The 130,509-nt window shown below is 49.5% G+C and overlaps 2 protein-coding genes and 1 long non-coding RNA gene across 15 annotated transcripts; 1 reads left to right on the top strand and 2 right to left on the bottom strand.

Moving 5' to 3' along the window:
- The first annotated feature begins 11,606 nt into the window (after positions 1-11,606).
- Positions 11,607-79,218, top strand: Kcng2 (potassium voltage-gated channel modifier subfamily G member 2). 5 transcript variants are annotated; one of them, XM_087592708.1, is made up of 3 exons: positions 11,607-12,030; positions 50,580-51,277; positions 77,353-79,218. In XM_087592708.1, the coding sequence occupies exons 2-3, from the start codon at positions 50,615-50,617 to the stop codon at positions 78,130-78,132; spliced, it is 1,443 nt and encodes a 480-aa protein (XP_087448834.1). In that variant the 5' UTR covers positions 11,607-12,030; positions 50,580-50,614; the 3' UTR covers positions 78,133-79,218.
- LOC120098179 (uncharacterized) lies at positions 47,512-50,223 on the bottom strand. The gene is made up of 2 exons (XR_015643093.1): positions 48,156-50,223; positions 47,512-48,060 (listed from the first exon to the last, which is right to left on the bottom strand). It is a non-coding gene; the product is annotated as an uncharacterized LOC120098179 (long non-coding RNA).
- Positions 79,219-81,763: 2,545 nt separating the features above from the next.
- Positions 81,764-118,915, bottom strand: Slc66a2 (solute carrier family 66 member 2). Of its 9 annotated transcripts, none has more exons than XM_087593176.1 (6): positions 118,768-118,915; positions 117,076-117,412; positions 110,900-111,033; positions 102,014-102,067; positions 91,041-91,257; positions 81,764-82,891 (listed from the first exon to the last, which is right to left on the bottom strand). In XM_087593176.1, exons 2-6 carry the CDS (start codon positions 117,276-117,278, stop codon positions 82,684-82,686), a joined length of 816 nt encoding a protein of 271 aa, XP_087449302.1. In that variant the 5' UTR covers positions 117,279-117,412; positions 118,768-118,915; the 3' UTR covers positions 81,764-82,683.
- Between the last annotated feature and the right edge of the window lie 11,594 nt (positions 118,916-130,509).

Raw genomic sequence — 130,509 nt, 5'->3', positions numbered from 1 at the left:
GAGTGGTGTCACATGGTGAGTGATGTCACGTGATGAGTGATGTCACATGATGAGTGATGTCACATGATGAGTGATGTCACATGGTGAGTGATGTCACGTGATGGGTGATGTCACATGATGGGTGATGTCACATGGTGAGTGATGTCACATGGTGAGTGATGTCACATGGTGAGTGATGTCACCTGATGAGTGATGTCGCATGATTAGTGATGTCGCATGATGAGTGATGTCACATGGTGAGTGATGTCACATGATGAGTGATGTCACATGGTGAGTGATGTCACATGGTGAGTGATGTCACATGATTAGTGATGTCGCATGGTGAGTGATGTCACATGGTGAGTGATGTCGCATGATGAGTGATGTCACATGGTGAGTGATGTCACGTGATGGGTGATGTCACATGATGGGTGATGTCACATGGTGAGTGATGTCACATGGTGAGTGATGTCACATGGTGAGTGATGTCACCTGATGAGTGATGTCGCATGATTAGTGATGTCGCATGATGAGTGATGTCACATGGTGAGTGATGTCACATGATGAGTGATGTCACATGGTGAGTGATGTCACATGGTGAGTGATGTCACATGATTAGTGATGTCGCATGGTGAGTGATGTCACATGGTGAGTGATGTCGCATGATGAGTGATGTCACATGATTAGTGATGTCGCACGATGAGTGATGTCACATGGTGAGTGATGTCACGTGATGAGTGATGTCACATGATGAGTGATGTCACATGATGAGTGATGTCACATGGTGAGTGATGTCACGTGATGAGTGATGTCACATGATGGGTGATGTCACATGGTGAGTGATGTCACGTAATGAGTGATGTCACATGGTGAGTGATGTCACATGGTGAGTGATGTCATGCAATGAGTGATGTCACATGGTGAGTGATGTCACATGGTGAGTGATGTCACATGGTGAGTGATGTCACATGGTGAGTGAAAAAAGAGAAGATACTCAGGGGAGGCCACAGAGCAAGAGAAAGCTGCCCTGTTGTTTACTCTGCTCCCAACAAGCCTAAGGCGCTGTGCTGTGGGTTTAAGATGGCGTTCTTGATGCTACAGTCAGCACACCTGGCCAAAGCCCTTGTTTTAGGGTACAGGGGTCATAGATAGTGGTGTGGAGCTTGAAAGGTCTAATGTAGTGCCCACATTTCTTTATGTCTGCAAGCATACAGGACAGGTAAGATCGTGGGAAGAGATGCTGGCTTAGTGTGGAATCATCGAGGCCACCTGCCCTCCCAATACCATTTCCAAGTCCAGGCCCTGAAGCTCCTCAGAGAGGAGATTGGTTCATCAGGGTGAGGTAGAGCTCATGGACCATCTTGTATTCCTATTAGAAGGGCAGACAATGCCAGCCTAATGAGGTAACCCAGGAGGTGCTATCCCTGCCATGATCAGTGGTAACAACATGGTGCGTGTACTGGCTGGTTTGTGTGTCAGCTTGACCCAAGCTGGAGTTGTCACAGAGGAAGGAGCCTCCCTTGAGGAAATGCCTCCATGAGACCCAGCTGTAAGGCATTTTCTCAATTAGTGATCAAGAGGGAGGGCCCAGCCCATGGTGGTGGTACCATCCCTGGGCTGGTGGTCCTGGATTCTATAAGAAAGCAAGCTGAGCAAGCCAGGGGAAGAAAGCCAGTAAGTAACATCCCTCCATGGCCTCTGCATCAGCTCCTGCTTCCTGACCTGCTTGAGCTCCAGTCCTGACTTCCTTTGGTGATGAACAGCAATGTGGAAGTGTAAGCTGAATAAACCCTTTCCTCCCCAACTTGCTTCTTGGTCATGATGTTTGTGCAGGAATAGAAACCCTAAGACAGTGGGCTTTCTCCAGGGAGCCTGCCTGGGGGAGGGTGCACAGATTTAGATGAGGCCCAACCTCAGGACCCCAGGACCTCCCTAAATCACACTGTTGCACTTTCTAAGTGACTGAAAATCCAGGCTGGTGATGGCAGTTGGGGGATGTGTCTGGAGCCAAAGTCAGCTGTTGGGCTCAGGCTCAGACTGAAGCGCGACCGCACTGTACTGAGGGCCCTCATGCCAGTTCTCAGCAGATGGCTTCTCACATGTGAGAGGGCAGCGGGACGCGTCTGTTGTTACACACTGATGCAGCTTTAACTGCATCTACTGACTAACCCAGGGGAGGCACCCCTTCTGTCTTTTGAGAGACAAGAAAAACTCTGCCACCGATAGGGCCTCGCCAGGCTGGATTGTAGCTAGAGGTGGACGGGCTCCACGTTTCCTTTCCAAGAGTGGCAGAGTAAAAACAGTACTTAGTTACTAATTTGGATTTTTCCCCCCTCAAATAGGAGTCAGCCGTAATACAGACTGCTTTCAGACAATAAGCTGTGGGGACATGTGCATGTACACAGGCAGGCTGAGATGTACGTTCCTTTTGCTTCTGAGAGATGTAACCATCTGGAAGGATCTACAGGCTTCAGGAGGAGCCCGAGTTGGCTGTGTGGGTTGGTGGGGGGTGGAGGAGGGATGAGACGAGAGAGATATATTCAAAAGGCACAAGGCTATTTAAGCACTTCCCTCATGCGCTACTTGACTGCTATGTGAGGGACAGGTCATGGGCCGCACACCAAGTCACCTGCACTCCCATAAGCCAGAGAAGCTAAGGGATGGTATAAACCCCCGACTCAGCAGTATTTATGAAGCAGTCGGTCCACGGCGGCCTCAAATATTAATATTTTGGCTGTCAGTTTATCTCTTCTTCAGGGCTTGAAAATAGATGGGCCCAAAGGCCAGATGACCCAGCTCCGAGTGAGCTGAGCTGGAGAGCAGCCCAAGGCAGTGTAGAAATGGCCCTGGATTGACTCCCTCCGGGCAGGAAGGGAGTTTGGAGAAAGAAACTCACAAGCTCAGATTTGACCTTTCCGGTGAGCTGTCACTTTGCAAACTGGGGCAGAGGTGTGGAGAAGCCTTCACTGGGCCTGATCTTACTCAGCACTTTCTAGATAGGAAGTAAGCCATGGCCTGGGAGATTTCTAGACAGACACAGAACTGATGGGTAAGGGTGACTGAAGAGAGGTCAGTGCCTTGGAAAAGAAGGAGGCAGGAAGCTGGAAAGCCTCTGGACTTGTGGAAAGCTGTAGCAACGGAGAGAGCTGACTGGGGGAGGGGAGGAGAATGGAAGACCGACTGTATATCTAGGGGTTTGCCCCTGGGCCCACCTGTGATATCACTCAGAGTGAAGGCACCCAAGAGGCCCCTTGTGGTTGGTTCCCTCCTTCAGATCACTTGGGCCTGCAGGTTTCAAGACAACAGGAAGTCCACCCGGGAAGAGAGGGTCAAAGAACAATCCATCCTGAAGGGCATTTCCTCAGTCCCATCTGTCACTTGTCTAGGAGACTTTCTCGCCTCTAGGAAGAGCAGTTCCTCAAAGGCAGAACCCCTGACAGAGCACCAGCTGCTGGGTGAAGTTAAGGGAAGCGTAGTTCTTCTACAATAAGGGAAATCTACTCGACAGCTTCCACAGCTACACGAGCAGGCGCTCCTGGGATGTTGGCAGGTCACAGCGATTAAGCTACAGTAAAGTGTCTGTGGAGGACAGACAGACAGATACACACTCATGCTGTGCCCCTGTTCACTCTTGCCTGATGAGAAGAAGGCTTTCTCTGAGATATGTTGAAACTCTATTCCACTGGAGACGGTCGTCTCTTCAGGAACGCGCCTGCTTCCTCCCCATTATCCAGCCTCGATTCTGACAGATCCAGGACTGGGTTGCGCTCTGGACCCACAATGCGAGAGAAGAGGGAAGTCTCGGGGCGGGTAATCCGCAGCCTCACAGTCGATTAGACTGCTGGCGGATATATCCTTAGAAAAATTGCTAACGGAAGTGGAACTATTTAGCTCCGAGCAGGGAGAAGGCAGGCTGCAGTCATTACCCCGGAGCTCTTCACGGCTCTATTTTTAGCTCCTGCAATCCCCGTATTGCAGGTTGGGGAATTTGAGGACTATTAGGGCCGTCACTAGCTTGCACAGTTAGGGCCGGTCCACAGGCCTGGGAAGGGGACCGAAGGTCCTCGCCTGCCTGCGGTCGCTTCTTAGCCCGTTTTCTCCCGTGGTCATCGTCAGGATCATGTTTCCCTTCGTCGTAATGAACAGTCAGGCCTGCGAGCACGGGCACAAAGGAGGGCTTTGCCTATTTCTTTCTCCCAATTATATTTGAGAGGATTCTAAGCTTTCCTCACCTGCGAAAGGAGAGCGGGGCCAAGTAGTTGCTAACATTAATTTAAGTGACATCGAATCTCTGCTCAGCTTTAGTGCGCAGTGTATAAATATAGTTTTACTCTAATGGAGAATTCGGAAAAGGGATGTTGCACAGTGTAGAGCCCCCTCAAAGATCATCAGGGCAGAAGACACCTCTGCCAGTAGCTCCTCCCGGATGGCCCTTCCAATGGAGGCCGAGAGCCAGGTGTACTCATCACTGCAATTCAGCAGTGTTGTGCCACCTGGGCCACGCTCACTGGTTCCACAAGAGCCTCAGTCCCCGTCAGACCCTACTTCCTCAGAAACCTGAAGCACGTGGTTCTGCTGAGCCAACCCATTTCCCCAACATCTCAGTATTCCCCATGCTTTGGGACAGAGCATTTGAGCCCCAGTCAGAGCCTCCCCAAGAGTCCTGCCAGAACGTTTACTTGAATAGAGTTATTACAACACAGCTCAGAGTCACTGGGGGGGTGGGGGGCATGGGAGCATTGACAGCTGAGTTGGGACAAAGGAGAAGGAAGGGCAGCATGGCTTACCGTCACCCCTGAATGTTGGCGATGGAGGTCTGCACACATCACGTGGGTTTGAAAGTGTTCCTCAATTTCAAGTAAGAGTCCAGCCTTAGTGAAAGGCAAGATGTTGCAATGAAACATGAAACCACAGTTAAAACCTCAGGGGGCAGACCAGAGGGTTTCAGAAAGCCTGGTGTTGGTTTAATGTGGTCCATTTCCTTTTTAAAATCAGTGTAAGGAAGTCTTATAAATTGGGGTGGGGGGGAGGAGTTCTTTCTGTTTTTATTGTTTTTTTTTAATAGTCATTCAGTTGCTCCATAGTTAAGAATAGTACTTTAAATTCTTAGTATTTTACTAAATTATAAGGTATCTGTTAGGAAACATTACTGAGGCCTCCATGCATTGGGGTCCACTCTGCCTATCAGAAGAGAACACCACAGGATACCCCACAAAAGTCAACTGCGGGGTGGGTTCAGGACTGTCTGCAGAAATGGGGTGACTAGAGGATGGCAGGATCCTTCAATCGTTGGACACTTCTCACTTTGCATGACTACAGGCGTCACCAAAGTTCCTTGTAGAAAATATGAGAGACACAGAGAGGCCAAAGGGAAACAGAGTCACCCGAATCCTGAAGGGTCCCCCAGAGCACAGATTCCTGCCCTGTGTTCTTATCCACATGGGGTGGCCTGTGCTACCAAGTACTTCTAGAGTCCCTCAGGTACCCAGCACCCTCGCTGGACAATTGCACAAAGTTCGGAATCACGGAGCAAGAGAGTGAAGTTCAAGAGTCTTGTAGTTCCCAGAGATGGCGAAGTGAGACAGTAGGGGAGGTGTCCCATCAACTTACTAACAGCTGCGCCTGTCCCATCCCGACTCGAGGTCTACTCTCCCATGCGGTAGACCTCAGGCCACATAGTTTGGCAAATGCCTTTCACCACAGTGTCACACATTATGCCAGTGCTATAAGACATTCTTTGGATTTTGCTGTTAATGTTTGCTTTGGGGTCCTTTTGAGACCAGGTCTCACGTAGCCCAGGCTGCCCCCTTGAACTGGTTATGTAGCTGATGGTGACCTTAAACACGTGATCTCCATTTCCACATCCCAAGCACTGAAATCATACATGTGCACTGCTGTGTCCAACTTCTGGGAATACTTTTAGTGGGTGCCTATGTCTGAGTATCCTGTGGTTATCACGTAATCTACCAAATTAATCTACTGTATTGGTTCCGATGGTTCTGATCTCTCAGCATTGTGAAAGCAGCTCTGTAATACAGTCTCAGATGTAAACGTTGTTGAAGACTTCAGGAGCCCCATGAGGAAGTTGGGAAGTTAGCCCAACAGCATCCCAGCAGCAGGCTGGGAATTTAGGGGCAAGTCTGGGGTAGTCCCTCCTCACCCCTACAGCCCTGTGGCCAGAGCGGCCATTAATGCTCAGCTGTCTGCGCCTCTCTTGTTTCTGCCTAATCTTCTCCAGACCCCTTCTGCGCCCCAGCCTTACTGCAGGAAGGACTGGCCTTTCTTACAGTTCTGCAGGTTCATTAACTTCCACAGGAAGGTGACCATCTCTCTCACTGGCAGGAAACCCCTGCTGGTAGCTGTTCACTCATGGAGAATGGTTATGTTCTAATTGGGTTCTGGGGGTGAGAAGGCTGTGCTCTCACAGTCCAGGCTCTCTTTAGGTGCTGGGTCTTTGTTCTGTGACTGAGCCCAGGAGGAAAAAAAAATTAAAGATCATTTTAAGGGAGGAGCAGAAGCCTACAGGCACTGTGTTCTCTCTCTCTCTCTCTCTCTCTCTCTCTCTCTCTCTCTCTTTCTATCTCTGTCTCTCTCCCTTTCTCTCTCTCTCTCTCTCTCTCTCTCTCTGTGTCTTTCTATCTCTCTCTCTCTCTGTGTGTGTGTGTCTTTCTATCTCTGTCTCTCTCTCTATGTGTGTGTGTGTGTGTCTTTCTATCTCTGTCTCTGTTTCTGTCTCTCTCTCTCTCTCTCTAGCTTCCTTTTTAACTGTCCAGTGAATTTGACTTTTCACAAGGCTGAATACCCAAAATGTTCTCTTCTTTGACAGTTCTCTAGCCTCAAGCCTCTCAATAACAATAACTGTTTGAAACATCTGTGTCCAGAACATCTGACTTGGGGCGGGGGCGGCTGGCATTCCTTGATGTGACAGGTGAGCAGGTAAATTTAATAGATTGAAGACAGACAATGATCTATCCCCAAATGCAGAGTGGGGTTCCATTACGTGCAGGGCAGGAGACTGTCTTTGGAATGTCTCTATTTCCGTGGGATGTGGAGAAAGCAGATGTCCATCACCAGGAACCTCATTCACTTACCAGTCAGCACGAGGCAAAGCAAATACTTCAACGTGACTCTGCCGAGCTTGAGACTGCTTCTAAGCACTGGGAGTTCTGAATGCTAACCAGTCAGCATCGCAGTACTGACAGTGAAGAGTCCCGTGTTCCACCAGAGAGCAATGCGACGCTGGAGAAGAAACTCCAGATGCTTGCTGGGCACAATTTTGAATAGCAAAAGCTGTGTTGTGAGGATGGCGAGATGGCTCAATGGTTAAGAGCATTTGTTGCTCTTGTAGAGAGAGGTCCTGGGTTCAGTTCTCAGAACCTACCAGGTAACTCAGAACCATCCATAACTCCAGTTCCAGGGGATCTGACCCCTTCTTCTCTCCTCTGTGGGTACCAAGCACACATGTGGCAAACATCTGTACAAGCAGGCACACACTCATATACAAAAACTTAAGCTGTATTGTGAATGTTATGTGATTCCTTCCCTAGACCTTGATCATGTAAGTTCACAAGCTTAACACCATATAGCAATGCTGCCTGGGTTCAGCCACAACATAGATGCACACTGCAGGGGGATAGGGAGGGACCCTGTCACAGATGAAGCAGGTGACTTTTTCCTTGTCCCCTGGATAAGAAGATTCAAGGTGAGAAACCCCTCCCTTGCAAAAGCTAAGTGAAAAACTAGCTGCGTATCCCAGAGAGGACCTCTCTGCAGAAGCCGTACACAGGGGACTCTCCTCTCTGCAGGACTCTCATGCAAGTAGGCAGACAGGATTTCAGTTTCCACAGATTTCAGGAGCACATGGCTTTCCTCAGTGAGACCGCATACTGCTTCTGCGTGCAGGCACATGCACAAATGACAGAGGGAGCTCTGCCTTGCAAAGTCCATGCTCAGGGATGGGAAGACAAGCTGAAGGGGTGAGTTCGATTGTCTCCTGTTGGAGCCCAGACGAGGTAAGGACACATAGGGAGGATAAACGTGGAGGTGGCGTGGAGTCCAGGCTATAGGATTCAAAGTAGTGAACAAAGGTGGGAACTTGAGAAAGCTCAAAGAGAGAACAAATTCCCTGGGATGAAGAACGTTTGATCCATCAAACGCTGCATGGCTGAGAGAAGAAGGAACGGGTGTGGCTGGCAGACGAGCGCTCCGATGGGAGAGGAGCATTCGGAGCAATTGTGTAACAGAGGGAAGGTGTGGAAAGCTGCAAGCAGTTGACAGAAAGAAAAACCGGAGACCAGAACAACAGATGATCACACACATCCACGGAGCACAGGGAAAGACTGGTAGGCTGTGGGGATGTTGAAGCTCACAGAGGACTCTGCTCTGCATTCACAGAAGCAAGGCCAGTGGCAGAGGGGGCTCAGGCTTTAGAAGCAGAGCTGTGTCATCCAGAACCATGGGGACTCCAGAGAAAGGCAGACTTAGAAAAGAACACAAGTGCCCTACGTGGACATTTGGCCAAGAGCAGGTTGCATACATGGCCCAAGGGAACAAGCTCTTTCAGGCTCCGCAAGCACTGATCCAGAAAGAGACACGATGAACAGAAAGGACCACAAGTACCCAGAGTGGGAGAAGGGTCCAGAGTTCCTTTATGGACGACAGGCATAGAAAACCTTAGAGGTGGCTATGAACCTGGTAAGAGCCACAGAACTGCCCACTGCAAAGTGCACAGTGTCTAATTGGATCTCATTGGAACTGTTAATAGCAACAGAACGAAGAAGATCATCTTCCTTTGAAAAGCAGCCAAGAAGTGAAAAGTATAGTTAAATGTCTAGGAGAAAAACCACCGATTTAGAAAAACGCCAGCAACGAAAGAAACTTGATATGCGCTCATGTTAGATAAAAATGGAGTCCCAAGCCTGAAGAATCCTGAGCAGACGGAACCAGGCAGGCCTCTGAAGTGACCCAGCACACTCGGTTTGCAAACACCAGGAACACTTGGCTGTGACTCGCAAATGCCTGTGTTAAAGAGAAACAGAGCCTAAGCTCTGGCAGTCGTGTTACGTAACAAGTGCTTTCCAGCAGAGAGAGACGCTGTCTATGCCGTTCCACCATCATGGCCAATCAGACTTCTGTTGTTTGCTCCCCTGTATTGATTGGTCTTGTAACAGCCTCCCTTGGTTCCTGAGGCAACTTCCGGGTTGCAGTTCCCTGGTATGCTAATCTTTATGGGCTCACTGTTTCTACAAGTTTATTGTGCCTCTATTTACTTTATGACATGCAACTTACAACAGTATCCACTCATCTCCTCACTGAGGCAAACCACTTAACTTACAAGCACTCACCACAGGCTCTGTGCAAAGGATCAATGATGTAAAAATAAAATATGTCCCTGCCCCACAGGCCAGTGTTTGCAAAGACGGAGAGGCAAACATGCTCATAATTTCCTATTTCTTCAAAGAAATCAATTTTCAATTTCAGATCCAGGCACCATTTACTTCTGTAATTATTTGCTAGCAATACACCAGTTGGATTTTGGTAATATGTTAACGTAGTCATGAAAGGGACCCAAATATGTCTGTGAAGGTAAAGATCTTTGAGAGTGGAATGTTGGAGAGAATACCGTGTCAATTAATAAGGCCTGGTACAAGTCACAGACTGGAATTCTGTTTAAGTAACTCTTAACTTTCCTGTGGGACAGTGGAAACGCTAGGGGCGTGTGCTGCCTGTTTGGTGGTGAAACCAGCATATGTTATAATATTATTTTTTATATTAATGAACCAAAAGTATTCTTTATGTAAAAATGACTAGGATGTTTTGATGTCAAAATTGGTGCCAAAATGTTAACAGTGGTGAAGTTTGGATGACAGAGCTGCAGGAAGTTTGCTATGTTCCCTTTTGTGGTTTTTTTTCACAAGTTGAATTTTTCTATAATTATCTTCTCTAGACAGAAACCATTCTGAAACATTACTCCTTCATAAAACCGTGGCTTTCCCAAAGCACAAACCTCACCCAAACATCAACTTCATATCATTTAGGAAAACCAAAGCAAATTTGCAGCATAAGCCCATGTTGGCAGATTCACCACCGCCTCCCATCAACTTCCCAGGGCTACCCAGCCAACAGTGTCCTGTGTCCTCCCTAATCACTTTCTGTGGAGCTGCCCAAGATACCATGGGTCCTGGGGCAGGAAGCTGGACTGGTAACCATGTCTACTGAATCCTACGTCTCAAGATCCCTCAGGTGTAGCAACACCCCTGAAACATTGTTGCAATACACGTAACTTTTATTTCGGTGTTTTTGTAACCTTTTTCTCTGTTGCCAGCGGGCCTGGCATTCCCATTAACTCATTAGCTTAGCAAAGGGAACAACACTGAACTCTCACCATTGCTCTCAGTCTACACGCAAGGACACTCAGAGAGAGGTAAAGGATACACGGACTCCTATGCAACCAGGGCTTACTTGCACTGATCTCCAAAGCACAGATGGGAGCAGTGGATACTGGGGGTGAAATCACGTTAGGGTGTCTTTCCTGTTCTGTTTTGGTACGTGCGTGACACTGGTAGCAGACTGACTCACCAGTTTAAGTGTGCCACCAATTAGATTTCAATTTCAAAGGACAGGAAGTCAATGCTGGCATCCTTCTAAAACACATAGGAAATGCTGGATGAATAGAATAGCCAAGTGGGGACCAGCATTGGTGCTAGTGTGAAACCTTGGCCCACAGATGATGGTTCTTGTCAGAAACACTGACATCACTGTGGTGCAGTGCTGTGTTACAGCACACGTGTGTGTGCATGTGTGTGTGCGTGTGTGTGTGTGTGTGTGTGCGTGCTTTTAAAGACAAGACCCATACTAAGGATGAGCCACCCAACCAGTCAAGTTTCTATCTGTCCAAGGAGATAAGGAAACAGAGTAAATCTAAGGTTCTATGGCATCTGACAGGCTCACCAAAAGGGGAAATAAAAATGAATGAGGTAAAGTTTAATAGGAACAAACTGTAATGTATATTTCAAAGAAGAAGAAGAATAGCAAATAATAATAATAATAATAATAATAATAATAATAATAATACCACCCTGAAGTTTTCATCGGCTCAGGGAAACTAATCCCAACGACTGACCAGATGAGATGTAAAGACTTGGAGAGCGGAGCCAGGGCTGTCTGCAAATGTTCTGAGTGGCAGGATAGTGAGTGGTTTGGCAGAATACACACAGGTACAGTCTGCAAAAGGGGGAGAGGGAGACAGGCTAGTTCCTCTGTGTGATCACTGTGATCCAGGGACTTGGCACAAAGTAAGGGTCTAAAAGGGGTGGCTAGGGTGCAGCTGGACCTGGCCAGTACAGGGCCAGACAATAAGAGGCCCAGGACTCGCCTGGATCCCTCTGTAGCTGTGGAAACAGAGCAGCTGGGCACTGGCCGGGGCTTCCTGAGAGTTGCCTTGCTTCTCAATCTTCTTATCAATGCATCAGAGGCATTCCCAGTGGCCTCCGCCTCTGTAACTGAGTATCTAGAGGGCTGGCCAGGAGCATCTGCCCCCAGAGACAGATTGTGTTGACAAACAGAACTGTCTCAAAGGGCACAGATCCCAGGATCCCAGAAGCAGTCATTTCCTGTGGAAGGGACATGGTGGCCTGGGTTCTGGGTTGTTACAGTGCCTGGGCTCCTGGGCTCTAAATCCAACGAATGGTTTCCAAGGAGAAAACAGCCTAATCCAGGCCTAATCCAGGCCAGAAGCTGGAAAGGGACATTACCATCTCCATGCAAACAGCGACACAGTGGCCACAAGAGGCATCTGGCCACCTGTTCTATAAAAGGCCCCTGTTATAGGAAAAATCACAGACCTTCTGCTTGGTTTGTGTCTCCAGACTGCACAGTTGGGACTTGTCCATAGACTGGAAACCTACAGCTCATCCTTCTGATGTCTCTGGAGTTTGTTAGGAAGAACTTGTTTCCTTTCCTGGAGCGTGGCACTGGAGTGGTCAGTCCACACCTCTCATAGGGCATGGGGTCTGAATGAATGACTTCCTTACTTGGCATGAGCCTGTGCAGGTACGTGTGCGTGTGCACACCAGGGTGTCTCATTATGTGTGTGCACTGTTGTTAGCTCCCATGTGTGTGGGGGGGAGGGGGACAAGTACTTAGGCATAAACCATGTGTGTGTGCCTATGTGATTGTATGAGTACCCTCAGGTATATATGAGTGGTGAATGTGTGTTCTAGTGAGCATGTGAGTTCATGTGTGTGCGCCTGTGTAGCTACGCGTGCCTTTTTGAGTGCGGTCGAATGTGAGTATAGAAGCCCATGTGTTTGAGTGCCTGGGTGTGGAAGTCACGCCCTTGTCCCTCCACGGTCCCACACAATGCCCAAAGCCACAGTGGGGGGCCTCTCCCTGGGACCCGCTGGGCACGAGGGGGCGCCGCGCTACCGTAGCCGGGACGCGCTGGCCAGGGCGGCCTGGGGGCGGCTCACGGGGCGGTGCCGGACTCTGAGCAGTGGGCTCTGGGGACGCTGCGCTCCACCCGGAGGAGAGCCACGGCAGGGCACGCGGAGCAAGCAGCCGGGAGCCCGGGCAGGAGGTAAAGTTGAATTTACATTGCGTGACCCAAGTCTGTTCCGAGAGTCCCTGGGACCGCTCGGGGACAGGGGCGTAGCTGCGAAAGAGGTCTGTGCAGCGGGGCCCGGGTCCGAGCGGAGAGTAGACACCTGTCCGCGGGCGGCCACTGGCGGGAACGCAGCTCAGTTCGGGTGGCTGGCCGCGCTGCGGGCGCCGTAGCCCATGGAGGGGCGCTCGAGGGGTCGGGCTGGGCTGGGGCAAGCGGAGTGGGGCCGCCCGCGCTCCCCGCGCTGGAAGCCGGAGGATTGGGCTTGGCCGCGTGCTGCGCTTTCATGGAGCTTCTGGCGGCTGCCGGAGGCTGGGTCTTGCTGCCGTCCCGTCTGGCCGCGTCGGTTCTACCGGAGCCCGGGTAAGAAGGAGAGAGAAGGGCGAAGGAGGTTCGCACCCGGCGGCGGGGCCCAGGGTCCCCGAGAGGCGGCCAGGGCTCTCGCGGACCGGACGGGACGCGACAGGGCTTGAAGGCTGTGCGCACCGGCTTCGGCGGACAGGTGACTGGGGGGAGTCCGCGGCTCTGGTTCCCTTTCTGGTTGCACCACCCTTTACACGCGCAGTCGCGCGTTCACGCGCTTTGCACGCGCGGGTGTCCTACCACCTTGCCTCTGTAACCTCTCAGGGTTGCGGGTGTGAATTGGGTGTGGGTCCTGGCTCCCGCGTTCGAATTCTGCAAACTCTCTGTCCTCTCCGGCTCGGACAGCAACGTCTGGTCCGGACAGTGGCGCCCGGAGTGAGGAGTGCTGTTTGCTGAGGGGGTCTGAGACTGGACTGGCTGGCGTGTGCGCGGACGGTGAGCTGCTTCCTATGCGCCCGAGGATGATCGTCCAACCTCGCGATTCTTGGGGGGGATCCCACTTACGTTTGCCATCGAATGCTTATGTAGTTTGGAAGCCCCTCCATTCCAAGACTTCTGACCCTTGAAGCACTGCCCTGAGAAAGCACTGGGCTCATGTACTGTCCTCGGAGACCCTTTTGGTCAAGTCCAAATTCTCCTGTTCCTGGACCTGGGAGATTAGGATTCAGCCTTCTTCTTGGTCCCTGGAGGTTCCAGAACTCCTCCCCACAGCCTCTGCTCTCTTTTGTCCCCTCCTTTGCCCTTGGCTAAAAAAGGTTAGGACAGCATTTGGAGCAATGGCATGCTGTGAATAATGAATTTTCATCCAGTATGGAACTCTTGAGAGTGACTAAGTAGTGGATCACATTGTGGCCCTGCCCTTGGGTCAGTTAAGTAAACCCACCAGAGCAGGAACTTGCCTTCAACAGTAACTTTCATTTCTCCCAGTGTCAGGAGGGATTCACAAGGCCCAGAGGCAATGGCTGTCTTTCCTCTCTGTCCCTCTCTCCAGGAGGACCTTCCCTCTTGGGCTAGGACTTTCACTGGGCTCTGGCTGCCTTCCGTAGCCCGTCAGTGGATTGTTTTGCTCTCTTACGCTATGAATCCTGGGGGCGTTGTGGTGCATGCAGAAGTGAAACCCACTTGCCTGGAGGTCCCTGCTCTGTACCACACACGCAGAGACACCAGGCACATGCAGTGCTGTCCAAAGAAGGCTGTGGTTTCTGGGTCTCTTTTGGGGAGACTGATGACAGTTTTCCAAGGCCAGTTGATAGATTCCCTCTGAGTCGTTCTCCTGCCTTGAGATTGCCATCATTAAAAACAAAACAAGCAAAGAGAAGTTGGGTGTCTGTGGAGGCAATGGAGGAGAGGCGAGTGAGTTCCAGGCCGACACGGATTGGAACTGTGTGGTTTTCTTTTCCTGGTGCCTAGCAGAGCCCTGCGTGGGCCAGATGCTCAGAAGGTGTGTGCCGGTTGATTAATTGTTTGAGTTATAATTAAGAGCTTCTACCTAGTGTATGGCTGGGGGCAGCATTATCATAATTACAGGTGTGTGTGCTGTAATTAGTAGGTCCTGTAAAACACAGAGGTTGGTAGGAAATGATAAAACGCTGGGGTTTACCCTGGCAAGCGCAGGACCTCAGCGTCTCTGAGTTGGAGGGGGAAGGGTTGAGGCAGATGAGGCTTGGGGTCCTCTTCACCCCTAGTTCTGGGCTTGTTTTCTGAAAGAAGTGTGTCTCACCAGGTCCCCAGAGGGCAGGATGAGCCCAGGGCTGTCTGGAGTGGGAGGTGCTGTTGGCTCAGAAACTCTATGTGGATGTGTGGGGGCAGACTCGGGGCGGGGGGAGCAGATGTGTGGCACTGATTGTGTGGGTGGCTGAAGGTGACCAGATCTGAATGATGAGGTTGGTCTCTGGTTCAGAATGGCCCTTTGGGTCTGAAGCTCAGTGCCCACGGATGATGAAGAATAGGAGCATTCTGAGATAACGCCATCCGGGGACATTGTCCCCACTGCTAGAGTGGGAGTATCTGCCGAAATAGAGACTGCCTTCAGTTGGCCCCTGCACCCATATCATGAGAAGAGCAACCATGTTGCTACGGTCTGCTTCACTGGAGCCTCCACAGTGTCTGACAGGAGCTAAGGCTTGCAGCACCCCTACCCCAGAGAGGCTGAGTCAGAACTGCCTTTGACAGGATCTCGTCTTCATCTTCCCGAGCTTGAGGCACTTGGGATCCCTTTTCTGTTGCAAAGAAACATCATGAGTCTCTCAAGCCACTTTCTTCATATGTGTGTGTGTGTGTGTGTGTGTGTGTGTGTGTGTGTGTGATTTAAAAAAACTTTTATTTTATTTATATGAGTACACTGTAGCTGTCTTCAGACACACCAGAAGAGGGCATCAGACCCCATTACAGATGGCTGTGAGCCACCATGTGGTTGCTGGGAATTGAACTCAGGACCTCTGGAAGACCAGTCAGTGCTCTTAATAGCTGAGCCATCTCTCCAGCCCCATCAACTTTCTTAAGCAGAACTTCAAAAGTTCCTTTTCCCAGAGAGGCTTAGTCAGGCTAGGGAGGGACCAGTCCTTCATCCTCCAGGAAACACCTGCAGGCCCTAGAATCTCTGAGTTGAGGGGCTTAGGCTGCGGCAGACATGATGAGGTTTGGGGTCACCTTTCCCCCCTTTCTAAATAACTCAGATGGTGAAGCGGCCATCTATCATCTAGCCCATAGCGACAGTCCTCTGCGGATACAGGTTCTGCAAACCTGGGTCTTGGCGTCCACAGATGTGGGGCAGTCTGCAGTATTCATGTGGACCTCCGTCCTGGAATCATGTGGCTGCCCCAGATGACGTCCCTGCACTCCAGCTTTGGAGAGATTTGTTCATGAGTAAAACACAAACCACATCCCTTTAGAAATACCCGTTTTAATTTCATGGCGAGTTTAGAAAAAGACTAATGGAAATGTCTATGTGTGCAGAAACACTTTGTGTCACTTCCTTCTGCTGAGCAAGGGATTCTGTAGAGTAACAGACACACCAGCAAAGGTTCCAGTGGCTCTTGGGCCTTGGGCACAGCTCCCTCTCTATTACTGTCCCTGACACACCTCTTAGGTTAGCGTTTTCTCTGCTCCCACCGAGGTAGTTCCCCAAGACCTGGGCTCCAGGGAGGAACGCAGGATTCAGGCCAGGGCCGGGGAACTCAGTGATTTTCACCAATATTCTTTTTTTTTTTTTTTACATTTTTTATTTATATTTCAAAGGTTAATCCCTTTCCCGGTTTCCTGTCCATAAGCTCCCATCCCATCCCCCCTCCCCTTCTTTTATAAGGGTGTTCCCCCTCCTCAACCACCCCTCCTTCCCGCCTCCCCACCCTGACATTCCCCTACATTGTGGGATCCAGCCTTGGCAGGACCAAGAGCTTCTCCTTCCATTGGTGCCCAACAAGGCCACCCTCTGCTACATATGCAGCTGGAGCCATGGGTCTGTCCATGTGTACTCTTTGGGTAGTCTCACCAATGTTCTTAACTGTAGACATTTAAATGATGGTGTTTAAATCTTAGCCTAGACCTGAGTGGTGTCTTGAAATCAAAGGCTAGAATTCAGAGGCTCCACTAGGCCTCCAAACCGTCTGGCTGTTGTGAATACGGGGGCAGATCTAACTAAATTCCATCTCTAAGAGGCAGATTTATTTTTGTCAAGGTTTGGCTGTGGTGGGAAGGGCTGTGGGATCCACTTGTGCCTGACTCTTGGCTCCGCTCTCCCTGTGACTTCCCAACTCCGGGAACTTCCTCCATCGGTTGGGCCTGTTCAGTTTCTGTGTCTCCTGTGTTGTTACTCCCTGTTCCACCTCCCAAGGAAGAGGTATCTGAGGGTCCTCCAGACGTCCTGACATCCTTACATACAAACCACTTGGCCATTACATCTCAGGCCTTGCCCTTGAGGACTCACTACCTCAGGGTGGTGAAGGTGAGGCCTGGCAATGTGGATTCTAAATAGGGGTCCTAAGTGAGTCTCCGTGTGTGTGTGTGTGTGTGTGTGTGTGTGTGTGTGTGTGTGTGTTACAAGCGGGTTTCTTGTTGAGGGGGATGTGAAGGCCAGAGGGTAGCATTGAGTATCTTCCTCTGTTGTGCTCTTTGCTTTTGGAGGTGGGAGGTGCTAACTGACCGGCCAGCAAAGTCCTAGGGTTTGTCTGTCTGTAGCCTTCCTCCAGCCAGTGTTAAGGCTACAGGTGCACCCCTTGATTTTGCATGGGAGCTGGGGATCCAAACTCAGGTCTTCATGCTTGTACACTGAATACTTTACCCACCGAGCCCCCTCTTCAGCTTCCTGGTGCTTTCCAGAAAAGTGCTGGCAGAATTCATCCTTGCTAGGAGGGAGCTGGGGAACACTGGCTACTTCTTCCTCAGAGCGTTAATTTAGTGACAGAGCTGCATTGTGCCCTGTCTCAGGGGAGCCGCCTTTAGACTGCATTGTGGCTCTCTTCAGGCTGACACAGAGGCCAGACATACACATCTCTCCTGGCAAATTAATAAGGAGGAAAACATGTCCCCGAGTTCCTTCGCAGCGCAGGGAAGTCAGTTTTCAACAATGTGCCTTGGCCCAGGGCTAGAACATCAAGATTAATTAAGTGGAATGTTTCTACCATTTTCTTTCCTGACATCCTCCCATACCCAGAATCTGTGCAGGGCCGCAGGGTACCAACGGGGATGCACCCCCTCCTCTATGACTGTGTGAATGTGAGTAAAGTCTTAAACTTCTGCCCTCAAACTCAGACTCTCAGACTGGAGAGGTCTTAGGGGTTAGAAACCTACCCAAGTACAGAGGTCTCCTGCCCAGGTTGGTTCCAGGGTTAGCTTTTTGCACACTCAACACTCGGAAATCACATGTGTCTCTCTGCACACCCTCATACTAAGATGTTATCAAATCCTGAGGTTGGGATGTTTATCTACAGAGAAAAACCATGCTATTAAGGGGCATCCAGATCCCACATCTTCTGAGTGAACCCCAGCCCTTTCTTCCTGACTCAGGTCTTGTGACTACTTAATTATTTCAAAGAGTGAAACAGCAAGTGGGCTCACCTAGTCCAGAATTTAACTGTCTACATAGTTGCTGTGTTTCTGGAAGCTTCCTTCTGTGAAAGCTTTACACTTTCCATCCATAAGATTCCGCCGGGATTTAATGGGGCCCTGATCTCACATGGGAAGATGTTCTGTCTATCTGAGGTTTTCTGTCTAGTTTTGTTAGCATATAATAAGTGTACTAATGGGTTTATTATGACAGTTACCTGCATGTGTAATGTGTCTTAGTCTTACTCACAGCTCCCAATTACCTCTTCTTGTATCTCCTCATCGGGTCCCTGTCGTCTTCCTAAATAGTCCTCTTTGTCTTTTCATGTCTTCTTTGTTTTAATCTATCCAAACTGAGGGTTTTTTTTTTAAAGAAAAGGAAGAGGAGAAGGGGAGGAGTGAAGAGAAGGAGGAGGAGGAAAGGAGGAGGAGGGAGAGGAGGAGGGAGAGGAGGAGGGAGGAGAAGGGAGGAGAAGGGAGGAGAAGGGGGGAACTTAGAAATAGCCAAAGATAAAAGACGGAGCAAAGGGCTGGAGAGATGGCTCAGCGGTTAAGAGCACTGACTGCTCTTCCAGAGGTCCTGAGTTCAATTCCCAGCAACCACATGGTGGCTCATGACCATCTGTCATGGGATCCGATACCCTCTTCTGGTGACAGTGTACTTGCACACATAAAATAAATCTTCTTTTAAAAAACAAGGTGGGGGCTGGGGATTTAGCTCAGTGGTAGAGCGCTTACCTAGGAAGCACAAGGCCCAGGGTTCGGTCCCCAGCTCCGAAAAAAAGAACCAAAAAAAAAAAAAAAAAAAAAAAAAAAAAAAAAAAAAAAAAACAATGGGACACCTTTAAAGGGATATTTGAAAATGAGAGAGGCCTGGCATAGGAGAGGGCAGGAGGATCAGGAGCTCAGGCCACCCTTGGCTAAGTAGTGAGCCAAAGGCTAGCCTGGAACACGTGAAGCCTCAAAACAAAAGAAGGAAGAAAAATAGACTCGGAGAAAGATGTTTAGTTACAGGGACCTATGTAACGATGCCAGAACTATGAACACACACATTATTTTATTATTTGTTCCTAGAAAGAAATGGTAGCAGAAAGGCACCTAGGTAATGCCTACAGACCTCAAAGCCAGTTGACAGACACAAGTGTGCAGAAGCAAGAAGAACAGAAAGGCAACAGCTAAACATCGAACGACACACCTTAAAATAATATTATTATTTCTTTGAGAATTCATACAGTGTAATTTGATGATATTCGCCTCCCTACTCTTCCTCCTAACTTCCCCACTCCTCTATTCTCCCAAACTTGGTGACTTGGTGTTCTCTCTCTCTCTCTCTCTCTCTCTCTCTCTCTCTCTCTCTTCATTTTTAATAACCTAGTCACTCCAATTCGTGTTGCTCATATACCCCTGCAGTTTGGTCAACCTGCTAAGAAGCACACACTAAAGAAAACTACCCGTCTCCTCTCAAAATCATCAACTGTCAGCTACGATGTTGATTGCCTTGGTCTTGCACAGGCAGCCACAGCAGCTGGGCACACGAGTTCAGTGGTCCTGTCACGTCAGAAGACACTGTTCGTCCCACCATCCCTGACCTCTGGCTCTTAGAGTCTTTCAGCCCCCTCTTCCACAGTCCCTGAGCCTAGAGGAGGAGGTGTGAGATAAGTGTCCCATTTGTAGCTGAACGCTCCACAGACACTTCTCTGGACTTTGACCAGTAAGTGCCTGTCTCTGTTAACCGCCTTCAGCTTCAGAAAGAAACTTCTCTGAGGAGCTATGAGATCTGTGCTAATAGATGGGTAGAGATAAATGAATATACAGGACCCTTTGATATGATGTTGATTTAGCAGAATACTAGTAGTTGGTTCACCCCTGAAGCCTGTGAGATACTCATCTGTAGGTTCTTGACCAGATTGTAATGCCAGGCATGTGTTCCTCTTGGCCTTAGATCCAATCAGAAAGCGGTTGGTTATCCTCATGACATTTGTGCCACTGTTGTTCTGTTACCCACGGTCATAAACCATGACTGCAGGTCCCACAGTTCACAGACTACTGAGGACTTTCCCCCACATCCTACTCAAGCTAGGCAACAGGAAACAGGCTTCAAGGTTAGTACCAACCGGATTTCTCCACGTCTTTTGACCATTGTATGTAATGTCTTCAGCGATATTGTGAAAACAGCTATCCTTCTCAAAGCAATCTACAGATTGAATGTAATTTCCATCAAAAATTCAAATGCCATTCTTTGAGGAAATTTTTTAAAATTGTAAAATTCATATGGGAGGGCAAATGACTCCGGAGAGCAAACAAACAAACAAACAAACAAAAAACAATAGAACAAACAATAAACAGTCCGATACAATAAGAATACAGCTGAAGGTGTCACCACACCCAATTCCAAGCTATACTACAAAACCATAAATAAAAACACTATGCTACTAGCACATGATAGACACATTGAACAATGGGACGCAGCTAAGGACTCGTTAGAATTCGTGGTTGCTCGCATTTTGACAAAGATGACCGACACACCCACTGAACAAAAGACAGCGTCTGTACCAAATGGTGTTGGGGAAACTGAGTAACTACATGTAGAGTGCAAATTGGCGAGGCTGTGGATACCAGTCTGGCAGTTCCTCAGAAAACGATCAGCAGGTCTACCTTATGACCCAACTATAACTCTCACGGGCAGGCTGCCTGGCTTGCATTTAAAAAGCAGTTAATATATTCTGCCACGTCGGCAGGAAGGCCACAGCTGATGTAGAAGAGCCCTCAACAAAACCCAACGTCTAATCAGAATGAACGTTCTCATAAATCTCTCAACTTGAGGGGGGGGAGAGAGAGAGGAAGAGAGGGGGACAGAGAGGGAGGGAGAGGGAGGGAGGGAGGGAGAAGAGAGAGAGAGAGAGACAGAGACAGAGACAGAGACAGAGAGAAAGAGAGGGAGGGGGAGGGAGGAGGAGAGAGACAGAGAGACAGAGAGGGAAAGAGAGGGTGGGGGAGGGAGGGAGAGGGAGGGGGGACAGAGAGGGGGACAGAGAGGGAAAGAGAGGGAGGGGAGAGAGAAAGACAGACAGAGAGAGACAGAGAGGGAAAGAGAGGGAGGGGGAAGGAGGGAGGGAGGGATTGAGAGAGAAAGAGAGAGAGAGAGAGAGAGAGAGAGAGAGAGAGAGAGAGAGGATATGAAGGGCTCAAAGTGAGGATTGAAGGCTCTCGTTAGGATTAAGAAGGCCAGGATGCCCCTCCCACTCCTCCCACTACTGCTCCTCAGTAAAGAACAGTGGGAGAAATGACAGATATGCAGGTAATAGAGGAGGAGGAAGAGGAGGAGGAGGAGGAGGAGGAGCAATCTCTGTTTACAAATAACATGATTGCTCCAAGAAACATACATCCCAGCAAACTCGGCCCCCCAAATTCCCAGAGCTGGTGAGTGAGTGAGAACTCACACTTGTGTATGGAAACCTTGATCTTTTTTTTTTTTTTTTTTTTTTTTTTTTTTTTTTTTTGGAGCTGGGGACCGAACCCAGGGCCTTGCGCTTCTTAGGCAAGCGCTCTACCGCTGAGCTAAATCCCCAACCCCAAAACCTTGATCTTTAACACCAAACGTGCAGTGCTTGTCTGGCGTGCAGTTCAGGCTTCAGCACGAGGGAAGGGGAGGAGCTGTGTAGAAGGCCATTTACAACCAACCATTCTACACAAAGCTAAACAGGGGTCCACATGATACAGAACTCCCACAGTCTGAATGCTGCAAGTTAGAAATGTTGCTTGAGGATATCAGGGGCCTGGGGGTGTAAGGCAGGGATATTGGACATGCATACGGCCCTGGGTCCAATCCTCAACACCCCAGAAAAAGGGCAGGAAAATAAAAAGTTAGACCACGCTCATGGAAAGAAGATCACGGTACATGTATTGCCTCTCGGACTGATGGGTAGGTTAAACACAACTTGTGGGAATGTCCCCATAGGGTTTTCTAAAGGAAATACAGACATAATATATGTAGGTATATCATGCTTATTCTGAAGTTCACAGGGAAAGTACAGGCTCTAAAACACCCCCCCCAAAAAGAGCACCCCAAAGGGAGAACCCTGTCTAGAGCCATTCCAGCTGTATTCACACTTACTCTGTAGCCACCATTGTCTCCATAGTAGTATCGATCATGTACTGGAAGGACTCGTGGATCAACGGAACAGGAGATTGTAGTCTATAAAAGAGAAAGGTGAGGCAGACTGTGGAGAGAAATGGCGCACGCTGGTGTCCCTGTCACCTCCTAACGGTAAAAGATATTCTATGGCTTTGCAGGAAGTGACCCTTGTGAGACCTGGCTGGAGGGTGCTGGGTCTTCTCCATGACAGGTGTGGGGAATCTCAACCTGCAGAGAGTGATGTGTCCACACACCACACACGGGTTTAGTAAAAAGTCCTGCACAGATAGAATTACCTCAGAAGCAGTGTCCAGCAGAGAAGGGGCTGGACTTTGAAGGGAAGACCATGGCCACACATTCGTTGCTCTGCAAAGGCTGGGCAGGGAGGGTTCTACAGAGATGTCAGGTCGGCTCTTTCTCCTTCAGAGGAGCTCAGACCCGAGGCCCAAAGGCTGCTGTGGACATGGGCCCCCTGCGGGTCAGACCCAATCCATGGGTGATGTGGTGACCCCTTCCCGCCTCCTTCCTGCCTCTCCTTTCCCGCCCTCCGAGGATCCTCCTGGGGCAGCTCACTTCATCCCTGGTTCTCCGTTTTCATCTCCTGGAGATTATTAATTAAAATTCTTTCAGAATCAATTTTCTGAGCAAAATTGGTGTGGGAATGAGGCATTTATATAACTCCCTCACACTGTTTCTCTTCCAGAAATGGGTAATGGGCTCGTTTCAAATTGAATTAATAGATAATTAACACATGTGCAGACACAGGCAGGAGAGCAATGTGTCATTTTCTCTCTCTCTCTCTCTCTCTCTCTCTCTCTCTCTCTCTCTCTCTCTCTCTCTCTCGTTAAATTGTTCCTATAAAGACTTGGTCCTGACCAGTGAGGTATAAAAAGATGGTCCCTGGGCCTTTCGTAAGACCATGGAACCCTTGGAGGGTCTATTACATGGGAGCCAGGGCAGATACAGCAGCCCCGGGGGCGTTCGGACCAGTAGGAACGTGAGGGGGACTCACCGGTACCAGGTCACACATCCAGAGTTAGAAGGTGTGTCCCCAGCAGAGAAACTGCCCAAAGGCTTTTCCGGGAGGAAGTAAAAGGCATCTCGTCACCTGGTTATCACAGCGAGTGTCGCCCACTGCAACACAGTTGTCACCCCACTCCTGTTGTCACATTAGGATGACTGGCATACCTTGTCTTGTTGTAAGTTGTCACACAGTGGCACAGCGATCCTGGGCTGTCCCCAGACCGTACACACCCACAATCATTGCATTGGCTTGGCGGTTCTCATCCTCCTTGCCTTATTTCTGATAACTGCCCTCTTTGGCTTTCTGAGACTTGAGTGAGGCCTCATCTCCCAATCAGCGTCTCTCCCATCCTGAGACCTCTGCGCTTACCCTGTAACGCTTAACCCAAGACCCCGTGTCTCGGTTCTGGTTGTGAGCCTGTGAAAAGCAGGGTGAGGTGACTTCAGGTCACCAGCAGCTGTTCCTCTCCAGTTCCTTCCTGGAAGGCATGGGGCAACAGGAGCAGGAGGGAGGCTGAGCCTTTCCCGGGCCTTTTGGACGCTCCCCACTGCGCTTACCAGCTTCTTTCCTAGAGCTATGCTCAATTCCCCCAAGGCCAATTGTGACCCTGCCCTAGGTGGGCATATAATGAATCCAGAGAAACCTCATGGACCACCACAGAATCTGCTTCTCGGAGAAGAAAGTCCAGTTGAGGCATTTTCCGGGAAGAGATCTCTCTGTGGGAGCCTCCGGTAGCCATGTGGTGGAAGATGGTTAGCCTGTGGTAGCCAGGAGATCCTATGCTCCTTCTCCATTGCTCTAACCTGATAACACCTGGAGCACCTTCAGCTGTGAAAGACTCTAGGGATGAGAGGGGTGCATGGTACAGTCACACAAGCTAGGACGCCCATCCCCACAGGAAAAGCACAGCTTCTAGAAAATGTGTTTTCTAGTCCTGAACATCTAAGCAGCCCACACACAAATTACCCAAAGGCGTGGGCAGGAGTTCCACTGGGGCCCTAATTATACCATGCAGCATGGGGGAGTGTCAGGTGCCTCGGTGGTGAACGGTGCAGGGCCCGTGAAGCAGAATTCAGCTCTGGCAATGGTCCTGGGCCTGAGCCTCTGTCAGGCAACCCACCCCCACCCCTGGAAGAGCCTCACACCGCTCCACAAGCTGCCGGAATAGAGCCTCAGAGCCCAATTAGCAAGGACTGCAGCTTTAGACCCCGCCTCTCCTGTGCTTCTTTACAAAACACTGTGTGTGTGTGTGTGTGTGTGTGTGTGTGTGTGAGCGTACTTTTAGAATGTGCTTTTAGCCATCTTGATGTATAATTTAGCGCCACCACTTACATTTACCATGTCATGTAACCATTACCACTGTTCCAAAACTGTATTACTCCCAATAGAAATCCTCCCCACACACAAGCACAAAGCAGGCATTCTAATCCACGCTCTGTCTTTATTATAAATGCCTGGTCTAGTCCGAGGCGTAAGCTTTTAGCATCTGAAATACCTTTCCAACTGAAATTTTTTTTTATGTGAAATCTTTTTCATATATATATGAAGATCAAACATCTATTGATAACCCACGCTCAATTTTTAAAAAGATTCCTTGGTGTTTGGATCTAATTTTTACCATTAATTAAAGACTAAGGCAAATTTTCATACCATTGAGATATATATTATTTATTTTTACAAAAAAGCTTAAATCTTGGCTAAGATGGTTCTGCAGGTGGCAGGGCACCTTTGGTGTGTTTCAGAGATGTCCAGCGCTCGACCTTCATTGTAAAGAACGCTGCCTAGCGCGAGCGTTGTTCAGTACAAAATGGCAGACGTGTGTAGAACCATTCAAAACTTCCAAGGTTGTTGGAAATTTTGTGCAAATCTGGAGCCAAAAGTCATTTAATGTTTTTTTTAAAAAAGTAATTTAAGTCAGTAGCTGAAATACTGGCTTTTTAAATTAAACAGTCCAACACAACACAGCCCAAGGATGCTCTAACATGCTCAGGAACGATGGCAGGAATATATTAAAAAGTGCTTTCTGTGATTAAGCCATTGTATTTCTGTAAGGGTGGAAAGCCCTGTATGTAGACTTAAAGCCCTGCGTTTCATAGCATAGAGTGGTCATGAATCTGAGCGTAGGGATTTTAGAGTGCGTTGGTTGAGCATAGCATAATAGCACGCGTCGTGCATGCATGGTGCTAAGTGCATAGGCTGAGTGCTTTGAACCAAGGGCTGCGAGAAAGCTGCACAAGGCAACGGGAATGAGTCGTGCCAGGAATAACCTGGATTTGTTACATATTTGACTTTGTTACTGTTTGCCATCCTGAATTCGGAAACAGTTTATTGTTGTCAAATGTTTCAAGAAAAATGTTACATGAAAAAATTATGGTTCCCAATCAAAGAAGCTGGATGCTAGGGGTTGCGGTAATTGTGCAATGCAGTTCACCTATGTCATAGTGTCCTATGTGGTATGAGGCTGGACTTTCTGACCTTCTGCATACGGATGTCCCCTTTCTCAGCACCATCTGTGGGGAGACTTCCTGCTGACTTGTCTAGATTCTCTTTTCCTAAGACACCAGGATCTATGTCTTGGCTCTTTGTTCTATTTTGTTGATTAATATGTCCGGCACCACACTGCCTTAACTGCTGTAGTCTTTTAGGTCCTTTGACAATTGGGAAGGGCTCTGGTGTGGTCCTTTCATGCCAGATTATGTGGGCTACCCACAGGCCATTGAGACTCCACATGAATTAAGTTGAGCATTTTCTGTCTCTACAACACTCTCTGAGATTTTGTTCTAGAAGGACCATTCTTGCGAGGAAGTCCCAGCATGGGTGTTTGGGGTGTGAAGACTTCATTTAACACATCAAAATCTAACTCAGGGGGCTTCTGTTTTCAGGACCCCAGTAGAAAAAGTTAGGATTTTAAACACTTTTATCTGAGTTATTTTTAGACTTGCAGAAGAATTGGGAATTTGCATGGTTTTCTAAGCCACTGTCCTCCTTCGCTGGTGTCTCTCAGTGGAATTAGACCTCACTCCATCACTGCCTGTCCCTCTAATGCCACACTGTGAGGCTCTGTCTAGGACTTTATACTTCTTGGTCTCCCGCCCTTCTGCAATGGCTCCGCAGACTTGCTTGGGTCTTTATGATCTTGACATTTAAAAAGTGTTGTTCTGGGCCGTTGAGGTGTTGGGACTAGATGAAGCCTTTTACCTACAGATCTTTGACTCAATGCCCACAATTCAAATGATCGTCTTCTGGTAATCTGAATTGTGTGCTGCTCCACTTCCTGTGCCTTTCGTTTGCCCTAGTGGGTTCTGTGCTTTCATAGCTATGTGTGTCCATGCATGTGTGGGATCGGAGCTCTGACTGCAGAGACAGATGCCTTTTTGGGTCCTTTTTGAAATTCTGTCCCACCTGTGCCTCAGGGACAGTGTGTGTGTCGTCACAGTCCTGGCCCACCCACCGAGGCTTCTCCCTTAGCAATATTTCTGGAGATTTGCTCCAGGATGGCCAGACCCTCCTTCCACGGATGCGCCCCTGTGGAAGCACGCGCTTACCCAGGGTCTTTCCTATCATTTGCAATCCAGAACCACTCTGCAACAAAGAATGCCTGTGCATTTGAAGTTTCTTTGTAGTGAAATCCTAGAGTTGGACAGACTGAAGACTTCTAGACTTCCTACAGGGCATGGGCACACAGTGACCTCACAGCTAAAGGGATGTCATCCCATAGTGACAAGGGGCTCTGGGGCTGTGCCAGTTGGCATGTGTCTAACTAGGGGTGAGCACAGGCATTTTCCTGACACCCTTGAGGGACACTTGTATCCTCTGACTTCCTGCTCTTGTTTCCCCCTCTTTCTCTGTGTGTTTTGGTCCTTTGTCACTCGGTTACCAAGAATTCTGTGTTCACGTTTTCCCTCAAGCTTCTTCAGTGCTCATACTTTATTATTAAGGTGTCGTCATCCAAATTAGCATATTTTGTTTCAGGGGGAAGAGGGCTGAATTTAGTTTATAAATTAATGCCAAAAGGAAAGTATCATGGGCTGGGGGGCGGTTTGGCTCAGTAGGTGATGCTGAGTTTGGACCAGCAGCACCCAGTCAAAAGCTGGGCAGGCTCATGCATGTCTGAAACCCCAGACACGTGGGGTGTGGAGCAGGAGAACTGCTGCGGTCTGCTGGTCAGCCAGTCCAGGCAAAAGTGGAGAGCTCCAGGTTCAGTGAGACCCTGTCTCAAGAGAATAAGATGGAGAAGTGATAGAATAGGATACCCAGAATCCTCATCTGGCATATGTGCACACACATGAGTCAACACACATAAACATGCATACATATACTCACACACACACACACAACACCCCCCACAAACATACATGCATACATACATTCATGACAAACACACACAAACATACACATATGCTCCACAGACATACACAGTAGCAGACAAACATGAATCAACACACACACATGAATCAACATACAAGCATGCATACACACACACACACACAACACCCCCCACACAAGCATACATACATACACATACAAACATGCACACACATGAACACACACATGCACGTACACACACACACACACACACACACACACACACACACACACACCACAGATACACACAGCGGTAAAGGAGCCGGCATCACAATGTTAAGCTGTCTTGTCCAAGAACAGAGGACTGTGGTCCGTGTACTGAACCTGACTGTCCTAATAACTGGCTGGAACCCTGGACCTTACATACACTAAGCTAGTGCTTGACCACTGAGCCATACCCCTGGTCCAGTTCAAATCCAGAGTATTTCCAGAGTATTGTCATTTTTTTCTGGTAAAAATTGTGCACATGCCTTGTGAAAATTATTTTTCTATATTTTTGTTGTTGTTGTTGTTGCTATGTTAAGAAGATGGTTTTTTTAGTCACCTTGCCCTCTGTTGGTTTTACGAGCAGCTATTTTTAATAAGTTCTTTTGTCCGTTCAAGGCCTGTCCCCTGGATTTTTGAGGTCTATACTCACAGTTTTGTCTGCATATAAAGGTACTCGTGCTACTCCCTGCCCACCCTGCACCTCTGTCTACCCGCTTGGCTGGTGGCTCTCAAGAACTGCCAAGTGAGGTCAACGTTGTTCCATCAATATGCCTGCTCCTGGCCTTCCTTCTTCCCCCGTTAAACACAAGAGTGGCTTCAGACCCAGCCTGACAGTTCACTCATTTTGACTCTAGACTCTCAGAGTATTTGGAGACGGCTCTCTTGGCGTCTGTGGAGATAATCATATGTAGCAGGTCATGGCGTGTTGCTTACGCTCAACTGGGAGACGTTGATGGACAGGTACAATAGCGTGTTTTTTTCTTCTGTCCTGTGGGTTCAACACTTATAGCACGAGGAACATCTTTGTTGCCCCGACTGTAGATGATGCAAACAGGCCCAGGGCCACAGAGGTCCTGAGGAGCCCTGACTCTGCTGACCTCAGGCTGTTCTTAGGCCTCATACCCAGGCTGTCCACCAGAGTGAGGAGGCAGGAAAATGGTACGTTATCATTTCACGGGACTGCGCTCTCCTATAAAAATGCTATAAGATGATATTTTTCTCTCCTAAAATTGGAATACTTTCGTTCCTTTTTCTAGTTACTAAAATTACCTGTACCCTTTGTTCAAAGGACTCTTAAAGGGAAAAACGCAACAGAGAAAAACTAAGGAAGATGTGGAAGTTGTCTAAATTGTCTCACCCGATCTGTGCCCCACTGAAGTGTCTTTGGGCCCGCTCTGCTGTTTCTGTCACCCAGAGACCTGTTCTGTTCCAAACACTGTCTCAGGATACTGTTCTTGCTAGAACAATGGAAAGGCGGCAGAAAATATAGTCCTGAGGGCAGACTTGGGTTTGCGAGTCCGTTACAATGCCACAGGCTTGCCCCCCAAACTTGTCTCAACTATTGTCATGGGGAGTCCAGTCGTTGGGGTGCCTGTGGTCTTGGGGTGCAGGAGCACAAGGAAGAGGTGTCACTATTGGACAATGCAAAAACATTAGTGCCAAACTGAGAAGGATTTGCTGAGCATACGGTGAGGCGAGGGAGGCTGATGCTCTTAGGGAAGGGTTAGGAGCTCCAGGTCTAGGGACTGTACATAACCCCCAAAGAGTGTTGCCAGGAAACCAGGCTGACAGGGCTTTGAGAGGCCAGCATTGGCCCTAATGCGTAGCTGCCCTCAGTGGTACAGTGTGAGTGTCACACCGAAGCAGCAGATACCCCAGAGTTGAACTGTGTGCCTTGCACCCGAGGTGATTAGCCATTTATTCGGTAAAATTGGAAATCACCAGTTAAAACCGTAATAATTAAGGGGTAGAATGTAGGGGGCAGAAGAGTATCTCAGTTGGCAAAGTGTTTGCCAGACAGGCGTAAGGAGCTGAGTCCAGATGCCTAGGGTCCATGTAAAGCCAGTCACAGCAGCACACACCTGCAATCCCAGCACTGCAGAGCAAAGTGTCTCCCTGGAGCTCATCAATGAGAGCCTGGTTCAGGGAAGACCCTAACTCAAAACGTACAGGGGCAGTCAGGGGAACTAGAGAGAGGGCTCGGCGGTGAGGACCTGGCTTCAGTTTCCAGCACCAACAAGGTGGGTGGAAACCATCTGTCACCCTAGTACCCAATATTCTCTTCTGACTTCCATATGTACCAAGCATGGATGTAATTCATATCCATACAAACATACATATAGGGAAAACACCCATATACAGAAGATCAAATAAATGTTTTTAAAATTTTATAAGTTAACTGGACAGCTGTAAAAGAAATCACCTGATGCTGATGCTCACCTCTCACCTCCAAAGACATGGGCACCTGCAAAGCACATGTGCACTCGCTCGCACACACACACACATACATAAACACACCTGCAAAGCACATGTGCACACACACATACATAAACACACCTGCAAAGCACATGTGCACGCGCACATACATAAACACACCTGCAAAGCACATGTGCACGCGCACACACACACACACACACGCACACAAACACATGCAGAGCACATGTGCAAACACACACATAAACACATGCAGAGCACATGTGCAAACACACATACATAAACACATGCAGAGCACATGTGCACACACACACACATACACACACACACACACACACACACACACACACCTGCAAAGCACATGTACACACATTCACAGAAACGCCTCACACTCCGACACCCATAAAAATAATAGATGGGACTTAAAAAAGGGAAGCCTAATTATCTGGAATGTGTGTGGTTTCTGGTCACTTTCTGTGTGGTACTTGAGTTCTTTCTGCTGTTTCTGGGGAAGCTGGCTTCACCTGTGGGTGCGGGGCACTGACCTCTGCTGGTGAAATCCCCCCTCCTTCCAGGGGCAGGTTGCTGACTACAGCAGAGACTCCTGGGAGCACAGCTGGAGCTTGAGAGTTTCTGTAACCAGTTCAGAGCACCCTGACCTTCTGTGTGTCCAACCTAGACCCTCAGTGAACCTGCATCCAACCTCGACCCTCAGTGGACCTGTGTCTAACCTTGACCATCATTAGACCTGTGTCTAACCTTGACCCTTAGTGGATCTGCGTTTACCCATGATCCTCAGTAGACCTACACCCACCCCTAACCCTCAGTGGGCCTGTGTTCATCCCTGGCCTTCAGTCTGCGTTTATCCCTGACTCTCAGTAGATCTATCTTTATCTCTTCATTTACCACTGACCCAAAATGGACCTGTGTTCACCATTGATCCTCAGTGGATCTCTGTCTATATATGGCTCCCAGTGGTTCTAAATTCATCCATGGCTCTTAGTGGATCTGTGTCCACCTCTGACCCTCAGTGGATCTACAGTCACTCAATCCTCAGTGGATCTGTTTGACCCCTGACCCTTGGAGTGCATCCACCTTGAGTCACGGTGCATGGCCACATTTGCTCCCAGTGCCCTCTCTTCACGCCTTGCCTACACATCTGAATACCTTTCTGGTATAGGACATGGCATGGTAGTGACACACTCCTTACACCACAGGCAAGTAGGAACGGGGACCAGGAGAATTTCAAATCAGCTTCTCAGTTTCCCCATCACTGATAGCATTGCTACCTCTAGACAGTCTGCTCTCCGTTTGGCACCCAGATTGAACAATGCCCAGGTAGAGAGTTGTCTCAGCCTAGAGAAGGTTTCAGTCCAACAGGAGGCCAGGACTGGGTAGCTGAGGACTGTGACTCTCAGATGTGAAGCCTCGGGAGGGCCCAGTCCAGAGAAGGAAGAAGGGCTCTCAAAATCGACAGGGTGGTAGGAGGAGAGGGGCAGTGTTATCTCCAACTGCCTGCAGCTCCTGGATAGCTCTGTGGGCTGGACCTCAGTCCCTCATCTCTGGGCTCCACAGCAAAAAATGCTGACATAAATAACCACTTCTAAGGGGGAAATGGTCTTAACAGTGCATTTGCATACAAATACACCAATTATACTCCTCTTCCTATGTGCTGGAACAGAATTAGCAGTACTGCTATTTTGGAACACAATATTCTTAAAATCTGTAGGCATATAGGCACGCAGAGAGGCCTACATACACATGGAAATGAATTTGTTTGCACATGTATATGTACGTATACTTTCCATCTGTCTGTGTACATATCTCTGTGTGCTTATACACCCATGTGTATATCTGTCTCTGTGTGCATGTGTGTGTGTGCATATCTGTGTGTACATATACACCCATGTTTATATCTGTCTCTGTGTGCATGTATGTCTGGATTTGTCCGTGTGGACATGTATGCATGTGTGTCTTGTGAATGTGCACGTCTGTGTGTGCTTATATAGCTGTGTGTTATGTCTGTGTAAGTTCTTGGGTCTGCACATTCATGTATCTGTGTATGTATGTGTCTTTCTGTCCATGTGCATATGTGTGTGTGTGTGTGTGTGTGTGTGTGTGTGTGTGTGTCTATGTACCCACGTGTACTTGAACATTGGGGACAAAGCCTTCAGCATATGAGTTTAGAGGGGGACATTTCATATTAAAACCATTCTGAGCATCTTTGTGTTTGATCAGTTTTTTGTGGTTATCATTTCCTGTGTGTTAGGGTAGAATAATTTTATATTTCTGAAATAGACAAAGTCAGGCATCAGATTCATTATGGTATAGCTCTCTGTAGACTGTTTCTGAAACAGAATCATGAGGTTCCGGGTCTTGCCTTGTGTTGACACCCACTTCAACCCCACTGCCACGGGGTCTGTTGCTTCATGGGGGAGGACTGTTCGTGGTGGCTTATGAAAGGCAGAAGAGACCGTGGCTGGCTCTCCCGATGAATTCCAATCTAGTCACATGTAGGATGTCACTGCCACAGCAGCTTAATAAAAACTCCTGGTGTTAGGGGAGAAACATCAGGGACTGCTTTGCTACAGAGTTTGCTGGAAAACCAGATCGTACTGAGAGCGAATTGCATCCTCCCATGGAAGTGAAAAGTCTTGGAAACAGCTGAGAACAGACACACTGTTTCCTTCTTATCCTGTTGTGGCCACAGTAGCCGGGCTGAACAGAGCACTTTTCTAAGTCAGGGAGCCGACCAAGCTCAACGGAGGACCAGCTGAATGTTCAGGGAGCAGCAAGGTAGGACCTGTGAGTCTGTGGGGGAATCCCAGGGATGAAAAGCAACCTTCAAAAGGAAGGCCATGGAGGAACGAACACGTGGAATGAACAGAGAACGACACAGAGAGGGTTCTGGAAGGGTATTCTGCTTGGTTTAGGACCCTTAGATGCCTGGCCCATGAGGCCTGTGAACTGGGTGGGAAGTCAATTGTAACAATGGTGGGGTGGAGGCCCTGTTTCTATGGAGAAGGGAGAGCCTGGGAGAGAAGCAGGGTGTGGCAGAAGGGCTGGTAAGAGAGGCCATCGCTGTGGGTGGGTGGGATTCAGAGCAGGGGCACAGCGCTGTCTGCTTTTCTTGAAACAAGAAGGATGGGGAAGACTGGGCTTTGGGTCTGAGCTTTGGGAGATGGTTCATGCCTTCTCTGGTGCGATGTCCCCAACCAACATCTGTCTAATTTCTTTTTCTTTTTCTTTCTCTATTTCGGAGCTGGGGACCGAACCCAGGGCCTTGCACTTGCTAGGCAAGCGCTCTACCACTGAGCTAAATCCCCAGCCCCCTGTCTAATTTCCTAATGGAGGACAGACTGCTAAGGAAGAGGAGCCAGTTCTGGAAAGCTGTTACATTTTCATTTGTCTTGTCAGAACTCTGCATGGAGAGACGCATTTGCACAGTGAGGACATTGTTGGGTAAAAGCAAAAACCACAGTGATTCACTTAAATGCTGTCAGGGTAGATATCAATGTCCCTGAAATGGGTCTTAACCAGGAGCCAATGCAGCTCCGAGTAACTCCGTGGGGCCCCAAAGCCCTAAGTGTGGGGAATCCAAGGCAGTGAGTGACCTCACCTGCTGTGAGGAATGGCTTGTTTCCTGGCTTCTCCACAGGCTGGGTGGCTCTGTACTAACACAGACTTTGTCATATTGTTTCAGGGGTTTGAGAGGCGTTGACAGAGACCTCATGAGATGGCAGCAGATGGAAAGGGGCAGCTAGGATGAGCCCCCACTTGGAGACCACAATCCAGGGTCAGGAGTGTGACTGTTGATACTGGAAAGGGGCAGTTGTCTGGAAAGGGGCAGTGGTCTGCCGTGTACGGCCCCGAGGCAACATTAGATGGCAGATTACATGACAGTAGGGTAGAAGATAGAGTGCGGAGAGGAAGAAGCTAAGGGTGCAGTCAAGTGTGGATCCCCCGTGGTGTTCTGGGAAGGCTATGCCTGGTTATGGGCTGGAGAAGGTAGCAATGAGGGAGCTGTGTTTGAAGATAACACTGCTTCGTAGATTAAAAGCCTGCATTATGGGTGTGTGTGGGAGGGCACCATGATCCTTCAGAGATCTCGAAGCCTCCCCATCCTGCTTCACTCTCACCTGCCTGCCTTGTGGGGGCAGGTGATTAACTTGCGAGGGCCAGACGCTGCTTCTCGAAGTCTGGAGCGTGAGGCTTCCATCTTCCCCCTACAGGGAGACATGCCCTTGGGTCACCTCCGGTTGCTGCTGGAAGAATAGCAATTTCACATCCAGGAAGAAGGTCAGGGAGACTCTGGGCAGGTGGCCTCATTTCCTCTGCTTGCTGGGAAGAATGGTTGTCCACTTGCTCCTCTCAAGCAAGCCCGCTTCAGTCTGCTTCCTGAATCTCTCCCTGCAGGCTACTCTCTGCTCAGTACTGGACTCTCCTCACCTGCCTTCTTCCGTTCCCTCCTTCCCTCCATCTCTCCCTTTCTCCCTCCCTCCTTCCCTCCCTCCCTCCCTCCCCTTCTGCTTCTCCCCACACCCCTCCCTCCCTTCCTCCCCTTCTGCTTCTCTTCACATCCCTCTCTCCCTCTCTCCCTCCCTCCCTCTCCTTCTGCTTCTCCCCACACCCCTCCCTCCCTTCCTCCCCTTCTGCTTCTCTTCACATCCCTCTCTCCCTCTCTCCCTCCCTCCCTCTCCTTCTGCTTCTCCTCACACCCCTCCCTCCCTCCTTCCCTCCATCTCTCCCTCCCTCCCCTTCTGCTTCTCCTCACACATCTGTCCTCTCCATACCTCCCCCGACCCTCATCTACTCATTCTCCCTTCCTAATCTTCCCTGCCCTCCCTCCCTTCTCCCTCCCTTCTTCTTTCTCCCTCTTTCCCCTTGTATCCTCTCCTCCTCACCCACTCTTCACCCGCCCCCCTCACTTTAACCACCTCTCCTTCAGCATCTTCCCCCTTTCTTCCCCGTCTCTCCGACTTTTGTTTTGTGTGCTCTTCCTGGGTGTTTTCAGATGCCCCATATGGTGGGCAAGAGAAGTGGGCATGACAATCAAAGACAGACATGAGGTGGCTAAGCCTGGACCCTGCTCTCCCCACTCATCCCTGGTCCTCCATCCATGGACCGTAGAGTCCTCTTCTGCACACAGTGTGGGACCATTCAAGGAAGGATGAGGGTGGCATCTTCCTTGGAGCCTTGCCCAACACCACCCATACTCTCTCTCCTTAAGTTGCCACATCTTCAGGCTGATACAGAGGTGCTTTGGTAAGGGGCTCTGGGTGGCCCGCTTCAATGCCTCATTTAGCACAGCCGCCAGACTTGAAGGAAGCAGGGTTTATAATTTCCTCTGCTGTGTATCTCAGCGTTCCTCAAGTCAGTCGTTGAAGACGTCGTGACGTCTAACCTGAGTCCCTTCACTGCCGTTTGTTGACTGTGTTACCATCGCTGGGAATTTTCATTGAGATTCTAATTGTTGTTTTTCTTTCAACACCCACGCTGTTAGTACTGTGTTTGGGAAGTGAGAAATCAGAAAGTTGTGAGTTACAGAACAAAACCCAAATTTGTTTGGCCACAATAGTCTAAGAGAAGTAAACTTTCCCTCAGATGTTGGTCTCAGTGACAGTCGCAGCTGAGGAAGTCAGTGGGTTGTGAGAACGAAAGGCCAGAGTCCTCTTCCTGTCTGATGGGGTACCCCGACATTGTGTCAGGCTGGAGCCGGTATGGGCAGGAAGCCTGGTGTCTACCCCATTAAAGAACAGGAAGATGCACACTTCCCCCCCATGCATTTCAGGGGCTTGGAAATGGGGTTTCTCATGAGAAGCATCCAGATCCCTACCCTGTCAGGCATGGGTGTCTATGGGAAGCTCCCACCCTGAACCATAAAGTACCATCGTTGGGTGTAGGTAGAGGCCACATGGGAAACCTGGGCTCCACCTACCTGCCAGTCACCAGCTGCTGTCCAGTGTCTTGCAGCCTGGAATCAACAGGACTTAGCCATAGTGCAGAGTCTGAGAACATGGGTCGCAGTGTCCAGATTCCAGCAGAAAACTCTGCCACTGTACGAAGAATTGGAAAGCTCTCAAAGTGAGTAAGGAAGGACAGTCAGGAGATATACAGTCAAGACGACCAGGCACTAGAATTACTGGACAGAGACATAAGCCACAATTATGGACGTGGTCCCTGTGAACAAGCAGAGGTGTGGGCGTGGGGGCTATGTGAATGAGTTAAGTCTCTTCAAAGGAACAGACCGTGTGAATAAAAACTAACTGAGCCTTTTAGAGCTGAGAAACACAAGAAATTAAGTGGGATTCTCCACGGATGGGCTCAGTGGTGGTCGCAGTGCCCAGATGAGAGGCAGTGAGACAGACAGAGCAGCAAAATGAGCCCTTGAGTACGCTCTTCAGTTACAACACAAATCGGCGGTGATATTCAGCACTGGCAGTGCCAAGGACCCAGCTTGCCCACGGTGCTTTTGGGATGCAAAATGGCCCAGCTACTCTAGAAGACACTTTGGCAATCTTTTTCTGAAATAAACTTGCAACAGTCAGCCAATCTAGAGGGAGAAAAAAAACAAGATAAATTGGACTTTGGTCAAATTTAAAACTTCTATTCTTCCCAGAGCTGGGCTGGGGGTGGGAGACACGCGGGGATGTTTATAGCCGCCTTGTTCATAATTGCGAAATCCTGAAAATAGGCCGAATGCCGTTCGCAGCTTCTGAATGGTTGAACAAACTGTAATTCATCCTGCCTCTTAGATGTCCGAAAGGTGCCGTGCGCACAGCGGACCACATCGTCTCCAGGGAGCGAAAGGTGCCGTGCGCACAGTGGGCCACATCGTCTCCAGGGAGCTGTGCGCGATTATGAGCAAACCCCCACATAATCAGACTCCTGAGTCTGTTTTCTCAGCATCCCAGAATGGTTTCACTGTGGCGTAGAGAGTGGGCTAGCGACATCGGGGGTAGAGGGTGGATATGATAGGAATACAGCTGAGGGTTGGGGGTAGACGCATGTGGGTAAGCTGGCTGCTGCGTGTCAGTCAAGCTGCGACCTGTTGGGTCCTGCTACAGAGAGTGGATTTCAGAAGGTGTCAGCCATAGGACTGGGATGAGGGGCAGCAGAATATCTGTGTTATACTGATGGCTGCATGTGAGTCTGTGAGGATCTGAACACAAGACGTACAGTTCTAAATGTCTCTAGGGCAATGACCGTAACCTTGCGTGCACCTTGCCTGGTGCATGAGAGCCATTAGTCACCAGGTTCCTGCACATCTATAGATTTGGAGATTGTGTCCCGTAAATCATAAGTGAAAAGCACTTGTCAATTCCTATGTCAACATCACGGCTAAAAAATGGATCTAATTAGCAAGTTTTCAGCCTGGCTCATTACACAATCTTGTGTATATCTGATAATTAACGCTTGGTAATTGTGTCCCTTTGACACGGAAAACAAACCCATTTCAAAATAAAATGACTGAACTCGCATATGAGTTTAACAATCAGAAAGAAATTGCAGGAATCCTATTAACATTCTGCCTCATCATTTTATAACAGGCATCTCTCCTGTCATATTTTACTTAAAATATTTACTTTAAAGCCAGGTACAGTGACACATGCCTCTAACACCAGCACTCGAGGGACTGAAGCAAGAAGATAGTTTCAAGTTCAGGATAGGCCTGGACTTGTGAGTCTCCAACATAGTGAGACCCTGTCTCAAACAATAGCAATAGAGAAACAAATAAATAAAAATACCATGATTTAGCTCCTTTCTCAACCCACAAGTAATGGTTACCTCAGTTCATATAATGTTTTCCTTGGTAGAACAGGAAGATAGCCAGGCAAGGACTCAGCAAGGGTTAAGCAATGCCTCCTGGTTGTCACGGTCAGACACCTTTTAATTTTAAACATTTATCAGCTGCAGTCATTCAAAAGTTGATTAAGGGAAAGTGAATCTTGTCAAGGTCACACACGGTCTGCACACACGTGAGAATCTAGCCTCTCAGAGCTTCTCTCTGCCTGTAAAACTGACCAGCCTGGTGTTAGAGCCTGAATGTCTCCCTGAGAATCTACAGATGTTACCCATTCTCCTTGAGTCAGATTTGTGATAATACCAGAGCCACACAGATGGGGAAGCACCCATCAGAAACTTTATACGAGACTGGGAAGATGGTCCAGTCACTCAGGCGCTCAACACACACAGTATGAAGACTGACTTCAATCACCCAGAACCCATATAAAAAGCCAACCATAATGGCACATTCTTACAACCCCAGAGCTGTGAAGGCAGGGACAAGCAGACCTCTGGGGCTCACTGGCCAATAGCACAGCCTGCTTGATCTCTCCAGACCCTGTTCCAAGAAACAAAGCAGACAGTACCTGAAAAGTGACTGTTGACCCCTGGCCTCCACATACACTCACACACAAGTGCATGTATGCACACATGAACACACATAGCTTTGTTTATCTGGGTATACCCTAATAACATCTTGGCAGGAAAAAGTTTTTGAATCCTTAAATGGTTGAAGCTTAAGCTTAGGCCAAAGACTCCCCGCTTTGGAGTGTTACAGCTTGGTGTGATAGGACCTCTGACATCGGAGCCTGCCCCAGGCTCAGTCATTCCTGGTACGGCTATTTTCAAAGTCGTTCACTTGATGAGACCGAGTGTGTCCTAGCCCTTGGCACCGTGACTCTTTGTGTCGGATGTTGTCTGTATCCAATCTGGGAGTGACAAAGGTGGACCAGCTTCCTTGACTATCACTTGGTTTGAGAAGCACTTCTACAGCGGTCAACACAAATGCCTATGGAAGTCTTCACACGTCTCCTGGGAAGTAGGGCTAGCCGTGGGTTCCACATGAACGGGCTCTGGAAGCCACTGGGCTATCTTTAGCAAACAAGGAACAGGTCTCTTTAGTACAAAGGGAACCCTTACTTGCCTCTGGTTCTTCCTTGCTCTGACATAGCTTACTTGTCTCATATCCTCCCCATCCTCCTTCCTTTGATAGTCCTCACAACACAAGTGTCACTCCAGCCTATCAAAGATGCTAGTACCTCTTCCTGGACCCCATGTGCCAGGGTACATTTCTCTCAGGGTCCTTCCTGAGCTCCTGGGTCTATGTTCAGAGATTGTACAAATCACTGTCTTTGTTGGGTGTTTTGAGTGGAGTGCCAGTCTGTGCTGTGTGTCGGAGGGTAAGTCCCCAGGCATGCCCTGTTTAAACTCCACAGAGCTCAGCCTTGTGGCAGCCTCAATGCCCCTGACCGACACCTTATATCAGCCTCATGTGTTCATCTATGCACTCAAATATGCATGCACCCACAGACACACGGAAATAGAGGGTGATTCACCAGCTAGACAGTGCCCCTCCCCCATCTCTGCAAACCCACTATCATCTCTTCCCGCCTGAAGGCAATCTGTGTTCGTACCAGGTTGATTTGTTCTAATCCTTCGATATTTAGTAGAACTCTCAATAAAATCATTTCATGGTTTTAGAAGGAAAATAGATATTTAATTACTTCTTCCATTTTTCCTTGGTTGTGGATGCATTCAGGGTTCCTGTTTCTCTGTTCTTTTCTGAAGTGAGTGGGGACCGTGCCGCACAGTGGTCTTGAACTCCTTGCGTGGTCCTCCTGCCTTGGTTAATGTGTCTCACCACACCCACTGGGTTCCTGCTTCTGCAATCAGTTTTTGGGCCGTGTGTTTTTGTTTTGAGGTGTCTCTGTCTTTCTCCTTTTCCCTCTAGGAGTAGAGAGTCGTCGTGTTTCTTCACAGTGTGCGGGTCCCTGCTGGATCTCTGGCCTTGTCTCTTCCAGGCCCAGCTTCTCATTTCTCTTCATCATTAACTCCCCAGTTTTGACTTTTTCTGTCTGGATGGGAGCTAGAGATTAGCGTTGCCTTTATACTTCTCCTCTGGGCTTTAAATGAGAGAACCTTCTAACGTACTTTGTGATTAGCATTCTGTCCAGTGGTGTTAAGCGTAAAAACCTCTGTCTATGCATTTCTTTTTCCCTTGGAGTTTTGATGGTGGTGACAGTGTGTGTGTGTGTGTGTGTGTGTGTGTGTGTGTGTGTGTGTGTGAATGACCCCATAGGCTCACATGTTTAAAAGCTTGTTCTCCGGTTAGTGGAACTGTTTGAGAAGGATTGAAAAGTGTGGCCTTGTTGGAAGAAGTGTGTTATTGGGAGCTGGCTTTGAGGTTTCTAAAACCCATGCCAGGACCAGTCAATCAATTGGTCTGTCTCCCTCCCCCTCTCTCTCTCCCTCTCCCTCCTCTCCCTCCCCCTCCCCCTTCCTCCTCTCCCTCTCCCTCTCTTTCTCGAGACAGAGTCTCTCACTGAATCAGAAGCTCATCAGTTTTACTAGACCAGTTAGACCAGCTTCATGGAGTTCCAGGGTCTGGTGTCTCCTGGCTCTTTTGTTTATTCTGAGGTTGTAACATTGTTTATTCTGAGGCTGTAACATTGTTTAGTCCGAGGTTGTAACATTGGGTCACACTTGAGTGGCAGGAACCTCACTGACAGCCATCTCCTCAGTCCCACTCAGATTTGTTTGAAGTCAGGAGAGAGAGTGATTAGAGGAATCCAAGCATACTCTGATCAGGGCACTGTCAATCCCCTGAGGCACAGATGGAGCCAGTTCTACTCCAACCCTGCTCTCAAAATCATAAAGCAAGTGGCCTTGGGAACAAATTACACACCACTCCAGCAGTCTGTGCTAGACACTGGACTAGAAGCCTGAGTAGTAGCCCGAGGCTTTTAATCGTGTGGTAGGCATATGTGTGATACTCTGTGTGTGTGTGTGTGTGCGTGTGTGTGCGTGTGTGTGTGTGATACTGTGTGTGTGTGACAAGGAGAGACTGTGTGTATGCATGTGTGTTCATGTGTGTGTTTGATACTGTGTGTGGGAGTGGGTGGGTTGATGGGTGGGTGAGTGCATGTGAACAGAATAGCTCACATGGTGGCCAGGAAACAGAAAAGTACAGGAGGGGACCAGGTCAAGATACAGCCCCAAGGACAGTCCCCCAGTGATACCTCCTCCAGCTCAGCCCAACCTTCTACATGTTGCTGCCTTCAGATGATGTCAACCTTTCATAAACCCATCAGGAATTAACCCATTGATCAGTTTAGCACCTTTGTGACCTAACTATCTCAAGCAAAGTCTTAGGGACACACACGGGAGTGCTTCTTAAGCCAACCAGTTGACAGTCTAACCACGCCTGGTAGGACAAGGCAGGATTATAACCCCAGTGGTGATGCTTGACTTCGGACAAGCTCTCTACGGAGACGGCATTGAATGTTAGTTAACTGCTCAGAATGACTCTTGCAACCAACCATTGCTCATCTTCTGCACGGTACCCAGTAAATTAGCTGATGTAACCAACATTTTCTAATGAAACTGTTGCCTTCGTGGTGTTAGATGAATTCACCCCACTACTGCTGGTGCTAATCTCTGAGTGCACTCAGGTGGGCGGGGCTGAGCTGTCACGTTGTCTCCCACTAAATAGACTTTCTTTTATTTTAAGATTTATTTATTATATTTATGCACTACAGCTGTCTTTAGACACCAGAAGAGGGCATTGAATCCCTGTCACAGATGGCTTTGAGCCACCATGTGGTTGCTGGGAACTGAACTCTGGACCTCTAGAAGAACAGTCAGTGCTCTTAACTCCTAAATAGCCCCTGTGAGTGGAGGAACATCTGGGCTGTCCTTTATTCACTCTGTAATGTCACTTTTACAGGTGAGGCCAACAGGTGAGGAGATAGGTCTCTTCTTACCTTTAACTGGATTTTTCAAGTGTTCTGAGATACCTTGGGTTGAAGCTGGCCTTGTGGGGACTCAAAGTCACCACGGTACCCATAAGCAATGTTTAATTACCACCAAGGAACTATATTCCCTCCCAGTGGCCTCCTTTCAAGCAAGCGCTCTCTGTTTTCATAAGTGCTGTGCCCCAGGGAGATGATAATGTCAGCAGTGATGTTTCTGATAATGTGCCATTAATCGCCAGCAGCGCTGAGAGATACTGGAGCTGCAGTACGCAGCTCCCTCCGGAACATTCTGTATCCAACTTGATCTTCGCTTTATGTCCGTGTTGTCGAATCCATCCAGAGAGCCCAGGACCGTCAGAGTGTATTCACTGCAGACGCAGAACCCAGTAAACCAAAGGAGAAGCTGCCCAGAACAGGCCCACACTAGGGATCAAACACTCCCGGGAGAAGTTTGCATCCTATCTACAACAGATAGGATGCAACCCTTGAGAGGGTCAGGGCCACTCCTTTCAGGGCTTGGTGACCTTCACTGTCCCTGGTCCCTCTTGTTTTTTGTTTTTTTGTTTTTTCTTTTTTTGCCATACAAGTGACAGCTGCATTCCTCACAGAATTACTGATATCCCTGGATGGTTATCATATCTGCCGTCCTCAAGGCTGGGGTGACAGTAAAGAAAGCCAGAGCTAGACTCTTAACATGGTGACAGCGAAGCGAGCAGAAGCCTGTGGCATCCTGCCAGAGACGAGAGAGCGCCCAGGACTCGCCATCTCGGGATGGGATCATTCTGCTCCCAACAGTGCTGGACCCCACCTTTTCCCTATAGGACTCATATTGTTTCTGACTTGGGACCCCTCCCTGGATACCTTGTAGGCAGAACAGGGCTAAATGTGCCAAGCTGGCTTCCAGCCTACGGACACCTCTTTTTCGTTCCTTGCTTCTAAACACAGTGGTGCCCACCATGACTCCTGATCCAGCCAAGCATCCTGGGGCAGAGTCATGGAGAGATCTCTAACTAATGGTGCTCCATTTCCCCTTATACCTCAGGGACGTCACCACTCCCAGTAACCTTCTGCTGGAGTTCGCCTAATAGCTTTGAGTTTCACAGCTACAAAGTCCAGCTTCACATGGTGTGCTTGGGTTACATGGGTGCTTGACTTACAACCTCGTTTTGTTTGTTTGTTTGTTTGTTTTTGTTGTTGTTGTTTTGTTTTTTAAAACTTGAACCAGAGAAATCACATAGCCTTCTTCGTGGGTCGATTTTCCTTTTGTCACTGTTGTGGCTGCGAAGGTCACTCTTTAACTCTTCCCTTCGTGCTGTGAGGAGATAGCGACCTGCCTTTTTATACTCCGACCATGTCCCTGGTGGAGTTTGGCCCGTGGTTCTGTCTTCCCGAAAGGCCTCCCTGTTCCTACCTGTTTGGTTTTGCTCTGATGGAAGACCTTCCCGTTACTAAGTGTTTGGTTTTGCTCCGGTGGAGGGCACGGAGTGATTTTCATCCCCCAGAAGGGAGGCCTCTTTGCCTTGACTGAATACCTTAGATGGAGTTGTCTTTCTGTTTCTCCCACAGAGCTGTCACGTCAGGTTTCCTCTATGATTGCAGAACCTGTAGCCGCCTGCTCTGTTCCATGCAAAGGGTGGGGCAAGATCTCCAGAGCTCTCAGAGCTTTCAACGCTACAATCTTAACTCAAAAGGAAGTTGTCTTAAAAACACGTATAACATATAATTACTGTTCGTGTTTTAAGAAGAAGATTCTGGGGGAAGAAAGCTCACCCCAGCAGAAGTTCCTCAGTGCTTACCCAGTTACACTCATTACTCATCCTTCCATATGAACACTTGGACTTGCCTTCGGTGACAGAAGGAACCAGGCCATCCCGCCACGGCAGAGGAAGACGGGGGCGGAAGACACTCGGGCAGAAGGCAGGCAGAGAGGCAGGGCCTCTCTGGAGATGCGATGTCCCCATAGAAGGGAGCAGGAGTCCCCTCCCTTTCCCGGTAGACATGTGGACTTGTCTCTGATTCGGACAGGTAGGGGAAACGAACTGCACACGCTCTACAGGGCTTTGCAAACTCAGGTTCCGGAGTATCTGACAGGGAAGCTCGGCAGGGCTGGAGTGGCTGTTCTTTAGTTCTGGAATTAAGGTGATGGACAGGATGAGATGCTGACACACATTTGCCAGGGCATTGTGGTGCCTTCAGAGAGCCTTATCTACAACCTAGGACAAATCCGGTCCTCAAGGACACAGCAGGTGGGCAGGGCTGTATACAAAACCAAGTGCTGGCTTCAGATGCTGCCCTTGCTGGGCCAATCAGGACAGTTGTCCTTCCTCCTCCGCCTCTCATCTTCCTGCTTGTTAGTAAGCTCTGTCTCCAAACAGAACCCGGCACCCTGCTGAGTCTCCACAGCAGATGGCTGTTGAGTCAATCAGACCACCCAGCCCCAGCCTTTCCAGATTCCTCAACGTTGTTGGCCACTGCCCTGCTCTGGGAAGCTCCCCAGCTATGCTCTACCTCTCTGGTACACTGTCCTTGAAGTGTAGAACAAGCTATCGTGAGAGTCCTGGTGTCTCGTGGCACAGGGAGATAAAAATGAGTATGTCCTGGGACAGGAACTTGGCAGTGGCCTTGAGCGTCCCAAGGACTGAGCTCTTGGAGGCTGCAACACACTCACTCTAGACGACTGTTGGAAGGTCCCCTTCCCTCTGTGACACAGTCACACTAAAGTGACTTCTCATGTTCAGAAGATGCTTCTCAATTCCTCGTTGGCACATAGAACTTACTGGAAATCATGGACACTTCCTTCCTTCCTTCCTTCCTCCCTTCCTTCTTTCCTTCCTTCCTTCCTTCCTTCCTTCCTTCCTTCCTTCCTTCCTTCCTTTTTCTGTGACAAAGCGTATGACAAAGGTAGTTTAAGAGAGAAGGAATTGGTTCGGCTCACAGTTAAAGGGCACAGCTTGTTCTGGTAGGAATGTGAAGATCCTGGTCACAGGATGTCTTGGTCTATTGCTATGAAAGACACCATGACCACAGTGACTCTTACATCAGAGAGCATTCAAATGGGGGCTGGCTCGCAGTTTCGGAAGTTTAGTTCACTGTCATAGCAGAAGTATGGCAGCACACAGGTAGATATGCTGCTGGAGACATAGCTGGGAGTTCTACATCAGGTCTGAAGGCAGCAAGAAGAGAAAGACTCTGGGCTGGTTGAACCCTCAAAGCCCACCCCCAGTGACACACTTCCTCCAACAAGGGCACGCCTCCTAATCCTTTCAAGTAGTGCCACTCCCTGGTGACCCAGCATTCACATCCATGAGCCCGTGGGGGCCGTTCTCACTCAAACCGCTGTGCATGATGTCCACGGTCAGGGAGCAGAGATGAATTTTGGTTCTGTTTAGTGCGCTCCTTTTAAATCGATCCGAGATGCTAGCCCATGGAACCATGCTCCCCCTTTCAGTGAAAGCCCTCTGGAGTCTCCCATGCAGATACACCTAGAGCTGTGACTCCGGCGTGGTTCCACATCCCGTCAGGTTGATAATCAAGGTGAAGCGTCATAGCGTGTGAAGCACACGTCGTCAGCCTTCTCTCCGTGGGTTTCCCTCTGCTTGTCACATTTCCTGTGGTGCATCAGGTGACTCATACCTGGTCCCACAGAACCACACGCTGAATCCCCACCAGGGCATGTACGTTTTTAATTCCTGGGTTGTCTTAGTAAAAAGTTTGTTTTCCTGGGCGGCGCTCAGGGAAACAAACTGTTAGCACCAAGGGAAGGCTGTCGTGTTGACCACCAAAGGAAGTGACTGTCAGGGCTTACACACTATTCCCGTGGACAGTACCAGATTTCACCTGGACCCACCTGGGATAAAAATCACACATTATACCATTTTGATCATTTCAAAGTATACAGTTCAGCGGGTTCTTAAAATTCCCATTAACAACGTTGTGGAGCCGTCAGCACTGTAGTCTGGGGCCGTCTTCATCATGCCGGGGGAAAGCCTACTAAATGCTCATGCTCTGTACCTCTTCTCCACTCGGTGGCCACTAACCTTCTGTCTCTGTGAGTGAGCTTGCCGTGGACACTTCACCTCAGAGGGTTCCCTCTATGTGACGTTTTCTATGTAGCTTTAAACGTCTGGCATACCGTGTTCAAGTTTTGTTTGGGTGGTAGTAATACTTCATGGCTTTTGTCTCCAGAATGTACCAGGCTCTGGTTCCTCACTCACCACTTGGTAGCACTTCAGTTGGATTGATCCTTTGGCTGTTTTGAACAACACTGCACAAGCCTGTATGTTTTCATTCCTCTCGAGTACTTATGTAGGAGTGAAACACTGAGTCGTGTGGTAAAGTGACTCTACCTGATCATTATTTTCTTAAAGATTTATTTATTTTATGTATATGAGCACACTGTTGCTGTCCTCAGACACACCAGTAGAGGGCATAGAAACCCATCGCAGATGGTTTCAAGCCACCCTGTGGTTGCTGGGAATTGAACTCAGGACCTCTGGGAGAGCAGTCAGTGCTCTTAACCACTGAGCCACCTCTCCAGCCCTGACTCTAACTGATCTTGGGGGTCACTGCAGACTCTTCAGTGTCCCCACCATGTGTGAGGTTCTTATGTTTCCATATCTGGGCTGACATTGTCTTTACCATCTGTTAGTGTTAGTGTATGTGTTTTATGCATGTGCACATGTGTACATATGTGTGGAAGCCAGAGGTCAACCTCAGAGCCATCCATCTTGTATTTTGGGATGAGGTCTCTTACTGGGACCTAGGGCTCTCCAGTTTATCTAGGTTGGCTGCATTGAGCCCCAAAGATCAACCTGTCTCAGTCTTCTCAGACCTGGGGTTAAAAGCACTCACCTCTATTCCTGGCTTTTTATGGGAGTGCTGGGGACTGAACTCAGGTCCTCAATTTTATGTGACAAAGTTCACGAACAGTCCTCCCAGACCTGCTCAGTCAGAATGCTTTCCAATCAAAACAAAACCACATAGAATTACACTTGCTATTTCAATCATCATAAAGCTTGCAAGCCTGGGTCTTTAAAACACATTAATTTGTGACCATCACAGACAACTTGTACACTGACCTATTTCCACAACTCCCCTTTCTTTGATCACAACGAAGCAGCATCTCTCTGTGCGGTGAGCGCCATCCCCCCACCTGCTGGCCACAAGGCATCTGGTGGAGCACTGGCAATTTGCCCTAAAGAGGAACCCTTGAGTGTTTAGCAGTGGCCTCTCCCTTGGCTTTCAAAGCACCCTTGAAGCCCGTCCTAGACAGTTAATGCGAGCTACACCCGTAAGGAGCTCTGAACTTATCTTCCTGATGCACAGACTGAGGGATTCCACCAAAGGTGGGGATATTTTTATTGTTTGGCAATTTCACACACACATATAATGTGCCTTCATCAAGTCCACCCCCCCAGTCCCTTGCCCCCAGTGTCTCCTCTGTCTTTAACCATTCCCCTCCTCAGTTTTGTCCGTTTTTTAACATGTCCCACGTGTCACTTAGTACTGCCTGTATGCACACGGGGTAGCTGTCGTGGATCATGGATAGCCTCTTGGGGCCACATCCTGTAAGAACTGACTCTCAGATTTCATTTGTTTTTCTAAATGTCATTTTTTCCTCTATTTGATTCACCCCTCCCTCTTTCCTCTCCTTTTTCGGCGCCTCTTACCCAAGGCGGTGGGCTCCTGAAGGCTGCTTGCCGGCTTCCCCTCCGAGACTTTCCCCAGGGCTTGTTTTCATTCCGTGAAGCTGAGGCCTGCTCAGTTCTGCAAGCGTTCGTCTTATTATTACACCTTTCAAGCCCAGTATCCTCTCACTCCCTTTTTGTAATTTCTGTCTGCTTATCGATACTCCTTACTGAGACGTTGTCCTAATTCCTTTAGGTCAGTCTTCCTTTTACTTTTTTGTTTGTTGGGTTTTTGTGTTTGAGACTGGGTCTCACATTGTAACCCGAATGAACCTGGAACTTACTCTGTAGCCCAGGCTGGTCTCAAACTTGTAACTATCCTCTTTGCCTGTTTCCCAAGTGCTGGGATTACAGGCATACATTTTTTGGACATATTTAATTTAGTTTATTTGTCTTTTCTGGTGAAGCCGAGGGGCGGGCTTCCCTGTGGTCCGTTCACTTTAGTTGTCCTCTTCCTGCACGGAGTCTCTTCTTTTCATTTTCCATATTCTTCGTAATTTTTGTTATTGAAAACTGGACATTTTAAACCACGGAAGCAACGGTTGTAGAAATCAGATCCCCAACCAGGGATCGGTCATACTTACTGACGTTCGCTTGCACAGCTCATGGTTTAAAGGATCCATTTTGTAAAACCTGTACGCCTTTCCTTACATGGCCATGATGCCTCTGCTCCCTTAGATTCGCTGAAAGAAAAGCAAACCCAGTCTTTGCAGATGGGCTGTGTGAGCTGAGGCCTCTCCAGCACTCAGCCAGAAGCCTGTGTAACCCCTCTGCTTACCTGCCTACAGGTCAGCCTCCGTACCTACAGGTCAGCTGGGTTCAGCCTCGGAAGCCTCGTTGATATTTACCGAATTAACACGCAGCCCGGGCACATGTGCGGTATCCTCAATCCCAAAGCATCTTCCAATTCCTCATTCCCCAAGCACCTCCTGTGCTCCATCCAAAGTGCTTCTCCATCCAATTGTCATCCATTGCCTCAGGCAACAGCAGCTACATCCTCCTGTGAGTGCTTTGCCAGTCTTAAGCTGGCTGCATTGGCTCCAGGCAGGGTCCTGGGATGGGCGATAACAGCACAGCCTTTGGGTCAGTCTTCTTGAAGTTGGTGGGAGCTTTAGGGAGCGGCCAGCCCTGCTGCAGTATGTTCTCCCAGCGAAAGTGCTGGTGTCAGCAGTGCCTGCAGGCTGGGTTTTTCAAGGACACCACTGGGTTGGGAGCGCAGGGTGGACAAAGTGAGTTTTCTGAACTAGGCCCAGGACACAGATATGAGTCTCCTGAGCAATCAGGGGTGGGTGTGGGATGACTTCCCTGAACTGGGACAGGAGCAGAGTGGCCATGGGATGACTTCCTTGCTGCAAAAGCTCATTGTTACTAAGATTCAGATATATTCTCTCTCTCTCTCTCTTTCTCTCTCTCTCTCTCTCTCTCCCTCTCTCCCTCTCTCCCTCTCTCCCTCTCTCCCTCTCTCCCTCTCTCCCTCTCTCTGATTTATTATGTATTCAGTGTTCTGCCTGCATTTTTTATGCCTGCAAGCCAGGAGAGGGCACCAGATCTCATTACAGATAGTTGTGAGCCACCATGTGGTTGCTGGGAATTGAACTCAGGACCTCTGGAAGAGCAGTCAGTGCTCTTAACCTCTAAGCCATCTCTCCAGCCCCGGTTGCTTTCTCTTAAGGTGCTCATGGTCACTGACAGTTTTGGGTTAGTCCCAAAGTCCACAAAGGTTAGCTCTGAAACTTTCTACCTGTGTTTCGTGACCTTGAGGAAGGATTTTAGAGCGCCCTATTTATTGTGCAGTGTGTTTTCACATAGGGCGCTGGGGTTAGGGCTAAGGAAATTCTTTCCTAGCAGGTGTGCTGATGCTGACAATGATCATTTGTCTGTCTGTCTGTCTGTCTGTCTGTCTGCCACTGTGACAATACTGGGAGGCAGAAGGATGTCCCCCAACAAAGAACCAAGGTGCCCCCACTCTAACCTGGACCAACTGGGACTTGCCCGTCAGCCATACTCTTGCTACTGTCGCCATAGCTCTAAGGGCCTCTGCTGAACCTCTGGCCTTTCCACTCCAGGAAGCAAAGAAACAGTAAACTGGAGGGAAGGGGGGAGTCCTCTGGAAAAACAGCAGAAGTCTCCATGCAGTCAAAGTCTTTGATGTTAGTAATAACCCCCTGTCCCCCTTTTTTATATAGAATCCTCTAGGACAAGTGAGCCTAGTGGAGAAAAAAAAAATGTGTATGCCAAACAGTTGGCATAGAAACCTAGGAGGCTCACAGAGCATCTGAATAATTTCTGTGGGTACCAAACAGTTCCTCTGACTTAGAAACCAAGGCTGGCTGGAAACTCGAGCACTGTGGGTTTCCATCTCTCTTGATTGGTGATTCTCAACCCCAGCTGTGCAGCAAAATTACCTGGAAGCTCTGTTCTGAGCAGAGCGGACCTCAGCCATCATCTGCCGTCATGGAGATGCATGAAGCACAGAAAGGCTTGGTGCGATGCTAATATCTGTGACAGGCAGACAGTTTCCTCCGCGACCACCTGAGTCCCAGACCCCTCCTCTGTGAAGATACAGGCGGGACCTCTAAGAAAAACTGCCCTGGTTTCTCATATACAATTATCATATCTTTCTTTACTTTTTTTTTTTTTTACTTCCTACGTTGTGCTCAGTGTTTCTCACTTGGCTTTAAATGTCTCTTTTTAATTGGTCCCTTTTAATCCGGTCTAGAGCCGTGCCAATACGGAATTTCATAAGTCTGTTTCTAATTTACGGCAAGCCCCACCTCACCTTCATTTTCCTCCTTGACCTCGTTGGAGGGTGGGGAACTGCACTCTTTTTAAATACTGACCCACCCAGGGCAGACCAGACATGAATTTGCAAAAAGCCGCATCTCGACAGATACGTGGTACAAATCCTATTTGAGTCTAGGGTTACTTAATCCGTTTTTGCCCACGACCCTTCCTTGTCTGAGGATGTTCAATATGTTCCTGCCGTCTAGAAAATGAAGAAAGGAAGATAGGATATCTGCTTTACAGGGTCCTCTGGAAAGTTGGGGGGGGGGATCCCAAATCTGGACACGGTGGGACTTGCAAGTGTGACAGAGTTAGAGGTGAAGCTGGAACAGGAGGTTCCTGGTCCCCAGAACCTAGATCTTTGGCTAGGGTGGCTTCTCCGACGCCTGCAGTCCTAACACTGCGATTCCTTTTGCAGGCCCTGTCTCCTGATCGCGGCCGGCATATGGGGCCATGGCCCGGCTCCCGGGGCACCCGGAGGTCCCCGGCGCCGAGCCTGGCAGCGCAGTCCGAGGGGGCCGAGGCGGCCGCGGGGCCCGGGCGCGCCACGTCATTATCAACGTCGGGGGCTGCAGGGTGCGTCTGGCCTGGGCTGCACTGGCCCGCTGTCCCCTGGCTCGCCTCGAGCGCCTGCGAGCCTGCCGCGGCCACGACGAGCTGCTGCGCGTGTGTGACGACTACGACGTGAGCCGCGACGAGTTCTTCTTCGACCGCAGCCCGTGCGCTTTCCGCGCCATCGTGGCGCTGCTGCGCGCCGGCAAGCTGAGGCTGCTGCGCGGCCCGTGCGCCCTGGCCTTCCGCGACGAGCTGGCCTACTGGGGCATCGACGAGGCGCGGCTGGAGCGCTGCTGCCTGCGCCGTCTGCGCCGTCGCGAGGAGGAGGCCGCCGAGGCGAGGGCCGCGCCGCCCGCCCGAGGGCCGCAGACCAGCCCCGGCCGAGCCCTGGGGAGCGGGCGGCTGGAGCGAGGCCGACGGCGCCTGCGCGACGTGGTGGAGAACCCGCACTCCGGGCTGGCGGGCAAGCTCTTCGCCTACGTCTCCGTGGCCTTCGTGGCCGTCACGGCCGTGGGCCTGTGCCTGAGCACCATGCCTGACGTCCGCGCAGAGGAGGAAAGGGTGAGCACGGGCGTCAGCTGCAGGCTTGGGCGGGACAGGGGGGGAGCCAGCATCAGGGAGGTGTGGCCAAAAGGCCACATGGGGACCTTGGTGGAATGCAGCATTCTTCGAGGGTGCATGCGCATTACTAGTTAGGGTTGTGCCCTATGCCCCTGCAGTGGCTAGAGCTCCAGGCTCCTCGTCCCTTTTCTATGCTAGTTGAGTGGTCAGGAGTGAGGGTCCACTGAGTTGATGCGTGGGGCTCCACACTGTGTTAAATTCCAGGGCAAGGGCACACGGCTTTTCTTCTGGGGCCTTCTCTGTATCTTCAACAGCTCAGTAAGCAGTCCCTGCAAAATCTAGTCAAGGCAGAGCTCAAAAAACGTACCTGGTATCTTAACGGTCTAGAGTGGCAGTTCTCAACCTGCGGGTCAAATGAACCTTTCACAGGGGTTGTATATCAAATATTTACATGATTATTCACAACGGTAGCAAAATTACAGTTATGAAGTAGCAACGAAATAATTCTATGGTTGGGAGTCACCAGAACATGAGGAACGATATTAAAAGGTCCCAGCGTTAGAGAGGCTGAGAACAACTGTTCTACAGAAATGTATAGGCCAAATTTGTATATCCCAGGGTTAGAAGAGGGCCTTTATGGAGAAACGAGGACTCCAATCTTGTTGAACGAGTGTTTCTTGCCCTCTTTTCTCCGTCTCGTCCACCACTCCTAGAATACCAGCACACAAAATGGAGAGAGATTTGCTATTGTGGTTAGCCAGTTCTGGTGACAGGCAAGAAAAGATTAAAAAAAAAAAAAAACAACTAAAAATCATTTGTTCACATTGGCCATCATGGAAAGTTCTGTAAACAGCTGGGGAAAAGATATTATGTAGCTGACTGGCCTCTTGTGTTTGGGGATACTGGGATTCCTACAGAAGACATTCTACACTTGAATTTAACTCAGTGCTACTCCAAGTTCTTCCAGTCTCTTCCCTGGGCGCCCTCCTGTCCCTCTGAGTAGACCCTTCCAACCTCCTCATGGGTACCCCTCCCTTGGGCAGAGCTCTCAGAACAACTCCTTAGAATCCTATCCTGTCCCTACCTATGCCCGGTGCTCATTTAATGGGATCAACCCATTCAGAGAAAGAGAATTTACCAAGAGCTTGGCAGCCCTGGCTGCAAATTAAACTTAAACGTAAACTTAAGGAAACTGGTTTGGCTTGCTTCATGATTGGGCGTCCAGAGCATGAGCCAAGTCCAGTCATTTTAAGTAGTCACGAGTTTCTGGTACTTGAGGCAGGAAGCTTGGCTCAGTTGTAAAGCATTTGGCTTATACAGTGGAGGTGGGGGTGAAGAGACATTCAACATGTTGGGTTTTTATGTAGTTCTACTCAGGAAGAAAGGCATTTGGGGAAAACTGTGCAATAGAAGTCAGGGGTGCCTCAGCTAGAGACGACAGATCTGGAAAAGCCCAAGCCCCACCCCCCCTAGAAACATCTGCTCACCCCCAGCTGCCCCAGCTGTGTACACGTCCAAGCACCGTCTTCTGAATTCAGTTACAATTAAGCAGTGGTGACCCTAGACTAGAGACAGAGATGTCTTCCAAGGTGTGTCCACACTGCAACTGTGTGAGCTCACGCCATCTCTTTGGAAAGTTGTTCTGTCACTGTAAAAAGACAGTTCTACAGAATCTGCCTGAGGACCCTGGGATGCTTGGGCATCTGTACTCCAGCCTGTCAGTGACAAAATGGACACCTGAGACCTTCCAGTGGTCCAACCTGATCCAGCTGGGTAAATTCCTGTTGTCCCCTACCTAGCATATAGGGAGCCATAAAATGTCATTAACTCGTCTAAAAATTCGATCTGCCCAACACCACCAAAGAGCTGCCAGTCACCCCCATAGTAAAACCATGGCTTTAATGTGATTAGAACAAGTTTCAGAGCCAAACTTGGGGCTTGGGCCAAGATGCTCAGCATATGGGGACAACATGGGTCTAAATCTCATTCTCTTGTGAGCACTTTTGGTGGCTATTGATACATTAGTTCTTTTTGCTTTTTTCATTAATAATTTATTTATTCGCTTTACATCCTGCTTGTAGTCCCTGTTTCCTCTTGTCTTCCCAGTCCCACCTTCACACACCCCTCCCCCATACCCCATCTCCTTCTCTAGGGAGAAAGGGAGGCACCCCCATGATTACCAACACACACACACACACACCACACCACACACAAACACACACACACCACACACAAACACACACACACCACACACACACAAACACACACACTCACACACACACACACACAAACACACACACACAAACACGCACTCACACACACCACACACACAAACACACACACACACCACACACACACTCACACACACAAACACACACACAAACGCACACATACCACACACACACAAACACACACACCACACACACACTCACACACACAAACACACACACAAACGCACACACACCACACACACACAAACACGCACTCACACACACCACACACACAAACACACACACCACACACACACTCACACACACACACACGCACACGCGCACACACACACTCACACACACAAACACACACCACACACACACTCACACACACAAACACACACACAAACGCACACACACCACACACACACAAACACGCACTCACACACACCACACACACAAACACACACACCACACACACACACACACACACACACACACACACACACACACACCATATCAAGCCCCAGCAGGACTGAGTGCATCCTCTAGTACTGAGGCCAAACAAAGCAGCCCAGGTAGGGGAAAGGGATCTAAAGACAGGCGACAGATAAGAGGCAGGCCCAGCTCCAATCGTTAAGGGACCTGCATGAAGACCAAGCTACACATTGGCTACCTATGTGGAGGGGGCCTAGGTCCAGCCCGTGCATGCTCTTTGGTTGGTGGTTCAGTCTCTATGAGCCCCCTTGGGCCCGGAAACATTAGTTTTTGTGAGTAGTTTTGACACATGTAAGGGATACCTGTAAGGGGCTTCTGTATACACAGAGCTCTCTCCGGATGTGTTTGGTTAGGTAATGGGAAGCCAAGGCCGCTCCTACATCATGCTCTCTGGCACACCTTAGGACACCTTGATCCAGAAGCTGCATAGAATGGTCCTCTGGTCTTTTCAATGTTCGAGAAAGGTCTGTCCTCTGCACGCTTTAGGCAGTGTTTGTGACCACCTCCAGGAATAGGCCTTAGATCCCATCAACCATTTTGTGTTCAGTAAAACACACATGAAACTTGCCATGGTGCGGGGTGCAGCAGCAATGCCGTGCACATTGACAGTGCGTAGCGTTTACCCACCCATCTCTAGAACTCTCCACCTGCTTCAGAATAGCAGAAAGTGCCAGACATGGTTAGCAGGGAGAGTTGAGTAAATAAGGTTAACTGGGCACCATTGATGACACTGGCTGGGGGCTCCCTCAGGGTCTGGGGCACTTGTTCCGTAAGCCACTGATGCAGAAACCACAGCCTGCCTGCCTCACTGTGGTGCAGCTCGGCTGAGTAGAAAGTGGACTGTTTCTGGGGATTGGCCAAGGTGCATCAGGGTTAGCTCTTTCCTGAGGCTGCTGGATCTATCCTTGTCTTTTAGCTTCAGGCCATAGCTTCTCAGTCCTTCATCACTGACGAAAGTCGCTGTGACTTTCACTTTCACACACCTTGTCTTATTGACCCCAGCCTCTTGTGTACGGAAACCCTAGACCATTGTCAAGCCCACCTTGGGTAACTAGGCCAGCAACCCTTCTCAGGGCCTGTAACTTCATCACACTGCAAATCCCTTTTGCCTCACGCAGTGACATTTCCCTAGATGATTTCTTGGTAGCAAGCAAACTCCTGGTGCATTCCACATAAGCCTTGTCCTGCAGACAGAGTATTTCAGGTTCCGCCATGTGCCCTGTCTAGGTTGGGATCCACACCTGCCTGCTGGCCCCAGAGTTCAACAGGTACCTGCTAACCTGGTACCCCGTTCAGGCTGTATGACCTGGCTCTGCGCTAATGCCAGGAGACCGGTGCTCGCTGCAAGGACTGAGCAGATGTGTGTGTTTGCACATGGCCTTTCTGTTGGAGTCACATGGTCTACCAGCCTGCAAGCTTCTCAGCTTCTCAGACATGTCGGTTGTAAAATGCTGTTCTCGTGGGATCGTTCTTCCTCATACCTCTTGTGTTGTGTTCATAACCACACTCTACAACCTTTCCCTAGGGAATTGTGCTGTGACACTGCGCCTGCCACTCTTGGTTCCCAGACTCCCAGTCCCCGTAGGCTGTGTCCTTAACCTAATCCCTGGGAGAGCATTCGCTCAGTAGCTGTGTCTTTTAGAGAAGAAAAATCTCATTGCTTTCCAGACCTATAGTGCGTTTTCATGCCGTAAAAACAGAGTTACCAACCAATAGTCTGAAAATGTATGTCCACAACAGCTGATGTGAATTCTTTGACTCTTAGAAAGTACATTCTGGGGGAAAATACCATCATACCTGTTTCCTAAATCCCCAGGTGGATGCCTCATGGCAATGTGCAGATTTCCCATGTTTTGGAACTAAATCGTGGCCCAGGGGTCTCTCATCAGTGTCTCAGCACCAGGTGCTGAAGGAGGTTGGAAGGACTGGGAGGCCATGGCCTGGAGTAGGTTTTGTAGATGGAGACTGGGCTCAGCACTGTGTCTCTCTAAGCTCTTGCCCTTTTCTGTAGGCTACCAGCAGAGGAAACAGGAGTCTCCATCACAGCTGATATCTTCATAAAGTCTCCAATACTCTACAGCCTTCGCTAGGTTGGGGTGGAGAAGATGGCCCCTCCACCTTCCCCATGCTGCAGGCCAGTGCTAATATGTAGCTCAGTATTGCCTGCCTCTTCCTGGGGAGACGTGAACAAACACCTGTTCAGATAGGCACCAAGGCAGTGACTACCCAGTGAGTGTATTGTATGTACTTACAGGACCCTGAGTGACCACTTAGGCAGCTCTATTACTGAAAAGCTCACCCAGCATGGGCAAGAACTCATGAAAGCTGCATCTCTGGAGTTCTCTACCTAGATCACAGGCAGCTTTGGATCTGGAGATATGGTTCAGCAGTTAAGAGCACGAGCTGCTCTTCCAGAGGACCTGCACTCCAATTCCCAGAACTCACATGACAGATCCCAACCATCTGTAACAACCACCTCACGGGATCAGAGACCTTCTTCTGGCTTCTGAAGACACCCCTTGCATGTGGTAATTTATATGGTGCAGGCAAAACAACTAAATACAATAAACAATCAGTCTCTTTCCCAAACAGTTGCTAATCTTATATAGCATTAGAAAAGAATATAGTGAATCCTGTACATTTCAGGAGCTTTCTGAGCCTTGTAAGTAAACTATTTCCTGAGTCTTATTAGCCTGTCTCCCTACTCTAGGAGACAATGTTTCAATTGAGAGGAAATAGCTACATAATATCAGAATCCTTAGGGACCACCAGGGCAGCAGTGCTACAGAAATCTATAACCAACACAGACCCTGATCATGACTGACCTTGACCAATATGGAGTCATTTGGAAGTAGATGTCTTCTGAGAACTTATGTCCAGAGTCGAGGTGACCGTGGCAATGTGTTCTTCTCTTGGGTTTGAAGGTGCTGTTGTTAGTAGGAAGTGCCCAGAGGCCAAGCTTTGGGCTAGGGGGTTATGTTGCCGTATCTGTTTTGAGTGGTTCAGATGTGTGGAGAGATGGTACATAGAGAATTTTATGCCAACAGAGAGCTGCGAGGTTCCTTCTATGCGGTGGTGGCTGCTGTGTTGCCTGGAGACAGAGCTAAGCGCTTGCCTGAGCCCTGGCACACAGCGGGACAGGCTGTGCTTGCCAGCCTGCCCGGGAACAGCCTGTCGCTGCTGAAGGCCCGTGGGGTACAGGGTGCTTTTCAAAAATCCATCATTTCCTTTCATACTGGGCTGTGTGGCTGCACCAGTCAGTGTTTCCTTTGGCTCACGTGATCTAATTTACAGCTCTTGTAATGAGCCATGGATCTCATGCCTGGGATTTCAGCTTTGAATTTACTGAGATCTGCAGCAGACTGGAAATCTGGTGACAAAAGTTTCTGCAGGCAAACACAGAGCTCTGCCACCTTCTGGCAGAGTGAGGGTTCAGCGGTCTCTGGGCCAATCAGTCAGGTTCCCTGAAGACATAAGTGAAAGGACAGGGGATTCACTGTATGGACTCAGTGTACACAGCCTCTAGCCAAGCTATCTGTCTTAGTCAGGGTTTCTATTCCTGCACAAAACATCATGACCAAGAAGCAAGTTGAGGAGGAAAGGGTTTATTCAGCTTACACTTCCACATGGCTGTTCATCACCAAAGGAAGTCAGGACTGGAACTCAAGCAGGTCAGGAAGCAGGAGCTGATGCAGAGGCCATGGAGGGATGTTACTTACTGGCTTGCTTCCCCTGGCTTGCTCAGCGTGCTTTCTTATAGAACCCAGGACCACCAGCCCAGGGATGGCTCCACCCACAATGGGCTGGGACCTCTCCATTGATCACTAATTAAGAAAATGACTTACAGCTGGGTCCCATGGAGGCATTTCCTCAACAGAAGCTTCTTTCTCTGTGATAACTCCAGCTTGTGTCAAGGTGACACACAAAACCAGCCAGTACACTATCTTAGACCTGAAGCTTCTGCCTAGATGGCCTAGGCACAGGCTTAGAGTAGGAGAAGCTGAGGTCCTGGCCCCATGGTCCTGTAGGACTCTCCATCAACCAGGAGGGAGGCCTTCTGCACCATTCATGCTTCCGTATGACGGGATATGGCTAGTCAGAGTAGAGGAATATCTGTGGTTTTATCTAGACACTCTCACAGCCACATCTGGAATTACATCTGACCAACCCGGGGCCACCCCAGAATCCATCCATACACACAGAGCTCCCTAGCACGTGAGTTCTGGCTTTTGCCCCATTTCCACCCTAGTGCCTATGGCTGGAGGTTCTCCGTTCACTGATACCTCAGGAGAGACCTGACAGATGGCAAACTGCACTTCCAGCACAGACACACCATGCATTTGTTGTCCTTGCCTCTGACACAGACACACCATGCATTTGTTGTCCTTGCCTCTGGGACCATCTCTGCTTTCATGGGGTGTGAAGTCTGAAGCTTGAGGAGGCTCATCTCAGAACCTCAGGGCAGAGCTGAGGTGGGGGCTCTTGATAAAGAAGAGGTTGCAGAAGAACTACGGGGGACCCTCAGTGCTGGGCCCCCCATCCACATTGGAATCAAAATGGCTGGTGTGTGTGTGTGTGTGTGTGTGTGTGTGTTGATATATGTTATATCAACATCAAGGCTCCTTCCATCATCCCAGCATTGCCACCAGCATGGTTTCTATGTCCTCAAGAAGCTCTAAGGCTGCTCATTCCACATAACAAGGGCAAAAGGATGTAGAACAGATGGCTTTGGGTGTGACTAGAGTCAAGCAGCTGCTTGACATCTGCAGAGCACTACTAGTACATAGGGGCCGGGTGGAATTGTCATAACCAGGTAGCTATGAACCTGGGAAAAGAAAGCCTCAGTTGCTCTTTGCTGAGAGGAGAGGCATAACCTGGTCAGTAGCCTTTATCTTTGGTGACAGTGACAGACCATTGCCCAGAGCCTCTCTGGTGAACTAGGGAGTGTCACCAAGTCCTGTCACAGCCCGGAACTTAGGGGGTAAAGACTGCCTTGCTGAGGCCAGACCACTGCAGGACCACTATGCAGTTAGGTCAGTAAGTCCTAGGTCCCATGTGCCTTGTCTAGCCAGTAGTGTGCTCAATTAGTTTACCTGCCCACTTGCCGATCTGTCTTTCAGCAAACATTACAAAGTGAGTCAGCACAGGGTTGAGCTGCAGTCAGGGGTCTGAGTCAGGTCTGTTTGCATTTCTCTTTTTCCTTACTCGGATTGCCAGGACTGTGACACTCACCTGGTGTGTGGCCTTGTGCCATATACAGTGCGGCTGCTATCCCTGTTACAGCCAGCCCCACTGCTCAGTTGATGTGGGAGCCCATGGCCAAGATGGCTCCCTATTTCTGTATGAGGCACTGTGGGAGCTTCTAGAAGCATGGGGATGGGGTGACCTGGTCACTTTGGAGGACACTGGCTAAAGATAAAATGAGGGCATTTGTCTTCCTCAGCTCTTCATACAAATGTGGCAGAGAAAGTCTAGATGTGTGTTTTCGATTTTTGCCTTCGTTTGAAAAACATTATTTTAAAGGTATACCTTAATGCCCAGAAGAGACATAGCAAGGCCAGGACTCTTCCCTCCAATATCTATCCTGGGCCTTTCATCTCTCTCCTGCCACCATAAGAGGATAATTGTTATTAATTGTGAGTATGTGTGCATGTGTGTGCACACATGTGGAAGCCAGAAGTATTGGACCTCCTAGAGCTGTAGTTACAGACAGTTATGAGCTGCCTGGTGTGGATGTTAGGATCGATCCGGGGTCTTCTGAAGGAGCATCAAAAGCTCCTACCCACTGAGCCATCTCTTCAACCCCTAAATACCTATTCTGACTTTGGGGACCTTTAAACATTTATTTCTCCTCTAGGGCTCAATTCCTTCATGAGGCAAATGCAGGTCCTGCAAAGAGATGAGACTCAATGGTTCACGAGAATTAGGGGACTCAAGTTATCCTGTTGCCCACAAGAATACGAACGTACCTGGAAGGGCCATGGTAGCACCGTAAGAGGGGATTTATGTGGTACTGGTGGGGCCCAGTCCCATGAAGCGGGTAACCTCCTCTGACTGACACCAGAAGGTTCTGGCAAGTGCCCAGGATTGCTGGTGTGCAGACACAGCAGTCCTGGATGACAATGGCTCATCAACCCTGGTGGCAGGGTTGGCTCGCAAACACCAGCGGTCTGCCCTAGTGGCCCGTTTTCTCTTAACCATCTGTGGGTAGCAGTCATTCTGCCCCACTGACCTCTGCATTGGCCAGTGAGTGAAACTGCTAAAGACTCACGGGGACTGAGGGAAATCGAAGGCTTTTCCACATGTGTACAATTTCATGGCCTCCCAGCACTTCCCTAAATAGGATTGAATTACTTTGACAGATAAGATGTATTTTCTTGAAGGGAACTCGGTTCATCTCAAGCATGAATTCCTCAGGCACTACTCAGCTGGGTGAACACTTTGAGAAGCTGGACTGAGGTGACTTTTTTTTCTTTTTTGACTCCAGCTAAGCTTGAAATATTGAAGTGTGGCACAAAGGGGGGAAGTTGTCAAAATTCATCAAGTTAGCCACAGCCAGCTTACATCATTTTACCAAAACTGTTCCCCTGTGAGGCTCTCCATGGAAAGTTCTGCTGTGGTCCACATCGAGGACCCGGGCAAACCTGTGTCTTCCGTCCCCTGTCTGCTAGGAGAAACCTGTCCTGCCAGACACCATTCTGAAAAAGTACTTTCTTTCTTACAATGGACTTGGATGTCTTAAAAGGTAAGGCTGCCCCCTCTGTGGGTGCAGAGCCTCACATCCTGATGTCTGCCGCAAGCATTTGTTATCCTTTGGGCCATTGCAAAATACAGAGCTGTTCCCAGAACAGCAGAGGATTTAACCAGAGGCCCAACCGAGCCAATAGGCTTCTGTTTGCCACCTTCCTCCCAACAACCCCCTTTTCTGCCAGAATGGTGACCCATACCACAGCCGGGCAGCCAGCTTGCCTCCCAGCATCATGACCAGAGCCCTCTTTGATCATCCCTGCGCCTGTCTGCACAGCCTTGGGGGAATGCAGGGCTAAGTGTTCCCTAGCTCTTTGTTGTCGTAACTTATTCTGGGATGACCATTCTTGTCCACATATGCTTTGAGGAAGTCCATCGTGTGGTGCGTTACCCATCTCAGTGGGCCTCCTGCTGGCTCAACAGTCTGTTCCTCAGAGGTCAGGCCAGTGACCTTGGGACTCTTCATCCATATGTCCATCCAATGTTGTGGGGGCCAAACCAGTCAAAGGACCTGTGATGGTTTGTATATTCTCGGCCCAGGGAGTGGCATTATTAGAAGGTGTGGCCTTGTTGGAGTAGGTGTGACACTGTGGGCGTGGGCTTTAAGACACTCATCCTAGCTGCCTGGAAGACAGTCTTCTCCTAGTAGCCTTCAGATGAAGATGTAGAATTCTCAGCTTCTCCTGCACCATGCCTGCCTGGATGATAATGGACTTAACCTCTGAACCTGTAAGCCTGCTCCAATTAGATGTTGTCCTTATAAGAGTTGCCTTGGTCATGGTGTCTCTTCACAAAGTAAAACCCTAACTAAGACAGGACCCTTCTCCAAATTCACCCACCTGTTTCAAACACTACCTCATAGCTGTTTAAGTCTCCTTGGTCACTAGGTGATTGGCGTGCTTTTATGTTTTGTTTTGTTTTTTATCAGATATTTTCTTTATCTACATTTCAAATATTATCCCCCTTCCCAGTTTCCCCTTCAGAATCTCCCTATCCCATCCTCCCACCCCTGCTTCTATGAGGGTGCTCTCTCACCCACCCACTTCCTCCCACCTCCCTGCCCTGGCATTCCCCTACACTGGGGCATCAAGCCTTCACAGGACCAAGGGCCTCTCTTCCCATTGATGCCCAGCAAGGCCATCCTCTGCTACATATGTGGCTGGAGCCCTGGGTCCCTCCCTATGTACTCTTTGGTTGGTGGTTTAGTCCCTGGGAGCTATAGGGTGTCTGGTTGGTTGATATTATTGTTCTTCCTATGGGGTTGCAAACCCCTTCGGCTACCTCAGTCATTCCCCTAACTTCTCCATTGGGGACCCAGTGCTCAGTCCGATGGTTGGCTTCAAGCATCCTCATCTGTATTTGCCAGGCTCTGGTAAAGGCAGAGGAAGATCAACAATGCTTTTACGTGTATATCTGTTCCACTGAAGACTGCTGTCCTTGGGCGCTTGGTTGTCTTTGAACTTACATGCACACTGCAGTATTTTCCCATTGATCCCATGTGCGTGTCCACCTTGCTTCCCCTGTCACTGAGACCCCGACTTCAGCACGAAAAACCAACTGAGTTCAGTAAACACCCAAGACAGTGCTTTGCCTGTGTGCCCTTTTAAGCCAGGGGTGGGCCAACAGGGCCCTGGATGCTGCTGCCCTCCTGCATACAATCCTGCAGAAGAAGCTCACCGTCTTGTTTGCCTCAGATCCACAGTGAGCCTGACCCTCGGTGGATGTCTGTTGAATCAGCGCTTTGTAACTCGGGGAGAAGTGCTGAGTGGGCTCCTGCCTCCCACGGAAGCTGAAAGGGGCTCTCGGCCCTGCGCTGCTGTTCAGCACACTGAGGGAGGAAACCAGAAGCAACTTAATTACACCTCGTAGGGGCATTTCCTAAAACTCAGCATTGTTTCTAATTAGTCCTAGTAGGCTGCTATAAATACCCTCTTCACTTAACACGGTGAGGTAAAATATGATGGCTAGATAAATACAATGTTGCTTGTTCTCCTACCACTCTGCTTGTGCAGGCACCTGATTCAGGATAAGCACTGACTGTGAGTCGATGTTGGAGGCAGGTCCTTCCGTTGTTGGGATGAGCCCCGTGCAGGAAGTGCTGTTTTCTCAGATCCCCTCATCTCTAGTTTCTGATTCCTGGGGCAGTGATTGCCTTCCAGAGACCCGCCTGTTGCCAACAGGCACAGGCTTCCTTCTCGCAGGAAGTAACCACCTTCTCTATGGCTTTTACTGTGAATCCAAGACAACTAGCGGCAGCGTACTCGAAGCGAGTGAATTTGTCAAGGTGGCTGGCTATAAAATAAACAGAACAATTCAGTTGCTTCTCTGCATATCAGAGTGGCTTTTTTAAAAAAGTGGGAAAACTGTAAGTATTAGGATAAAAACGTGAAGTGCCTAGGGATATACTTAGCAAGAAGGGCTCAGTGTTAAGAGAAGCCAGCACGAGGCTGGGTGAGGCATAGAAAGAGCAGGTGGGGGCAGCATGTCCTGTGCTTGGATGGGGGGAGGGCCTCCATCCCCACCCCCCAATCATATACACGATACTGTCGGTCACGAGCCCAGTGAGTGTTCTTGGATGGTCTACAGGATGTTCTTAAGAACCTAGAGAAACACATGTGTAGGCTCTGATTTTCCAAAACCTGCTTTTAATAGGGATTCTTAAATGTTTTAACCTCCCTTCTAGTCTGCCACCCACCAATGGTAGTGGAAAAGAAAGGTTATTAGGATATGGGGTAGGTGGACCTGTTTAGAAATAGTTCTTTGGAGCAAATCCAGTCTGCGTTGTCAGGATCTCAGTAGTTCACTTCACACAAATCAGCAGCAGCTCTTTCCATCACAAACACCAGTCACGAGTCTCGAATCAGCAGGTCCATCCAGAAGCTGCGAGGCTCTGCTGTATGCTGTTTGGAAGTAGTTTCTTGAGGCGATTTCAATCTCCAATGGTAAGGGGGCTGGTAAGACGGCTCAGCGGTTAAGAGCACTGACTGATCTTCCAGAGGTCATGAGTTCAATTCCCAGCAATCACATGGTGGCTCACAACCATCTGTAGTGGGATCTGACACCCTCTTCTGGTGTGTCTGAAGACAACCACAGTGTATTCAGATATATAAAAATAGATCATTCTTTTCTATTTTTTTTATTTTTTTGTTTTATATATGTGAGTACACTGTCGCTGTCTCCAGACACACCAGAAGAGGGTATCAGACCCCATTACAGGTGGTTGTGAGCCACCATGTGGTTGCTGGGATTTGAACTCAGGACCTCTGGAAGAGCAGTCAGTGCTCTTAACCACTGAGCCATCTCTCCAGCCTGATAATTCTTTTTTAAAGAAGAACCTCCAATTGTCAGGATATCAGCAGTGCAGTTCAGTAGTGTCAAGATAGCAAACATGAGTCAGCAGTGGTGGCATGATCCAGCAGAAACAGCCAGGCCTCCACCGAATCAGCATGAGTCAGCAGGAGCGACCAGGACTAGCAGGGATGCCAGGAGAAGTTCTCTGCCACGCCTGAGTCCGAGGAAGTGGCAGTAACACCACCAGAAGTTTTTTGGTGTGTTCTTTCAGCCAAAAATGGCCAGTAAGGAATGGCAAGGAGTACCAATACCATCCAGCATTGTCCACCATCACCGTTGGGCTATATTTATATTCCTTCTTAACATCATACGTCTTTTCATGTGTTTGCTTTAGCAAAACATCCTTTCACCTGTGTCTGCTTCAGGAAAACACCCTTTCACATGTCTACTTTAACAGGACATCCTTTCAGTCTTGTGCCCCAGCAAAACACCCTTTGCCATTACTGACTGTCCAAAGAAAGCAGAACTCTCCTCTCCACACGTGTGTTCAGCTAGCTGCGAGGGGTAGAGAATATGGAAGTCAGCTGAGCAGGAGGCTGGGTCCTCTTTGATGTCTAACAGCTTTCCAGACTTGGAGTATGTGAATGGCGATGCACGCTTACTAGTGGCTGCGGCTGGCATGCAGCAGAAGTCAGCTGTGCCCATGCGGCGTCTCTGACTCTTACGAACCTAGCACATCTTTGGTCTCACCTTTCAGGTAGCTAGCCAGTAAGGTCTCCTGGCTATGCAGAACGTGGGTTTCCCACAGCCTTGATGGGGGGACAGGCATATCTAACACCAACACTGATATAAGTAGGAAGACGGGGTTGGGGGAGGCTCTGTGGGGACACCATCTTGGTATTTCACACTTTATCAAAAATAGGAACGTAGCGTAAATAAAATTAAACAATTATATATTTAGTGACAGGTCTTAGAAGTACTATATGCGAAATTAAATATGTTCTTGGTAAGACACACACTGCCGTAAGTAAAATTAAGCAAACATATAGTTAGTAACGGCAGCACGCTCACCCTGGCAATTTGAAGATGATCGCACAGAAATAGAACAAATCTGTGTGACAACTTAGTGTATAAGATGAAGCCTTCCCTCATCTATGAGTGGTTGTCTTAGATGTTACCTGAAAGTATCTATTTAAATAAATTCTAAATATGTAGGAGATCGTTGGGGGGGGGGGCAAAACTAAAGCCCATGTACTTAGCAAACAAAAATATAAGTAAATATACATGGGTATAGGGAAAATCATTTTAGCCTCCAAAAGAAAAAAAAAAGCCAGAAACTATAAAGGTAATAAAATTACAATTGTGTGGCAAGAGGCTCATAATCAGCATACAGAAGTTCAAATGCACTCATAAGAAACTACTACCTCGGGGAGGGGGAGACTATGCCTGTGAGCCAGCCGTGAAGGTTAGCAATGCTGGGAACCGCAGCAGACGTTCTCTGTGGCAAAAAGAAGAGCCCGTCCCATCAGTGATGGAGAGGGTCCTGCTTTGGGGCTGGCAGAAACTCGAATACTTGTGCACATCAGTGTGTGTGAGGCCTTAAGGAACGCACCTCTCACAGTGAGTGAGTGCAGAAGAGGGGTCACCACGGGTGAGCCTGTCCAGTGAGCCTCTAGTAGGAAGACTGGGGATCTATCTAGCTCAGTGTGCAGAGTGTTGTCAAGCTCTGGATTCAATAAAAACAGGAAGCCGAGTTCTGGGAACTCTGCCTGAGAAGCCGCAGGCTTTGTGTGCCTAGAATGTCCCCCGAGCATGGTTTGTAGCAGGTAAAATTTTACTGAGAGGTAGTTTCCAGTAACAGCAGTTGGGTTCATTCAAACCAACCCACCTGCCTCTCGGGCAGGCTAAACCAGGCACAGAGCAGCAAGTCCCTCCTTGTCCTCAAATAGATCTGCAGCTGTGGGGTACGGCCTTCAGGAAAGAGCTAAAATTAACAGCTCAATGAGGAAAAATGGCCGTGCATTCTGTGCCATTGTTGAACCAAATGGTACAAGATCTGGGACTCTCCACGTCCTGGCTGTCCATGTCCTGGCTTTCCATGTCCTGCTGGTTTCATCTGTGCCTAGAACCTCAGTGCACTGCTCAAAGCTGGGTGAAAGCAAGCTCATGAGGCCCAGGGGCGCAGCGGAGCCCACATCTGCAGGAAGCACACAGGCGGGTTTAGTGTGCCACCTCACCATGCTATTAGCCCCCAACCTCATGTCCTTGCCTACTAGGAATCTCTCTCAGAAGAAACCAGCAACCCTTGGAGTCAGGGCCCTTGAAGAATTTGTTTCTGTAGCATAACACACACTAGGCAGCCAAGTGTTGGCAGGAGAGTGGGGTTGACAAGCCTGCTTCAGCCCAGACCATTCAAAACGAGCAACTTATTTCTGCTTAAATGGCGGCAGTGATGTCTTTGAACAAGTGGGTCTCCTAGGCAGATCTGATCTTCCTCTGCTTGGACCACCAAATCTGACTTATGAGAGAGCGCTCTTTCTGGAGATAATTAGGAAGAATAAGCCTCAAAGGAGTTGGTGAAACGAGTTAGCAAACGTCTCGTTCTGGGTCTTCCAAGAGAGAAGGTGAGATCAGCACGGTCATTAACCAAGAACTGGTTCTGCTGAGGGCTCAGCCTTCTCAGCGTTTCCTATGGCTAACACCACTAAGACCGCTAACTGCAGAAAGATGGGAAACCTGCGGATGGTTCTAGCTAGCTACCTAAAACAGATGGCCTGACCGTCCGATGAAGAGCAGGTAGCCCATAAGCTGTAGTCAGAGGCACGGAAACAATTTAATCACCTACCAAGTAGTCTTTCAGACAACACCAAGGAAGACAGACTTAAGACACACCTGCCTTCCTATGCCTCCTCCTGTCTCCTTGTCTGCTGGCTGTGTTTAATTTACAGAGAGTGAAATATACAGTAGTTGCCAGGTTCCTTGGCAAGGTACTGTCACTAATTTTTAATATCACACACACACACACACACACACACACACACACACACACACACTCGGAAAAAAGTGAGCCTGTGTGGCAAAGTGTGGCACATCTACCCCCTACTGATTGACATCTCGTTACCATGGGGACTGGACACACCCACCCCTGCTGATTGACATTTCATTACCATGGGAACTGGACACACGCACCCCTGCTGATTGATAGCTCACCCCAGTGGGAACTGAACTTATTCTTTTAGTCCAACTAGACCAGTGCCAGCAGGGGCCCTGTGTCTGTAGACCTTGCTTTTTGAGTGCGTGGTTTTCCGAAGTGAGCCTTTTCTGTTCACTAGCTGTGTAGCAGAAATTATTAAAACCTGACCCCAGGTTTTTACCCCACCTTTGGCTCCATGCTGTTAGAATCTATTTCCCTACCGACAACCCGAATTATTACTTACTGCGTTTCATCTGGGCTGCTCTTAGCTCCAATTGGACAGCCCTCAGGGTCATGCTCTCCTTTCCCTTAACCCATGGCTGCTCCCTTCCTCCTCCTGCACTTTGTTCTCCCTCCTGGTCCCAAGCCCAGGAAATCTAATCCCCACCTGTGTCTTTTCTGCCAAGCTATTGGCTGTTGGCATCTTTATTTACCAATCACAATTAACCGGGAGCAGGGTCACTCAGTGTCTCTCGTGTGTGTGTGTGTGTGTGTGTGTGTGTGTGTGTGTGTGTGTGTGTATGTGTGTGTGTATGTGTGTGTGTGTTTATGTGTATGTGTGTGTGTGTGTGTGTGTGTGTGTGTGACCAGAGAGGTGACCTGACCGTCTTAATTTCTTTCCTTGCTACCTGGATGGGTAAGACATTAGCCACATTCTTCTCTGGTCACCTAGCTGATGGGCCACATACTTGAGTTTTGTTTATTAATGTGAATGTTGAAATTCAACAGCAGAATCAAAGGTTGGAGCCCAGTTGTCATCAGCAACCTTCTGAGTGAGAAGAGCTTTCTGCTCAGAAAGCAAAATGAGAGGAAACACATCTCAGGTGTACAGAGTCTAAAAGACTCTACCCCACCACTGTTCTTTGAATTGCTGCTTCAGCAAAATGGCCAGTGGGAGAGAGTGGTAGGAACCCAGAGCTGAAGGGGAAGCTATAGGTCAGGCCGCTTTATCTCCTGCCACCTTCCCATAAGCCACTAGTCAGGGGATTGCAACAGGAAGAGAGGAAATTCGACTCTATCCTACATAACTTAGTTGAGACTCTGTTGGGGTAGAAATCTCAGCTTGCATCCGGACAAACCACACCAAGCCAACATGGTTCCATGTGCAAAGGTTTAATGAGAGAAGAAGAGTAGAAGAGGAGAGGAGTAGAGGCCAGCCATGAGCACGTGGAGGGGTAAGGGGGGAGGAGGGACAAAGGGGAAGAGGGGAAGAGCAGGGAGCAAGAGAAGAAAGAGCAAGAGAGTGAGGAGGGGGCAAGTAGCCCTCTCTGTAGTGCCAGGCACAGCTGGCTATTGCCACGTAACCGTGGGGGTGGAGCTTAGCTGGCTGTTGCCAGGTAACCGTGGGGGTGGAGCTTAGACAGAACACCAACAGACTACCTCTAAAATAAAGGACTGGGGATGTATCTCAGTGCCCTATGCAAACATCAAGTCCCCAGGACCACTGCAGGGGAGACAGGAGATGGGAGGAGGAACTCCTGCTCTCTGAAGCGCTAACACGCTTAGAAAAGATGTGCCAAGCCTTACAAAAAGCCGAGCCAATTTTATAGCAAAGCCATAAGACCTCAAACCTTCTAAGGAAAAAAAAAAAAAAAAAAACGGAGACCGTTGCCCGCTTAGCCAGGCCAATCTGCATAATTTCTAATGTTTCCATGATGAAGAACTTCAGTCTAGGTAAACAAGAAAGATGGAGTAGGTGCCTCCTGGATGCCTGCCCTCTCCTCCCAGGCTGTGGTATACTAGACAGTCTCTTCGGGGAATTGAAGCAAGACAGCAGGAAGCATGGGATGTGAGACCCAAGAAATGCATCAAAGGCCTAGAGAACAGGAAGTGTGTTCAGACACACCAGAAGAGGGCATCGGGTCCCATTACAGATGGTTGTGAGCCACCATGTGGTCGCTGGGAATTGAACTCAGGGCCTCTGGAAGAGCAGTCGGTGAACCGCTGAGCCATCTCTCCAGCCCCCTTGGAAATTGCTTTTTCAAGTTTCACTGAGCTTGTCAACAGACCTGTCAGAGAGCTAGGAGCCTAGTGAAGGACATACAGGTTTCCTATGTGCCAAAAGTTACAAAGCCGCCAGGTTAGCGCACACAGCTATAATTCTAACACTTGAAAGGTAAAGGCAGAAAGGTTAAGGGTTCAAAGCCAACCTGGGCTATGCAATTAGGTCTAAAAGAAGAAGAAGAAGGAAGACAGCAGACCCAGGAAGGAGAAGGAGGAGGTGGAGGAGGAGGAGCAGAAGCAGAAGCACGCCCCTGATGAGGCGTCCATGACCGCAGTGAAGAGAGATACACACTTGCTGGGAGCTGGGAGGTCAGACGCTATGGGATTCATCTAGCTGGGTGGTAGGGCCTGTGGACCCTTGTTCCAAACCTGGTCCTCGTAAATCCCATCAAGCTGATTATGAAACACTTGTGGGACGACAGTGGAAGCATTTTAAAGAACTGAGTGGAAGATTCACACCTCCTAAGTTCAGGATTTCCTACGAAGCTCCAGTCAGACTTTCTAGCACTGTGAGAGAGGTGAGACCTGCGGTCTCTGCAGTCAACACAGAGAGCAGACATGCGTGCGCAAGGCCACCTGAATCTTTATCTTTTTATTTTATGTGTCTGTCTTGCTTGTGTGTTGTGTGTACAATGCTCGGGGGCAGTCCCTGAGGAAGCCAGAAGAGGGCATCAGATCCCCTGGCACTGGAGTTACAGATGATTGTGAGCCAGCAGGTGGGCACTAGGAATTGAACCTGTGTCCTCAGGAAGAGCTGCAAGTGCTCCTAACCACTGGGACACCCCTCCAGGTTCTTGACTTATATTTTACACAAAAATTCAACTCAAAATGGACGGCAGATATAGACATAAAATATAAAACGTGGGACTTCTGCAGGAAAACCTAGGAACCCGTCTTTGCCTGTCTAGATTTGGAGGCTTCAGATCTTATATCAAAAGCTTTCTAGAGGGGGGAAAAGATTGGTAAATTGCACTTCATCAGAGTTAAACACTTTGCCTATGAAAGACTGCTAAGGGAATGAAAAGGCACAGCTCAGACTGGGAGAAATATTTGCAAATCACAGATCTGACAAAAGCCTCGGCAATTAGACCATAAAGAACTGTACAAACTCAGCTGTGAGGGAACCCAGTTACAAAGGAACCAAAGATCGGAGCAGATCCTCACTAAGAAGACATAAATGATATCACACGAGAAGATCCCGGACGCTGTCCGCTGCTAGGGATATACAAACTAAATGACCATGCGAGACCACACGCTTTATTCATAAAGGCAGAGAAGGGGAGAGAGGATGAGAACACGCATGTAGGCTGGCTGCCATTTGAAAAAAGCAAACAATAGGGAAGAAATCGGAGCACAGGATCCCCAGACGCTCCGTGGAAAGGCAAGCAACATGGCTCTTGGGCTCGTAGGAAGTGGTGCGCTCTGAAAAACATTGTCTAACTCAGCAATCTTCTGTAGAATTTACCCTAAAGAAAAGCAAATGCCCACAGAGATGGACTCACTGGGCTGGAGAGATGGCTCAGGGGTTAAGAGCACTGACTGCTCTTCCAGAGGTCCTGAGTTCAATTCCCAGCAACCACATTGTGGCTCACAATTACAATTACATCTGTAATGGGGATTGGATGCCCTCTTCTTGTGTGTCTGAAGACAGCTACAGTGTACATATATAAATAAAATAAACAAAAATTCTTACAGACATTCCTGCCAGCTTTGTTTGCTCCCATCACAAATGCATATCCACAGGTGGACACAATCATAGAATGGGATCCGTCAGCCCATAGCAAGAAAGCTCAGATGTTGACAGGGTAACACAAGTGAATCACAGACTCCTCGAGCAGGAACGTGGGCGCTGATGCCGCAGTCTGGACGCTAACCACATGCCTATCCGGAGCAGGCGGGGTCATCGGGCCTGGAGGACGGGGCAGCCCTGAGGAATCTGGGTTGGTCGTGATCATTATGACTCTTCCTCATGTACTAGGTTCACAGAACTGCGCTCTGACGTGTGAGGCTCTCCTTGTGCAGGAGTCTTTTTTTTTTAAAGATTTATTTATTTATTATATATAAGTACACTGTAGCTGTCTCCAGACACACCAGAAGAGGGCATCGGATCCCATTACAGATGGTTGTGAGCCACCATGTGGTTGCTGGGATTTGAACTCAGGACCTCTGGAAGAGCAGTCAGTGCTCTAACCGCTGAGCCATCTGTCCAGCCCGTGCAGGAGTCTTTGGACCCATTTCTAACATTCCCTCAGTAGTGTAGACCCCAGACGGAATCTCCAGGTCAAAGTGGATAGTGTTTGACAGCTTTTAAAATATGTCCTTGCACAGTTCCTGTCGTTATGTATTTTGTCCAGCAGCCTAGACCTCACCTGGACTGCCCTAGTCTAAAACCTTAACTTCGGATCCAGCTGACCCGTGTGTGACGGGGAATGGGTAGACGAAAGGAGTAACTCAGAAGTTTCTGATAAACAGGGCAACTGTGTAAAGCCACAGCTCAGACCCAGCAGCCCCAGAGAACCCCTAGTGTGTGGACACAGGACACGCCCAGCAGGTTTGCTTTGCAAGTTGTTTTGTTGGGGGAGGGAACGTTTGTTTGTTTGTTTGTTTTTTGTTTGTCCGTTCGTTTTGGTTTGTTTTGGGTAATTGTGGGTGGTTCCACATGAGGCTTAATTAAAGGTACCAAATTCAAACTCAGTTCAGTGTTCCTTACACACAGAGGAAAAAGTGCCTGAGTAGGCTTTGCTTCCCATGTTCTCACCCGGATCTCTGATTTAACAGGGGCTGCTGACCTTGGTTTCCTTGTCTAAGAAACCCCAGAAGCTGTCACCCGGGGAAGGGCTCGCAGCGCCTTTTCCTGGAGAGGGGGGACCAAATATTCAAACACAGTTAGCATTTCCAGAGTCCAAACAGGCCAATTGGGTAGAGAAAGGAGAGAAGACACCATGTACACATTGCTATCAGGCCCACAGGGGGGATCACACTAGCTAGCTCAGGAGGGCCAGGTAGAGGGAGCGCTCTGGTGTACGGGCTACAACTGTGAGTACCCCACCTCCAGCTGAGTGGCTGAGTGCAGACAAGGTGTGAAATGCTAGTCTGGAGCTGCACCTGCTCTCTGACTCCTCATCTCATTGGCCAGCCCCTAGTGGCCACCAAAGTTAACTCTTCCTCTTTTCTCCTCTACCCCTTCTCTGCGCAAGACCCTGAATCTAACCACCACTTCTTCCTGCTTCCCTTCGTCAGACAAAAAAACTCCTAATTCCTAGAGATCCTTCCTGCTCCCCAAGACCCTCTTCCTAGTCTCTCAAAACCCACTTCCACACCCCCCAGGTTCCCTCCTGTTCCTGGGGACCCTTTTCCTAATCCCCAAATTATCCCTTACTCCTCCAGAACCCTCTTCTTGTTCCCCCCAAGACCTATCTTCTGGTTCCCCAGCATTACCAAGTACTCCAAAGCTTCTCTCTAGTCCCTTAGCATCCTCTGCTGGTCCCCTAAGAGCCCCTCCTGGTCCTCCAAGACCCTCTTCCTGATGTGGATGTGAAAAATATGACCCATATCAGTTCTCAGCCACCCAGACATGGCTGACCGTGCTTACTGGTGTGCACGCAGCTTCGATTCATTTCTAGCTTTGTCTTCAGTGAGAAGCCCCTTCAGTGCTCCTTAGCCCAGTCCCTGACATCCTACCATAGCTCTACTTCTGTCCTGGTCTCCCCTGACCAAAGGAGCTAGCCCCTGAAGGGGACAAGAGGGTCACAGACAGGGCAGGAACAGGGCTGTAGCCTAGTGGAGTCCACTGGTCAAGAGAAATCTAGATTCTGGAATTTCCTTTATGTGTTATGTTTGCTGTGTGAAAGCTGGTCAGTCCTCTTGCTTCTGGGGATACTGAAGTATGGTCAGGCCTAGGGACAGAGTTACCCCTGCTAACTCTGCCTGGACACTGTGCCTGTTTGTTCTGGTGACTCTTGACTGTGGCGGAGACACCATCCAGCCTCCCAACCCTCAGGCCTTCACGGCTTACACGGCTCATAGACACTGATGGTTTGCAGGATAATCAGAATGTGAAGGAGGAAACGTATAAACAAAAGTCAAATAAAATCACACAGTGAGAGGGACGCCCTCCCAGGGGGCAGCTGAGATGAGCTCAGGCTTATTTCTGACCTGGCTTTTTACCAAGTGGGTCAGATATGTCATTCTCATGATGAATCGATGTCCGCCTTCTGGGTTGAAATCTGTCCCAGAAACTGCTCCTTTACACTCACCTCAGGCTTGAAGACGCCACCATCCTAGGCTCTACCTGGTGATTTCTAGCCAGGGAGGTTGAGCTGAATTCCCCAGTGGCAGCATTTGGGTTTTCCTCCAGTGGGGACCATAGTGATCCGTGGGGACTCGGGATATGTTCTGGCCCCTGGCATCATCTCCCCTGCCCCCTGCAACCCCTTCTCGTGGTTTTAAACTCATCAGAGATGCAGTGTTTATTTCCTCCCACTTGTGACTGCTAGCCATGACTACAGAATGACTTTAGGGCTGTGTCGTCAAGGTTAAACTACCCAATTCAGATTCTATGTGCGTGACTTGGGAGAGTTACCCAAGGAACCCAGGGAAGGGGATATGGAGACAAAGACAGACAGGAGACCTTCGTGAACACTCAGTGTCTTACTGAAATCTGAACAGAGTCTCCTTGGACAAGACTGAGGCTAGAGTCCTTCCGGTCATACATGTCTGGAAGTAGAGACACAGGACTCATGGAGCAGCCATCTGTGGGGCCGGGGCCTGGGTGCTTCTAGGGCTTTGGTGCAGCCTCTACCCCTCTCATCGCTGGAATTTGAATACAAAAATGGCATCTCACAGCAGGGTGGTGGCTGATGTGTCGGTCAAGGTGGGGACCCTGGCAGCTCGTCGGTGCAAAAGAGAGTGGATGAAGCAGAGGGCTCTGCACATAGAATCCTTAGATGTGGACGGCCAGTTACGTGTGGCACACTAGAATTTGCAGAATGGGGCAGAGATGTCTACATCCCTTTCAGACTAGGGATCTATCAGAGTCGCAGCCCACACACACACACACACACACGACGGTCTGCACATCCCTGAACGGTCCACCTACCCATATCCCTCTGTGTCCATTGTTGGTTGGACGAGTCATTGCCAAGCCAAGACCTGATGACCACTGGGCCTCAGACCCTTTCTGAGTAAAGGACTCACTAGAGACAAAGGCTGCAGGGCCTTAACACTCTGTCCACTGGGCCTCAGACACAAAGCTCCTATCTCTGGATACTCAGATGGATCTAGAGGCTCCTTGAAATTAAAAGGGCACAGGGTCATGCAAGGACCACCGTGCATACTCCCTCCACAGTGGAGGTGACCTGGTGACAGATTCCATCACACTGAGTCAAATACCCTGAACAAGGATTGGCCTGTGAGGTGGGCAGTTTTGTGGGGGATGGGGAATCATCAGGCAAGACGTTGAGGTTGTACATGACCAGCTAGCTCTGCCCCAAATCCCAGCAAGATGACTGTCTTCTATGCTGTCAGACAGATGCAGCCATAAGCCCCAGAATATATCCCAACGGTGGGAAGACCATCACAACCTCAGCCTGCCGATATGCCTTTATTTTCTGTAGCCCAGCTAGCTGCAATCTCATGGGTTTTCTTAGAGATTACGTATTTTCAGAGAAAGTATTCTACATATATAATTCACATACCATACCTGTAACATGTCTGTAGTATCCTCCTATTCCAGTATTTTCATCAGTAATTCCACCATCACAGAGAAATGTCATGTACCCCCCAAACCATGCCTCTGTTACCCCAACCCCTGGCACCCACTAATCCACTTTCCTGTAGACTTCCCTAGGTTGAACTTTGATAAGAATTAAGTATCAAAAATGTCTTCTGTGCCTGGCTTCTCTAACATCACGTGTTCGGGGTCTGCTTACCCGGGTGTCAGCTGATGACTAAATATTCCATCATGTGAACTGACTACATTTTGTTTGTCCTTCGTCCATAGACGTACATTTTGGATTACTTTGCCTCCCGATGTAAAGTCATGTACAAGTTCTATGGAGACACGTTTTTCTCCAGCAGAGGCCCATGCACAGCACCGTGGAGTCTGGTGGTGACTGTACTTATTTGAGGGGCTGCCAGAATGTTCTCTAGAGTGACTGGACTATCTTGTATTCCCATCAGCAGTGTGTGAGAGTTCAAGTTTCTCCATATTCTCAGTTGTCACCGTCAGACTCCTTGACTGTATCATACTGTGTGGCATTTCCTTCAGAAATAAAGGCATCAAATATCTTGGTGTGTGTGTGTGTGTGTGTGTGTGTGTGTGTGTGTGTGCGCGTGCCCTCATGTGTGTATATGTGTGTGGGTGTGTATATGTGTTTGCAAGTGTGTGAGTATATGTGTGTGTATGTGTATATGTGTGTGGGTGTGTATGTGTTTACAAGTGTGTATGTGTATATGTGTGTGGGTGTGTATGTGTTTACAAGTGTGTATGTGTATATGTGTGTATGTGTGTATGTGTGTGAGAATGTATGTGTGTATGTATATGTGTATGTATATGTATGTGTGTATGTTTGTGTATATATGTGTGTGAGAGTCTATGTGTGTGAGAGAGCTATCTGTATGCTTTCATGGTACTGTGAATGGGATTTTTACTTTCATATTATTTATTGCAAGTTTATATAGAGATAAAATTGACTTCTGTGTATCCATTCTTCAATATTACTGAATTAGTTTTTCAGCTTTAATGTGTTGTTTTAGTGGATTCTTAGGGCTTTTCTGTATACAAAGTCATTTTACCTGTGAACATAGGGTTATTCCTTCATTTCTAAACTTCATTTCTGTCCTGGCTTGAACATTTAGAACTCCTTGGGTAGGAGTAACAAGACCTGATTGTCTGATCTTACCTTTTCATGATGTTTGTATTGTGAATGAGATTGATCAGCTTCGGGTGCTAAGTCAGCCTTGTTTCCCTAACAAAAACATTTCTCTACCTTTCTTTTTTTTTTTTTTTTTTTTTTTTTTTTTGTTATTTCATGTATCTATTAGGAGGGCAGTGCCTGCCCTGGCCCACATGTGGTGTTAACTTGCAGAAATGGGATCTCTCCTTCCACCATGCACCTCCTAGGAATCAAACTCGGGATTTAAGTCTTGATGGGTAGTGTGTGTTCGGGCTGAGCCATCTCAGAGCCCCTCCACCATGGTTTCCAAGTCTTCCGTCTGCTGCTGGCTTCTTTTATTACTTTAAACTTTATTGATGGTCCCCAGGAGCTGAGTCTCCTCATCTCCCAACGCCAGGGGTTAGAGGGAAGACCTGAGACCCTGTTTTTCTTACGTTTCTGTAGTTTTCTGAAGATGACACTGTCTGGGTTCTGTTTTGCTCAGAAGTGTCTCCCTCCCTCTTGTTTCGTCGTGGTTGGTGTTCTCGATGTAGAACGCTATGTGGGGCAGTCTGGACCACTGCTTGTTCTGTGGGCTCACTGCAATTTAACCTCCCGGCCACGGACTTGTGTCTCCAGACTGCAGACTCTTTTCTTCCCGAGTCCCTTCCCGTTTTACTCTTCTAGAATCCGTCCATTGCATCCAAATTAGCCAAGTTGCAGGCACACCACACACATCGCAGTGTGGCGTATAGCCTTCTCCTTGCTGTTGGCGGTAGCCGTGCCCCCGCGTGCATTTCCTGTCCTAGTTGTATGAAATGCATTGATTTTGGTCTTTTTAAGAATCGGGGCTTCAGGTCTGCCCTCTGTTCAGGTGTTCCTGCTCTAATCTTTCTGTGCACGGGGACTCTTTTTCCTCTCCTTTCCCCAGCTGTCTAAGAGTGGGAAGTTAGGTTACTCATCCAGAACGTTTTGTAGGCATCTCTCACCCATCAAGTCAGAGGTGGTTAGTGGTCCCAGGTTTTAAATGCCTTTCCTGGGTCAGCCTGCTTATCAGCTCACATATAGAAACGGTGTCAAATAAATCTTCAAAAGATTTGGGGCAGATTTGGGCCTTTTCAGCCAATGTCGTCTTTACCCTTTCCCGGTTCCCAGATGTCCCTGCTGCGTGTCTGTGTGACATCCTGCTTCCCTTCCTGACTTCCTCGTGCCCACCGCCCCGCCGGTCCGCCAACCCGATGTTCCTTTCCTCCCTAGGGCGAGTGCTCCACCAAGTGCCGCAACCTCTTCGTGTTGGAGACAGTGTGCGTGGCCTGGTTCTCCTTCGAGTTCCTGCTGCGCTCCCTGCAAGCCGAGAGCAAGTGCGCCTTCCTCCGTACGCCTCTTGCCATCATCGACATCCTGGCCATCCTGCCCTTCTACGTGTCGCTGCTCGCGGGACTGGCCGCAGGGCCCACGGGCAGCAAGATGCTGGAACGCGCGGGGCTGGTACTGCGGCTACTGCGGGCGCTGCGCGTGCTCTACGTGATGCGCCTGGCGCGCCACTCGCTGGGGCTACGCTCGCTTGGCCTCACCGTGCGCCGCTGCGCGCGCGAGTTCGGACTGCTGCTGCTCTTCCTCTGCGTGGCCATGGCGCTCTTCGCGCCGCTCGTGCACCTGGCTGAGCGCGAGCTGGGCGCTCACCGCGACTTCTCCAGCGTCCCCGCCAGCTACTGGTGGGCAGTCATCTCCATGACCACCGTGGGCTATGGAGACATGGTGCCACGCAGCCTTCCGGGCCAGGTGGTGGCGCTGAGCAGCATCCTCAGCGGCATCCTGCTCATGGCCTTCCCTGTCACCTCCATCTTCCACACCTTCTCGCGCTCCTACTCGGAGCTCAAGGAGCAGCAGCAACGCGCGGCCAGCCCTGAACCGGTCCTGCGGGAGGACAGCACACGCGACGACAGCACGCGTTCGGCCAGCGCCACCGAGGACAGCTCCCAGGACCCGGAGACCGCAGGTGCCGCAGGGAGCTTGCCAGGCCCGGTGGGACCCTGAGCTGTACTGAGAACTTCAGAGTCAAAGCCTCAGAGGACACCAAGCGCTGGCTGACCCAGGAGTCGCAAACTTGGCCTGGCATGTCGTCGTTGCAGCTGCCTTGGCTCCCCCAAGCAACCCCGAGCTTCGCGTAGCCTGGAGGAGATCGCAACCTGGTCTTTCTTTTTCCTTTTATTTTTCCCTCCAGTTTTAAATTTTCTATGGTTAATTAAAAATTGAGTCCCAGAAATTCCAAGTCTTAAGCAAATGTCAGCTACCCTGGACTAAAGTTTTGCCCTTCTGTGCTCTTAATCTAGGGCAGCCCCAGGGAACAGAAGATGGCATTTACCTGGTGACCCTTAGTGGCCAATACCCCATCAAAAAGAGGGCATCAGCTGACATCTGTCACTGCCAGTGTCCACATCACCTGCCAAGTGTTGGGTAGTTGACAGGACACTTAGCCCCCTAGTTCTGCCTATCCACCCTTTGCAGGGGGGGGAAGAAATCTCAGAGTTGACCTCTGTTCCCCCAAACCATCTCAATCAGAAGATAAGACCCCTGCTCGCTTGCATAGTGGCCTTTTAACCCTTCCCCTGCCCTCCTCCCTGGTCTGCAGGAATGTTGCCTGTCTTCGGGGGGATACTGGTGTCTCTTCTGGTGGGACATTTCCCTCAGATGCGGCTCAAGTGAAAACCTTGAACAAGGGTAGTGGGCTAAGGAGGCAGTTCAGGGAGAAGTCAGCGAGGGCACAGCCAGGAGGGGGCATGGCCTTCCTCTACTCCATGGAGGCTGTTGCTTTGCCCTGTTTCAACAAGCCTCGGGCGGTGGCCTAAGCCCAAGATTCTGGCACTTGGGAAGTAGGCACAGGAAGATCGGAAGTTCGGTGAGCACCCAACATAGTCACAGACGCTCTGTCGGAAGTAAGGTCTTCGGTCTGCAGTCCATCATCACTGCCTGCCACACAGTAGCTTTCAGCAAGGCCCCTATGGGAGCTCAGGACAGGCCCATTTGGGGCTCTTACACCACAGGCTTTGCAAGAAATCTACTGCAACCAAATAAAAAAAAATTGCCAGCCCCTCCTCATGGCAGTAGGCTGAGTTCCTCTCACTTGGGTATCATTTATGTTTCTGTGGGGTCCATGCTGTGCCTGGGGCTCCTAGAGCCTGGAAGGGGTTTACCTGTGATTTGGGAAGTTGGGAAATACACTGGAAGAATAGAGATCCCCCTCATGCCGCCAACCCCTCTTTGCTAGTATCCTTGCCCCGACAGTTGCAGTAAGCCCAGCATCCCATGGTCCTCACTCCGAGGGCAGTTGGGTAATTTCAGGGTGGCAGGTAGAGAACTGAATGCAGGACTCGGGGCTTGGATATCCACAGCATGTCTCTGAGGATAAGGGTGGCATAAAGAGGCGGACGTGCACACAAATGGTCTTCCCCCACCCAGGCATGGTGTGAGAGATAGGATCCTGGAAAGCTAACAGGTAACTTGGGCTTGCAGCGTATTCCTCCTGGACTAAGCGAGAGATGGCGGCCTGTGAACTACACAAGAAGATCTCTCATTCTTCTCCTGTTTGTCTGCCCTTCTCTGGGACCTTTATACAAACTCTTGGGGGCAAAAAAAAAAAAAAAAAAAAAAAAGGGATGTTCTGCTTTCAGATGTGGAAACTTCTCCTCAGGATTGGCCTGGCCAAGCCTGGCTGAAACCTTCTTGCAGTTTCATTTTTACTGCTGGGCCCACATCCACCAAGGCCAAGGCCAGCAGGATCCTTCTCTCTCACGCTGTGCCTTGATGGGAAAGGACCATTTATGTGCATGTTCGCCTCCCACACCACCCTTATCCTCAGGGACATGCCGAGGATATCCCAGCCCCGAGTCCTGCATTCAGTTCTCTACCTGCCACCCTGAAATTACCCAACTGCCCTGGGAGTGAGGACCATGTGATGCTTTAAAGCACTTGTGAAGGAATGGAGCAATGAATGCAGGGACAGAACGCTTTCCCCTAAGAGGGGACAGAGCTAGAAGTTACCCAAGTGTGCCTTGGGCTCTGGCCTGCCTCACCAGCATGTGTAACAACATGGGTTGGCCCTGACCACACACTGGAGATGGGCCTGGGACCTCCAAGGTGAACTGCCCCTCATGTAGGAATGGCCTTGGGCTTGCTTAGGTCCCAACAGGGATTCTGGGGCCAGCAGACAGAGAACCAGCCAGAAGCAGCCCTGTAGGTCAGGCTGGCATTCAAGGTGGACCCTTCTCAAGGGATGGTAGGGACACCTGCTAGGCAGGTGCAGTGGCTTCCTCTCTGACAACCCCAAGAGGGAATTCCAGGTTGCTGGCCCTTGGAAGCCAGGGAAGCCCTGAGGGATGAACAAGGGATCCAATCATTCTAGCCAGCACCCGGGAGCACCCTTAAGCAGATCTGGGCTACCATATGGCAAGGGTTGACAGCCAGCTCTGTTGAGAATGGGGTCAGGGAAGGACACATTTCTTTGAGCAAGCAGACCACCAGCTCAAGGCTCTCCTGCCTATACAGACCAGGACGACTCCCCTGCTAAAACCTTCCGGGAAAGATACTGTGACCTCAGCTTCCTGTTTGATTCCAGGGAACATGCATTTCCCAGGTTCCAGCCAGCCCTCCTAGGACATAGATGAAGTCCCCATGGGGACATCTGGCCAGACACCCACAGTGCACTGGCTGCCTTCTTGCTGCACGTGATGCTCACAGGGGCCGCAACCACGGCAATGACTGGGCTGAGGAAAGCAGCTCTTTCTCATGCCCCAAGAGCTGGTCTAAGTGTTGGGGTTCAAATCTCAGCCCGCGTCCAGACAGAACACAGCAAACCAACATGGTCCACGTGGAGAGGTTTAATGAGAGAAGGAGAGTAGAAGGGGGTTGGGGGGAAAGGCCAGGCCATGGGCACGTGGAGGGAAGGGGGAGGAGAATGGGGAGAGAAGGGACAGGGATAAAGAAGGTGTGAGAGCAGAGAAGAACAAGGACAAGAGAAAGAAAAGGGGGGCAAGCAGCCCCTTTTATAGTCAGGCATACCTGGCTGTTGCCAGGCGGCTATGGGGGTGGAGCTTAGACAGAATACCAACATTAAGTTTGTGTGCTAAGAACTGAAACGAGGTCCTCCCCAGCCATGGAAGCAATGACCCTGCAGTCTACCAACACCCTGGCAGGCTAAAGAACAGAAGTCAGTACACCCCTGAGCCAGTCACTGCCTCACCCTGCTTCTGTTCCCTCCCTGTTGGTCCACAAACCCCCTGCTTCAATGGCTTAGGACTATTCCTTGTCATGACTGTATCTGTGGCTTGCCTGGTACCCTCTGTGGTGTATGGGGGACAATCTGAAGCCTGTTCATCTCAGATATCTGTCTCTTCAATTGCCAGAGAGATGCCACAGGCCTGGATCACATCCCTGAGAGCTGTGTGAGCCTTTCAGCCCAACGCAACCCTGAATTCCCCACCAGAGCCCGTACCAGCTTCCATTTCCCCCCAACTACTACAAGTTACCTCCTCCCCCTCCCCCAACTCATACCACCGCCCTCTAAAGACCCAACGTCTCACCACCTCCCGCCCTGCCCACCCACTGAGATCCCTCCTCCTTCCTGGATCCACACGCTGTTTACTGACTTACATACACCACACGGAACATGTTCATTTCAGCAGCTGGGGCTGCCATCGGTGGCATTTATTTTGGAGGTAATTAGCACTACCGACATCTCCCTTCGGTTTTTTAAAAATAAACATCTTACAAGCATCTTACAGGCCAGAGAGTAAGCAAGAATCTCGCTCACACACTTAGAATATCCGGGGGAAGCTTGGAGGTGGCACAGTGCGGACTCTTTGGCCATCTGGTGAGCCACCGTGACCATCAGAGCTGTTGTGCTAAGTAGATGGCATCATCGTGTGCAGGAGAAATTCTTCTGCCCAGCAGAAGGGACGGTACTGTTATAAGAAGCATCTAGAACATTCTGGACCCAGGAGCCAGCCAGGTCAGCACAAGGCTGCCGAGCGTAACACAATCTCATGATGAGCTCAGAGAGGAAGCCAAATACAGTGTGACCCGTGTCGGGCCAGCGGCTTCCATCCACCCCAGGTGCTGTACACATACCCGTGGCATACAAGGGCAGGACAGGGCAGAACTTGAGGACAGACAAGCCACCCGCAGCCATGACTACACACTGTCCAGAGTGCCACAGGCTCTGCTGGGAGAGCAGAGGCTCACTGAGGGAAGCTGGCTGAGAGGAAGGAACTCCACTGCCTGCTGTGCCTGCCATCTTGCTCAGTGGCATGAACCTATTTCAGGATCGGGCCAGTGTTTTTCTGGAGGAGGTAAGGAAAGACAATCTGCCTTTTCTATCACCTTGAAAACACCACAGAGCCAGCCCTAGCTCCACTGACCCTGAGTCCCCCACCTGAAGGCTGAGGGGGACGCAGCGCTCAACTTAATCTCTGCCTACGCCTGGCCCACCTGTGGGGTACACAGGGCCAAGCTCCCTGGTGCAGAAGCACGGATCGGGACTCAGCACCCACAGTTGGTCAGTCGCGCATGTCCTCGTCCGCCCTAGATTCCTCAGAGCGCCTTGGCACTGGCAGGATGCACTGCATGGGGTGCTGGCTTCTGGGGGTGGTGAGCAAAGGCATAGGCCTGCCCCAGGATGGCCAGGTCCACCATGACCTGTAGTAGACCACAGACGGAGAACTGCAGAGGTGCGCCGTTGAGCAAGAAGTAGGCTGTCTTGAAGGTGTCCCCACTTGTCCACATGAGCACCATCTTGAGGCTGCAGGAACAGAAAAGGGGGCAGTCAGTGTTGACCTGGGAACAGGGGTATGTATAGAGGTCAGTACTGTGACCCAAAGGATTAGCAGGCGCATTTACGAGATGGAGGCCACAGAAGGGGATGGAACAGCCTGACCCAGGCCTGCCCAACCTACCACCTTGTGCCTTTCTCTGGTCCTAGAGAGAAAGGACAGTCTGCCTCACACAAGGACTTGAGAGTTCTGACTCTCGTGGGTCAGACCATGGCTCTGACAAGGTCCAAGAATGGTCTGATCACAGAGAACCACAAGGGTTGGTATCCGGGGAAGCCAGGACCCCAAGGTTCTTCAGCCTGGTCTAGTAGGTCCCCATACTGGGTTCTGCAGATGTGGGAGGGGAATGGAGAAGGCAGAAACAACACACCAAACAGAAAGCAGCTGTCCTGGGGCCTCCCTTCAAGAGAGAGTTCTAAGAGAAACAGAATCACTCCTCTTGTCCCTACATATCCCTTGTTCTCACTCAGTGTTAGGGGCCACAGACCTAACTGTTTTCCTGCATCATGGGTGCAGAGAAGCCTTGATTTCTTGGCAGGACAAGCCTGTGCACTAAAACTACATGTAGCCCAGGTGTGGGGGCTGCAGCTTATGGGCCCAGGAAGACACAGTGCAGAGGCGAGATCCCACACGCTGAAGACACAGCCACTTTCTTTGGCCACCTCTCTGCACTATTCAAGCTTCCTTTTCTCTTGGGGCCACCAGCTCAACCCTTCCTGAAACCTCTCTCTCATTATGCCAACCCCAGTGCTGCAACTCAGATGCCCCAGAGCAAGGGGAGAAGCACACCCTAGTCTCCTGGTCCTGCATCTGCAAACCTGGGGTTTTGAGAAGTGCCTGCCCCAGGCTTTCCTGGAGACAGAGATCTGAGTGCTCTGAGGAAACTCTAGTGATAGGGAAGAGATCGGTTAGCCCACAGAGTGGCTTACACTAAACACTGTACTTTTTCCACTGCTGTGATAAAGAACCCAACAGGAGCAATACACGGGATGGTTCGTTTGGTTCACAGTTTAGGGAGGGCATGGCATAGCAGCAAGAGAGAGACAGCTAGTCCCTGCCCCTGTCCATACTCAGGAAGCAGGAGAAAAACGCCTGTTATCCTGCCCAGGACCCTAGGAGAGGGTGGATCTCTCTACTTCAATTAACCAATCCAGAAACTCCCTTATAGACATGCCAAGAAGTCTGTCCCCTAGGTGATCCTAGACCCTGTGGAGCTGACCGTGTTAACCATCACAGCCAAGGTTCTGGAGATCCCGACCGTGTTAACCATCACAGCCAAGGTTCTGGAGATCCGAACACGGAAATGCCACAGAACTTTGCACCCTGGCCCTCCACTTCAGCTCCAGGTCCTCCTGAGGTTTTCTTTAACACTTAGGAAATGTCCTGCTGCCACTCCTGAACTGGAACTTAAGTAGCGGCCAAGTTGTCATTTAACTCCGATGTCCTTTCATTCTAAAACTGATGCCAGGTATGGTGGCACTTGGGGCAGCGGAGGCAGAAGGATAGGGAATTCAAGACCAGCCTCAAGCTACAAGACTTTGCCTCAAGACAAACAGATCGCATTACCGGAAAAGCAAACTATGGGAAGACACCACGCACATACACAGCCCAGGTTGTTCTGAAGGGTGTGCAAATGTGGGGTCATAGGTAGGTTACCACTGCAGGTGTTGCACAAGTCTGAGGCTGCAGGTGAAGAGAACCAGTCTGTATGGCATGACACATCTGAGGTCGGGAGCCCCAGAGTTCACCCAGAATGAAGAGAGTGACGCCCAGGAAGAAGCTTTAGTTCTCATTTCAAAACCAGGCAGAGCCGCACTGTAGGGCTCAGAACACCCAGGGTGATTGACAGGGGCAGCGGGGACAAAACATGGGTCTTGTTGGGTCACCAATGCTTCAGTCCCTCGACAGAGCAGCGTGTAGATGGGGCTGCATCTGATTCATTGCCTCTCAAACAAAGCCCAGGATTCCCCTAGGACAGTCATACCCGCCACACTTCCAGAAGGCCTCTACGACAGCCACGCCTGTGCAGGTCCTGGGGAAATGCCTGGCTGGTCGTGTTTATACACTTATAGCAAACAGAAAGCAGGCGCTGGACTCAGGTTCCACCCTTATAGTCGGTGGTTCAAAGCCCACGTGAGACAGCAGGCTGAGCGAGAGCACGTCATGGCCTAGAAACTAAACTAGATCTAGCGGTGATTCTTCTAAGTTTGAAGTGAACCAACCTAAGCCAAAAAAGCCCTGCAGGGAGGTGACCAACTTGCCCCTCAAAGTCACCGATGCGTGGTGAGCATTTGCTGGGGCAAAACATGCAGAGGTGACCTACGTGGCCCAGTCAGACCCAGGGAGAGGGTGCTTTGATAATTCATCCGGTGTTAGACTGAGTGGGTGTGGGGTCCCTCGGGCTTGACTCCAAGTCTTCCAGACACAGGTCCCTAGCACAGGACATACAGCTGTAGCCCTGTGTCCCGGACCACCTGTCCCTATCCAAGCCACCTGCCCAGGCCTTCACTGTTAGCATCCCCTTGGCCCCAAGTGCATAGTTATGTCTACAGCGAATAGAGAAATGAAGCAACTGCTGGAGCACGGTGCTACCCAGTGCCGGGGATATTCTTAGCCACCTGGGTTCTTCCGTCGGACGGCCTCTATCCTCCTGGAAAGATAGCTCAATGGTCCCGTCAACACCATTCTGTTCCTGGGACGAGAGTCTAACCATGCCGAGGTCCTGGCATGCTCTGAATTGCTCAGTGAGCTAACAGAGGGAAAGGAGACCACAGTCGCACACCCCAGAGGATATAGGGCTGCTGTACGCAGGACAGATGCAAATCGGTTTCCTGGGACTATTACTGCTTTGTTCGCTCCGAGGCAATGAGTGCTACCTGTCCTCCCCCAAACCAGGATGTCCCTAGCCAGCGCCATCTTCACGAGCAAACAGTAAGCACACTGCTCCTGAAACCCCAGCACTCGGGAGGCCCAGGCAGGAGGATCAAATGTTCATTCGGTCAGACATGGTAGCGCACGCCTTCAATCCCAGTACTTGGGAGGCAGAGGCAAGTGGATCTCTATGAGTTCAAGGTCAGCCTGATCTACATATCAAGTCCTAGGACTACATAGAGAGACTCATTCTCAGAAAAAGGGAAGAAAGAAAGAGAGAAGAGTTCAAGGGCATTCTGGGAGTGTGGGGGTGTGGTAGAAATATACCACATGCCAAGAAGTTGTTTCTTTCTCTCTCTCTCTCTCTCTCTCTCTCTCTCTCTCTCTCTCTCTCTCTCTCTCTCTCTCTCTCGTCCTTGGATGGAGGAAACAGCTGCCGGAGGGTCTCTAACCAAGGTATTCCGATTCCCACAGTACAGGTTACCCACTCTCCAGGCTGTTAGCGGTGGAGTCAGTGTGGGTGAGGAGCAGACTGTCATGGTAGAGGCCTCGATTTTCTGCATCAAGATCACACTGTAGCTGGCGGCCGAGGCATGGCTGTGGTTCCACTTCCATCCCTCTCCTCTGCCTCTGCCCGGTGTTGACTGCTGTCTTCCATGGGCCTCCTGGCCTGACCCCTCTTGGCCTCCCCACTGTTTTAATCTAGGCTCTCATTACCTCACTCTCGGCTCCGGCATTTCTCTTCCCAACAGGGCTGCCAGATCACTGCTCTTAAAATACCTCCTCACCTCATCCTTGTCCTGGGCAGCCGACAGGAATGCCTCTCTCCGGCACCCAGGGCTGCAAAGCCAACTGCTGCACCTGCTCAGCTTCAGCTCAATGGCATGCTGGCCACGCTGACCTCAGCCCAGAACCAAGTCGCCACTACCACCTACAAAAGCCCTGCCACCCAAGTCATGTCCCCTTGGTAACCCGGGTTAGCCAATGTCCTCTTAGATGAGACACAGGAAAAGCAGACACATGGGCAATGTCTTCCTTAGGTATCTATCGTAGGCTGCCACTGCAGTCCCAACATGACTGGGGATGGCCTTGAACTCGTAATCATCCTGTCTCTGCCTCCTAGATGCTAGCGTTACAGGTGTGTATCCCCATGGCTAGTTTAGGCGATGCTGAGGATCAAACCCCCGGAGCGTGCTAGGCAAGCACGCTACCCACTGAGTATCCCCACCCCTAGAGTTGATACTTAGGTGTTGAATGGACAACCGAGAAAGGAGGAGGATAAGCCAGAGCATGATGTAGGAGAGATATTTACAAATCACACATTTGATACAACTCTAATACCCTGAACAGAATTTTTAAATTCTTACCATTCTGTAATAAAAACACTGCAAATACACATTTTAAAACAGGCAGAGATCTTGAGAAGATACTTCCTCAAGAACAGAGCCAGGTCCACAGGAGATGTTCGCTGTCGTTTTAACTGTCAGTGAAATGCAAACCAAACCATCCCGAGCAAGCACTTCACACCCACCAGGGTGTTGGAACTAAAGAGCAAGTAAGAGCAGCTACGGGGATCAGGACCACACGCACGCACACACACTCACACACACACTCACAAACACACACTCACAAACACACACTAACACACTCACACTCACAAACACACACGAACACACTCACGAACACACACACTCACATATACTCACACTCACACATACACACAACATACACTCTTACACACACACAATCTCACACATACCACATAACACACACACCACACACAATCACACAACACACACAACATATACTCACACACCACACATACACACACTCACTCACACATACCACACACGCACCACACAATCACACAACGTACACTCACACACACTCACACACACACACTCACACACAGATACCGACCACCTTCCCCCCCACCGTACCCCCAACCCCGCACCCTGTACAACTAGTGGAACACGAAAACATGTTCCCTGGAATACAGGCTGGCAGTTCCACAGATCACACCCCAAGCCATCATATGACCTGGCCATTCTCTGCCTACATGCTTTCTCTATAAAGGAAAACAGTATGTCCAGAAGAACTTATCCACGAAATCAGGACAGCATGAGTCAACCAAAGGCAGACAAACATCTGGAACATCCACATCATGAAGTTGTAGAAAGGAACGACCCAGAAGGCCACACAGTATATGATTCCAGACATGTAACGACCAGAACAGGCCAATCAAGAAAGACAGAAAGCAAGTAAATAGGGTGAAGTCTGTGTCAGAAGGCAGGGCTGCTAATGAGTTCAAGTTTCTCACCCTTTATGGAGAGACGATGCTAAAATTAGAACGTAATGCTGCTTCCAGAGCCTGGGCACGGACCACCACGCTCCCCCGGGTACCCTGTAAGCGGAGTACCTAGCAGGGTGGTACCCGGCCTTTCTGCTCTGGGCACAATGAGAGGCATTTCTTCTCCCAGCACAGGCTGACTGCTGAGGTCTGGTAGTGACCAAGACATGTCCTAGAAGAAGCATGCTGGGTTTCCCAAAAGGCTATGAATGAGGGGCCTGCTCCGGGGACCATAGTTAGATCTGAATGATCATAGGTTAAGTAAAGCCCGGTTTCTGGGAGCATCCACTATGGCAAGAGAGCCCAGAGTCCCAACTGGATCCTGCAGAGAGGCCTAGCTCAGGGGCCTGAAGCTACCTCCACCCTGACTGCCTTCCTTAGCGGCCCTTCCTGGCTGGATTCTTCAGACTCCTCCATGCCTCGCCCTCCCCATTCTGCATTTGCAGTGCCTTCCCCAGCCACTCCCTCCTGTTTCTGTGCTGGTGAAGGCTGCAGGAGGCTTGGCTTCCTCCCTCCTTTACGCCCACCCCCACCCTCCAGTAATTACTTGTTAGGGAACAGTCTTCAATTCTAGTAAAACCCGGGGGAAGAAGAACACAAACACCTCCCCACACACACAGGATCCACCTCACAGAGGTCCACCGCGTTAATTAGTAAAGTTATTCCAGAAGCATCATCATTCATCACCGGCTACAAAGCCGTGGACAGTTAATATTTTTCAGGAGGGAAATGATTCAGAAGTATCTAGAGTAGTAGCCCCAAGATGGGAAATGTGCCTGTGGAGGTTGTGTGTGTGCATGTGTGTGCACATGTGTAGAGTGTGTGTACACATGTGTAGAGTAAGTGTGTGTGTGCACATGTGTAGAGTGTGTGTGTGCACATGTGTAGAGTGTGTGTGTGCATATGTGTAGAGTGTGTGTGTGCACATGTGTAGAGTAAGTGTGTGTGTGTGCACACGTGTAGAGAAGTGAGTGTGTGTATGTGTGTGCACATGTGTAGAGTGAGTGTGTGTGTGCACATGTGTAGAGTAAGTGTGTGTGTGTGTGTGTGTGTGTGTGTGTACACACGTGTAGAGTAAGACTTTCCAGGAAATCCGTTCTGAGGCCTACTAAAGTCAGTCAGAAAGGAATGCGCCACCCACCTCCCCTCCCCCATTCCCAGTCCCAGGAATCCAGAGGTAAAGCACGGTAGGGCTAAAGTCCAATGTAGATTTCTCCCCCTTGCGGTGCAATGGCACAAGCAGACAAGGGATAAAACCCACACAATCTTGCTTCCACCTGACAGCAGCCTCTGATTCTTAGGCCCGTGGCAGTGTCTGTGCCTGTGCACGTCTTAAACCCATTTTCGATCAATCACATGGAGTGCCTGCCTTCTACCAAATTTATCTGAAACGGCGACACTTTCCATGCTTATCACGCAGATCCACGGCAGTCCAGCATGCCATCGAGAAGGTAGGGACACAGTAGGACCTGCGACATCCCCGAGTAGGATTCTGGTGACCAATCCTAATAATAAAGGTGCCGGCTCAGCGGGGCCCGGCGGGGCCGGCGGTATCGGGAGCTTGGCCAGTAAATGCCCCTGTGCACATGAAGGAGCCCAGCGCCTGTGCCTAGAGGATGCTGAGCAGGGAGCCCCAATATCTCCAAACACCGACTCCGTTCTCAGCTGAAAACGGCTTGCCCAACACTTTCGCTTTGGAACAGCGAGTTAGTGGCCTTTCCTCCGCGATCTGCACTGATGTAGACCCAGAGCTAATGCTCTCCTGCACGTCCGCCACTGCACGTCCGCCAGCCCCAAACCAGAGCTGTGGGATCGTCATGGCTCCGGCTCCACCCGATTTCAATCAATCAATCAATCAATCAATCAATCAATCCAGACCCCCGGGGCTCCACCCATCCTCACTAGGGAAACGGGATCTACCATGGTCACGACTGCCAGCCTATCTCTGCCCTTCCTATGTAAGTATCACACTCAGGCCTCTCCTACACTGATTTCTACACCTCACGCTTATAATCTACGTGTGCACAGGAGCCCCGTCCCTACAACCCTGCATCCAGTAAGAAGAACTACAGAGGGATATTAAAACCCCGTATCCGGCATGACCCCAACCCTCTGTCCTGTCCACTGCCTGTCCCTTCCTAACAGGACTTGCTTTCCTTAGCAAAAACAGACCCTATGATTCCACTGATAACAGAGTATCACCAGGACACACCAGGGCGCACAAGGGTGACTCGAACCTTCAGAGAAAGGTGGTCCCCAGAGGCAGGATGGACTTTAGTGAGGAGTGGGTAGGGAGAAGTGGGCAGGGTCTCGGGGGAGAAGGAGGATGGCGTCTCAGAGGGCACGGGGTCTCTGAGAAGCAGATAGGCTCTCAGCGTGAAGTCAAACAGCTCCCTTAAGGATGGTGCGGAACTGAATGCACGGCTGTGTTCTTCCCTCCTCCTCGCCTGACCTGTGCTGAGTAAACACTGTTTTCTTCATAGACTTCCCAATGGTCTATGGGAACCGTCCTGTGCTAGACAGATGTCGTCAGACACTTCTTAGCACGATCCTGACACGAGTCCATCCTTGTCTGCCAGACACTGTACCTCTGGCAGGCCATGGCATGACACTGAAAAAGCCACAGTTGGGGTACCTTTGTCAGGTTCCTAGGCCCTGCCATCCAGATGGATAGGTGTCATGTTCCTCAGTCCCTGGTCCTGTGTAAGCTCTGCGGCTCCTGATGGGCTACGGCCTCCTCACAAGGTTTCTGCTTCCCTCCCTGGCCCCATCGAAACAAATCTCCTCAGACAAGAGTCAGAGGCCCAGTGTGTCTAAGCAGCGTGACTTCCCCCTCGCTGTCAGAGCTCGACAGCCCCAGTGAGTGCCGTGGGAACCTCCACAGGGACACCTCCTACCTCATGCCCTCCGTGGAGCGGTGACGATAGTTCCGATACAGCTGCGGCACACCCAGCATGGCTTCCGTCAGCACTGCCAGGAAGCCCAACGTCTCCACAAACAGAGCCGAGTCGATGGACAGGTAGGTGATGTAGCCGGCCACACCTGTGAAGGCCAGAACACACTGCACATAGTCTGCGAAGCTGCTCCAATGCCAGAAATGATGAGGGTCGAAGTCTAGAGGGAGAGGGAGAGAGAGGCACCTCAGTTGGGCAAGCAAATTATACTTCATGGGGGGGGGGGGGGATACCGACAAGGCATGAGCAGGTCCAGTCGGCAAAGTCTTTGTGAGGAGGGATGAATGGACTCAGCTAAGGTTAGCGAGGTGAGGAAGTGCAGAGGAGACAGGACCAGGGCGAGGCCAGTGGGGGGGGGGGGGGGACTGAGTGGGTCGAAGTCAGTGTGGGGGATGTGGATGATTCAGTTCAGTGAGGAAGAGATGGGAACGAGCCAGTCAGTGTGGAGGAGACCCAGCAAGCAGGCAGAGGTCAGTGTGGGCAGATGAGATCCCAACAGAAGCAATTCCAGGGACCCTTGGTACCAACATTAAGTCGTTCGGCTTAATTCGAATAGTTCTAGAGAGGAAGACATAAACCACGCCTCTGGAATCTGACACCTGCCTGCGTTTACAGGGACAGCTCTGCCCTCTGTGACTCTGGTTAACTACGTGTCTCCATTCACTTGGGTTAATGAACCTCCTGGGACTGATCTAATGGTTAATGATCCGTTCTACGAGTCTTGACTGTTTTTAGCCCATGAGGGAGACCTGGTCAGCACACAGTACTACTGCTAAATACTTGGTCACCAGCGCGATAGCCCAGGCTGCCTGAGGACGGATTCTGTGGAATTATTCACAAGCACTGACGTGAATGAATTAAATGACACTTCAGCAGATGAATACTCCCGGGACTGTGGAAGCTGCAGGGAAGCTTCTGGAGAGAAGGGAAGCTGAACGAGAGGATGCAACATGGCTATGCCTGACTGGGCTCTTAGACCACAAATCCAAGACAGGGAATTCCAGCAGGTGTAGGTGAGCAGGGCCAAGAGATGCCCGAGATGCTAAACTCTTCCAAGTATGGCTGCTTTTAGGGGGAGGTTGGAGGCTGGGAAAGAAAAAGTCCCCCCAACACACATTCCACTGCTCTCCCAATGAGCTACACCCCAGCCCACTGAACACCTTCTGTAGTGAGGAAAACAGCTAACACATCGCTGGTCTGGTATCCCCATTCGCAATGAAAAATGGATGGACTTTAACATGCACATCACAGTAGATCTGCAGCCCTGGGGTCTTCAGAGGCTCGACCTGCCCTGTATCAGCACTCCTGCCTCCGAGCTATGGATCTGAGTGAGCAGGCTGCCCTCTCCCTCTGCTCCAGAAGAGATCGGGACACGCTGGTACAGCACACATTAAAGTGTGTGTGTGTGTGTGTGTGTGTACACGCACACACACACACGCATACACACGCATGCACACTCGGGTTGGGGAGGGGGATTGAACTTCCAGTTACTCAGACAACACACACACACACACACACACACACACACACACACACACACACACACAAAGGCCATTCCTAATACCACCCAAGGGTTTTAGTTTTCTGAGGAAGCTATTTTTGTTTCTCGGGATTAGGACAAAAAGGGGAAACCCCAAGAGAACAGAGACCAGGTTACCTGCATCAATGGCATTTTATTGTGTCACACACTATGTAGACCGGCAGGGTGTTGCCCCATGCCCACTCCACTTACTGGGCTCAGAGACACAAAGGAGCCACCCTGTCAGAGATTACAAGTCTCATTAAAGCTTGGACCCAGGACAAACTCCAACAAAGAGCTGCCGTCCTGAGTCTGGGTCTCTGGGGTCCCCCATCCCCAGCCTCAGGAGCAGGCATGTGGCCCAAAGGCCTAAATGTGTTATCAATACATCACTGAAGTTTGACTCAGGGCTAACTACAGGGCTAAAGCCATGTGAGAGGAAAAGGAGCTGTCACCTTCACCCAGGGACCATGCTTAGTTTTATGTCCACTGTCTGTTCTAGAGCCTTCTTGATGCCTGTCTAGCCTGTGTTCACTCACAGTTCCAGTGTTCCTGATCATGGCCTAAGGAACTGGCCCTTCAGACGAGAAGCCCAATCCCAGGAGGAGCCTTCTTTGGGGGAGCAGGGCAGGCAGAGCTGGCCTGCACGACAGGGGCCCAGGCACTGACTCTATGTTCCAACACCGTCAGGGAGTGCTAATCCAACCCTCAGAGACAAACAGATTCCCAACAGAGAGCAGGAAAGAGGTCATCAGCCCAATGTAACATCTCCCATGTGGTGTGTGGTGACTGGGACCTGGAGGTCAGAGGTAGCCCTTCAAGCAGCAGGTAGCAAGGGTCAGAGGGAGGACAAGCATGGCCCCCAGGATACCTGGTACCTGAGAGGCAGTGAGAAGATATGGAGAGATAATGGGGAAGACACAGTGCCCCAAGTTTCCTCCTGAAGGCAGAAAAGTAAAGAGCTCTCTGCAGGATGCTTACATATTAATACCTAAGACGAACACATCTGAAAACCCCAATGTTCTTCTGAATCTATGACCTACAACAGAATGGACAACCAATACATCAATAGGCAAAAGGAATAGACAGAAAGTGGGGGGGGGGGCCCAGAAGAAAACCCAGCATCCTCAAGTGTTAAGGTCAAGTCCTCCAGGACCCCCTGAGGGCAGAGTAGCCCTAACTCGGTGAGAAGGAAAAGACACTGGGTCCATCACAGCACTGAGAACGGAAAGAAACCAAGTCCGGGTCAGGGTTTTGTGTTTGTTTTTGTTTCCCTTAACTGCCCATCTCTGGGGCACGGTGGGTACCACACCTTGAGGCCCCAGTTACCTGGGGCAGCTTTATTAACCTGTGGTGTAATCTGTGTTCCTCCAGCAGCCCACCAGCACCCTCATGTGGCTGGTCTGTGCCAATGCAGGCCAAGCCTTTCTACTCCCTTAGAAGCAGGGGAACAAGACTGGGTTCTCTCAGCTCCTGGCCTAGAGTTTAGGCCAATGACAACCAACCACTGAAAAGGCAGCAGGAGCCCCAGAGCCAGCGAGGAACAAGGTACAGGGTTCTCTACCTTGGAAGTGACTCCTCAGAAATGACAGCTCTGTTCGAGGCTGGCGGGTCAGGTCCTGCCAGGACCAGCACTAGGACTCACCTCAGAGAAGATGGGCAGGAAGGGGCAGCTGACGCTCTGCACTAACAGGAAGTAGGGGCTCAAGAGACTGAGCTGACAGAGCTGGTGAGCTAGGAAAGGACAGACCACCCCAATGACAGCGCGGCAGGCACGTAGCGCCTCACAGCTCCACCTCACAAGTGAGACCACGGAATACTTCTCCCCAGCTCCCCAAGATGCTCGGCATTACCACAGGAGAGCTACAGCCACAGCCTCCAAGCTCAAGAAAGGTTTCTTGTGGCTGTTCCACGTGCCCTTGTGGCAGAGAAGCAAGTCTGGACCGTGGACTGGGAATGACAGGAACCCAGCTGGCTACCCAGAATGAATCCTTCGGCCCATGAAACTGGGAGAACCGAGAGGAGTTCACATCAGACATGGCTCACGCTGACCACTCTTTCCCTGAGCACCTCTGAGCAAGGCCACATAGAGAGGCCACAAAGAGCATCAAACCATGGCCTGCAGCCATCAGACCGCTGGGGCAGCAATCCAGAACAGCTCTCACCATCCCGGGGGACACTAGCATCAAGGAAGATCTCCTCAAACCAATCAGAAGAAATGGGAAACACAGTACCCTGACCCTAGTGGGGCGAGTAAAGGACAGAGTAGGGCTCTGCACAGGAAAAGAATCTGTCTCAGCAGCACAAGGGCAGAGCCACTCCCGAGCCCCTTGCCCACGAGTGTCCCATAGACACACTCATTCCCAAGCCCGAAGGCCCTTCTTGGACAGCTATGACAGAGGAGCTTCTTCCTCTGTCTCCCAGGGTCCCACCAGCATGGAACTCGGCGCATGCTGGACACAAACCATTGGGAACTCCACACTGCTCTGTGTGGCTCAACCGCTGGCTTCACTCTGCCCCGAGGGTCCCAGGCTAGCCTCTAACCCCCAGCCTGACCAGACTACTGGTCAGAAAACCAACTGAGTCCAAGCCTCCCAGGTCAGGAGCAGGAGTGCACCCCAGCACATGTTTACCGAAGTCAAGAGCAGACCACGGTGCTCCTGGAAATGACTATAAAGTGCCCTGCAACTTACTTGGGCTCTTTGACTGGAGGATGCTGAGGCCTGAGACAGCGCCATTCTGGGTAGTGATAGAAAATATACTCAACCTCAAATAGCTCAAGAAAATAATCATTGTGGTCCAAAGTTAACTTGGTGATGATGTCTATATGAAAAATTAACACTGTGTGAGAGAACAGACAAAAAGATCTAATCCTGGCCACCCTGGTTCTGATTCATGCACAGCCTTTCTTCCTGCACCAATGCTCACTGGAACTTACCAGGTAGAACCCCAAGTCCCAGGAAACCTGCACAAGCCTCCGGGGCATGGCAGTTCCTCTAGAGAGATGACAGGAGCCACATGGCCCACGCAGCACCAGCTTTCACTCTGCCTGAAGGTCAGCTACTTCAACAGACTAACAGCCAAGACCTCCTGCGACAGCTGAAATGACCTTCCAAACTGGTGGTCCCTACTCACCCCAGCACTGCCCTCACCCACAATAGACAAGGGCGGCTCCACCAGACGATGGCTCGGAGACACAAAGTCAATGTTCTGGGAATCTAGCCCACCCAGGAAGCTGGGGGGCAGTGCTGGTCCTATTCCCCTCTCCCAGCTTCCAGACAGGGCCACCTGGAAAACTGACTGGGAGCACCCACTGCTTGGCCAAAACAAAACAAGCAACCACCAAGGCCAGTATCCTGTTCAGATCTGAAGTTACACAGATAAGGCTGCCATGGTACTGCTGCTAATGATGGTTCCACATCACTGGGGCAGCTACTCCGAGAGCCAGAGAAGCCAGGGTGAGTAGTGCTTGTTACGAATGGGTTATCAGTGCCGTTGACTCTCTGTCTTTCATTTCAGGAGTCCTTTCTAACTCTATCCTACCAACATCCCAGCAAAGGATTCGAACACTCAACTCCAAGTTTCTCCATCAATGGCATTGACAGACATGCGGTCAGCCTGGCCTGAAACACTTTTCCTTAGCAGGGTTCCCTTCGATGGAGAGATGAGCCAGGAGAGAGGGGGGGGTACAGTGGCCCACACTCGTCATGTCACCCTGCAGAGCACTCTTCAGTGTCACCATTCAGTAGCTGATAGGATAGCAGCCTCTGTTCTGACGAGTTCCATTCAAGTCCATGACAGCACAACTCAGAATGATCAGAAAGGGCCCAGCGCAAGGCTCTGGCCCTGAGAGCACCAGAATAAACGGTTTTACCATCCAACATGGTACCTTCACTTGAAAGAGGTTCTAAGGTACCTGCTTTCCCAGGAGTCTTCTGAACACTGTGCTCCGCTCCTACAGTAAGCCACCATGGAACACTCCGTCCCAAGTTTATTCCTCAATGCCACTGACAGAGAACAACACTGGAGCATGTGGCCAGCCTTTATGAAATGTCCTCCCTAATTCTAGCCCCAGGGGTTCAAGTGAAATAGGACAGTCAGGAGAGCACTGAAGAAAAGCGTCAGGAGCTCTTGGGAAACCATAGCAGAAATCTCACAGGGGGGGAGGGGGGCTATGCTCCCAGCATGGGTAAGGAATGAGCGCTGGTCTACCTCTCAGTCAGCCCTTCACCTGCTGAGCTCCTCTGCTCTGGGGTCCACCCCAGCCAGCCCACTCAGGACAAGGCTGAGAATCCTGGGTGACACTATGGCACCTTATACAGGAGAGAGACTCCACAACAGGCTGAGAAGGCTGAGGAGGGCAGAGGTCACCTTCTGCAGCCTGTCCTCAGAGCAAGTTGTTGCCACCAGCTCAGAGCAGCATCTGAGGTTCTGTCCTCTGGACAGGGGTAGGAACAGGGAGTTCAAAGCCCTCCCCTAAGAGACAGATGCTCAGAAGAGAGCATAGGCAAGCTTGGGCTCAAGAATCCTAGCAAAAGAACGAAGACGTGGGTCCTGGAGAAAGTTGGTCAGGTAGGGCTGGGCACCTATGATTTTTACACTTGGGAAACTGAGACAGGAAGATAGTAGATACCAGGCTAGCCTGGGCTACATAACCAGACCCTGTTTTGAAGGAAAGGGGAAGCGACAAGAAAGAAGCCGCAGCTAGTGGCTCCCTGGCCAGCTGAAGAGAAGGAAGGAGGCAGCTAAGAGCTATCTTGAAAGCAGCGCCACTTTTAGACTGGCTTTAATGACCCCCAGGCTAGCTGCTGGTATAGCATCAGCCAGAGCACTATACCAACGGAGCCAGCTCCCCGGGCTAGCTGCTGGTGTAGCATCAGCCAGAGCACTGTACCAACAGAGCCAGCTCCCCAGGCTAGTTGCTGGTGTAGCATCAGCCAGAGCACTGTACCAATGGAGCCAGCTCCCCAGGCTAGCTGCTGGTGTAGCATCAGCCAGAGTACTGTACCAACGGAGCCAGCATTGCAGGCAAGGGAGGTCAGTGTGATGCCAGTGAGGGCAGAACACTTCAGAGCTCGAAGTAGACAGAAGCACAGCAGCCAGTACCATCAGGCCCTACAAGAGGGTGGGCAGACTGCCCCATTCAACCGAACCAGGATACCAGCAAATAAGACACCCTTTCCCGGGTATGAGATTAGTGCCTCGGCTGTCACAATATTAATTTTCAATGTCCAGTATGCAGACAAACAGGGAAATGTAGCCTTTACACGGAGGGCGTAACAACAACAAAAAGCAAGAAACTATTTGTGAAGAAACACAAAAGAAAACGAAAGTTCAAAATAACATTGTAAATGTACGGTGAGAACTGAAGGAATCCAAAGAATATATAAAAGAACCAACAGAGGTAGAAGACATCACCTCACCCGGTAGAAGAACGTTTCTCAAGGGAGATCAATCACTGAGAACCAGGAGAACCTGGAGCCGGCTGCAGGCAGTGTCTGAAGTAAGAGTCATGCTGGAGCTCAACAAGAGACCTGAGCCAATGGAAGGGTCAGCAAACCTTAGACACTTCCATGGAATTATGCTGCCCAAAGAAGGAAAAGCAACAGTGCCTCAGAGAACCATACAGCACCACAGGCACGATGAGCATCCTAGAGTGGAGGAGAGGAAGGAACAGCAAAGGACTCAGAGATCACGACCACAGGTCCCAAACACGAGTACGGATGAATGTCAGAGACAAAGAAGCCATCTTAGAAGCAGCAGTAGAACAATGATGTCCCTCACAGGGGACCCCCACTGACTTCTCATCGGACACAATGGAGTTTAGAAGGCAGAGGGATGGCATTCAAAGTGCTGAGAGGAAAAACAACTGTCAGTCAGGAGGCAGCTCCTAAGAAAGCGTTCTACACAAGGAGAAAACAAAATCCCCAGATAAACAACAAGTGGGGAAACTGTAGCTTTCCACGTGAAAATCAAGTGACAGCAGAGGTCATATGAAGGCACTTAAGAAGAATGAAGTATACAGAAAGGAAAGTATATACACTACTCGGAAAACATACCAGGAGCTGGGCATGGTGGTTACCCCCTGTCACTCTAGCCCTGAGGGTGGGTGGGATTCTGAGGACGGCCTGGACCGCATTGGCAAAAAAAAAAAAAAAAAAAAAAATTCCCTGTGCTTGTGCGTGCGCAAGTATGCGCGCGTGCGCGCGCACACACACACACACACACACACACAAACACACACACACAAACACACACACACACCTACCTTTCTTAACTGGCTTACAAAGGAACTACAGAAAAACAATGTTATTGTGCTTTCGGGGTCTTTTAACGTGCCTACCATCATCCAGCCACCAAGACAACACAGTAGGAGAGTAAGGGCAGCCGAAACTCAGAAAGAAGGTTGACACAGTAACTTCTCCTAGTATCATCTTCTCTAGGAGTAAAATCTACACAGAGTAACAAGTCAAAGACACATGGTTAGACTTGTAGCACCCATAAATGCATACATAGTCCTCACACCACCAGAAGAGGGAGGGAGGAATTCCACAAGGATTTCTGTGTCTCACCAAAACGAAGTTAGTACAAAGTTAAAAGACTCTGATAAGTTAAAATCTGTATTATTTAAGCCTTAGAAAAACTAAGAAAAATAGCACTATATAGTTAAAATTCACTAAGGGAATTAAGACATCCCAGTATTAAAATATTCACTTAATATTAAACACTGTAGAAGAGTGGGTACACACAAACAGCAAAAAGAACGACAAACAGATCAAAAATAGCAAATGTTAGTCAGAGAATGGGGCAGAGGTTGTACTGATCTTAGTACATTGATGTATCCACTCTTCTGAGTGCAATGGCGCCCCGGTAAGGATCAGTGGTCAGTATGTAGGAGTTGGTTCTTTCCTTCCAAGAGGATCAAACTCGGGTCCAATAGCAAGCACCTAATCTCAGCTTAACCATCTCACAGGTCCTGTGGCTTTTTATTTTGTTTTGAGACAAGATCTTGCAATGTAGCCCAGGGTAGCTATCTGCCTGCTGTTCGGAGCATAACCACAGGGATCCACACAGCTAACACTAGAGTAAGCTGCAAGCACAGCTGTGGGGTAGGCCAGCACTCAGCACTTTGAGAGGCTGAGGGAAAGGGTCAAGCCTTCTAGGCCAGCTTTGAGGTACAGAGTCAGTTCGAGGCCTAAGCAACATAGTGAACCCAGTCTCAAGAGAAAAAGTGAAAAGAAAGCTGGGGAGGTAACTTGGTGGTAGTGTGTCCCATGCATGAGGCCCTGGGTTCGATACTGGGCAGGAGGGGGCCTTCAAACAACAAAATATGTCATAGGAGGCATTTTGTAACGACAAAAGGGCCAGTCTCTAACAACTACGGACCCACCTAACAACTGCTCTGAAATCAAGAGAGCGACACCTGACAGAAATGAAAGAATTAACAAATATGTGGAAGCTTCTGCCAGCTTTCAAAATGGATAGAACTGGGCGGTGGAAACAGGGAGTTAAAAGAAGACCACAGCATTACTGTAAACCTGGACCCAACAGACACCCACCTCCCCTCAACAGGAAGACGCCTACAGCAGCAAGGACGGGCTCCTGGAGAGACCCCTCAGGAGAGGTCCCAGAACAAGCTTCACCTCAGAGTATCTGAATGGAAGTACTCTCTCCAGTCACTGGAGATTCTGTCAGAAGCCGACACAGAGATCTGAGGGCTTCCCAAAATGAAGCCCATCTATTCTTCAACTGTGAGCAGGTCAAAGAAATTTCGAAGAAAATGAGAAAGCACTTTAAGACAGAGAAAAAACTCAGTGGACCAAAACACACAGGAGGTCGGTCAACCCTTGCAGAGTGGATTCACGGCTGTGAGCACAGATGTTTCAAAGTGTGGTAGGAAAAAAAAAAAACCAAAGTCAATTCTCCTCCACTCAAAGGACCCAGAAGAAAGTGCAAACTAAAGCAAAAGCAGGCAGAAGACAAAACAAATAATCAAAAGAGAGGGAGTTAAAGGGGAATTCAGCAAACTAGACAAAAAAAAATATCAACAAAACCAGAAGCTGGTTCATGGAAGAGATCAGCCAAACTGACAAAGCCCTAAGGAGAGAAGCAAAGGACAGAGACAGGGCTAAAATCACCAGAATAAAGAGTAAAAGGACCAGTACCAGGGACCAGTAAAAGGACTACAAAAGAACACTAAGAAAAATGAGACTGGAGACGTTTGTTGGGATGAATCTGAAACCAAGCCACAGTACAGAAGAACCCCAGATGGGTGAAGGAAGTGACAGAGAAAGTACTCAGGTTCAGGACAAGGTGGAGCGGACACTGTTAGAGCAGAAGCCCAGGCGAAGCCAGCCGCACAAGGAAATCAACCCAAATTTTAAAGAGGAATCGGTGGCGACCCTTCACGGACACTTAGGAACTTACTTCACTACCCGGTGTATTCAGAGTAATACCTAGGCTATTCTAAAAGCAAAGCCATCAGGAGAAAAGGACTTCAGACCAGAACTTTCCGTGAGTACAGACATTAAAAGTCCTCAGCATACATAAGATCAGCAAACGGCGCCCAGCAGTTAAGAGGTAACCGGACACCATAATCAAACAGAACTTAGCTTAACACACAAATGTCGACCCCGTGAAAACAGAACAAATGGTGGAAGTCCCTCGGTCACGTTTAGAGACACGGTACAGTGTCTAGAACTCGAAGTCCACAGACAGCACCATGCCTAGAACTCACACAGTCCACAGACAACACAGAGCTGAGCCAGGGCCAGGGCCATTCATGACCGCAAAGCAAAGCCCTGTCAGCTCACAGGAGCTTTAAAGGCAAGTGCAAAACCCAGAAGTCCTCAGTAAAGCCAAGAACAGAACACACATGCCTTGTCTAGTCTCTGTCCAGTCAGGGTATTGGGAAGACTGGGAGGAAGAAGCAAACGGCTGTGCCTTGCGGGTGATGTGACCTTTCTGGTGGACAATCTCTAGATGGCTAGAAGTATGGGAGCCGGTGCTATAGCCGACAGAGTTCAGTCAGGCTGCAGCAGAGGTCACACCGGCAAAGCCAGTGTTCCTTCCACAGAACAGCAGTGAACACTCCAGGAGGGGATAAGGGTTAGCAGCAAGTCCACTGGCACACCATCGACAGGAAGTAGCTTGGGATAAGCTCAAAGCTTGCCATCTTGAATTTTCCACACCCATTTCTTCTTCCCTTTGGTTCACCCCTCCCCGGAAATCAGCCGGTTCTACATAGTCCAGGCCGAGAGCAGCGGGCTGTGGGCTAAGTGTGTCCAGGCCATGCGTGGCGAAGCGACTCGGGAGGTCACAGGTAAGTACGGATGCACGTGTCGACAGAGGGACAGGTTGCAGGGTGAAATGGAGCCAGGGTCTCAGTAGTACATACCCAGGTAGGGCCGCCTGGGGGGCACTCTGAGTTCTTCATCCTTACTGTCTGTCGCTACATTTAAAGAGAGAGAAAACAGAAAGAAAGGAGACAAAAACAGACTGGTTTTAACACTGGGAAGTGGGTGTTTCCTAGGGTTGTTGCACTTCTTAAAACAAACAAACAAACAACAAGCGACAACATCAAAACAACATCAGAGCAGGGAGGAAGATTTTTGTTACTTTGCATTCAAAAATCCACTTTCTGAACTGTTCTACCCTCTTCTAATAATATCCTGGGACAGTAAACAGAAGTACAGGGGGGGAGGAGGCCGGGGAAAGGAGGAGGGGTGGGGGGAGGTGGGGGAGGGGAGAAACCCCACCAAAATTTAAGCCTGGATGTTCTCATTTCTTCTCTACAGTCAAGGGACATTAATAACCGCTTTAGGACAGGCCCCAATTCTCATGTCCCTAGAAGCTCAGGCAGCCTGGGGTTGAGAACAGTTAATCCGGAGCTGAAATGTTCTCTCAGGCTGCACGGCACAATAGTTCCAGAGTTCACACAGTAACAGGACAGCCAGAGGACAGCCAGTCTAACGGTGAAATGTGACGGGCGTGTTGCAGAGACACCATGATGAAGACACTCAGCCTGCCCGGGCAGTCAGACATCTCACCTGGCACAGGCAGAACATCAGAAACCATCAACAGGTTATACTTTAACTTCCCAGCTAGCCTGCACTGGGTCAACAGCCCAAAGCACTCCAGGGCGCCTCGGGTCAGCTGGCAGACTCTCCCTTTCTGGGGTTTAAATTGGGGAAGCAGATCTGAGGTCCCAGGCTGCTTCCCTACCAGCATTCTGTGGAAGTGAGCAACTCAGAGCTAACAGTAGAGGATCTCTTTCAGTGAGGTGCTGCTGAAGGGGAATGGGGACCTGTCACTGAATCTGTGGTTTGCAGGCCATAGGCACCACGCCTCCTGGTGCCTGCCCCTGTCTCTTTGAAAGATCCAGATCCACGAAGAGAGAGAGAGAGAGAGAGAGAGAGAGAGAGAGAGAGAGAGAACATGCTAGAACGTTTAGATACAAAATGTGGGTGGAGCAAAGGCCTAATGGTGATCCCGGGTGGAGTTGTGCACGACCTCATGCCACTAGGCACTGGAAGCTCCTATGGTCTTCTGTCTCCATGGTCAGCTTGGCGTTGAAAACTGCTGTGTATTGGGCAGACAGACAGGAGAAAGGACGCTGAAGAGAGCATGAGACATTTGCAAACCATCACACATCTGTACAGATTTGTTCCATTCTCTCCAGGCACCGGGGGTCTGGATGTAGCCCCAGTAATGGCTGGAGGCTCTGCATCAGGAAGTGTAACTCCGGCCCTACTTGTAACTAGTGTCAACCTGTGTCAAGTATATCTTGAGAAATTGTGTTGTTTCGGGGGGAGGGGTCTTGTGTGTTTCTCTCTCTCATCCCCTCCGAGATCCTCAGATGGCTATGTGACTTCTAAGGCCAGATTGCGAGAAAAACACGGCTCAGGTTGTTTTCTCCCTACCTCAGATTTAGGGCAACCTGAAGGCGATGCCCAGTTAGGCTCATGCAGGAATTGTGAAGAAGCTGATCCAGGTGTGCCCTGTTTCCCAAGGCTTGGGGAAGGCAGAGCTGCATAGGACCAGCCAAGTTGGCACCGGCATGACAGGCTGTGGACAAAGACTGCGGGTGGGATGGATGGAGAGGGCAGCTCAGGAGACAGAACTGAGGTGAGCCCAGCTTAGAACTGAGGTGAGATGCAGCCTGACACACAAATTCCTGAGGTGATGGGCAGCACACAGCAAAGCCTTTGCAAACTCAAGTCTCACACAACACCCGGTAACAATTTACCCTGTAACAATTTACCCTGTAACAATTTACCCTGTAACAATTTACCCTGTAACAATTAACCTTATAACAATTTACTTTGTAACAATTTACTTTGTAACAATTTACCTTGTAAAGTTTACAGTTCAATGGTTCTTACACACTCCCAGATGGGCAACCACTATGACTACCAGTTTAGAACATTTTCATCACAATGAAAGAAACCTTTACCTGTAAGCAGATACTTCCCATCTACCCCTAGAAAGTCTCAATCTGGAGCTCTAGGACACTTAAGAGTTGACACACATCTCAGATAAATTCAACCTGATTCTGAGGCACAGTTCTGTCAAAGAACTACTAAGAGAAATTTAAAATGAAAAAAATACACTATAAAGCAAAACTTAAATTAAAAAAAAAAAAGTAAATTAGAAACAAAATTACTCAAATGAACACACCTAGCAGAAGCCAGTTGGTGGAGCGTCTGGGAAAAGGCACTGTGCTCATGGGGACTTCCGGGCTCTTCTCTGCCAGAACGAGGCTTAAGATCACTCAACCCTGAGTGTAATCCTCCATGCTACTCACTGTTCTAGCAATCGCATTGCTGGCATCGCTATTCTCGCTTATGAAAGCAGCGTGGGTGATGGCACACATCCCATAATACTTTGGGTTCCTGAGAAACTTGGCTGGGACACAGGTGGTGGAAGAGCACAGCCATGTTGGAAGCTCAGCTGCTCTCGACACAAAGGCTCAGCAGACAGAGTATGTACAGAAACGAGGGGCTCCATGGCCAAAAAAAAGACACGCCCCCCTCGACACACTGAAAAAAGCCAGATGACACCTGAACTGGCTGGTTTTGTGTGTCGACTTGACACAAGCTGGAGTTATCACAGAGGAAGGACCGTCCCTTGAGGAACTGCCTCCATGAGATCCAGCTGTAAGGCATTTTCTCAATTAGTGATCAAGGGGGAGGGCCCAGCCCACTGTGGGCGGTGCCGGAACGGCACCTGGGCTGGTAGTCCTAGGTTCTATAAGAGAGCAAGCTGAGCAAGCCAGGGGACGCAAGCCAGTAAGTAACATCCCTCCATGGCCTCTGCATCAGCTCCTGCTTCCTGACCTGCTTGAGTTCCAGTCCTGACTTCCTTTGGTGATGAACAGCAATGTGGAAGTGTAAGCTGAATAAACCCTTTCACCTCCCCTACTTGCTTCTTGGCCATGATGTTTGTATAGGAATAGAAACCCTGACTAAGACAACAGCCATAACCTGTGCCAGTGATATCTGAACACTAGAGCCCCACTAAGACACGAGCCGCTGTAGTCCAGAGCAGGAGTCCTGAGATCCAAAGTCCTAGTGCGTCCAGCCGAGGGCTCCTACTGAACGAGCGGACACCAACAGGCATAAAACAGGCAGCCAGGTGGGACACATCGTGCCACCAACCCCGTCTGAATGTATATGTCAACTTTGTAAAGTCACCACTGCAGCTTCTAGGAAGTCAGCTGCACACTGATGGAGAGACTTTCATTGCTTCCACACCCCAAACCCCTGCTAACTCAGCGAGTGGACATGGAGCCTCTGCCCAGAGGTGCTCTAGCAAACACAGTCACAAACACCGTGCAGTCCTCAATGATAAAGGGTCTCTTTTGGTGCCTACAACCCTGACATCTGTGTCCTGAAAGCCCAGAGACACCTCCTGGGGGGGGGCAATCAACCTCTAGATCCAGTTACTTTTAAAATTCTTTCCCTGGGCAAAAAGGACAGAGAGGCGTCAGTTGTTATGGTTGCCTACGGAAGTATCTACCTCAGAGCCTCCTGGAGGCCTTCGGGAGTCTCCACTTCTGGCCTGCTGACACTGCAGAGTGCTGGAGGTCCACATGGAGTTGGACATCGACAGATAAACCATAGTTCACAGTGCACAATGCAGGGAGAAAAGGGGCTGAGGAGGGGTTCTAAATCAAAAGTAATCAATGTTAAAATGGAGAGAAGTGCGAACACATCAGTCTGACTCCTGAGTAACACAGGCCACCAGCCCTCACAGAACACCCTGATTCAAGGGAACCAAGTGGCCAAAAGTCAGAACGAGCCACCAGAAACTTCCGTACAAACTCAGCGTTTGGCTACATGGAATTGTGCACTCGTGTGGATGGCACGGGTATTCTAGCTGTTTCCTGCGTGACCTCCTGGAGCAGTGGCTCTCAACCTTCCTAACGCTGAGAAGCTTCAATACAGCTCCTCATGCCAAGGTGACCCTCCCATCAAAAAGTTACCTTCATTGTTACTTCGTAACTGTAATCTTGCTACTGTTATAAATCGTAATGTAACTATATGTGTTTTCCCATGGTCTTAGGCAACTCCTGTGGAAGGGTCCTTTGACCCCTCCCCGGGGTGGGGGGAGGTCACAAGCCACAGGCTCAGAACTGCTGTTCTTAGAGATACATTTGAGTCATTTATAAATACAGTGATGTCTGGGGTTGGCCTTAAAACATGCTGGACTGAGCTGGGAAGCCACTTCATTGTAGCGGATCTGTCTAGCACCAACAGCCATGGGTCCCAATCCTAGTGGGGATAGGGGGTCAGGATATAGGCTCAGATGAGAGGTCAGGGTGGGTTTCCCAGTGTGGGCTCAATCACAAATGGGCTTCCTTAGACTTTCTCCCAACTTGATAAATGTTAGTGATTTTACATACTAAAATATGAAACCGAAAACTAACACACACCCAGCAACCCACAGGACACACCCACTACCCACGGGTCCCAGGAGCACAGAGCACATGCCTGGTAGGAAGAGACTTCACACTGTCCCATGGGACCACCCTTGCTCCCTGCCTCCCCCAGATTCAGTACTTAGAGCCCTCATTCTAATGAGCAGAGGGAGGCTGGAAAAAAAGTCTCATGGAATGTGTGGAATTTTTAAGTTTGATTCTACTTTTGGAAATTACACAGATTTTGTGATAAGCCACTGAGAGTAAATGAAGAAACTTGGAAAGTGTACCAAAATGTTCATGTACAAATTAGTCACGGGGTCAGTTTTATTTTATTTCCCTCCATTTTCCTCAAAGTCTACTGTGAGTCTACACAGTGCATGTGCTTTATAGCAGGACAACTAACTGATCTTGTATTTTGTGTTTGACCTCTCTCTCCTCTCTCCTCTCTCTCCCTCCCCCCCTCTCTCCTTTCTCTTTCCTTTCCTTTCTCTCTCTCTCTTTCCTTCCCTCCTCCCCCGCCTCTAATCTTAACTGGCAAACTGAATGAGTTACTACTAAAATTAAAAGTATACTATTAAGAAAACTGGAAACATTTTAAGCTTATTTTTTTTAATGGGAACCCTAAGTTAGAACTATTTTACAATGTCCTCATCCGGGTATAACAGCACATGTCTTTCTTGGGAGGCAGAGACAGGAGGATCTCTGTGAGTTCAAGGCCAGCCCAGTCTACACGGTTGAGTTCCAAAGCAGCCAGAACTACATAGAGAGATTCTGTCTCAAACTAAAAATATCTTCATAAGGCTGGGGAGATAGCCCAGTGGGTACAAGCATTGGCTGTGCAAACATGAGGGCCTGCATTCCCCAGCTCACACAGGAAGATGCCGTGGCTATGCCAGCAAAGCTGAAAACTGAGCTCTAGGTTCACTGGGAAACCCTGCCTTGAGGCATTGAGGCTGAGTGCAACAGGGGACACCTGCCCTGCCTTCTTTTATGTCAACTTGACACAAGCTGGAGTCGTCTGAAAGGAGGGAACCTCAATTGAGAAAAATGCCTCCATAAGATCTGGCTGTAAGACATTTTCTTTTTTAAAGATTGACTGATTGATTGATTGATTATAAGTACATTGTAGCGGTCTTCAGATACCAGAAGAGGGCATCAGATCTCATTACAGATGGTTGTGAGCCACCATGTGGTTGCTGGGATTTGAACTCAGGACCTCTGGAAGAGCAGTTAGTGCTCTTAACCACTGAGCCATCTCTCCAGTCCATAAGACATTCTCTTAGTTGGTGATGGATTGGGAAGAGGATCCAGCCCATTGTGTAGGTGGTACCATCCCTGGGCTGGTGGTCTTGGGTCCTGTAAGAAAGCAGGTTTAGCAAGCCATGGGGAGCAAGGCAGTAAGCAACAACGTTCCATGGCCTCCTCATCAGCTCCTACCTCCAGGTTGCTGCCCTGCTTAAATTCCTGTCCTGACTTCCCTTGATAGTAAACTGTGGGCTCAAACTCACATTGTCTAGTTTGACAGTAAGGGCCTTACTATTAGCTGTTCATAAATTACCTTCACCATCATAAATGATCTGAATTGTGCCTCATGAGACTCATGGTGCTACCAGTCTGTATTTATTCTTGGGGTGGTGCACACAGGTTTGTTAGAAGTCACTAACATTCTGTGTACAAAGTAGTTGCTGGGAAGAAAGTGAGGTATCTCCTGGGCCCCAGGACCTCAGCAGCTGCAGGACTGGGTGTCTGTGGGCTGGCACCGGAGTGCATTTCTGTTTTGTTTTGTTTTGTTTTTCCACACACACCACCCTTGTCAGCCTTCTGACAGATGGCAGGAAATGGACCCACACATTTCATTAACGCTAATTCTCAGGAATACACTAAGATCGGTGTCTTAAACAAAGCAAACCCTGTAAATATGAACTGGACTCAAAACCGAAAGAACTAAAGATGTAAATATCAAGAATTCTTGGCAGTGTATGGTAGCACATGCCTTCAGTTCCAGCGTTTGGGTGGCAGAGGCAAAAGGATCTCTGTGAGTTCTAGGCTAGCCTGGTCTACAGGATGAGTTCTAAGACATCCAAGAACCTGTCTAAAAACAACAACAACAACAACAGCAAAAATAAATAATTCTCCAACAAGCACCACTGGCCCATGATAGGTGGAGAGGTAAAAGGCCAAATGACTCTTGGAGCCAGGGGTGGGTCCTGCGATACCCCTTGAAATTAAATTAGCCACAAAGGGACCAAGAATAATGTCCTTCCTCAAGATCACCAATCTTTTTTTTCTTTTCTTTTCTTTTTTTCGGAGCTGGGGACCGAACCCAGGGCCTTGCGCTTGCTGGGCAAGCGCTCTACCACTGAGCTAAATCCCCAACCCCAAGATCACCAATCTTAATCACATCTGCAGAGGCCCTTTCTAAAGGGGACATTGCTGGGGTCACTACTATGCCCTTAAGGAGCCCCTGATAAAAATTCATATCCCTGTCCTAACCCTGCAAACTGTTGGTTCAGTATTTTAGCTCAACCCTAGTGACAATAACTAGTGCCTTGGAGATTTTACATAGAACAACACTGCACAAGAGAACAGTTGGGCCTCCACTACCCACGCACTCTCTGGTCTGGACCATGTTGCCATACGGCACTCAGATATGGTCTCACAGTTCCCTGAGCTCACCATCACCTGAGCTGAAGGAACAAGTACAATGTGGTTCTGAATAAATGAACACCATTCTCTAAGGCTGCTGCCCTGTGTGCAAACCCTCTCTGTACCTGACAGCTGACATGGGCCACAATCAGAACCAACACACATGGCAATGGAAATCACAAACCTGTTCTCATATTCACAGCACAGAAGCAGCGCAAACCTATGGGGAGCCTCTGGAATCCCATGCATGACCGTCTCCTTAGCCTTTGGGTATCTCAGTGTGTGAGTGCATGAGGGGCCCGCTCATGGGTATCTCAGTGTGTGAGCTCGTGAGGGGCCCGCCGCCATTCTGCGGTCAGGATGGCGTCCTGTTCCCAGTGCAGGCTGAGGCTCAGAGGGGCTCAGGGCTTGCTGTGTGAAAGCTCGGAGCCTAGAGAAGGACAGACTGTGCTTCTAGGAAGCAAGCCCACAGCACCATAGAGGTAGAGCCATAAAGCCTCAGCTCCTCTACCATATCCTGTCCTGGCAGGATTCTCAGTATGACCCGCAATAGCACTGGGGTCGTTTGGGTTCACGCCGGGAGGACGGGGACACTCAGGGGAGATTCGGGATGGTGATGCGAATGGGAAGAAAGGATGAGGACACACCAGAAGATACCCGTGAGCTATCATCCCTACAGGCTTCTCCCCAAAGCCAGGTGTGGCCACTCTCTGTGATGACCGGGATGGTTATCACCCGTTTAACTTAAAACCAGTGAAAACACAAACACAGCAGGATCCTGTTAGCAGGGGAAAAAATAATGATCAAAGATGTAGCAAGACCACTTCCCGAGCAGCCCCCAAACTAAGCACTAAATACTTCTATAAGCAAGATTCAACACGCACGCACGCACGCACGCACGCACGCACAAACTGCACGTGTACGCACCCACGCTTACATCAGACAAATCCAGAGAGAGCTCCACTAGTTTGTTAATGGAAAGATAAAAGAAAGGCTTTTGCTGAGTGTGGACGTGTGTGCCTACTTAGAGCCAAGGAGGCTGATGGAGAAGGACTGGGCGTTTAAAGGACAGCATGAGTTACAGAGAGAGAATTAGGGTCAAAGGAAAAAGAAAGAGGAGAAGGAAGAGGATTAGGTGGAGGTGGGATTTAACTCTCCTGCAAGCCGGCCAGCCTATCCTGACCACAGAGTACCAATCAGCAATTCTGTGAAGGAGAGGCCAAAGGCAGAAGGGTTTAGTGTTTTCTGACGTGTCCGGGGGGTCAAGGATGGGACAGATGCTGCCCGGGGTCCTCAGCCCACAGAACATGTAGACCGGGGTGTGTCACACCTTACGTGGGTGACTGCGCGTGTGAAGTGTGGCTAAAGGGCACACTGACGGGGCACACAGCAATGACTCTGCCCTCTCTGGTCCCTGTGATGACATGCAGTCAGGATGTGAGCAAGAGAGTCCAGAAGACGAGTTAAAAACCTCACCCGTGCTCCAGGAAAGAAGTGCTTGACTGTTCGAAGCAGAGAAATGTTTAGTCTGTCACGACGTGGGAAAATGCTACTATCCGTTGCAGATAATGGCCATTCGGCGAAATGAAAGCTGCCCAGGCGAACGCCGAAGCGGGGGGGGGGGGGGGGGGGGGCGAGTTGCGAGTTCAGCTTCACGGGAGCCGAGCTTCCCCCGACGGCTAGGCAAGGCTTCCTAGATGACGTCACACCCACCTGCGAAGGAGCGGCGCTTGACGTTCAGCTCGTTGGCCACGCGGACCTCGGTGCACAGCTTCAGCATCAGTAGCATCGTAAGGATCATGACTATGCTTTGCCACAGGAGCGGCGACTCGAAGTGCCTGCCAAACCTAAGGGACGGAAAGGGGGCCCACATCAGGAAGGAAGGAAGCAGACACCAGCCCCGGCCAGGACCTCCAACCTCAACCAACCTCAGCCTCTCCTCAACCGGGGCCTGAGGAGTCCGGGGGAGGGTCCTGTGCGTGCATCACAGACCTGGCACTTGCTTGCCTAGTCTTCCAGGGTGTGTGTGGGACTCAGCTAGGATGGGGACGGGCCAAGGGACCCAGCTCAGACTCGGCAAGGCACCTGGAACCCTAAGCTCACCTGAGACTTTTCCAAGGCCCTTATCTCCCCTCTATGGACTCTGACTCCCCGGTTCAGGGCCACATATTGGTATGAAAGGACCCTATATACCTACCCTCCTGTCAAAGTCTAATCTTAACCAGGCAAGAGACTATTTCCCGTGGAAGATGTGTAACCTGGTGCTAAATTTTTATATATATCCTTCACTAACAAAGGCAGCCAGAGCTAGCCCCACCCAAGATCCTTCCTCCACCCCAGGCCTCCTAGCCCTGGACCACTTACCCTCCCTGGCTACTCCTCCCCCAGCCATTCGCTCTAATGGCTCCCACTAGTGTTGAATATTTCATCAGCTGGGACCAGAAGCTTTAGAGGGCAGAACTGCAATTCAGCAACCAACAAGGTCTATGGATTACACCCTTGGCAGATCGGAACACCACCAGTCTGTAGCACCCAGACAAGCTGACACAGCTCATCTCCAAAGACAGGTCCCAACAGTGCAGCCTGAACCCAGCATGGTTAAGCACAAATGCAGGGTGAATCCAAGACCTTGGTTGGTGGTTAGCACATGAAATTCAAAAGATTCTACACAGCAGCACTACCGCCTGAAAGTTCTCCATGTAAGGAACAGCCCCAGCCTTCTCTCCCATGTCTGTGGCCCCTAACTACACTGGTCTCCTGGGACAGCAGTTATGTCCAGGGCTGAGGAGGAGAGCCAGTAAAACTTGCAGCTCCTGGGCCCCTACACAAGAGGGACACAGAGAGAAATGGTAGCGCTGATTCATTGCCAGCGCCAAGCCTGCTCAGGGACACATTCCGGCGTCCATGTGACAGTAGGAACTTGCTAAAACTCAGTCCACAAATGAAAACCAAGCAGCATTTCACCTGCCACAGTATTTCCTGCACACCCACACTTGGGAGACTGCAGGGGACCATAAGGTCATGGCTGACTTGGACTACATAGCCAAGTTCCAAGCCAGGTCTGCCAATAAAGTTTTAGGGAGAAAAGCATTTCACGGAACTCTTTGTGACAGCAGTTGGTAAAAGACCAGTTGGAAACAGGGAAAGAAACCTCACCTGTGTCTCAAAGAGTGTGTCTGCCAGGCCCGCCCATTCTGTGAGGAAAGGCTGTACCATGCAGAACACACGACCCCTTTAACTAACCTGAAAGCCACCTTCCGTTCCTGAAAGTTATGTCTACAAACAATTCGAGATCAGAGAGAATCCTGACCAGCTTGAGGGCCCTCCCAGAGCTCTGGACATTTTCTAAACAGATGTCCACGGGATATGCTACTGCCCAGAGAAGCAGAGCCAGCAGTAAGGTGTTACACAAGGGAGGGCATGCTGCAGGCGGGGCTCCCCTCTGCAATCAGGGCAAGTCTCAGCTTCCTGTGGAGTGGCAAGCCAAGACTGGAAATTCCAAGCGCACAGGATAACCCTCTGTGTAGGTTTCAAGGCTCAAATGTCCCCTGTGAGTTCATAAGCTCCACACTCAAGGCAGCTGCGTGAGGAAGCTTAGGAAGTGGGAAGACAAAGGAAAGGGTGGCCTCAGCACCCGGTGGAGACAGGAGCTGGCACAGGCAGACAAGCTTCTGTTCCTAGAATATGTCCCTGGATCCTGTAGTTACCTCACTGACCATGAGCCACCACCATCTTGGAACCTCGGTGTTTTCCTGCAAAAGTCTAAGTCACAATCTCGGGGTTCCACGCAGACAGAACCAAGTCCTAAGTTGCTCCGCTAGAAACCATTCTTCCTCTCTGGCTACCTAGCTGACGATTTGCTTACAGAGTTGGGTGCATGGGGAGGGTTAACATGGGAAAGTGTCACCTCAGCAGCACCAGGAAGCTATGAGGCTGAAAGAAGAGCTTCCTGTTACTGGGAAAACGACAGAGGGGAAAAAGTCAAGGCTTAAGTTCCCACAAACCACATCAAAATCAATCCCAGCGAGCTTGACGGTCACAAGAGGGAAGAAGCTAACAGGGTTCCAGAGAGCAGAGCTGAGGATTTCACTGGTTTTATTTAATGGGAAGCCAAAAACAGGACACAAACTTTCAAAAAGCACAACTCTGAAGGACACAAGAGACAAAACAACTAGGAGAGAATGCTGGACATAAATTTTAAAGCTATTTTTTTTCTTTTTTTTGGAGCTGGGGACCGAACCCAGGTCCTTGCGCTTCCTAGGCATAAAGCTATTTTTTTTAAAGCGCCATTTCTTAGCAAAGTTATACCAACAGTCTGCTGTAGTGACAGTTTTGGAATTTTGGTTTCTTTAAAAACACAGACATACTATAAGAATATGTTTTTGTTTTAATCCTAGGTGTGGGATATGGGCCTGCTTCTGATTGCCCACAGCAGCTGACTACGATTTGCCTCATGCATGGTTTTGCCACCAGCAGATCACTTCTGTGATTGTGTGACATTTAGAATTCTGGGACTTTCCGGAGGGTCTATAAATACTAGGGCCCTGAGAATTGAGGCAGGTTGTTGGTTAGTCGCTGTTGGTCACAGTTTGCTAAATTGTCATGCTCAAAGAAGAAGAAGAAATTAGACATCCTTGGGGCAGTCTGCTATTGAGGATATGGTTTCTCTCCTGCTTGAGACTGTAGGTTAGCAGAATTCTTCTGAGGAGAAGTGACAATTGCCACCACACAGCTATGGGTTGTGTGTCCAAGGACTCTCATAGGGATGAAAGTCAGAACTCATAATGGAAAACATACGCAGAAGTGGGGTGCACAAGGTTGACCAAGTCCAGCAACCCGTTCTATGGACAACTTCTCCAAGTCCCGAAGCAATGGGAAAGCTCCTATGAGGAGGGTACACACCTCCACACCTCTACAGCTACACCCTACCGTATCAAAGAAAACTTATCGCCATAGCAGCAGAATGTTACCACCTCTCAGATACAGTGTTTCAAGATCACAGCCAAGACCAGCTGCCAGCACTGGTGGAGACCCAGCGAGCATCTCCATCCTCAGACCTCACCAGGACTGGGTGGAGGATTTTGCTCAAGTAGAACCTGGGCGCCAGTCTTGCCCTTCTTAGATAAAGGCCTGCAAGCATTAGATAAAGGGTCATTTGGCCCCAGCTTCCAACATCAAAACTGCAAAATTCTGTAACTCACATTCCACGGGGAGCAGCCTGCTGAAGGTGAGTTCTGTAACATGGTGAGGATTGTAAGAAATAAGGGTTTCCATTGAGTGTCACAGGCTTCAGAATCCTGTGGAATCAGTCTCTTTCTGCAGGACTGTCCAGCCTCAAAAACACAAACCTCTAATGAGTGCTGAGGTCTGTGTCCCAGTTAGCATGGGGAAACTGCTGAGAATGCTAACTCTACCCTTTTCATAGTTTGGAAGGCTCCCATCTCACCTGCCACAGCCAGGACCTGCTCTCCACACTTGGGGAGGAGTTGTAGAAATGGGGAAGGGATATATGCTCTAGTCATTGCTCCCAGTGAAGCTCCGATACTACGGCCTTTGGCTATGTGAAATCTAAGAGGATACTGAGCTGTGGAATCTCTCGAGGGAAGCCTAGACCGGGGCTGCAGAAAGCACTGTGGAGAAGCACATTAGACCCATGGCATCAGTTTGGAGCAGCAGGATCTCTACATATGGGCAGCCGTGTCCCAGACACTGTCCAGACTTCTGGCTTTCATTCTTTGAAAATCTGGAAAAATACTTTCCAAATGGAAACACTCTGGAGGCTCATAACCCTCAGCTCCTCCCTTCCTCACAGTCTTCTAGAATGCACTGGGAAACTGAGTCTTTGTATAATGCTCTCAGGAGTCCTGGGTGGCATAGGACATTTTTGGGACATGGATTACACTGAAGAGACTATTTGTGGACAAGGCTTGGCATACACAGGAGGCAGCCCAGCCCCCACAGTGGAAAGTATCTGAGGTCTTCTCAGAGTCCCCAGCACAAAGGGCAAGGAGAGCAGTCTTGGTTTCCCTCTCTGCTAGTGCACACAAGGAAAACGGCCCCACTCCTGGCATCTCCAAATCATGTCAGTAGTCCTACTTCAGTATTTGGAAAAAATTTGTTCCTCAATCCTAAAAGTGAATCTCCTGTCTCTACATAAGTTAAACCGTGAGGCTGGGCTACACTGGGCAGCCTGCCTGAAATCAAAGGTCCGTCCTGTGCACCCAGAGCATGGTTATAACGAAGGATCTGCTTCCAGTCAACCTTAGATTTAATTAAAGCCCAGCCAGTCACAGCCCAGCTCACTCCCAGGGGAAAGCAAGAAGATGGAATCTTTGAAATGCAAGTCACCAACTTAAAAAAAAAAATGAGACTCAATGACCCTTGCCTCAGAAGTCACCTGACCCAAGGCAAACAGCAAGGTGGCATCATTCAGTGCTGCCAACCTACTCTCCTTCAGAGTCATCTCACTAGCCAACCGCCTAACTGATTCGAGCAAGGATCCACTCCTGAGACAAAGGGGGCCCAGTGCTGGGACAGAACACAACAGGGCAGAGCGAATTCCCTACTCATAAATTCAGGGTGGACACCCTTGACACAGCTCACTAAACGGTACAAAGAGGGTGTGTTTTATTTAATGTAGATTTACGACATTTCTTTCTTTATGTGCATGTGCACATGTGTGGCAGTACATAGGAGGAGGTCGGAGGAAAACCAACAGGAGTTGAAGCGCCTTCACCCACTGAGCCATCCTGCTGACCTATCGATCAAATTGATTTTTAACATGAGTTAGTAAAAACTCAGGCCATTTCCAACAGTAAACAAAAAGTCAGAAGCAAAGAACTGTGACACCAGCTCTCTGGATCCCTTCTCCCTGGCTTCTGCAAGCAGCTAGATACCTTCAAAATTGCATGACTGGCCTTCCAACGTGCACAGAGGACTTCCAATTGGCCCAGAAGGGAAATTACAGACATGTTTTATCTCAGCGTGCAGTGAGGAAACCTTTTTTTAAATTTCCTTTGAAAATTCATCCAACCAGGGTGGCACCAGAGCACTCGGGAGGCAGAGGCAGGAGGATCTCTGAATTTGAAGCCAACCTGGTCTACATAGTGAGCTCCAGGACAGCCAAGGCTACAGAGTAAGACCCAGTCTAGAAACAGTAACAAAACCTTCAAGTATGTATGGTTTCAAAAACTGTTAAAATAAACTTCGACTTCCTAAACGGAATGCAAATGAATAAGAGGAAGTTGGCTCTCAAGAAGGGTTAGAAAAACAGGCTCCATCTGAGTTTACAGGGAAAAGTTCGACTTCCCACCTAAGAAGACACGAGCCAAGTCCAGAAGACACAGGCCTTTGATGCCACCACTCGGGAGGCAAAAGCAGGTGGATCTCTGTGAGTTTGGGCCAGCCTGGTCTACAAAGCAAGTTACAGGACGACTAGGGCTACCTAGAGAAACTTTACGTCGAAACAAACAAACAAAAAAATCGGGGAAAAAAATAGCAGAAGGCTTTTCCCACAAGCAAGCCAGGGGAACCTGCCTGTTACTGACTCCCTTTATTGCTTTCTTAACCTAGCACCCCACTCCACACTCTAGAACAAAAAGGCAAGACTCCAGAAACTGTGCCCACAGAGAGGCTCCAGGATGTATCAGACAAAAAAAGACAGTAAACGAACGAATCTGGAGATTATATTTGGCTCTCTGCTCCAGCCTTGCTATCCTTCGTGGAAATGCTGCGTCCTAGTAATTCAGTAAAGGCTCAGACTACTCACCCCCCTTGAAGAATAAGAACCTGCCCTTCCTGAGATCTTTGGGGGAAGGAGGGTAGCTCCACTCTTGAAAACCCTGAGAACAAAGCCAGCAACACTCCCAAGTAGGAAAGTCTGAACTTACCAGAAGAGTATCCGTAAGATATTGGCCACCAATAGCACCAGGCACACGTGGGTGGAAAAACCGTCAGCGTTCTGAGTCCTCCGGATGTCCCTGTACTGGGGTATGTACGGCACCACCCCTCCGAAGACCATGGCCCCAGCGGCCACCCAGGAAACCAGCTGGTGCAACGGGACCAGAAGCCAACCCAAGCCTTCCGCTTCCATCGCCAGCACCGAGGCCGCGCTGCCAGCCAGCGATGTCCACCTGGGCCAACCTCCTTTGGGCTCTCTGAGTCCGCAAGCTGACTGTCACCTCCACATGGCTGCCGCTATCCTGCGCAGTCAGCCACCATCCGGACCTGGAAGGGGGAACAAAGGTAAAGCACTGACAGGAGCTGGACCAGGGCGCACCTGTACCGGACCTGGAGTCTAGGCAGGGCCTGGGGGCGCAGCGCTCCGCACCCAGGGCTTCGGAAGCCCAGGCTCTCCGAGACGCGCGGCGGGGGTTCCAAGCAGAGCTAGGACCTGTCCAGCTCCCAGGAAAGCTAGGGAGCTGGTGACGCGCGCCTGGCACGCCACCGGCCGCCCAGGTGCAGGGAGGAGTGCACCCCGCCGGGTTAGGGGAAGGAGGGGGTGCACCGCCCCGGCGCGATAGCCCGGGGAGGTGACACCGCCCCAAAACGGGTTCAGCTAGTGGGGGAGGGGTGGACGCGTGGCCCAGAGGGAAGCAGAGCAACCCGGATCCCAGGTCCTCAGGTTCTCCGCCTGATAGCGAAGAGCAACCAAAGTGAGCTGAATCCGCGTCCCTTACCAGCCACGCCGCGCCAGTCGGTCCTTCTGTCCCTCAGTCCCAGCCAGAGGAAGCCCCGCCCCGTGGCGTCACAATGGAGGTCACTCCCACTCCAGGGTCCCGCGGCTACCCCGCTGGGTCCTAACGCGCGCGCACGCGCGCTCACGACCGGGTGGGACAGAAGAGGTGGCCCGCACTCATTTCTGTTCTGCTGAGTGTCCCAGATTAGGAAAAACCTACGGGGAGGCGCTTTCAGGCCAAGTGACCACGTGAACCTGTCTCTAGCGAGCGCTGCGCGCAGGGCACAGAGTAGACGCCTTACCGAGCCACTAGCAGCTGAAGATGAAATACTGGATGTTGAAAAAAGCTGTCACAGCGGCCAGCTCTAGGCCTAGGACGCCATCCTCCCCGGGATTCCAGGGATCTTTGAAAGTCTCTGAGCAAGCCTATGAGGAGCTGGCAACCCTTACCAAGGATGGGAGCTTGGGAGTTCGCGCTGAACTACTCACTGACTGCCCTAGGCGACTACAGGCTGGCGTCAGCACGCCACAATTGCTAAGCCGCCTCCTCCATATGTGAGGTCAGTCCTCCTCTGGGTGCTCATTTACAGGAAAAGAACATAGGAATTCCCGAGTACGACTCTAACCCCAGATGGACCCTGGTGGGCTGAGCAAGTTGAACCAGAAGAACGAGCTGCCCTACCGGTCTGTAGGGACCTTTGCAGTGAGGTGCCAGATGAGGTGACAACAATAGGAAACTCGCCTGGCATTCTCCTGCTTAGAAGGACAAGAGCAGGGGCGACCCCCGCCCCGCCCCCAGAACACAACTGACCCCCCACCCATCTCACCAGATATCGCCCTTTTCAACAGGTCTGGCCCTGCTTCCCACCTGGGTGGTTTTGTGGGAAATCATTATAAGACTCACTTAAGATGAATTCCAAACGAGCTTGGTTTTCCAGGGGCCTGGAAAAGACAGGAAGTACTTATCCTCCAGCGGAGCCCGCAGCCCCCCTAGCCACTTCCTGAATCAACACACCCAATGCTCAACTCCAGGAAGGAACAGGAAGATGAATAAACAGAAGGAAGCTATGGCAGGCAGCACTGGGTGAAGGGGAAGTAGGTGTTCCCGTTTAGCACACACCCCCACCCTCTTACACACCCCATCCCACTCCTGCCCAAGCTTCCAAAGTCTCCAGGATCCCACTGCCTGTCCTGGCTCTCATGATGCCTGTTAGGAGTAACATATGGCCACCTCACTGGTCCTGAATACTCCATGGGCTGTGGATACACAAATGGGAACTTTGCTGCTCAGCATATGCCAGAGGCGCCTCCAGGAGGCCAGACAAGTCCACACAGCCCTGCATTCTGGTCCAGCACTGCACACCATGGCAATCTCTGGTGATGCAGGCTACTCTCTGGAGAGTTGTGGGTGGATTTTTAACATCACCGTAACTGGGTTCTGAGCCTTGGTCTAGACTCTAAGGACCTTCAATTCTTCACAGGTGCTCCACTGGCACCAGAATTCCCATGATCCCAAAGAAGGACGCCAGCAGAGCTGTGCAAGGCTGAAGAACAGCCTCCAGAGAGGCTTTCCCCTAGTTCTGACAGTGCTGCATGCTGTCATACGTTGGGGGGGGGGGTGTCTTACCCTGGCAGATGTGCTCACATTAAGCTTCTTGAGCAGGGCCCACTCAAGATTGGTTACCACCCAGGGAGCCTTTAAGGACAGTCACAAGCGTCTTCACTGGAGAGAACAGATTTAAGGGCACACAGAAGAGAAAGCCAGTGAAAATGGAACAGAGAGAGAGACAGAGACAGAGACAGAGACAGAGAGAGACAGAGACAGACAGAGAGACAGAGAGATTGCTCAAAATGCACCCTCAGAAGTTGAACCAAGCTTCAGGTTGCCTATGATTTGCCTATGAGTCCAGTGTTCAGGAGGCTTCCTGTAACTCTGAATGCTGCATTTAAGAAAGCACATATTAGGGGCTGGGGATTTAGCTCAGTGGTAGAGCGCTTACCTAGGAAGCGCAAGGCCCTGGGTTCGGTCCCCAGCTCTGAAAAAAAAGAACAAAAAAAAAAAAAAAAAAAAGCACATATTGCTGGGCAGTGGGCTAACCCTAGCACTCGGGAGGCAGAGGCAGGTGGATCTCTGTGAGTTCAAGGTGAACCTGGTTTACAGAGCGAGTACCAAGACAGCCAAAGCCACACAGAGAAACCCTGTCTTGAGAAATCAAAAATAAAACCGGTATACGTTTATGAAGATATTTCAACTGTTTTTAGAATAAATGAGAAGAAACAAAAAATGACTTAAATCTGCACGCTCAAGTATTCACCCCCAAAAGGGTTCTCTTCTGGAACTTGAGTGATGGTTTTCAATAATATAGAGAGATAAAAAGATAGCAGGAGGGGATGGGAGGGCATAGTAGAAGAAGAAATAGTACAGAAGCGTCCTAAATATATACAAATGTAAAACTTAAATAGAGTTACCCTATAATGTTGGTTCAATACCCCAGCTAGACATTATGCACTACAAAATAAAACCCTAAGTGCTGGGAATTTGTTTCTTCCTTCTGGGTCTGTTGTCCAGTGTGGTCCGGTAGACACCCTCCCCAACATTAAAGGCAATTGCAGACACCATTGGTTACCCTCCAGAACGTAACAGATACCACCTAGTCATGTCACATGACATAAAGAACACAGCTGTTGGAAGCCTCACCCCTACTGGCTAGTAATCATAGTGTTCTGAACCCTGCAAGCTTCGATGAACCCCTGCAAGGCCAGACATGCACTCTGGTGCTAAAATGCCATGAATGTTATAGTACTCAAAATTCGTCAGTGTTTGCAAGGGAAGTCAGCCCTCCCCTGCCCGAATCAGTACAGGACTTAACCCAGACACCAACTTCTCAGCACAAAGATTTATTACCCCAGAGGGCCAAGTGAGGGGACGACGGGGTGAAGGGTGGGAGCTACAAAGGGCAGCAAGTGCAAGCAAGAAAAGCAAGAAACCAGAAGAAGCAAGAACAGGAGAGGGGATTTCTGCAGGAGTGGGATATTTTAAGGGGGGGAGGGGGGACCCTGTGCTAGGGTGAGTTGGTGAATACTGATTGGACAGGTTCGCCAAATAATGAATTCTGATTGTTGGACCTGGGTGTTTTGTCTCAGCAACGGAGGCAGTGGCCAAATAAGGGCATAGACCTTGGGGGCGAGCTTCAGGAATGTAACTTTTTTTAGCAAGGGAGAGGACAAGGGGTAAAAGGGCAGAACCTGTTTTGTGTGCCATGCTCAGCCTGTGCAAGCCCTTCGGGGCTACCTTAAGGGAAGAAGTCAGACCATTTGCCTTCGGAGAAGTTCGGCAGGAGCAAGCCCAGATTTGAGTTCTCTACTTCTCTCCCCGTGTCTTCCCCCTCTCTCCTGTCTGCTGTTGTGTGAATCTGAGTCTGTGCCCGGATGAATCCTGTCTTGTGACTCTCGTCTGTGTCCCTAACAAAGGGCTCTTGCACTATAGATAAGAATTACACTGGAGGGCTGGAGAGATGGCTCAGCGGTTAAGAGCACTGACTTCTCTTCCAGAGGTCCTGAGTTCAATTCCTAGCAACCACGTGTTGGCTCACAGCCATCTGTAATGGGATTCGATGACCTCTTCTGGTGTGTCTGAAGACAGCAACACTGTACTCATGCGTAAAATAAGTCTTTAAAAAAGGTTTAAAAAATAATTACATTGGAAAGGAGTAAGAGATACTTTACAGAAACATTTTTTAAGTCTTATTTATGTTTATTTTATGTGCATGGGTGTTTTGCCTACATGAATGTCTATGAACCATGTGTGAGCAGTGCCTTGAAACTGGAAATTACAGACAGTTCTAAGTCACCATGTAGACGCTAGGAATTCAGCCTGGGTCCTCTGGAGGAGCAGTCAGTGCTCTTAATCACTGAGCATCTCTCCAGCCCACTTATGGGAAGTCCTTAACAGGGTTTTACAAGGAATGAATCTTTACTGACTCCAACTGACCCAGATAGCAAACTATTACGAACAGCGCTGTAAATGACACCTGCATGCTGTCTCCAGCATTTATGGTGGATATTTTCTGTATCGGTTGCTTTTAGTGTACTGGCTTTACAACATTCCTGTCATTATGACACAAGCATTACTCTGGGTGAAGGACATGAAGGACACAATTTAAGATTAAAGCTGGGTGTCACACGCCTTTAAGCCCAACATTAAGAGGCAGAGGCAGGTGGATCTCTCTGTGAGTTTGAGGTTAGCCTTTTCTAGATAGCGAGATCCAGGATACCCAGAGAGCTACACAAAGAGACCCGTCTTGAAAAATGAAACAAACAAAAGATTAATGCTACTCTTTAGCTTAGGTTGTGAAAACTGATTCCATGAGGAATCCAGGACAAATGAGGTTGGTTGTTACTTTGTTGTCTTAAGGGTAGGTGTGATGGTTTGAATAAAATGGCCACAATAGACTCATAGGGAGTGGCACTATTAGGAGGTGTGGCCTTATTGGAAGAGGAGTGGCTTTGTTAGAGGAGGTGTGTCCCTGGGGGTGGGCTTTGAGCTCTCAGAAGCTCAAGCCTGGTCAGTGTGTCACTGTCGCTTTCTGCTAGATGTAGAACTCTCAGATTCCCTCAAGCACCTTGTCCCGTGTGCCACCATGCTGATACTGGACTGAACCTCTAAACTGTAAGCCATCCCCTATGACTTCCTTACACGGATCGCCTAAGACCACCAGAAAACACAAATATTTACATTATGATTTATAACACTAGCAAAATGACAGTTATGAAGTAGCAGTGACAATAATTTTATGGTGGGGGGTGTCACCACAACATGAGGAACTGTCGCAGCATTCAGAAGGTTAAGAAACACTATGCTTAAATTAAAGAACGTGGTTTAAAATGATTCCTGGTGACATATTGCTATAACCATAGGTCAGCACGTTGCTCAGTACTCATTAGAGAAACTCTTGCAGTAGATCCCGGTTAACACAGAAACTCACAATGTGCAGAGACTAGGAAGGTTCAACCCCAAATGGGTTGTCTACATTATATGCCTCCCCTCAAGGCTCAGATCAATGGGGAAGAGGGTGGGAAGACAGTAAGGACTAGATGTGGTGGATGACTTCAAGGAAGCAGTGTGTTCCAGACACTGGAGGGCTGGCACATGTATGAACTCACACTGTGGCAGAATGCAGAAAGCTTTCACAAACCCAAGACAGACAAAATGCGAGGACAGAAAAAGGAAGTGGGCAGGAAGTCTCCCTTTGCCCAGGAGCCCTTGCCATTTGATAGATGCTAGGCAACGCGGGGTTGGGGATTTAGCTCAGTGGTAGAGCGCTTGCCTAGGAAGCACAAGGCCCTGGGTTCGGTCCCCAGCTCCGAAAAAAAAAACAAAAAAAAAAAACAAAAAAAAAAAACAAAAAAAAAAAAGATGCTAGGCAACGGAAAGTCAGTTTTCTTAGTGGAGAGACACTGGTATATCAACCCCACTCCAGTGCAGTCTCTGTGCCCGGGAATAGTCGGTGCACACAAGCTGAACTCCATATGTTTTTTCCTCCTTCCCTCCTTCCCTCCTCCTTTCTCTTGAGAGATAACATGAAATTGGGTAGGTAGAAAGGTGGGGGAGGATCTGGTAGGAGTTGGAGAGGAGAATGAATGGTCAAAGTCTATTGTATAAAATTCTTAAATGAACTAATAGAAACATGTTTAAGGTTACATGAGAGTCTCCTGAATATGTGAGCAATTGCCCGTAGGCAGCTGTAGTCTGTACCAGGCCCTGGAACCAGAACCTTTTCATTTCTGATGTCCAGAGGCAGGGTAGCAGCTGGGTTTGCCAGTAGGGACTTCCCTCTCACTTCTTCCTGCCTTGGTTGTAGTAGGAAGCACTTACCTACCCAGACGAAATGTGTTTTCTAATTTAGAATTAGCTCCTGGTTATCCTTCTAGGTAGTGCTGGCATCTTCGGTTGCATACAGGCTCTTCAGTCTTGGACTATTTTCTTGAGATCAGCTGTTTTCACCCTGGGGCAATGGTGCTTGGTTTCCATCTCTACAGTGCACTTTAATATTCTTTAATATTTAATGTCCATCTGCAAGGTCATTTATTAAGCCCCACCGATGTCGAACAGTTTCATATTTGTTGAGTCACATGCAAGCTATATGGTTTCCTTTTTTATCAGCATGCATGATACAAACTGGTATATAACACTTCCACAGGTTCATGTAGAGTAGAGTGACCCCGCCCTTCCTCTTTTCCAGTCCTTCACTGTCCCCCATACTCACAAGCCATCTTTTCTGTAGCAGACACCATGCAGAAAGAGCTGCAGTGGGCAAGCAACCTTCCTGGAGATGGCCTACCATTTTGTCCAGCTGAAATGGGTGTATCCCGGAGAGGAGCGACCCCAGGGGCTTTGTCCCAGGATTGCTTCCTGCTTCTGATGTGCCTTGTCATGTTTGTTATTGCTATATCCCTCGTACAGGTGGCATGGTGTGGTTGGTCGTGGGGAGACCCCCACTGCCTATGTGACCCGCAGGCAGCCTGGTATGATTACTTCCTGAGCATAGCCCACTCTGTTGGGCAAGTTTCCCACAGACCAACATGAAAAATGAATGTTCTTGAAATAATACGGTTCAGATGTATTAATGATTCTATGGAATTCCTGATTTGGTTTAAGTCGTTTTAGAAAGTTGGTTTGATTTAAGTAGTTTGGGGAAGTTAGGGTATTTGATAGAAAGTTTGAAGTCAAGAATAGGATGTGTCAGGGGTTGGGGATTTAGCTCAGTGGCAGAGAGCTTGCCTAGCAAGCACAAGGCCCTGGGTTCGGTCCCCAGCTCTGAAAAAAAGAAAAAGAAAAAAAAAGAATAGGATGCGTCCCTTCCTCGTAGAATAGCAAGGGTCAGAAAAGGAACCCTGTCAGTTTCCATGCATTCATTATACGCACATAATTGTACCAGCAAGAAAAATAGGCTTGGGACAAGCTAATGATCAAAGAAAACATTCACTCTAGATTGGGTCCGAGTTCCTTGATCTTGTGATCTAGAGATGTGGTGACAGGTTCCGGAGTGCACGGTGAGGAGGCAGGCTGTGAACAAAGAGGAGGTGATTCCACTGTGACTGAGAGCAGGAGACAGGTGACAGTCACGTCAGCTGCCCAAAGACTTCATACAGAGGACGTAAGATAGATGGCCCGCTCCTTAGTAAATACAGATTGGGATCAGATAAGCATAGGGGAAGACTTGCTACTACAGATGTGGCTTTTCATGATGGTGGAAGTAGTGCTCTGGGGTTACGTGAACTTGTGGAGAGAAAGATAGATGAGGAATGTAGACTTCGGTGTATGTCTCAAAAGGAGAATCTGTCAACGATAATCCTGTTGTAATTCCTTTTGTATAATGACTTTAATCTGTTTCCGAAGAATGTGTTTTTTTGTGATGATTGTTTTTAAAGAATATGTAACCTGTGGCTACGGGGTAGTTTTCTGCTTACACAGAAAACTTTTAGCTTAGGGGGTATAAAAGGGCTAAGGGAGAAAATAAGTGATTGGAGCCAGACCATCGGAGTTTGCTCCCTCCACCAAAAATGTGTGTATGTGAATGTGTGAATGGGTATATATGTCTGTCTGTCTGTATGTATGAAGTTGTTGAAACTTGCTTCAGCCACCGTGTGTGTGTGTGTGTGTGTGTGTGTGTGTGTGTGTGTGTGTGTGTGTGTGATTTTTCCCCCTTTCTCACTGGCCCCAGAGAACTGAGTTTTGCTCCCTGAGAGGAAGTCTGCTGAGTGACTTCACCCACTCTGCCCTCAGCCTTCCTTGGTTTTACTCTTGGTTTCTGTGGTGTTCTTGCCTTCCACATTTCTGGTGTTCTGAAGACGAGAGGAAGCACTGTGTTTGTTTTTGTGTGTCTGGTTTATTTTGCTCAGTATGCTGACCTCTAGCCTCCACTCCTGCAAATGACAGGCTCCATTCTTTGTCACGGCTAAATCAATTCCACTGTGTGCACAGACATACCTAGGACCTGGGCCGATTCCCTCTTGGCTATCGTGAGTATCCACAGTAAACCTAGATGTGTAAGCATCTCTTTTGCATGGTAGCTTTGCCTCCTCCTAATGGATACCCAGGAGTGGTGTAGCTGGATCCTAATTATTGCTTTTCCTCTTCACTCTTCTGAGAAGAATCTATTCAGGTCATTTGTCCTTTTTTGACTGAGTTGCTTGATTTTGAAATATGTTTAGCTATTTACATATTCTGGATATTAATTTTCTATTGGAATTTCCACCCCTCTCTGAGGTCTGTCTTTTCCTCTGCTCATTGGTTCCCTTCCAATTAGACACAGTTCCCTTTGTCGTTTCTTGAATTATTCCCTGGGCTATTGGGATCCCTTTTAGGAAATCTTCGCCTGGTCTCTCTGAGTAGTCCTGCTGTCCTGGAACTCACTCTGTAGACTAGGCTGGCCTCGAACTCACAGAGATCTGCCTGTCTCTGCCTCCTGAATACTTGGACTATAGACATACACTACCACTGTCTGAGTTGATATGTTTCTTGTTTTCTTATAAACATTGTGAAATTTTAGTTCTTATATGAAGATTTTTTTATCTGTTTTGAGTTTTTAAATAGCACGAGAAGTAAGCAAATAGATTCTGTCTTCTACACATGATATCCCTTGTCAAAGGAGAGCTTGTTTGGATGATGTTTCTGACAACCCTGTCGGGAACTGAACGCCTACACTGGTCAATGTCAGAACCTTCTATTTTATTCTTGTTTGTTTCGTTTGAGACAGGGTCTTTTTATGTCATCCTGTCTGTCCTGAAATTCACTCTATAGACCTCAGCTCACAGAGATCTGCCGGCCTCTGCAAGCCATGGAATTAAAGGTGTGTGCCACCACAGTGGGCTTGTATTATCTTAGCATCCTATCCTTCCTTTTCCTTCCCTCCCTCCCTCCCGTCCCCTTCCTTTTCTTCGCTTCCCTCCCCTTTCTACCCCATGCATTCTATCCCACTTCTTTCCGCTGTTCCACTGATCTTTGCATTTGCTGCACCATGTCTGGGCTACTTTAATTCCTCTGGTTTTGTGGTATGATTTGAAGGTTAATACTTTCAGAATTACTCCTTTTCTCAAGAGTACTTTTTTCTGTTGAAGGTTTCTTGTCTTTCTGTGTAAACTTTGGGGATTCTGTGAATCCGCAAAGGAGGGGACTGCATTGAATCTGCAACCCGCTTTTGGTAATGTGGCCGCTTGAACAATATCGATTCTCCCCATCTGCAGACACTGGCTGGATGCTTCCCACCTTGTGGTGCCTTTGTCAGTTCCTTTTACGAGGTCTCGTTCTTCTTCACTGTACAAAGACCAAGGGAGCCTCGAGTTCTTCTGCCTCTGCCTCCCAAGTGCTGGGATTAGTTATGCATCACCACATACCACCCTTTGAAGACTTTAGCTTGTATTCCTCGCAGTTTAATATCTTTGGAATCTGTTATTACAGAATTGCGAGCTGTAGGTGTCCTGATACATTGATGTTTACTGTGTTTCTATGATGATCTGGATGTCTGTTGGGGCGGACGTCTCTCCCATTTGCTTTTATGGTAAGGCCTTCTATGTAAGGAGCTCCCTGCCCTGAGTCTCCCTCCCTGCCTCCCTTTCTCTCTAGGTGTGTGTGGTAAAGATTAGTTTTATTTTTATTTATGTGTCTCTGTGTATATGAGCATGTGTATGCATGCAGAGCCCATGGAGGCCAGAAAAGAATGTCGGATCCTTTAAATATGTTTGTAAGCTGTCTGACATATTGCTAAAACTCAAACCCTAACCACTGAGCAATCTCCTCAGCCCCAAGTAGCCTTCTCTTTATTGTGTGTCTCGAAGTGTCAGTTTCTATGTTAGTTTAGTTGCAGTTAACTCAATTGTCATCTCTCAGTGGTTTCTTCTCTGTGGTTGGTGGGTCTAGACATAGACTGTATTGTCAGAAGAGTGGAGTCTCTGAGATAAGTCAGGATGGCTTGGTGTAGATCACAGTGTACGGAGTATAACCTGTATAGCTACCCCTACAATGGAAATGGTCATAAGCTTTTGTCCTCCTTAGCCACTGGTGTGGTCCTTGGCGTTTCATGTGAAGTGGCAATCAGGCCTTCTTCTATATGGTGCTCACACCCCCATGTGGTGCTCACACCCTCATGTGGTGCTCACACCCTCATGTGGTGCTCACACCCCTCATGTGATGCTCACACCCCCATGTGGTGCTCACATCCCCGTGTGGTGTTCACACCCCCATGTTGTACTCACACCCCTCATATGGTGCTCACATCCTCATGTGATGCTCACATCCTCATGTGATGCTCACACCCTCATGTGATGCTCACACCCCCATGTTGTACTCACACCCCCATGTGATGCTCACACCCTCATGTGATGCTCACACCCTCATGTGGTGCTCACACTCTCATGTTGTACTCACACCCCCCATGTGGTGCTCACACTCTCATGTTGTACTCACACCCCCCATGTGGTGCTCACACTCTCATGTTGTACTTACACCCCTTATGTGGTGCTCACACTCTCATGTTGTACTCACACCCCCATGTTGTACTCACACCCCTCATATGGTGCTCACACCCTCATGTGGTGCTCACACCCCTCATGTGGTGCTCACATCCCCATGTGGTGCTCACACCCCTCATGTGGTGCTCACACCCTCATGTGGTGCTCACACCCTCATGTGGTGCTCACACCCTCATGTGGTGCTCACACCCCTCATATGGTGCTCACATCCTCATGTGATGCTCACACCCCTCATGTGATGCTCACATCCTCATGTGATGCTCACACCCTCATGTGGTGCTCACACCCTCATGTTGTACTCACACCCTCATGTGGTGCTCACATCCCCAGCTTAGGGACATGCTGGTGCCTCTAGTTCTCCCCAGGGGTGCAGCTTTCTAGTTGCTCTGGACCAAGCAAAATTTTATTTTGCTCTCTCTCTCTCTCTCTCTCTCTCTCTCTCTCTCTCTCCCTCCCTCCCTCCCTCCCTCCCTCCCTCCCTCCCTCTCTCTCTCTCTCTCCCTCCCTCCCTCCCTCCCTCCGTCCCTCTATCCCTCCCTCCCTTGGACTCACAGAGATCATCCTGCCTCTGCCTCCGGAGTGCTGGGATTAAGGGAATGAGCCACCACCTGGCTGGAAAGCAAGAGTTTTAAGAAATGGTAGGCGATATCCTGGAGTAGGTTTGCTTTATTGTTTATCTATCCAGTCAGGATGAAGACTGCTGCTGTTCAACAAACAAATCCACATGATCTACTGTATTTTCCCGAACCAAGATCCATCCTTCCAGCTCTGTATCCAAGAAACCACTGCTAAATCCAATGTCATGCCCCCCTCTCTGCGTATATTTAAAACGTTTACAATTTCAGCTATTATGCCTAGCTCCTTGATCTACTGTGAGTTAGACATTTTCCCCCACACATCTAGACATCCAGCTAAAGAAAGAGGCACTTTTATGACAAAGGAAATTAATTTGTTCTCTTTAAGGTAAGTCACCTAAGCTTTATGTCTCAGTCCCATCACCCTGCACGGGCATGTGTGTAGTGTCCACACAGTGTCACTTGTGTGTGGGGCCTCCCATGGCCTCAGAGTGCTGATCATTTCCACATAGAATTGAAAACCTTGCCTGTGCAGGAGTCTCTGCCAGGGCTGTCTTTTCTGTGGGGCAAGGAGAGCTTAATGCTCTGGGGCTCTTTCCTGGCCACCTGCTCCTGACCAGATGCTCAGCTCTCTGAGCTCACCAGATAAACTAAGTGCACAGCCATCTCTACGTGCCTCCCGGTAAGCCTGCGGTCTGGGTCTGACTCTCTCTCTCTCTCTCTCTCTCTCTCTCTTTCTCCTCTCTCTCTCTCTCTCTCTCTCTCTCTCTCTCTCTCTCACACACACACACACACACACACACACACACACACACACACACACACACACAGCAAGCTGCAGCCTCTTCTGCCTCCTGTAAGCCCTGCCAGCACTTCTCTAACCTCTGTTAACCTCTGTCCTGGCCCAGTAAAAGGAGACACCTTGAGAGAAGGGCTCTGTGTGTGGCTCTGCAGGTGACCGGGCAAGGGTTGGGAGCTGCACACAGATGCACTGCTTTAGCCCCTCGCCTTGATCCCTTGACTCTATAAGTCCCACTCCCAGTGCATCAAGAACACTGCCCTTGGGCTGAGAGATGGCTCAGTGGTTAAGAGCACTGACTGCTCTTCCAGAGGTCCTGAGTTCAAATCCCAGCAACCACATGGTGGCTCACAACCATCTCTAATGGGATCTGATGCCCTCTTCTGGTGTGTCTGAAGACAGCTACAATATATATGTTAAATAAATAAATAAACCTTAAAAAAATAACATTGCCTTTCTCTGCAATGGTTCTACTACTAGAAACTTCCCCTGAAATATTTCATGATCCCATGGTTGGTTCTCTTGGCTGGTGACTCCTTTGCTTTCCACTTTTAGATTAGAGAGGGATCATGGATGCCTCCCCCAGTCCCTGGGCTCTTATCCCTATCTTGGGAAGTCTGTCAGGCTTCCTAAGGGAGAGTCCTATATTTTCTCCAACAGAACCCCCAGGGAACAGATGTCTTGTCTGCCTGACCGCCTGAGTCTCTAGTGGAGCCCCGGGGTCTTTGCCTTCACTGGAGTG

Source organism: Rattus norvegicus, chromosome 18 (assembly GCF_021556685.1).
Source record: "Rattus norvegicus strain SHRSP/BbbUtx chromosome 18, alternate assembly SHRSP_T2T, whole genome shotgun sequence".
Taxonomy (NCBI): Eukaryota; Metazoa; Chordata; class Mammalia; order Rodentia; family Muridae; genus Rattus; species Rattus norvegicus.
This window is presented reverse-complemented; position numbering and strand designations above follow the sequence as displayed.

Bases quoted from the DNA above. Each gene is read 5' to 3' on its own strand.
- Kcng2 (XM_087592708.1), top strand. From the start codon at position 50,615: ATGGCCCGGCTCCCGGGGCACCCGGAGGTCCCCGGCGCCGAGCCTGGC. The intron at 51,278-77,352 runs GTGAGCACGGGC...TTTCCTCCCTAG, and splicing joins TCCGCGCAGAGGAGGAAAGG to GGCGAGTGCTCCACCAAGTG.
- Slc66a2 (XM_087593176.1), bottom strand. From the start codon at position 117,278: ATGGAAGCGGAAGGCTTGGGTTGGCTTCTGGTCCCGTTGCACCAGCTG. The intron at 102,068-110,899 runs GTGGGTGTGACG...CTTTAAATGTAG, and splicing joins CAAGCGCCGCTCCTTCGCAG to CGACAGACAGTAAGGATGAA. The intron at 82,892-91,040 runs GTAGGAGGTGTC...CTGTTCCTGCAG, and splicing joins CGCTCCACGGAGGGCATGAG to CCTCAAGATGGTGCTCATGT.